Here is a 106,786-nt window from a genome sequence, read left to right as displayed (position 1 = left end):
TCAAGTACATTTATGTCAATTATCAAACGTCTATAAATCTATAGATTTTGTATTGAAAAACTATTAAATAGTTTTCTCATAGACGACCACGTATAGTGAATCGACAATTAAATCCAAATATCAAATATTTGTACACACACGCACTTTTTACCTGACACTGCAAGCAAAGTAAATTTACATGAATAATCAAACGTGTAAATATAAAGATATAGCTTATTTTATATGGGCAATGTTAATAGTTTGCCCAATACACTCCCATGTATTATGATTACATATTTTAGGGCGAAGCATGCACTATATCAGCCACATTTTGCCTTCTAATAGTTGCGCAAAATATGAGGGGTGCATCATCTTAAAAGGGAGGGGGTCATCAAAAGGTATGCATGAAAATTCATGACCCTTCAAAAATACTTGTGCAAACAAATTATGACCCACCAGTAATTTATTCCAATCCCTTTTAGGGGAGAATTATAGCAAGTCAGAAGGGGAGATTCGAACGTTAACACATTGTGTGTTTGTTAGGGGGTCATTTGAAAAAATCTCAGAATCTTTTTTTATATTCTATTGCGCCCCTCCTCCAGACGTGTTTGTGTGTGCAGCTTTGCTCAAGCAATGGGGGGGGGGGAGGGTGCCATGAAATTTTTGTCATCTTAAAAGGGGTTCATCAATTTTTTGGTGCAATGGATATAGGGGGTTCACTTACTTTGACATATGCACATGAAGATTTTGCCGGCCCACCCCGGCCATAATAACTGAACGCTCCCTTAGACAAGTTAAATACCAATACATGTATTTGTACAATTTACAAAAATACAGCAATAGTAAAGACCTTTCAAATCCTGATATACCTTGCTAGATTATCATCGGTTATCTCATGAGGGTTGAAAAAGATGAACAAACAAAATGAAATTCAAAGTGACAACAAAATACAGATATAAAAGCTCACGCTGTGACCAGTATCCAACCATATAGTATTGTTTAATTTGGATGGGTATCGTGACAGTTTTTTCACTAGGATATCTGACAGGGCAGAATTTGAAATTACAGGGGGACACGCAAGAGGCTGAGGGGGAAAGCGTCAGAGGGGGCTGTTCCCTATCTTGCATGGAAAATTTTGAGAAATTGATGTGTGTAATGGTGCAGTCTTGTGCAACCTGAGAGTTTTTTAAGTTCGTTTTTACTGAATAAAATTGTTAGAACACCCCAGGGGAGAGCACGAGAGGGGGGTCCCCTCTCACATCGAAAATTTTGAGTAATTGTTGTTTGCAATGGGGCAATCTGAGAGGTGTTTCAATTTATTTCGCACAAAAATTTGAGTAACCCCCTTCTTCCTCTCCACATTTTGAGCAACCCCCCTTGAAGTTTTCAATTTTTTCAGTGCCTCCCCCCAACATTCCTCCAACCCCTAGGCCGTAAATAATGACGACTTCCTAAGGATTGGCAAGAGCTGTAGCCAGTAGAATTATCCGTAGCAATCCATCACTATTTTCTTGTATTTACTTCAAACACGCTGAACGATCATTCCTAGCTGATCGTTTAATCAAAACCCAAAGAATAGTTTGATTGCTCAATTTGTGTAAATTTCCTCAGCTTTCTAGAGGGTATCAAAACATATTAGCCATCATGGAGCATCAACTTTTTTAAAAAGTGGCCTGCGAAACATTGAGAGTTACGCTTACTGGTCATTTTCGCTACAGTCGGCTTCGTTGTGTATCTAACCACAAATGGCACAAGCAGCACAAGCGACTGTGATTTTCAACGACTGCCAGCTCTCAATGAAAACTCTGATTACATTTACCACTTCCTCCACGTTTACACTGTGCAATTTTGCTTTCATGGGACAATTTACAGAATGTATACAACATTGAATTTTTTTCACAATTGCTTGGTAAAAGTTATGTCAAACTAAAACAGCATATATGTTTAAAAATAATTTAAATACCTCAATAAGGCAGTTGTGCATTCCAGCTGTTTTCCAAAGATTAAGTTTTCACTAATAATATTCGACAAGTATATGTACATGTATGTATGTATGTATGTATGTATGTATGTATGTATGTATGTATGTATGTATGTATGTATGTATGTATGTAGTGTGTGTGTGTGTGTGTGTGTATGTGTGTGCATGTTTGTGCATGTGTAGGGATTTAACATACATCTTTATGAAATATATTTATAAGAGTCTGTTGTTGTTTTGGCTTTTGCGGGTTCTCACTGCAAAGTTAGAAGAGTGTAGGTTTGATTCTGCATGTTGCGGACTTGGCAGATCATTATGAATCGTTCTTGCTGACCAAAGCGATCTAAATGATGCACTCTGATAGAGGTTTTGAAATTCACATGGACTACTTCATGGAAATCGTCTTCTCTTTTACAACAATTCCCATGCTATGCCTGACCGTTAGTAAAGTGAAATACAAATGTTTCCTGCTATACTGCGTAGTTATTTTTTTAAATACACCGACTTAAAACTTGTTATTGGAATATGGAACAACTTTAAGAGTGATTTATCATTTTTTTAGTTTTTCCGAGTTCGTAATAATGAATTTCCTATCGATGTTCTGTAGCCCCCGGTTGCATGTAACCGGAAACAGAAATATTGTTATTTTCGTCATGTGGCGTGTCGTTAATTAACATGATAGTACATCCTGTCGAGAGTTCAGGGTAAACTGTTGACATTCCCAAGTCTATTCACCGTTCACTTTATTTGTATTTCTCAAACCTTTTTCGCCAAAATAGGTTCTGACAGATACCTCCTGTCAAAAGAGCGACCATTTCTGTGTCGCAGTGGTCTTCCTATTTCCACTGAGACCCAAGTGTTCGGTATTTTCAACCATGAGTCCATTCACAAAGACTTTGAAGGGGGGCTTTTAAGGCGCACCAGAGTGCTAGTGGTAGCCTACGGTGTTGTTTCTGCCAACTATATGTCGGTGGTTACGATTGAATAAATATATGGGCAGGCTGTTTACTGTTTGGAGTGAGGGGAAATCAGCATGTTTCTCCGTGTAAGAGCGGCCACACTTTGCGCGTTTAACCGAGACTTCAGAGAGCCTCTGTGGGTGAGTCAGCGGGACAACTTACAGTGTTGACAAGAACCCCGCTAGTGCGACCGCGCGCACACAAAAGCATACATCCATGGTGAATGTATTGGGAATAGACATCGATTGTAGCTCTAAATGAAAAGGCATTCATAAAGTGTGACCTCTGTGTTGAGATCTGTAACCCCTACTGAACAAAAGCCCGCCAGAAAGCGTTTATAAAAGTCTATGTACGTCCGTCTCTTTGTCAGGCCTGCTGCCATTGTCTTCGCGTCACTGTACTGTCTATTAAAAGCCGCCATAAGGTGCGTTCCCGTTCTCATGTAGGTCCGAAACTGAGTCGATTTCTCGCCTTTTCATCTGGCTCGGACAGCGTCTTCCTGACTGTCTCTCGGAGTGGCTGGGCGAAGTGTTTTGGTCTTGTGGCGAAACGGTAAGTGTTGACAAACCTGTGTTTCGTGTTTGCTGAGGTAGAAAGTGACGAAAAACCGCGATTGTTATTATGGTACTGAAAACCACCGAGTGAGTGTAGTACATACATATACGCGGAATCTGTCTACCCACTCCAAGTTCGTTTCACCTGAAGGTCAACTTAATCTATGGAGTTTCTTTCGAATCTTGAATCGCTTTTCTGCAATCAAAGAGAAGATCGGTGATAATCTGATACTAGGTATATCATTTTATTTGTCTAACTAGTGAAGTTCTTGTAGTACATCAGGATGAATAGCACAGGTCATGTGATATTGTCGACTATTAAAAGAGTTGAGAATGGTGAGTTGAGTCCATGAATGTGTATTCCGCCAAAGGCATGGCATATACGTGTTGGGGATCGTCTCGATAGCTGTGTGTGGGTCAACTGTAAACGTGAGAGTCCACCGTTTCGGTCGCGCTATTTTCACAGTTTAATGCCAGCCTTTTAAAACCATGGATAGTTTTAGGCGAGCTACTGAAGTAGCAGTGGTAAACACTTAAGTTTTGAGTGACGTGTGACAATTACACCAGGAATACTGACACAGAAACCGCCTACTTCAGACCGTCAGCTAGGGAACTTAATCCTTAGCGTGGCAGTCAGAAAGCTAATCAGTCTGGGGATGGTAACGGGATGTTCTTAATGACTGCCTTCTTAGCCAGCGTGGACGGACGTCCCGAACCACCCAGTGGCCCAAATACCAGATCGCTGCATTTGACAAGGACAGTGCTGACCGGTGCTCGCACCGTCGTCCTTTTATTGAGTGTCATGCATGGTTTAATGCGTTCCTATTTCTCCTTTTCACGAGAAACCGATGCAACTAACCCATTTTGTGTGCCAGCCCCTCTTGCAGAGCAGTGTTTACGGGGGTCGCCCACTGTTTCATGCAAAGTAGGACCATATCGCCTCGGGACAGCGAAAAGCCAAAAACAGGCGGTCATTGTGAAAGCCTGGCCTTATATACTTATTTAAATAAGACGACAATAACAATTATCGCGCCAACAAAGCAAGACTTAATTACCCAGAATAGATTAATCTGCTTCTCATTTTTATCACGTGCAGTTATCGACATTATTGAACCAGACATACAGAAAGGGGCACTACCTGTATTACTTGAGAAGGGAAATAACCGCGCCCTGTCCTGGCATCCCTGAGGTTCAAACCATGAATAACCAATCAGTTATCAAGTACCCCTTACATGCTGGGTGACATGTGTCAGTGAGAACGGTTATTTTCAAAACTATGTGGCGAACGCTTCCTAATATCCTACACTTAAACGATATAATGAGTCTTTTTTAAGGGGCGAACAAAACGGGAAGTTCCAAATCGATGAGCAGAATTTGTTTAATGTCCTTCAGGACCGACGAAATCGTTCGAGTGTAAGTAAGTCCCACACAGTAAAAGGGGGTAGAAAAGTCTAAGTAATGCTTGGCCAAGGTACAGTGTATTCATGTGTTGCTCCATGCTTCTTTGAAACTGTACGTAAATTCATTATTGCAGACAATGCGTTCATGTTGGCCGTTCTGACGAGGAATTCCTTGCTGCGGGGCAGTTCTGCAGAGCGGTTATCGACTTCAACGGGAGCGGCAAGTCCATAAAACAAAGACTGGTATATAAAATACCACTCTAAACCGTTTCAGAATATTCTGTTGGGCACCTGAGCTCGAACACTGGCTTGCTAACTTGAAATCTACGACAACGGAGAAAGTCTCGTCTACTCTCGTTGTCTAAATACAGTTATGCGCTGAATTTGCCGGTACAGATAAAACCGTGTTAGAGCTACATATTCTGTAGTGTTCGTTATAAATAACATTCGTACAACGTCATACTTTCTCAGGAAGGGTGACCTGCTATTGCAATAGTCAGTTCTGAATCGGTATAAGAGGTCATAAACATTCAAGGTCACGGTGGCATTTTGAATCGCTGTATCGTAAAGGAGAATGAAAATGACTAAAACAGCGATTCGGATCAAATTATGTCGAAAGTATTCCGTAAGGCGATAGGTAAGTTAATTAAAGAGTTCTTAGATAGAAAATGGACGGAATCACATCAAATGAGTGAATCGAACCGACTTGAGGTGAAAAACTCACGATTCGAGATGGAGGACAGTGGAGAACTGTTAAGTTTTAATGTGGAATGCTTCGAGAGATGCAATATGTGGATTTCGTGTCCTTTGTTTCAACATTTGATGACCACAACCTGTTCAGAATCATAGTGTCTGATCGTATTAAGTGTCGAAGGATGTCGCCCTCTCGCGGTTGAATTTGGATTCGGTTCTGTTTCAATAGATTCACAGAGCATTGGCACATATCCTATCAAAGGTATGAAATCTAGCGGCGGTGTTTATCTCTTTACAAAACACGCGAAAACAAGTGGCAAATCGACGTTCATCTTTGTCAGGAAGTAGAAAACAGCATTCGTGAAAACTTTGTTGCATAATGAAATCCGTGCCTGCTGTGACTCGATAAAAAACTGCTGAAGGAAACATTTTATCCGCAAAATGAAGAGACACAATTTTCATGAGATCTAACATTGCATGGAGAAAATCATTTGTATTGTTCGCCAAAAAGTGAAAATGACCAAAAGAAAAAGAACAAGAAAGTGAGATGAAACGTATATAACAAGGGAGTGAACATCTTTACTTTTTCTAAATACAAAAAATTTAAAATCAAGAATATTTTATGAACATCTCTGAGATTCTTGCACTTTCTTCCCCTTCAGAGTATTTCAGAAGTAGGACGTGATTTTGATCCATCTCGTCATTTGCTTACTTCTTATGATTTTTTTAAAATCCGCATTTATAATTTAATATTTTGAGGGCACAGACGAGAAAAAAATATCTGCCAAATTGAAAGCATTCTCTTCACTAACTTCAATATCACATACCTACGATGAACTTTCTTACTCACTTCCCGTCTTCGCTCATGTAGGTAAGAAATTTGATCTTGCAGTCTCACAGTTCTTCTTGGGTGAACTATATCCGGTCAAACCTGCCCTGGAGAAGTCGAGCATTCAAACATGACCGAGTACTCAATTAGCTGCTGTGGCACAGTGCATTTTTATTCTTCCTTGACGATTCAAACTAATGCCGAATACTTATTACGCAGTAAATACACGTAGTAAAGTGGTTGATGACTACGGGCAAAGGTCGGTTACTCCCCCATCTAGCGGTCAAACTGGTGCGGTAAAGACCAAATACCATGTCAGCAACTGAGAGGGCGTGACTTTGCTAGGTTGAGTAGTTTTCAGAGAACAAAATATACAGTAACCAAAGGCATCACAACAAGAGTATTTTCAACCGTTGCGCAGGTCTTAGGTCATCGACTCGACTTCTGTGTTTGGTTCGCTTCTGTGGAATTCCTAACTGAGTTGTAATTCACAACAAATGCGAGCAACTTACCGTAGCGTTCAGCAAACTATTTTGCATGTTGGATTTCTTTGGAGGTACGCCCCCTACAGTACGACAACTTCATCTCGTCGCTTACAAATAAACCAAATAACACTGAAGTACATGTATATGCCAGTGAGACCTCAGTGTGTTGCTGGGAGGAATTTGCAACATACAATAGAGAAACGATTATAAATCAGAACACATGATTAACAAATTACACTTTAATAAAATAATCTTTTAACTGAAGATCATGGGTGTTCTGATACGAAGAAAAATAGTGAGAGCATTGGTTGATGATGAAATCGATTGCGTGGATCAAGGACACGGGTCACAGGTCTGGGTCACCGACTGAAGGCGGACAAACAGGAAACTGCGGTCACTTCTTTCACACGCTCATACTTTTTTTAATTCTCGAAACGCAATATACACAGTGCGGTAGTGCGCCATCTCAAAACAGAATTTCAAGATCGAAATCGTGAATTTCTTTGTCTATATCTTCTTGCAATCGAATCAAGTGGATATACCTTACAATGGAAGCTTTAAAAAACTGGATTCAATATGCAATTCTAATCCACATAGGAAAAGAATTACCCGTCACAAAAATATCTCAAACTTGGCAGCTACCGATAAGACGCGATATTCAAAGATATCCGATATATGTGTACACACATGATCCCCTGGAGCAAACACACCTCAACTATTGACACGACAAAGAAACCAGCGGACATACATAAAGAGACTAGTACGCGGATGATTTAAATGTCAAATCGGACCATTATGGAACAAAAGTGTGACTGTTTTACCGCAAGCGTGATATTGAAATTTACGAATGATGATGGAACATTTCGTATTCGAGGGGTGCGCCTGCGCAGAAACAATGTAGTGTCCACTGTATTCCTGGTAAGAGGAAACGGCGTACGTGTTGGGTTGGTTGATCGACGCACTGAACATATAGTACTTGAGGTGAGTGGATAACACTTGGTATTTAGGGTATTTCCCTAGCATCGTTTTACTGGCTTCAAGTTCAATGTCGACCGAAAGAACCTGACAAACGTGCAGATAAACACCATTCGTCGGCCCGACTTCACCACTCCCGCCGCGACAGGCCAGCTGCAAGTTTCGGCTTTCACCTCGGCTCGATGGTGTTTGGTTTTCTATCGCAAACAGCGCTGTGACGCGGACTCCAACTGAACTTTCAAAGTTTGACTTGCTCTCCAGATGTTATTGTCTCACATACCTTCTGTCAACATATTCGCTTTTGAGAGCATTTCAAGTAACAGTGAAATGAACTGAGTCGGGCATGTGAACATGGTCTAATCAAAATCGGTCGAAAACCACATTCAACGCAACGCTTATTACTGTAACTCTAACTCTTGTCTAAATTATTTAAAAAAAACCGCTAAATTTGTTCGAATTTCGAAACAAATCGCCCTATACCAGTGAGATCGTACAACGTGCCTCGCCTCTATAGGAAATTTACATGTAACCAAGGAAAATCGACTACGCGTAGTAGGCCAAAACGTTGTCAACATTTGGATGCGAAAGACAACGAAAGCAGCATATGTCTGAGCGAACCTGGTATAAGATCATGTTTTGTCTCAGTACTATGTGTACCCAAGCACTGTTTAAGGGATTGTCAACATCATATAGACCTGTAAGCAGCACAAGCTGGACAGGTTGGCAAACTGGTCTCACTGCTTGCTACAAATGTCAGATTGCTGGATAAAATGAATGATTGCGTCAACCTTTAACCCTGCAACAATCCCCTTTAGTTTGCCGTGGCTGAGGTTTCGTCTACTTTGCATTTAAATAGTGAACTCCTTCAAGGACCTTGCTCAGCTCTTAAGCCATTTATAGCATGTCGTTTTACTGCCAGAAACACCATTACAATGTGAAAACAAAAACATATATGTCTCCGACCTGTGTAGCGACAAAAATGCGTGGCTGTCATCTGTATTCAAATCTACTATAATGCTATGTAATGAAATCCCAGCTGCATTTTAGGGTTGTCACGTGAATACCTGGCGGCGGGCGCCGTTTTATTACCCCATCACGTGTGAGGGAGGCTTTCTTCGCTTCCGATAAAGCCTTACGTTAAAACACGGTAACTCTAAAAACAAGCCAACAAGGAAGAAAGAGGAAAAGAATGGCCATATATGCCGATGTTTTACATTACCGCGACTGGACCGTTTCCACTCCAGTGAAGGTGGTCTCTCAATTATCTCAGTATTGTCAACGCCTGTAAGTTATTTGTACTCGGTCGTATTAACATTTAGCGCAGGAGAATGGCGAGGATTTATACGTAACGGTTTGCAAATAGTAAACAATACCGCCTTGTAGCCCGGCACGTCGGACATGATACGCCCGCGGTAGGTTTATACCCCGAAGTCCCACCATTACTCAATCGCTCCATTAGAGGGTTCATCGAATCAGAGAGCAAATGGTCCGTTATAAGGAATCTCGTCGAAATATCACGTCTCAGAGCCTGCTTGATGCATTTCGACAATCTGAAACAGACACTTATCGGCCAAGCGACGTTGGGATCGATGTCAAGTTAATTAAATTGTCCAGGTATCCAGATTAATTAAAATTTGTTGAGTAGTTGCACTTATTTTGATGTAATTGGATAGAACCTTGTTTTAGCTGCGACATGTTACCTTGTCAGACAATGGGACAATAGAAAACTGCTATTTTCAACTTTTAATTATAAGCATAAGATGTGGTTACCTCACGTCAAATCAATGATGTTTTCTGGTTTATTTGTTCGCTGTACTGCCACAATATCTCCGTCTTTCACGTCGAGTTCTGTCTGTTATCAATGCTCGGTTACGTCTAATTTCTGAACGTGACCGCAACCTTAAAAAAAATATCTTTCCCCGCAGTATTCTCCAACATGCGAATGAACCAATTTACCGATGCTCCGTTTCCGTTCGACTCAGGAAGTTTTAAAGCGACACTGCAAAATTAGCTTAGAGAACCCCCCTCCATTTACAAGTATTTGATTTACCCCTGGTAATACCCAACAATTCATATGCAAATTAACTATCATTTGAGGTCAATTGTCAATTTCATGTACAATACTGCTCGGCTGTTATTATGTCTGTCTACTTCGTCATCCCTCTCCAAACAATACGCCAGAATTCCCTTTGTGTATTTCTTAAAAATCAATCTTTTCAAATATTTGATTTCGCACTCCTGTTACAATGGGGACCCAAACACGCCGACCAAGTGACATGTAAAACATCACCGCGTTTTTTAAGTTATTCTCATTTTGTGCAAGTCAGAGCGCGTAAAAAGACCATTCTCTCTACACAACGTAAAGTATGATATAACATTGAACAGTTTTTATTTTCAATCCATTATTTTTGTATAATCTATAATTGTTACACGTTTTTTTTCTGTAGCTGCCTTCGATATATTCGTGAAATTCCCGTATTTTTTTCATAATGCTTTGCATTGTCTTTTCGGCAAAATTATGTCAAACATTTGACTTCATGGGCAAAGTGAAATGAAAGGGAATTACTCGCAGAGTTTGTAAGGGAAAGTTGAACTTCAAGTTCCCGATGTTTCCGACCATCTCAAACACCTAGAGCTAGAAGTTAGGCCGCTGTGTTGTTTAAATCTGAAAGGGTATCAGTATCGTGTTCGGCGGTACACTTTCACTCGAAAATGTGCATCTATACACGGCAATTTGCAGGCAGGTCATTTCTTCTCGCGTCACGCTCCGTTTCGAGCACGTAAAAGATCGGCGAATGATCTCCCGATACCTAAATATTACACACCTCAAATAAACACCGGGATTTTATTGTCTTTCGATGTATATTTGATGAGGGGGAGAACTCGTTGAATCTAGATTAACTTCGAAATAGCATGCAATGTGCTTCCCTGGCGAGACTACCTCCCGTTATCAAGTAAACGGCGCGCCTTAATGCGCTATACATATATTTTCAGCTTGAGTTACGGTTTAATCCACCTCTGGGAATCGAAAAAAATGCCCAAGTGGGTTCATCAGTATTCTTTTCCCATTGTTACCTGTTAAATGTCTCATTCTTTAAGAGTTCGGCTACACTGGATCCGTATGGAGTTCCTGTTTCTGTTTTTTTCCCTGCCTCTAGCTTATTAAGGCCAGACGAGTGTCTTCTACGGGTCAAAGGTCAGCAACAGCGACGTGAAAGTGTAGCTTCGAGGAACGATTTGTAGAGCAAAGTTGGTCGTCACTGCTGGACGGCCCTTGTCGATTCAAGCGGTTAGGAGAATTAGCGTTTTCAATTACATTTTCAATTTTGCACATTTTGAATTCAACTTAACACTCACTACCAACTATGAAATACGACATAACATAAGCAATTTTAGCTTCAAAATGCTCTAATCTTTCATCCTTGAGGCAATTGATGGAAGTTATATGCTGCTTACACAATGCTGACGTTTGGTTCAGAATATTATTTGGCCATAGCTTGGGAGTCTCGTGGGCAATTACAGAGGATGATAACAGAGATAGAATTATTCATAAATATTCAGATTGAGAAATAGTATCCGAAAAAAAAATCAAATTCGCGAAAGGTATCACTCTCGTCTTTTGTTAAGATATGACGCCCCTACAGATCAATTAGATCTTTGCGCACCGTTGCAATTTTTACCGCACGAGTGGCGAGAATTGAATATCTAATAATGCATCTCGGCTTACCTTATCCCCGGCCCGTCGCTTTGGTGAGTAAAAAAACCCCGTTTATTACGAGCTGATCAATTCCATTCACAAAATACTTTTTTGAAAACTGCGGTATAAACTTGAATCTTAGAACTTTATTTTTTTATTCAGCCTAGTCAGACGCCTTATTTAAGGAGAAACTTCAACGAACTGATGAATTTTTGGAGGGGGAGCGGGAGATGTTTTAGTTGTCACGGCGAGGTGAATCAAGCACGGTCTAAATTGATGACCGTGGCTTATTAGGTGTACAACTAATGCTTCTGTGTTTAAGTGAATGGATGAATTAAAGTCAGTTACCGTCATATTGATGGGCCTACATCCTACAATAAGAGCGTCCCCCACGCAGCATGGCGCCAGCCTTTCCTTTGAATTCGCACCTGTGATATATTAGCTTTTGGATGGCTGTCTCGCTGACGATGTCAATGTTCAGCGTGTAGAAGTTATAAAATTTATAACACTAACACCGCGTGATCGGCAGCACATCTCGACGTGCAGCAAGACACAGAGCGACAATTCGATCGTACATCTTCACTTTCATCATGTTCAGCATGGCGGCGAGAATTACGAGCTCTCAGGTAAAAATTGATGTGGGGTTAAATCAGCTATGCTTTTTTTTCGCAGACCTACGTGACAGCGATTTCAGAAATACAAACCCAGAAGAATAAATCAAAACCATAAACAACGTCCAATAAATCGTTTCTATTAATGTACAGTGCGGTTGCTTAATATTCTATTGTGGCGATTAGGCAAGGAAAAGGAAAGCGAGGGTCAACGTTTTCATTTATATTTGAGTTGCAAAGCAGTCTGATGAAGAATATAATTTCGAGTCTTTAGATAAAAACAAAAAATACAAGAGAGATGAGTTCATCTTCAAACTTGCTGGATCTAATGCAGTATCTGATGCATGTTTACCCTCCGCTCTCGAGGTAATACAGACTTTTGCGAATCCGGCAGTCTCCTTTTCATCATATGGGAAAGAGCTGAAAAGACAGATATAACAGTGGAGTAAGTCAATTTATCAAAATATTACCTTTTGATTACTATAGAATATTGTCCGAATGGCGCTATAATAGTAAACCATGAATGAATGCAATATATGTATCTCCGCCCTGAGCGACATGCCCAGACGCCGACAAAGCAGACCCGGTGCGTTTGAAATAGGAATATGCCCAAGCCTTAGTGACAAATAATATTTTATAGTGTTGGGAATGCACAACGGTGAAATTAACATCGGCTGTACAAGAAACACCCGTGTGTATTTGACAGATCAACAAGCGTCGAATAGAGCTGCACATTTCAATGTCAATGACTTCTAGGTTAGATTTTAAGAGGCATCATGAACTTCCGAAACGACTCTAACGGGGGTTCATTTATAGATATGCCAATTACTTTCAAATAGCGTTTTCAGCTTTATATTGTAATATCAGAATTTCTCGAAGGTCGGTGGCTATAAATTTATATGTTTCAAGGCCAATGTCAACTTTCCACAACGGCCTCATAGAAGCAGTGAACGGAGTTCACCTTTTCGATATGAGGAATTTGCCTTACTGTATATACCCTCATGAGTATTTGTGGATTGAATTGCGCTGCCACCGTCGTTGTTTGTGAGTCACTTATGTTCAGAGTGTGCTCTTTACAACATTGTGCTTGACCTTTGACATCCGTGGCGTACCTAGCCAAGAGCCATGGTGAAGAATGTCGTCTGCCGCGGCGCTACCGTTGCCGCTACCGATCACATTCCAAATCAAATCAAATAAAATGACTCGGCAACGGATTACTGCGATTGGCTGACTGGAAAACAGTCTGCGCATTCAGAAGCAGATGAGTAAAATTTTAATTTTTCGCAGATTAGTGTAAACACTAGTATTTGACTTTTAATAAAAATGTTCTTCGGATCGTACCATTTTGCTGACGTCATTCAGAGTCTTCCGTACGCAAACCTTCTGACCTCAAACCCACATCATCCGGGCATCTTTCCAAAGCACGAGGGACATCCGTGACAATTTTACGCATTTTATGGCCGACTTCTATCAATAGATTGAAAAAGATCAAACCCAATTTATCTGAAATGCCCAGTTTTTAACAGGAAACTGTGAAAAGAAGATTAATTGGATTGTTGAGGTATTGTTACCTTGACAACCTTTCTGCGGGCGCATTGGCATTTCAATTTTAAAGTAAAACAGCAGCATCAGTATTCTTCAGTTAATTGAAAAGACAACAATCTGCTTTACGGGACAAAGTATGGTGAACACGCTTTACTCTGAAATTATATTGATAATTAATACAAAAAATGGTCGAAGGAGTTTATTCATAACAATAACGTGTATTTGTTTGAAGTAAATGGCTTTTGAAAGATTCATTAACGCCAAGAGAGATATGGTTAGATGAAGACGGCTTCTGTACGAAAATTCTGGAATGCTTTCGTTATCACACCTAGCTGTCTGATTGTGTTCACGGTGGCTAGCATGATGGCAGTCACTGATGTCATCTGCCGAGGGAGATGGTGCCTTTGATGCTCACCGACATAATGATCAAACCGATAAGCAGACAATCCGATTAAGGTATTGAAACTGTTCTCAATATGGTTCGAAATAAACGCTCAAATGCGATTGCCGTCTTTTAGTCAGTCACGCAAATTCAGCTAACCCGTTGGCTAGCGATGTCCTTTTTTCGATTTTCGTTCAATGGATAATCAAGGTGTTTTTTTCCGATCATGAATAATTTTTAATCCTGAAAAACTTTGATATTATCGCCTTCTCTTGAGAGATCCACTTAGCATAATATCGCTGTTAGTTGTAAGTGATCTTTTGGAAACAGATTTAAGTAAAAAAAAACCGCGGAAATCATGCCTACAACGCATAGTCGCAGCTTGCAAAGTTTTGGCGCCAAAACAAAATCCGTCACTCTACCCAGCACAGAATATTTCGATCACACTTTTAGACAAGGATTCATCTTGTTAAATCTAATGTGTTATGTCATTAGTCGTGGCTGTCAGATTCATCATTTTTTTTGTTACTCTCACTCTGTCTATCTCTCTCTCTGAGATGCCGAACGGAGAGGATGGAAAATAGCGGGAAATCTCGAGTGAGCACGGCTGAGGCTAATTCCACGAATGAGTGGAAGTGAGCCCTTCTCCAGCCTCAATAGACGCTCCGATTTCACATCTGTCACCCTTCGTTTAAACCAGGCAACCCTCCGTTAATCCAGTCTCAATGTATATTGGATATTTGTAATTCAAAGTATCGGGATTTTCTTTCTGTCCTGTGAATTGCCCTGACAATGCCCGGTAATCGAACAGCGAGAGATTCCCATCACAAATACTCTTATCCGACATCGATTATTATTATTTTTGTGTGAGGATGCCGACCCGACGGAGATAAATGAGGCGATTTACTGGCTAATATTTCCTTTCTCAGTTTTAGTCGAGAGGGACTGTGTGAATCGAGGCGCGCCCATTGTTCAGCGCTCGGGCAAAATTATAACAGTATTGACCTATACGAGATTTCCAGTGATGTGTCGGGAGGGGGGGGGGGGTGTCAGTCAAATTGAATAACCAGGCGTAAAGGTGAACATCATGTACAGCATCATTTCACGTTTATAGTTTGTTTAATTGATACGGAATTGATATGGCAAACAACAATAAAAGAGATGTTTATTCATCGAACATTCTCAGATTCGTTGACGACTGATAGATTGCCTGTCAAATTATTAATATCTTGTTTTCAAATGTATTCAGGAACCCAAAACGTCATTATTTTTGCATTGGCAGAGTTCTATTGTCGGAGGTTCACACCTTCGTACGATAACACTGAAGTTGTGAAGTGAATTTGATTCAAAATGTGTGCTGAGAAATCTAGCACCGCGTCACTTTGAAGGAAGAAAATAACAGAACAAAATGTAATGAAATTAAATAGAATAACCTTAAATAAATAGATAAATAGATGAATAGATAAATAAATAAATAAATAAATAAATAAATAAATAAATAAATAAATAAATAAATGATGAACATCACTTAAGGTTTATTTCTGTGTTGACGGATCTCTCAAGTTTTGTTACGTCGTCGTCCTCTTATGTGACATGATCACTATAGAAACGGGCCGCACATCCTTCTTATCGCTCCCCTTGTCGATAAAGCGTGAAAACAAGTCTTCGCCTCGTTTTCAGTCAAATAGATAATGATTTTTTTCACCCTGCATGCCAATATGCGATACACGTTGGAAGCCAAATCACCATGTTCCCCATTGCGTTGTTCTGCATGTGTGTTTCACAGTCTCTTCTGGTATGCAAGTGTAGTTTCGGCATTGGCCCTGGAGAAAAATCTCGCTCGCAGATTTATGGTTTTGGTTTAGTAAAATTATCCAGACAGTTTCGTCGGTATTAATTGCGGCAGGGACCTTTATTGTATTACTTCGTTCCATCGGTGAACGATAACGGTGAGTAAAATAAAATAAGTCCATCTACTTCACTCGTCAAAATTGTTGGAACACTGACCGGGGGCTACAAGAATCGTTTACCGATTAATCCATCAAATCGCATTAAGAAGATACATTGTCCATTTCAGATGATTGAAGATGGCGGCGACGCCAATTCATTTTTATTTGTTTGTTTGTTTGTCATTAATTTTCCGCGCTTTAATGATTTACGCTCATCTTTGTAGATAGTGAAAGCTTCATTAGGTCTCTTTTGATGTAGTATTCCTGTACTCATTGCAAAGTGCAGTTTCCGTGGCAATGCGCAGCATCTCGAAAGCTTGCGTCTGATTGGTGGATTCTCTGATTTACAGCAACTCAAAGAGTCTGATACTTGGGCTATTGAGTAGCTGATTGGGAGTTTGGAAATAATTCATTGAAAAAACTATAGGTTTACGCCAACAATTGGCTAGAAGCTTCCAAGGCGCTGCACATTGTCCGCAGTTTCTTGTTCTACTTCCGAAACCACGTCGAGATGCCTGGTAGTCTTGTCAACGCAGCCTTCTTGCGTAGAAATAGCTAACGTTTGTGTTGACAAATGAATTCTAAATATTTTTTCTTGATTTAAATATATATACTTGAGATAAGAAGAGGAAAGTGTGCTTATTTCTCAAATCAAAACAGTCAAAATATTATCTAAAGTTTACTGTGCCATTGTCCGAGGCTGTTAATCGGATTCTTCAATACACTGCAGTGGATTCGGGTGCTGAGCTCAGCTGCTATCTTCATAACGCATTCGATGACTACAATTAGGTCCGTGACAGTTGCAATCCTCACCCATGCCGCTTTTCGTTAGACTCTATAATTTTTTTTTACATTTTAAAGTCAATTTGCTGGATGCTGAATCACCGTCTTTGCCATGCAGGGAACGTCATATCTCATCGATTCATGTCATACATTACGTACAAAAAATGAAACAAAAAAGAAATAAAAATTGACGCCCAGGAGATTTTGAATGTTAATGCCCGCAAATCGATTCATCAACAAAAGCAGGAAATAAAGATGCTCTACGATGATCGAAGTCGATGTCATAGTATTTGATGACACTGGAGAACCTTTTGCTGCCATAAAGCCAACATATTAAGTAAATCTTTATGTATAGCGTTGCCCAATTGAGTCAGTTAACAATTTAGCCGGGCACTCGGTCGATCCATCATGGTATACGCCATGTCACGGGGAGCTCTCTCCACTCAACAAAGCTGTACTCCCGCTAATAAAAATTTATGTCTCGCTCTTCATCGAAACGCCATTCGGAGACACAAAGGTGTATGCCCCAGTGGGCTGTATATTTTCCCACTGTATAATGGGATATTTTTTCATTAGTTCGGCAACCTACATGTAAATTTGCTAACAAGCCTTCGGTTAGTTGAATTCCTAATGCATGCAGCCGAACTTCTCTAACTGCCGTCTGCCTCTTCAACCCAGCCAATTTTCAGCTACCGAGCCTGTTTTTTTGTGTAATTCATGAATCGCGATATGTAGTCGCGATACGCTTTTGATACTTTCCTCTTTCGAAATGCTATCCGAACTTAATATTTTGAGTTCAAACACCAATCATCCTTTAAAAACGCTCCCCATGGAATAGTCTAACTGGGCCACTTGTAAGTGATGGATCGTCGCAAATTGCTTCCTATATTTCTCAACGAAAAAGTGTCAGCCAAACAGCGGCAAACCAGCAGCCAGTGTAACAGGGCGATAAATTTCCATCCGCGTATTTCGGTAACAATCCATCTCTGCAAAGTGCACAAATTGAAACCAAGACCAGACCCTATCAGAGCGCGTGAAAATAGAGTTCAATAATCAAAAGGTAAAAATAGGACTAGCTACAGTTCTTTAAAACGTGCGGAAAAGACACTCTGTCTGTCTGATGAAATCAGTAATTACTTGTGTAGTTAACATTTTGACTTCGTTTGGAGGGGCAATTGAATTGCGAGAAACGGAACAAATTAGCGAAAACGCGGAGTGAGCTCCATAAAATTTGACTTTTGTTGACTTGTGTACCCGTGCCATTAAAAACATACCTATCATGTTTGAATTTACATTTCAAATATCGCAGAGTCACTTTTTGACGCAGTCCCCGTGGGTGGTGGGCGTGGTTGTGTAATCTTTGTCCACGCGTCCTTACAGTAAACTGCATCGTTCAGTGACAGATAAGATGCCGGGTGCCCGCTCCGCAAGTCATAGGTCATAGGTAAATGCCAATCACCAATTAAAAAGCATCGATTTGTCCGCTAGCGTGACAAAACCATCGCCATATATTGTCCAAGCCACCTGCTCGATAGGCCTGCGTAACGTAGGCTTGTATGTCTCAGGCCGTACTCAATATTGCAAGAATTACAAGTAGGGGTCAGTTAAAGAAGAGAACCCTTCTGAACTTTGAAATCGGACAGGAAATCCTGTCTGCGATACAAAATCTGCCACGTTTATGGCAATGACTGGACAGGTGTTCTGTTCTGCGCCAGGCATCTTTGATCATGGACCTATTTTCTTGAACTAACCGTTTTCAGATCTGTCAATATAGGGACTCCACTTCCAAGAAATACAACATGAATCCAGAGAGTTACAATGAAAGATATACACAGAAAAAACAACAAGAAAAAAAACAGCTCTACAATATCAACATCTTTTCCAGATGATGATGGTGATGATGATACTGATGATGATAATAATACTTCTTCACGTCATATCTTCCACGTTTTAGGGCGCTTCATCCTATCTGTTTTACTACTTTAAGCAATTCGGCGGCAAGTCCGATATTTCGTCGTATCCGTTCACGGTAAACGGCACCATTTACCCTTTGAGCGCCAAAGTCGACTTCTGCCACCTTTATAAAATGTACCCCAGTCAATTTTTTTTTCAGATTTTTGCCAAAATTTTGCTGAAAACGTGTAGCTAATGAAACGTGATGTCCGTTTGGTCCAAAATAATTAAATACAGAAAATTCATAAAAATTGTTAAAATTTTGCTCTGAAATTTTGTTGGGAAAAATTACAGCACTCAAAAGGTTAATTTGGTAGACTACACTAGCGTTAACGTGCATAGTCTGCCCTTATCCACAGTCGTTTGGAGAGCTATTCAGCGCTGGGACTATTCGCCCCATAGACGAGTATACAGAAGCGAGAAATACCCCAAGTCTGGAAACAGAATGGCTATAAAAACCACGCCATGTCACATTCCGTGTCCGATTTCACTGTGAAAATTAGCAAGTTCATCTATCATGCAACCGTCGATCGTTCCCTATCATTCTAAAATTTCATACCTGATACTTTATCTGATTCAAAAACGCTCGTTTCGTGTGATTTTCGGCCGAATTCGACGGACACCTCGCCAAAACCTGAGGGTGAGCAACATTCCGGTCACCTCTTGGATACCTCCACTTTACTGACGTTAGCGCCGCCTACCCATGAGGGATGACTGGAATGTTGCTCACGCTTATGTTTTGGCCAGGTGTCTCTCGAACTCGGCCGAAAATCACAGGAAATGAGCATTTTGTAAGCAGATGAAGTATCAGGTATGAATTTTCGTGTGATTTTCGGCCGAGTTCAGAAGACACGTCGCCAAAACATAAGGCATGAACAACCTTCCAGTCACCCCTCATGGGTACGCGGCGCTAACGTCAGTAAAGTGGAGGCGCCCAACGTCCACTGTGAGGTGACCGGAATGTTGCTCACGCTTATGTTTTAGGGAGGTGTCCGTCGAATTCGGCCGAAAATCACACGAAACGAGCGTTTGTGAAGCAAATTAAGTACAAGGTATGAATTTTGAGAATGATAGGGAACGGTCAACGGTTACATGATAAATGAACTTGCTAATTTTCACAGTGAAATCGGACACGGAATGTGACATGCCGTGGTTTTTATAGCCATTCTGTTTCCAGACTTGGGGTATTTCTCGCTTCTGTATACTCGTCTATGGGGCGAATAGTCCCAGCGCTGAATAGCTCTCCAAACGACTCTGCCTTATCGTAATTGTATAGTAAACTCACGAGTTTTCACGTGTGAGAAACGGGCATTACCTTCCACAGATGTGTCACATATGTTGGTGTAAAATATTCCCTTACAGGGCTGAACAAACTTTTGTTTTTTATGCGCTCTGGTCGCTTTATTAGAATTCTATGCGTTTCTTTATTTATCTGTACGATATATACCTCGCTATCTTTCTAAAATCGACATGAAAATACTGCCGACGAGAAGATTGCCATCTTTCATCATTCCGTATGAGGTTCGGGCTTAATATTTTGACTGCGCGTTTCAAACAAGAATTGATAGAGTCTCCCTGTCTACTTAGCAGAATAATGAAGAATGTGGCAAGCATTAGCAAACGTGACTACTTCATAATTCCGCCCATTTTACACGACTTACAACTAACGAACATTGTGGACATATCGTCCAGTCATAAACAGGCGTGTAAATCGATGATTCACACTCCAGTGAGTATCGAGAATCGATATTTATCGTCAGGTGGCTTTCACGCCTAATTTTCACAAGATTTTTTTTTTATCTTGACCTCCCAACCGCCAAGAAATGAAATTATTACGATATTTTTTTTCTTTCCTTTATGACTTCGTTCAAGCCCAGAGATTGCTTACAAACGCACAGCAGGGTATTTATCAAAGGACCTTGATTAGCTATAGATTGAAAAGACGAGGAAAATCACTACTGGGATTTTGTCTTTCAATATATCACTTGAAGACGAAAGCCTTCTTGTCAACAGAAGCATTTGTAATATTCCTTGTCATTCCGAGGGGAGGGATGAAGAGCAAGTAGTGATTAGCCGTAGTTCGCGATTAATACCAATAATCGGCCGTTGAGTCTCATCCGACTGAGCACCGTTAGTCAGCCGAGCTGGGAGTAATTCAGCTTGTACCACTTGTTAAATTTGCCGTTTGCTCACCATTGATTAATCTTGTCGGAGTATTAATTTTCCCGCAGGTTGCCCGGGATGCCTTTTCTTTTCGGCGGATCGATACGACAGAATCAATTCAAGAAATATGGCGTGAAGGGTCCCGCTGGGCGAGATCTTGCACAATATTGCCGGGACGCGATAAGGCGATTAGAAGTTTCATTAACTTTCTCCGTTTTCTAATACCATTCATGATATTGGTTTCATAATGAGACGTCGATTAATTGTCCAGTTCCTCGCGACATCTTTACTTCAGGGGCTTCGCGGCAAAGCAAAGAATGACAAACACATGACGTAATCATCATCTACTTCGAAGGTCGCCGCTTTAATATTTCTAATGGTTCAAAATGGGGAAGGTCGCGCGAAAGTTGCCGAGAATCAGCTAGATGAGTCTCCTTCACGAATGATGCAGGATTACTCAGAATGTTGTATCCTAGCAACGCCATCTCCAGCCAGTGACAGCGCGTCTCGCACTTCTGCTCCTTGGCAGTTCGCGGACACAAGTCAAAGGGAGACTGTTGACTCGATGAGCTGGCACGGTCATCATCTAAAACCGTATAAATCAGGGTGTGAAAAGAGGACTTGAGTACGCAATGTAGAGAACTTATATTCGAAGCTAACGATGCTGTGAAAGAATACACAGCATATCGCCAGTTGCTGCAGTCTCACTTGCATGACTCAAAAAGTCTCAGAAACAAATTTTCGAGTGATTTCGAGCTTGTATATTGGTTAATTTTTCGGCACCAAGTTCACAGTACACAGAGTGGCGCCTATCATGAAACTATTGGCCACTGTGCGTTCACAGAATAGAGCCGCTGAGCAGAATAACAAAATTTAATCATCATTTGAAAAAATAACAAATGCTACGTGAAAAGGGGTGCTCGCGTTGAAACTGTATCGCCGAGGCATTGTCCTTTAACAAGGCATAAGAGTTATAAGCCATGATATAAGGAAATTAAGGATTGTTGCTACAGAAATCTACATCCACTTTGCTAGGGAGTCTTGATGTTTTCTCGAGTCGCACACCCAACGTTACAGATTTATCAGTGGGAGCCCGTCGTTGGGCGGAGAGGTCGGGCAGTGACGTGGAAAATTGTCCCAATTAGCGTTCAAGAGGGAGCTAGGTTTCTTCCGCGGAATTGAGAACATTCACGGAAAGTTGACCCCACTGTTGTTAGGGACTTATCATCACTACTCTGTTTTAGCGAGATCGAGTTCCTAATTGCCGAGGAGCGTCGAGACGATGTTCTGACTTAAATTTGTGAGACCCATAGATCTTCGATTATTTGAGTTTTCTCGAAACTGTGCCTTCTTTCGACGTCTGGAACATTCGGGTAAGCGAATTACATCAAGTCACACTGGGTGCAAATTCAACACAAACACAAAGGACGTGTAATGCTGTTATCGTTTGACATGATCTTGATAGGCAAAACAGTTAGGAAAATCTCTTGAATAGAAACTGAATACGTAATACAATAGCACTGCACTGATTAACAGTCGGCATAAGAGTTCAACGCGATTGTTTTGCGGCTAACGAGTCACTGGAAAATTTGTACTTGCGGCAAAAAGTGGCGCTTTCAAACCATCGCTTTCAAAATTTCAAAGGTCAATTCAAGTCCACCATTTCAAATCGCTTTCTCATTCTGTTTTGATTGAAAAATCAGCACATTGATGCTAATCGGTGCCCTGTTTACAGTAAGAGTAGTTGGTTTTGATAATAGTCCATGGCAACAGTTTGCGATCTATAAATCAAATGCATTTTAACCCTTTGAGTGCCAAAGTCGACTTTTGTTGCCTTTATACAATAAAACGCCAACAATTTCTTTCAGATCTAGACACTTTTTGCTTATTTTTACCAAAATTTTGGTCAAAAAGTGTAGCCAATGAAAATTCATGTCCATTTGCTCCAAAATCTTAAGAAAAATTTCAGAAAAATTCATAAAAATATGTAAAATGTTGCCCTGATATTTTGGGGAAAAATTACAGTGCTCAAAGGGTTAATATTGTTATTTCTACCGTCATGTGGATATGAATGTACATGTATTAGTTATGCAAACCTATGTTCCGTCTACAATATACAGTGTTATTGCCGACAAACGAATTACAGTCCGGACTAAAATTCAGATGTCAACAATACCATCGTAAATAAATTAAACACACGCGTGCCGTGTTGAAAAATTGAGCAATGGGAAGTTTAAAGGGCCAGTAATGCTAATTTTTGATGATTTTATGCACTATTGTCGTTTTTAATGACATCCATAATTTCTTTTTCTACTCCCCAAAACATGTTGATATACGCAGTATTCGGCTTGTCAACTCAGCCCGTACACGTGTAAACTGCCATGTTATCGTTGACAGTGTGAATTCTGGTCCGGACTAGAATTCAAATGAAAACAGTAGCTGCGTTTTAGCACAGAGTAATATCATAGACAAAGTGGCAACAGCTATTGTTTAAGGCGTGAAGCGGTTACGTAAGCAATCCTTGTTTGCCTCGCCTAACGAAGCTCTTGGCTCTCTTTTCCGAAGAGTGCCGACCATGCACCCTTCGGTAATTTTCGGATTTTCACCAATTGTTAAGCGAAAGTATGTTCGACAAAGCTTGTGTTGTTGTTGTCGTGTGGTGCTGATGTGCTGGCGAAAACGGGAGTGTTTTGAGCTTCAGGAAAGTGGGTTTTACCGTTTTAAAAATTCCTCTCATATTTTTATGAATATATAATGATTGTGTTTGAACCAAATTTGAAAGTCTTTTATCGATACTGTCTGGTTTTACTCAATGGTTTACGGTCAGTTATACCGTCTTTTACACGTGCGCCAAGAAAGGACATGTTTATGAAACTGCTGGCGTGTTATGTTTTGATTGGCGTGAGGCAGTGTTTCTGGCCTGAGAGCTCACAAAGTAACTATGGTTGCTACGCGACTGGCAGTACGATGCCATCTCGTCGTATGTTTCGCATAATCTCGTGTAATTATCAACCACAAACCAAGCCTCCAAAAAGTTTAACACCTTTTAAGCTCATTTTAATATGAAAAGCCAATAGTCTACCGAGACGACCATGGAACAAAAGGCATGCAAGTGTTGCCACTCTGTCTATGATATTACTCTGTGGTTTTAGACATATATTGTACAGACGCTAAATTAACCAGCTTAACGGTGGGTGTTTCAACATTCTTGTTAGAGTAGAATAAGAACTTTGGCATTATTTAATGCTCAAGTGTTTCGCGAACAGTACATTTCTTGGTCTTTTTTAACACTTCTCTGTGTGAATCTCCCAATAAACGATCTTCTTTTTATCCATAAGCTTCTGTGATGGCAATGTAGTATGCCCGGTCTTTGCCGCGAGTTCACTCACGATTTTGTGTGGGTTGTCTTGTAACTCGGTAGCATTCTGACCGTGGAAAATAGTCACCCGGCAACGAGATGCAAATATCGTCCCTGTTTTAATATCAGCATCAGATTAAACAGCTTACAATCGGGTAAAATCTGTCTGCCCGCTGTTCTTTACAGTTTGCTCTCTTTGGTGATGAAATCAGTCGCGTATTTACATCATGTATATTCAGTCTCCCACTGCAATCGTACGGTTATATCGGATCGCATCGGAGGGATTTCCATCAAGTCTGTTCCTGAATCGTAAAAAACGGACGTACTTTCCTATTGTCTTTTCTTAAAATTATGTTGTAATAGAAGCATCAGTCTTGTCTACACAAAGTATCTAGTGCAATATGCAGTGTTATTGTTGACAAATCATTTCTACATCGAGATGAAGATTCGGTTGTCAACCATAAGGTAACGGACATAACACGCATGAAGAGCTGTGTTGACAAGGACATGATATGGGGAGTAGATAAAGGAAGTATATCCATGGAGAGAGCAACAAAATAAAGGAAAAATACACCAAAAGTTACAGCTAATTGAGCTTTGATTCCATATTTCATTTCCCAGACTCCTTAAATTGGAGAGGCATACTTACTATTTGACATGGAAGAGAGCATCTCGTACAAATACAAACGTTGGAATTTTCTCGCGTACATTCCTCGTCGCGGGGATTCGCCGTCAGCGATCGCTCGCTCAATTCCAGTGTTGTGCAGAGATCGCGTATCACAAACAATGTCTGCGCTTATCATTTTGAGAAATGTATGTAGACAATGCTTCGTGATGACTTTTTGCCCAAAAAAATGAATGAAGGTAATGTAATGTCGTGATCATGTATGTTTCAATCTAATGCACGTACGACTAAGACAGACATGTGGCTTCAAAGGGTAAACAACGAAATGCAGAAACTCTTGCTTGCAACCGTTGCCTTTTACTAAATCACGGAATTGGACAAAAAATATTCCGTTTTGAGAAAAAAAAACCCGGAAAGCGCAACAACGAGAACAAACCCACTGGTCGCCTTTTCCCTCGCTCTTAGTTTGCTCAGCAAAATTGTATGTACTCTCCATTTTGCTTTCTCAAACACAACAGGATTATGTCAACAGGGTGGCATCGTATTAAATAGATAATCCGGCATGTTTGACAAGAATAATACCAAAACACGATTAGGCGCGGAAAGCGAACAAAGAAAGCATAATTCTTGATATTCCCTTCACAATGCAATGGATACAACCCTGGATGTCACATCCATGATTCGGCACACCTCCGCCGCCGAGTCTTTACAACCCATCCGATCTCTCCTCAACTGCCTGCGTACCTTAACTTATCATCCACCCGCTTCCTTAACCCCTATAATAGACAACATTAGCAGGTATTAAATATAGCGCACTGCATCCGAGCTTCCCTTTATGCGATTCTCTCGGAAAGACACCGAGTCAATTAAAACTTTATAACTGTCGTCCATCACGGAATCACGTGGTTTTTTTTCCTCGACATCTCGTAAAACTCTAAATGTCCTTGCAGCATGAGAAAATACTAATCCATTCAACCGACAGGCATGCAAAAATTCGCAAATTGCATTTTATCATTTCCTCCCGATTCCGTCGTTTTATGACTGACTTTTTTATTATTCGTTTTCATTTGCTGAAGCCGATAACAGGAAGTCACATATCTGAATTATTTATTTATTAGTCGGATTATTTTATAGTTTTCTTTTTACGGGAACACCGCGTTCGTTACCTTCCCGGGTGTTTATTTTTACAGGGTATTTTTGACCTAATGTCATAATTATTTCATGTCGATGAAATCGACACGCGATGCGTTTCACAAGTTCCAGAAATAGAGTAACACTACTGTTCAATCACTGTAATGCATCGAAAAAAATAAATGCATGAAAATTGCATAACTAGTATATTTATCATAAGAGCACGAATAAATCTGTTCTGCTAATATATAAAAGTATTTAGGTTTATTAGTTGTTACTTTTGATATATTTTGCATAAATTTCGGGGGTTTTTTTGCATTTGAAGAGATTCTACAAGTAACCGTTGTGGAGTGTTACAATACTTGTCATAAAGGTGTAACAATACGGTCCTAAATTATCAGTAACAGTATTTCGATCCATTTTATTAATTCAAGGTACATCTTACAAACAGAGCGAAAAATATCATATTGTAAACATACTTTCTTTCTTCTACTCCCAAAATCGTGGATGTGTCGACTGTCCAACTGCGTTGTTGACAATTAGTGTTTACTACAATTCATTTATAGACAAAACATTCCATATTGTACACGATCCTCAGTGTTGACAAGGCCAATATTGCATTTCAACAAATTCAGAGTAAAGAAGTTTTTTCCGACAAATTATCATGAAAATATTATTAAAGGTTACAGATATTGCTATATTAACTGAATATACCTACCTACCACTTATGAAGCGCGGTCTCCGAGTTATGAGCGAGGGCTTTGACTCGGATAATTTCCATAGCTCTCGATCGTGCGTCCCCGGGCCAAACAGCACTATTCCCTCCACATGAGCAGTGCGTGTACGTGATGAACTCGTTACGCCAAATGCACTGTTCAAAACAATTTAAACCCAACTGTCTAATAGCATATGAAAGTGTTTTCCGAAGACCATCCAGCTGTCATGATGGCTGGGTCGGGTCCGGGAGTTAACTTCGGCACAGCCAACGTACATGTACCTATTAAGAGGAGACGGGCATGGCACCGGTCAGGATTATGCGAATCTGTCTGTATAGACCGCACGCTTGCGTTGGACTCAAGCGACTTACTCCTAATCAAGCCTATCGACACTGTGTTTACATCTTTTCCACTCGAGAGATTGCCTTTCGAGCAAGGAAGTTAAAGAACTCGGAAAATTTGAACTACGCGCATACCTCATTTTGGGGAAGCGATATATTTCAATTAAGTCATTGGCTGAATGTCGGGCAGTGCAATTGGTCCTCGTGGCGGGGTTCGGCGACCCCGAGAGCAGTCATGTAGATGTATGAGCTAGACGTGTGGGCGCAAAGATCAAGCGAACAGCCGTGGTTGTTTGAAGTCAAACATCTGATGATGTTTCAGCGCAGACGAGAACCTAACGACGCATGAGTTCTAAATACAATTTGTATAGCAACCAGACGACAACGAGACACTGCAGGTGCGAAAAAATATTCCCAACAAAGTTCAATACCCCTTTCTCTCTTACGCCTCCATAAAACATTCTGAAATTATGTTTCACGCCGTCATTGTTTATCTAAAAGCCCAATTTTGTTGCAAATAATTAGGGGAGCAACGCTAATATTTCAGATTAGTCTAGTAGGATATTTATGGCTCAATATCTATTTTTGACGCGCCGAGGTGAACAATTTATTGAACATCATAAATGTGTAATCAATGTATAAATATCGTCTCATCATTTCTAAGCAAATGTTTGCTTAGATCTGTTTCTGCTGTATTCTTACGCATGTCGTAACGGAAATCAGGGATGTCTGCAGCTCTAGTCTCCAAAGAAGAATGAGAATTTGCGATTTTGTCTGAGAAACGTGTTTCAGCCATTTTAAGTAAAGTATCGCGTTTAATTTGTTCAACTGTTGGTATGACAGCATGCACCATGTCTTGTTAGGGTCAGAACGATTATCCTTGCATTGGGCGACTCCCACCGATAAAACTTAAAGAACTTGTGCGAAATATCCAGACCTGTTAAAGCTTCACTGTCGCCTTTTAAACTTGCATGGGCCTTGCAAGTGCTTTAGTGGGTGACCCTGCATAGACGATAGCCTGGACAATCGTAAATTTTACGGAAACAATGCGAGGTTTATGGTCGTTAACGTGACGGCCGCAGCGCACGATGACGGCGCCCCCGAGCACGGTGTCATGCAAGGCAGCCGAGTCACTGCGTCAACATTACTGTCAAAGTTTATCTGCACGGTATAATAATTATGACGGCAATGACAGTGTGGGTCCTTTCCACCCATGAATGGACGCTTAGGCTAATTTTCATGCCTATGTTGCTACATTTCCTAGCTACTAGAGAATGTGCGTTTGAACAAGACTTTATCTGCAAGTAGTGGCGGGCTCAATTCTTTAGTATGACTTAGTCTTGATCTGCTGTTCCGTCGTGCTAATCCGTACTCTTCCTGTGGTTCATGTATTTGATATAACATCGAGCCACTCCTGGACAGATAGTTCCTGGTATTCAATTTTCATATTTGTGGGTAGATAGAGCTACATGCATTCACAACTACAAGGTTAAATTCCCGACGAAATCTGCCATATCGATAAAAAAATTAAAGAATTAAAAAATATTGTCAAACCTGGCATCTACATGTGTAATTAGATGCCCACAATTACTGAGTGCGTCTCGATTATGACAACGATCAAATTGCTATCGCGTTAGGGAGCTATACCAACCAGACTACCCAGTCTCATTCATTTTCCGTTGACTAGAAGACCAAAACCTATGCCCTTGGACAAGTACTGACATCATTGTGAAATCTGGCTTATTGTTGCTGGCGTTCCACGCACAAATCCCCCTCAAAAACGTCGGATCAAAGTCGTTCAACTGCCGCCACGTCGCCCTAGCAGGGTTAACTACGAAGGAACGCCGTATGAACTGGACTGAGCTGTTCCGATGATAGAGTACGTTTGGTGAATTTAACCACACATACACGACAGATGTAACGATGGTCTAACAAAGCTACTATCGTTACCCCGTATACTCTGGCAGCTTTGCAGACTTTTGTGTGCGCGTTAATCACTCATTGAACTGTGCGCTTTTACACCGCGGTAGTCTCTCCCACGCAACAAGTATGTTCTTCTGTTACTTTTTAGCTGGTTTTCGAGTTATTTATGCGTACCCTTTTCCTCTTTTTCACCCTACAGTAATGGTGGTTTACGCGGAGGGCAATGGTCGACTACCATGGACAAACTGGTAACATGAATGCATGTTTGTTTGTGGTTTTAATGCTGCTAACACGAGGTAGGAGTCGAAATGTTTCCGTTTATTACCGCCATTATGCAAACATTTTCACACAAGGCACCACAAGGTCAATGCTTGTGTTCTGTGGCGGATCCTGAGCGAGGTGATTCCAAAGAACGATCGACCTTGCTCTGTCCGTTCATAAATGGTCGGTATCTCTGAATTTACTGATACCACTAATGTGATTTTCCAACCGTTGGGACTTGTTACTCTGACTGCACACCCGTCCACCATTTTGTTCGAAAGCCAAAGTAGGTTTTCGCTCATTGGAAATTAGGGGTCACCTGGTTGAAGGCACGTAAATCGGACAATACTTGTCTCGTCATATTGAGAAGACCTTATCTGACCTTTGACTCAACAGACAAACAGACGCTCATGAATGCAAATCTCACACACCAGTGCTAAATTTAACCCGTCATCTGGTGTAGTATATAAACACGCTGAACTCGTTTTCAGCCCATGCAAACAGTGGAACTCAGCCTCAGTACGTTCCCGGTCAGAGTATCAAGAGTTCTGTCCGTCCCTGCTGTCTGCAAGTCTGTGGTCTAAATTCCGTTGTATCGCCAACAAACTTGAACTTTGCACACTGCCCCTTGAAATGCCATTCCAATTTTTCCGTTCGTTATAGAGCTTGTACTTTGGTCGTACACTTTAAACCAATCGTAATTCACCGAGCGTGCCCATAATTCCAACACTGTTGGTTATACCTGCATGTGAATTATTTGTGTTACGGCTGTTGTTAAACTTAAATGTAACTATGTCAGTGTGCAGAAACTAAAGAGGACCTTGGAAATTCAAATGTGCATTCTTCTGTACGCAAAGGCAAATCAGGCATGTTGGCGCTGAATTCATTTGATGGTTCCGGCATACAGTCGCCCCTTTGTAATTACTTCTCTCGCACCCAGCTCTCGAAGGCCTGACCGGTAAATCTACACCCAATTAGCGACTGAATTCGCATGTTGGCCAGATACCACGGAGAAAGCCATCACCAAGTCATAACTCTGTTGCACGAAAAAACAACCTCGGGAACATACGGGGGAAGTCGGGGACCCAACTGTTAGCTAATTGATGGCGGACATGTTGTGGCCGTGTTGTATTTATCGATTGGCTTGTCAGCCTACATAAATGCAACTGTAATAGTCCACTACACAATTGTCTGGTCGTTCGTTTGAATGCAGTATATTTTAATATTCTCCCTCGTTGCTCATTAATCTTGACTTGGGCTGTACAGGCTTTGTCTCAATCGAAAGCCGGTTTTTTTTTTCAGTTCAAATATTACACACGTAAGAGTATTTTGAAATCATCTTCGACATTAATATTACCATGGCGACAATTTACAAACAGACCAGAAATCTGACAAGATCGTGTCACAGGCGGGATGGAAAGCAGCTGAAACTCGACTGAAAACGTACCTACGCGTCAGAATCGCTTTTTTTCCTGGACCCGGTTCAGCCAAACCAGACATTCGGGAATTCGGTCAATCACGTGATCGGGCACAACGTCTACACGGGCTCTTTTCATTCAGACAAATACGCTTTGAGAGAATGTGGAAGAGGGTCGTAAAGCGGTGAGAAACACTGTCTGGCGGCCGTGTTTACTGCTCAAACTATTTGTGTTGTTGAACCAGGTCAGAGAATGCATGTTTATTATGTCATATGTAGTAATTCCGACGTTTGAATATTACAACGTGATGACTTTTCATAAACAGGGAATGTATTTGAATAAAAGAATCGAAAATACTTCTTCCGTCGTCACCTCTTGTAGTTACGTCATCGTGCGAAGAATTTGCTGGTAGCCCCTGGTGATGCGACCTTGATGCGCATGAAATGGACTATGCATGCACAAGTTGGCATGATTAAGAGGGGACGGAAAGAGCACAGTGAAATAAACACAACTGCTGCACATATGTTTGATATGTCTTCGTCACAAGTACTGGCAGAGGATGAACACATTTGCATATATCCGTTTATCATCGTACGACCAGATACAAGTTTTATGAGCGACGACGAGCGCAAAATATGTCGCATATTTGAGAACAATTGTCGCACACAATGTCTGGTGATAAAATACGCTTCCACTACAGACATGAGGAAGGGCAATAGCTCTTCTGTTTTCACGGACATCAAGCTCTTCCATCCCCCCAGATGTTTCAGAAAGCTTGCATTCGTGAGGTTAAAGAGCTGCCTCAGTCAACCTAGTGAATTTATTTGATGATTGGTATCAGTGTGCGGAACGTATATCTCCTATCTGAGGTACGCCACTATCAACGAATTTGTAATTGACCTTTCCCGCGAAACGCTCTGACCTCACGTATGGCACAGTACCTCGATGTGGCCAATACCGTCATATCAACAGAGTCATAACGAGGCCAAAATATAATCAAAACGCTATAGTGCAGGGCCCCCAGAAGATTGTATAATAAAAAAGAAACAATTCTCAGTACATCGTAAAGTTATCAGTTGCGGCGAATATAAAGCCTTAAAAAGCCATGATAAACATATTGAATTTTTTCTCTCCATTTGAAGTTAATCGATTTAGGAAAAAAGTGCGTTTCCGTCAAAATCAGTATTCAGTGTTCCATGGCTTTGGAGCTCGTTACCGTGAAAACAGCGGTAGCTCGCTGCGACTGTAATCATACCCCTTTTATTATAGTAATGTTGATGGCTTGGTCTTTTTCTTGCAGAATAGAGCCGTTCGAAAAATTGCAGCGATTAAGCCACGGGTGGCTGGGCATTCTCCCTCCAGAAAACTATTGTAACGCCATATCGTATTCTAAGTGTGGGAATCGTTCGCTGCTTGTATGCATGATCACCTAGGGACGCGGAATCCAGTCACATGATCATATTGGCAGGAATTCCTTCGCTAACTTCATCAAAGCTTACTGTGTAGAGCAACGTTTTCTAAAAATAGGTCACCTGTTCATGAACCATTTTCGATGGCAAAACCACTTCTTATTGGTGCCTTGTTTTGATTTAAGCTTCACCATTCCCTTCAGAAAACGCTGGTTGGAGCGCCAGGTAGAATGTAAGATTTTTGTAATGCACGTGAGTTATTTAAAACGTCGACTGCAGTATTGACGAAGCTCCGGAGCGCAACGCGACACAGACAGAGGCATTTTTTCGCGCTCATATTCGTCAAACACGAGTGAGAGAACAGTTCATAACTGTGGCGAGGTCAACACTCCCCATGACTAGCTCAATTTAAATCGATGTTATAGGAAAACCAGAGTGGAAAATGTTTGCAGTCGAAGGATTGAGTTAGCAACCCCGCATCACATGGCAACACAAATCACAGTAATGCATTTATCATTATACGGCTTGTTATCACAATAGCCGACTAAAATACGGGGTTAGCACTTACAAGCACTTTTCGCAGTTCTAGACGTTAAAATCGAATTAAACATTACACGGAGAGAAAAGCAACTCCCCGCCACTCGTGTTATTTTCCAGGGGAACCTCACACTGGGTCTCCCAGCCAATGTGATGAAACTCAGGAGTTTGAGTGATGCAGTGATTCAGCAGCTAATCTTTTGGATCGTTGGTATTGTTCACTCATTTTACGATTGGAAATCGACAAAAGACGAGAATTCCTGTGAAGTAGCGCTCTAGACTTTTCCTTGGTTACGACTTCTAAAAATCTGTCGATTCATTTCTTCAAATCTACGAATGTTAACAGTTTGAATTGACTCATCCTATTCTTTGTACTCTACCGTGAGATCCCAAAGTAAACGACAAAGTTTAGTTCGGTTTTTGTTGGCTTTTTTCCGTGTTGACCAATTGTCTGTCGTATATGCATTTCACAAAACAAGAAATAGGATAAAATAATCGACTCTCCTTGCTTGTATGGCAACTGTCACTCCACGCATTTGCTGTCTCTTCGGCCGACAGCAATGCATACATCTGATGGAGTACGCGATCGCTCATGGCAAAATATTACACAAATCCATCACCGAGGACCGTTTCATTTTTTATTCATTCACGCTTTTGACGCAAACACCCAAACGATTTTAATGCGATTGGTCGGGCAAACTCTTCGTGCGGCGTTCTTGGCAGTCAGCTCATTTCATAAGAGCGCAAGACTCACAGAGTAAATCTAATTTTGCGCGTTGGATGACGAAAGGAGAGAAACGTATTTCGATTTCTTTTTCGAGCCGGCACACTACATTCCAGCACATTAGATTTTGTGAAATTAAATTTAATATTCTGACGATGTCGGTAAACTTCAACGGCAAAATTTCTTCACCCAACATGCACAAATAAACAGATGAACAGATCTTTGAATTTGTTTAAATGTTACAATTCTTTTCTGGTCTAGAGTAGAGAAATTAAATTCCAATGTTTTCTTTTATTTGCGAAAATGTGAAATTCAATTTTGTTCTCTCAGCTAAAATATACAAATAGACTAGGACCGTTGTGTATTTTATATGCAATTATGAGGTTCTTTGTTTCTCTAATCCAAACACTTGCACTTTTACCTTGTTTTTGCCCGCTCTAAGTAAAATGAATAATTTTAGGTATGCTTGATTGAGTACAAGCAAAGGTTTGAACCGCCCAATGTCAAATTCCTATGACAATAATTTGTATTGCGAGAAACTTGAGGAAGGACATAAGACAAAGTATTGTTTCATGGAATAAAAATGATGACAATATTATCACACATTACATGTATGTGGGAGGGCCAGATATTGTATGGTCATTTGCTTATATATATAATGTGCCCTCCCGGTTATCACCATAATGGCTTTATGACAATCTCTGAACTTGGGCACAGAACTTGGGTGTGTATATATATATATATATATATAATATAATATATATATATATATAATATATATATATATATATATATATATATATATATATATAATATATATATATATATATATATATATGTATATTATATATATATATATATATATATATATATATATATATATATATATATATATATATATATATGAAAAATACGAACGCACTTGCCTATTTTGGTACGATCGGTTGATCTTGTAGACAATTAGGTTTACTGAGCTAACTCTTGTTTCTTTCTCTCGTTTTTTGTCAGCTATCTCACTGAGAGCTGATGGGCGTCTTCGACTGGTTACTGAGACGACACACGTAGCGTTGTCAACTGACGTGACGGTGGAGTACAAACCCCGTAACCATGCGAGTCTTGAATCCGGGGGATTTGTGGTTCTCAACGACCTTGCGTCGGGAGAGGAACTTGCTCGAAAGGAAATCACAGGCGAGACGGACGGATTCGTCATTTTTGACTGCAGCTATTTCGACCACGTCGGAGAATTCAAATTTAAAATTTACGATTCTAACGATAATTTACTGGCAGCTAGTGAAATTTTGGACGTACAGTGGCCAAAGGTGGATTTCGTTCACGCCAGGACGCACGTTGCTATGACGACAGGTGTCTCGGTCACGGTCCGGATCGATGGATCGGTCTGCAAGTTATTCGATCACAATCGCTATGAGACCATCGTTATTGCGGAGTTCGTCGGCACGAATCACAGCTCCGTCGCTCAACATGGAATCGAAGCCATCCCTGTTGCCCAGGACAACATAGACCATCTCCAGCTTATCAACGAGGCTCAGTTCCCGTGCGGGGTTTTCGACAGGGCTGGCCTGTATCAGTTTGTGCTACTATCAAGTTACGGTGATTACTTTTCCAACGATTCATTGGTCGATATCAGCTCTTACTTACAAGTCGTGTGGAGCGAAAACTACCACATTCAAGTCCATTCCTCAACAATCTTTCCCTGTGAACACGCAGTCACTGTGGGGTTCACCACGCCCTCCTGCAGGACTACAAGCAACAAGGTTCGGGTGTTCCGACAGGAGTCCTTCTCCGCCCCCCTCGGCGCCATGTTGGAATACGAGACCGAGAGGAGGGTGTCGGGGGACTCGATCGATGTAGAGTGCGAAGTTTTTGATTCAAGTCCCGATATCGCTGGATATTGTTTCAAGTACATCAGCGTCAGTGAGCTGACCGGAGCGGTCCATGAACAAGGGCAGTCATGCGTTTCCAGCAAAATGCAGAAGGGTAAGTTTTCGACAGATACATTTTTAGTGACCACCCTGACCTTGACCTTAACTCAATATCAATCGAGTAGCACCATGGGGCTGCCGATCTTGATAGAATGTCTCCAACGAAAGATAATAGCGTCGATCTGGAGCATGGTCCTATGTTCAAGAGCGATAGATTTGGTGTTCTAATTGCACAAATTGTTAGTAGATATAACATACATATCACTACTTAAAAGTCGTTTTTTAAATAAAAAGTAGCTTTTAGCAGATTTTACGTCTTAAACTTTACAGTGAGCATTCTGCTCAACTTTTCGAAACTTCTCGCGACCTTGTGGAACTTTTGATTCTTGTGAGGGACAGAAAACTTTTGCCAGAGTTGGCTACTAGGACAAGCTATCCCCTACAGGCTACACGGTATTTTGCGTGAGCAGTTGAATAATCTGCATAGCAAATATCTGTAGACGTACACAAGAACGGAATGGCAAAAATGCTGCAGATGTTTTGTCCCTGGCTATGAAGTCGCCGCTAGAAATATTTGAACATGACCCGGACGGGCGGGACGATGAAACATTTGTGGCCGAAACGTGCACACCTTTTTACCCACTGTGAAAACACGACCTACTTTCAGAAGTTTTGGGGCTGGGCCGATTTTTACCGAAACATGAATAAATCTGGCGTCAATCCATCATCATCATAATAATCGACACTTCCGATAAAGTGCTGGACGCGGGCGATGAAGTGGGCAAGCTATGAGCCATGAAGTGGTGTGTGTTTACCACGCTAATCGAGCTACAAAGATGATTTCATGACATGGAAAATATGATTTCTCGGCAAAAGATAGCCAGGAAATGCTGTAGATGACGTCGTGAAATTTTGAATCACCCACGACTTTATTTGTAACTCAAACAGCATCTATCAAAAAAGTTTTGAAAATTCACCACAGCTTTTTTAAAATCGAACTCGGCCAGGGATAAGAAAGCCGCACCAACGTGACTGACTCTCATACTGTGACTGACTCTCATAAGTAAGTGTATTTTTTGAAATTTTTAGTAACTAAACTTTGCGGGGTAGCGTTAGCATTAACAGCCACTTTAAAAGTTTTAACATCATTATTCAAAATGAGGGCACTTCAGAGAGCGACCAGTTGCACTTTGCAGGGTGAAGGAGCAATTTATTACGCGCTACGGCCTACTTTTGGTGTGGCATCTTTTAAGCAGCAAAGGTCTACTCCGTACAACTTTAGAAAAGTTTTCTTCGCTTTTCCAACACAGCCTTGTTAGTTCTAATGACAATACCTTGTTCGGTTCTCTAAAATTACCGAGATAACCGGGCTGCTCATCCATTTTCCATTGTCCCCCTTTCTTGATGATCGAGATGCTTGAGATAAGAGCTAGTTCCCCTGGGTCGAGTCTGACGTACATATATTGTGACAAACCAAAACACCTGATCCCATTTGCAAAAAATCAGGCCCGGTCCATAATAAAAGAATTACTAACGTACCGGAAAGTGTATTCACCGGTGTCAAAAAACACTGAATTGATTCGGCCGATTAAGTAGCGAATATGCTCTTCTTTCAAATACGACCACCCCGTCCGTAAGATATGCTGCATATTAAGGCTCCGTCAAACTAGACGGTCCGAACTTTGCACTTCAACGCGATTTTCAGGACTTAAAAACCTAACCCCCCCCCCCCAAAAAAAAACCCAACCCCAAAAACACACCCTTCACAGTTCAACGTGACTGATGGGAAAAAACAACATATGCTTGTTATTAATTTACAAGTTTGTATTTAAAAGTTTTGGTGCTACCTAAGCCGACACGGCGATGGCTTGGGTTAGATTTACCAGAGGGGCACCTCAGTCGTTTGGAATGTCTAATTGAACAGAGCATCAACTCGCACTCAATCTCTCCGATTCCCGCACTACATTGTCGTTTGATTCACAGAGTCAATAAGTTGTAATACGGAACAGTCCATTTACTGAGTCACTATTCCACGTTAGTAACGAGATAAATCATTCAGATATGTGAGACCCCATCCATCAAACGACGCCCAAAATTAATCAAACTGAAATCACTCCAGCTCCGCCGCTCTCCCTCTCCCCCAATCTTTTCACTCACCGGGTGTAGTTTACGATGTCACAACGCATGCGCGCGCGCCAAGAGAGCTCTCTCTGATATATGTCGATCAGATAATAAGCTTGAGTTCAGCTCGAAATTTATGGTATCCGTGTACTATGTATCCAGGAGTAGATTGAAGTGTCTGTCATTTTAATCGCAGTGAAAACTCCGACATGATAGACTCCAGACCAGAGCCCTTGGCTCCCATGCAAACATTCAAAATTTCAATCTCTGATGAAACAAGTCTCCAAAGTCAACCACTACTAGTCCCATTCATTAAATTCTCTTACTGCTGGGATAATCATATTCCCAAGACAAAGTCCTTAAAACTTGTTCCAGGGGGCGAGGCATGTTCCTGATTTTTTTCTGCGACTGCGTTGTAGAGTATAACATTCCGCCCTTCCAGCGAACTAGCAGGTCAGTTACACGAGTGTGTTACTAACATGGTATGTGTCAACCCGGTGACGGGCTCGGTGACTCAACGCATGGTCTTGATCTAGCGTGTTTTCACGATGACTTTTTCGGTATCCTCTCTTTCTCTTTCTGTCAATATTTACATCTGTCATTCCCTCCTACTGAACTTGCATCGCATTCTTTGCACGAACATTAATTAGAAGACCAAAGTCTTGGCTCTCAGATCGTAGATGAATTAATGGTGGCCGATCCTCGCCTGTCGTTGTAAATTTTCTGTGTCATTGCCAGTTTAAACTAGTTTAGTTTTCCGACAATCAGTGCAATCAGAGATCCAACTTAGAGCCAGGTTGATTGATGAACGCGCGTAATGTCAAACCCGCTATCAACCGAAAACAACTATAACTTAAATTTATGCTGGTTAAATATTTTAACGGTAAATAACTCCCATTTTAATGATTACATATTTAATTCCCTCCCCTCCCCTCCTCATCATCACACTCGTCATATCTGAAAACAAAATGCACCTTATCGCGTCCACCCTCACATACGATAGGGTTTATAGCAATCCATGCATCCACTTACGATGCCAATGTTCGACGCGATTCAGGTCTGTTGCCAAAAAAGGGTCATTTTCAAAATGATAACAAATTGCAGTGCTGCTATTGTCGGCGGGAAAATCAATCGGCTAATATGATCAACGGAAAATAGGCTGGTTTAGCCTCTCCAGGTTTAAATGTAATTACTCAGAGAGCTGTCGAATAGAAGATATTTTGTACTCGGTGATGGACCCTACTGTAACCTCAAAGGTTCCATCTTCCATTGCATCACTAATACGCTGAATAGCTGGAGTGTAGATTGGAATTCCCAGCCAAGGGAATAAAGCAGGCTTTTCTTTCCTTTTTTGTGTTGGATCCCATCATCTTCGCTAAAGGCGCGCAGCCACTCGGGTAATCGAAGGAGGATAGCCGAGCAGCTTGAACGCTGATCGCTGGCCCTGAAACTTTTCACAGCTAATTTGGCACGACAAAGATATTACTCATAGCTCATTGCGTCCTCTGATTTTCGTATCAATAACAATGATTTATTCTTTCGCTACATCCTGCATTTTGCTGAACATTTGTGGGGAGTCGACATTTGTAGGGTGCCTACGTTCAATAGCCGAGTCAATACATCATTTCTTGAAAACGAAAGCAAATTACTAATTGCGTATTAATTTATCGTTGTTAATCCATCCATTGTGAAATCTCACCGTATAGTAATTTTTTATCGAGCGTGTATTTCGTCATTGTCGGCCCGCGTCTGGTTGTTATGTCTGCCCCCGAGATCTATTTTACTGTCAAAATGCACAGATGTCCGTGTCGATATACAGTATATATACTGTGTGTTTGTCGACTGTTTCAAGCGTTGATCTGTTTAAATTTATCTGTTGATGCAGTGAGTCACTCTACGCCTTTTTTCCCGTCTCTTGACTTTTTACTCAGCACACAGCGCTTTCTTCAAGTGTGCCATTCGTGTTGTCGGGGAATGGCTGGGCCAGGGGATCTTACAAGTAGTGATGCTTATATTCCTGACTTATACGTGAATCATTATTGGGAAGAACTAGTTCAAGGCAGAATGTTAGCCCCGGGGACACATATTAAGATTCTCAAACTTTTACAATACTTTGCTTCTTTGTGTTGCTTGTGTGATTCGTTTTGAAACCTGTGTAGCGATGAAGGATTTTTACTGTTTTTTCAGTATAGAGTTAACCCAGAGATACTGGCCGTTTTGAATTTCAAATATTGATCAATTGCGTGTAATTTATTTCTCGAGCACCACAGTTTGCACGATGACCCTGATTTTTGCCTTTATTGTTAAGTTTTCTCCCAGGAAAATTTGAGCGAAAGTTTAAACCTTGTGTTTCGAGGCGGGAAGTAACTTGAACTTTACAGTGGTGTTTTCGCGGACACAAGAAACACGATGCACCAAAAGTATGGCGAACATATTCACGCAGCTTTCTCGGTTAAAAGTTCACGTATCTCTGGTACATTTTCCACGAGGGATGATGGCCCAGACGCTCTCAGTCGTAGAATATTTCCATACAATCCCGCAGCAGTCGTGCACCAGGTGTACCGGCCGCGTACAGTCAAATTGCGAACGTTCGAACGGCAAGAGCGTTAATGAAGTGTCTCGATAGACTGAAAGTAGAAAGTGTCGTTTCAGGCGCAGAGACAACACACTATCACTTTCTATTTTGGCGCCTTTTAGGGGTCATTACGTACCATTATCTCTCGGCTTATTGTCTTCTTGTGTTTTCCTGAACTCGAAACTTCCTCTCAACTCTGTAAAAACGCTTTTTTTTTCCAGCGAGTACACGCTCCAGCAGAAAGAGCCAGTAATGACTTAGCCGTGTTGTAATTATTCATCTCAATAAGGAATACAAACAGCGTTAACACGGTTCAGGGTTATTAAGGTGATATTATAGTATTATTGCATTCACGGGCAAACATTTATTCATGAAAGTACACAGTATTAAATGGCAGTTGTGACAGTAATTTTCTTGACTTAGGTTACCGCATCAGTGCATGGTTCGTTTCCCAGGGTAGGCGGAACACAGGAGGCAGCTCTCTCGTGTTGAACTTTTGACGCGAGTCTGAGTGGTGTGTGGATTTATTGGAACGACGCAGTCGGCGCGCGTCAGAATCAAAGCGTGAATCGACCGAATGATTTGTCAAGTCAGTTTCCCGCCAAAACTTTCCCATGATCGTTCTACAGCCATCTCCACCTAGTAGCATGAAACGGTCAGGTAAACCTTAAGGTATTAATTTGTCGGGTAAATCAAAAAGCACAACCTAGGAGGTTGTTTCTAAAATTAACAGTTAAATTCAGCTATTAATTACCTCTTTTCGATCGTCAACTGATTTCTTTAAAGCATTGTATAAACTGACATCTCGACGTAATGAGAGGCAGGCTCTCAATGTTAAGTATTTGTGAACATTATAAAATATCACCATAGTAAACGCTGCCTACCTCCTTAACATTGTCATAATCATACATCAAAAACCTTTCACCACCACCTGTTGGTCGTTCTTACAGGTAAGATAACTGTACTAGTGCTTACCGAACTTCGAGACAAGATGGCAGGATCTAAGTTCTATTATCCCATAACTCTCTGGGATTGAATCTGAAAGACCCGGATGTACAATTTATTGGCCAGGTCTAGGGTCGATTGAGCTGAGTTGGCTTCAGACTTAGCAGGATATCTGAACGCATTAGTGTCTCATTTCATGATTCTGCAATAAAGAACATCCTGTGCGATGTTATTTGATGTTTGTATTGATGGCAATCGTCATTTAACTCAGAATTTTTAGTACAAATGTAAGATAAAACTGAACAGGAAATTTGACTGCGAACGGAGATTGAGGGGACAAATAATTTATGTATCACTTCTTGGCTTATTGAATTGTAGTTTTTTTCGAAACCTAAAAAGCATTGTTATCAGATTAGTGTCCGTCTCTACGTATTTCTGTCTGTCTGTCTGTCTCTCTGGCTGTCTTTGTCTGTCTTTCTATCTCTGTCTCTGTCTGTCTGTCTGTCTGTCTGTCTGTCTGTCTGTCTGTCTGTCTGTCTGTCTGTCTGTCTGTCTCTGGTGTTCAGGCGCTGATTGTAATAGACTAGAGCAATTTCCCGCGCAAAGTTACGAACAGACAACTTTCTACCCTTGGTGAAAACGAAAGTATTGATCAGCGAAATACGTGACTGAAATGACAAAGAGCATTTCTCTCTATGAAAACAGCGACTACTCAACTCGGCAGCGTTGAAAGCTCAGCCAATAGCCTCGGGGAGACTCATTCCTTGTGTCCACTTAAATCCTCGAATCTTCGCGTGGATTATCGACATTTTCAGTCCCGCCAGCGATTAGAAAACTCAAATTCCCAGAACTATTGTACCTATGCATCGCGGTATTTCCAATTTGAAAATGAAAAAACACCGACATCCTCGCGCTAGAGGCACGGAGGGACCTGTTGTTTCGGGTAGTTGTGGAATGAAAATGCGCCCCATAATTCGACTTCCTCGGCAATTCTCATCAATTTTCACGGTTAACAAGAGTCGATTCTTTGAAAAATCATTCATTCGAAATGACTGTAAAGGGCAGGGTGATGATGATGTGTGCGAAAGAACCAGTCGTAAGAAAGGTAATCTTTTAGTAATCTAAAAAAAAGATCTGAGCGGCACGTTCGGCTGGCGCAACATTTACGAATACTCTGCATTGCGCGGTTAATTGGTTTTTTCAAGTAATTATCAAAATTCCGAACTCTGGTGATCATTATAATTATCGCTATTAGAGGGGCGAAAGCAATCCATTGTTCACGATTACTTTTTAAGGCCAAAGAATATTCATTTCAGTCGATTCAGTCTTTTATATTACCAGCGAATATGCGCTGGATTGGTCGACTCTTGTTGCCACGGCCGTTTAAATAGTTAAACGTGTGAAAATAGCGTTACGGTTGAATTTGCAGCGTAAAATCGCCTTTCCTGGCCGTGTTCAGTGAATTATTCCACTAGAGAAATCATCAGCGCCCGTGACTTTTGGGTGCGTTCGTGGAATGCATGCAAAGATAGAGACTTCGCAACATGAAGGCGTACGCATGGAGTAGAGAAATGCTGTGTGAGGACACAGCGCATGAGTAGTTTTCAGACATAGAGCGATAACAGTGAAACCACTTTTCCCCTTCATCTAGTGGAGTGGCTCTCTCCGGATAATTCGATATTGTCTGAGGTTATAGGGTCGCTAGGAAAAATGCTTCGCGCAATATAAAAAAATACAAGGAATTGAATAAGGGCAGCGAAATTAGCGCTTTGGCAAAATTGCACATCATCTCTTCCGCTATCTAGGGAATAGCTTTGGATGAATTCCATCGGTGAGGATAATCTTCGATGCGCCGATGGAAGCACGGAGGATATCAGAACCAGAAGAGGAAGTGCAATCAAATATGAAATAAAAAAAATGTCGACCCGAAGATTGCTCTCGAATCAGTTCAGTGATGACATTTAAACAATGTATTGCATGTTCACGGATTTTGAAGACAGAAAAACAAATTCCAAGGAAAAACCATCGGTATCTATCATAACATCGCCTCAATGATCTTCCCGCCAGAACGTAATTCCATCGAGACTGATAGCTTCCTTTAGACACAACGGGACCCGCTTCGTAGGACTGACCGGCGTCTAGTTTAACTATCGCCTCGCCTCCGTCTGCATAATGCTCCAGAAGCCCTAATTATAAAGCGGTCGATGTAGAAATTCATAGCCCAAAAGACAGATCAATAACAGTGATACGGTTAATTAAAGGCATCTCCGTATGATCCTCTTATGTTCAACTCTTAGAGCTAATCGAAGCAGCCCCCTAACCCAGGTGCTGCGTCGCTTTAATGCCGGCTACATTTTGCTTCCCTACTGATCAACTGTCACCCGTGAAACTTAATGAAGCCGAAACATTACCTCCAGGAATACATCAACGTTTTGACAAATAATGGCCGCTCGCGGTGTCTAATTGAAATAGGGAGGGAGTCTTTGTTTTATGGGCTACGGGGTCATTACGAGGTCAGATCGCTCGGCTAGTCGAGTGTGTGCCACGAGAGAGAGATTCAGGCGGATTCCAGATTATTTAATTTCAGTTTCCCGATATGTCATGAAGTCAGCAAATGACTAGCAATCATTCTCAAATATTTGCCTAGTGTTAAATTTTCGTCGGATGTTAAGGTAAAGGGCGACGAATTCGGACGCGCACACGCTTTAGAACGTTTCTGCGCAGATTTAACTCCAGCCTGCCGCAAATGGGTTACTTTGTAGAGCATGTATTTAACATTCCCTGTCATTGTTGAAATTGCGCTTTTACCTAATTTTTTGACCCAGTCTCTTAGAAATGCATGTGACCTATAACCTTGTCATATTTTGACCCCCTAGGAAGCTGGTTTTTATTCAATATGAGCGAAAAATTAACATTTCTCTCCCATTTACATGGTGCACATTACCCATTCACCTGGAGATATTGTAAAAAGTAGCGTGGTGACACCCTTTTATTAAAAGTGTAAACTAAATGGTATTATGTCAGGATTTTATTCGCCAAGTTTGGTCAAAATGACACCATTCAAAGCGACAGGAAGAAAGTTCGAAAATTATGTAGTGATATAATTTCGATATCGTCATTTTGTAATCGATACTTATGTTAAAATTTCTTTACAAACATCATGAAAGCTATAAATACGATAGATATGAATCTTAAGTCTTGGTATTTATTAAAATTAACTCATTTGGTAAGCGTTTTATAATTGCTTTCTTTAGTTTAAGTGAATTATATCAGTTTTATTTATTTCTAACGACGCCATTTTAACGTCCGTTTCCATGGAAACGAGCGTGGTGACCCCCTTTTTTATTTCATTTTTGCACTTGCACAACTTCAAAGAATATTTGTGCAAAATTTCAAGAAAATGACACCACAACCTAATTTTGACGTTATTCGTAGTACTTCACCTTAATCTTTTACTCGTTTTACGTTTGAAATATCAAAAGTCCGAGATAAAAGATTGAAGAGGCTGCCATTGCCGGCGATCAGTAATGTTGGCCCAAAGCAAAGCTCAAAAGAAAACAGCAAGAAAATTTAATTAAACATTGAAGCAACATATCATTCTTGAAACCTGTGGACGGGAGCCGTGGCTACCGTCTTCGAACAGAGAATGTTCAGTGTGGAGCGAAACAACTTTCGTCGAACACTTCTGTGCTGTTCGAAAGAGATGGGTTTGCCTCGCGCCGCACTGAATGAAATAACGGCTGTGAGCCTGTCATTGAGCAGCCGCATTTCAAGCCGATAGTCCAAATAACTCTGTCAACGGGTGGGTCTTATTGAATCTTGCAAACGCGAGACCCTTGCCAGATATCCACGGAAATTTAATTTAGGACGGCGGATTAGTACCTTTTTTAATCTATTATGGCAGCGAATCCCCGATGATATCGCATGGCGTTGCGTCATATTGGCGATTTCTTGATTGCATCTGAAGTTGGCAAGTTACCTCAGAGGCAAACTTGTCATTATCCATAGAAGAAGAAAAATGAACTTTCAAAAGTTATTACGGCAGAATATAGCAATGCGTCGGAGATAAAGATAAACGAAATAATGATCACTGCCCGATATTAGAGAACTATGACCAGGTAATTCTTCCTCCCCTTTAATAATTATGTAAGTTTATGATCTTTCCGTCTGACTCTTTAATTTTCCATTACCCTCCGTTTCTACCGTCTGGCTTCTCCCGTCTATATGTCCCTGTATCTCTGTCCGTTCTGCCACTCTTGCTTTGGTCGGTTTCTGCCGGTCGCGGTCTGGGCATCGCTGTGTATATCTGTCAGTTGTCTCTACTGGCCTGTCTGTTTAAGGCTTTCTTTCTGTCAATCCTTTTGTCTGTCTGTCTGTCTGTCTCAGTCCTTGTCTCTCTGCCTCTGTGTCTCTCTCTCAACTCTCTCTCGCTCCAAGAGCAATTATATCTTATCCGTGACATCATTTGCAGAATGTAAAACTATTCAAACCATCTATTAGATGGTGAAATATCCGCTCTTTCTTTGCAGAAATCAATCAATTTGTCTGTTCATTTGTTTTCATTAGCTGGATATCAGAACCACCAATCCGACTCTCATTTGTATTTTCTATTTTCTACAATGCTTGCGTACGATTAAATCTTCTCATTCTCCGCCTCTCGTTTCGTTGATTTTCACTTACTTCAAACCTTCCCTTTTCGAACGGACTCTTCGAAAATTTGAGTAGATTTCAGACACAACGTTCAGACCCAGCAAAACACCACAAAAACTTCCCATTGGCATACCATGGTCAAATATCTTAACGGATTGTGCTTTAATAGCAGTGAAGCTTTCCCTAGTTAAATCAATGGCGCCTGTACTTCAAGCGAGTTCGGTTTTATGTTATCATACATACAAAATGATGCCAAAATCCGGCCCCAATTTCGGACTGTCACATTTGGTTCTTTCATTTCTTTACCTTAAATAGAAACTAAATTTATTTTAATAATTGAAGTACATCATTACACGCCATTTGTCTCTTGGGATGAAGACATCGACACCTGTCTCTAAAGATGATGAGAGTACAGTTTTCAAAATTTTGAGCCGCATCTCCCATCATCTCTCTTACTCTCTTTCTCTCTCTAGCCTTGGTCTTTCCCACTGTGTGTATTCAGTTTGAAATTCGTCTGGTTAGTAAAAATCCCACGTTGCAAGTTATAGTAATAGTACTGTTGGGTTATGCTTTCTAACTGATCAAGATCGTTCCCTGCAGATATACAGTCACCTCAGATGACATGTCTTCGCTGCTTGGTTCAGTTGACTGGCCTTCACTATAGGAGGAGAGACGACCACCTTGCATGTCAAACCGCAGTTCAGCCATGTGAAAATCAAGGGGAAATGACGTAGTTGTGTAAAACAGCATGAACAGGAAATGACGTTTTGCATTTGACACAAATGTCGCGATGGCCTGTTTCTTTTGCGCTGCTTGCCAGTGCTCTTCTGCGCATCGAAGCCAGATGGAATGTCACATCTTTCGGTATAAAAGTACTTCCCTCGCCAGCGGGTGAAGGAGCAACTGCTCCTGAAAATTTGGAATTGAGATATATCATTAACACCATCAAAATGGTTATTACTGTTATTATTAGTAATATTTAATTATTATTATTATTATTATTATTATTATTGTTGTTGTTGTTGTTGTTGTTGTTGTTGCTGTTGTTGTTGTCGTCCTTGTCGTCGTCGTTGTTGTTTTTGTTGTCTGCACTGATTTCACAACTTTCGAGTTTCTTCAGGTTTCCGTAACCCCGCAGTTACTGTTAGGCGATGGCCCTGAAACGCAAGTCTAAAATTCCACCGCAGTAAAGACATTCTCAGCGGTTTATGAGGTTCAGGGATCACTACTTGTATACTCAATACAAATATATTCATTGAACATGCCTCTCTTTACGCCACCAAACAAACAGATCACAGTGATTTACCTCTGACGAGCGTCTGTGTATCATCTGCTGTTCCTGAAAATGGCCGCTCTGAATGGCGGAAAAAATGGAACACCTCTCAAACTCTGCACAGACCTAGAAAGCTGAAGTTTCTGTCCCATTTACTGATTTTCTTTGTTTGATCATAAAACACAAAGTTGAAAATGTCAATGACAAACCTTCAAATACGACATGAAAATATCCATAACTGCAATCACAAAACGTAGGGAAAAATTAATTGCTACAGTCACAAGACCTGTGGTTAAAACTTCGGTCGTTTGCATTTTGACAAATCGGAAACACATAAAAAATAACACACATTGGGCAGATTTACAAAAGCTAATTTGCAGAGTTTTCATCCGATTGCCAGAACACCTGTTTCGACACAGATCGTTATCTGCGGAAATTCTAAACCAGAAACAGTTTCAATGCTTCAATGTCTAATACATGCTCATAGTTCAATATGCAGTTCACCTTGCTTTTGGTTCAGCGAGATTTGGATTTGAATTTGAATGAGCCGAAACAGTCTACGCCCATCCTTTTCTTAAAAGTCGGCGGATTACAAAGTGTGTTCTTTTGAAACTGGCCGATTACAAAATGAGTTTTTTTAAAAGAAGAAAGTGGTCTGTTAAGATGTCTAGCTATTATCACTGCCGAGGCATTTCGCCTTTCTCACAAGGGTCTGCTACTCTCACAACTTTACACGCATTGTCGGTTTCAGCTCTCATAAAAAAAACAGTGGCCTCACTACAAACCCTATTTCAGATCATTCATGGATAAACAGACACATGCATACTAATTATCCAACAAAATAAACTCGTTAGCCCACTGCGGTGACTCAGAGCGACGTGGATAAGTCCACCTTTTTGCTGAAGACAACCTTGATGGCCCGATAAGCTGACACTTCTATGAATGCGTAATCTGTTTGTTCTGCAAGACCCTCAGCTCCTTTCTTCTTCACAAATGTAACATGTTGTGTGTTTGTTAGTGAATTATTCGCAGACGGCGAAGGCATTCGACCCCAATTACTCTTGTCCGACTTTCTTGTTCTCGTCACAAATTAACATAGTGTCGGCATCCACTGACGGGAGGACATTCCAATTTTCTACTTTGACTCTCTGTGAGATTAAAAAATACATTAAGCGACCCATTGCTGTCTGTCCCCTGTCAATATTGCATGCAGAACACGATTTTTTTTCTCTAAACGTGAATAGTTGACGTGTCAATTTTGCGGACGTCATTTTGTTGGCTTCCTGATCGTAGCTTAATTCGAAAGTTGCATGCGCCGAAATTTAAACTCGCTTCTCCGAAAATATACGAATTCCAACACAGCTGCGAAGACTTTGCAGCATGAATATCACTATTTTGTCTCTTGAATTTATTCAGATCAGATTCACACTTTTAAACATTTCAAAATTACCAGGCACACAACTATTCACGCCCGGTCCCGAGTTTGGTGTTCTTTCAAATGTAATCTATGAGGTGCATTGAGGAATTTCAATAACAGACAGGCAACCATCTATATGTAAATCGCCTGTACACAGAAATCTTGCCCCGAAGCCTACAGCGGCCGTCGAAATCTGTCTGCCCAATCATTCGACTTAAGATTAAGTCTGGGAACAGTGAGCCCGGCGTGCAGCAAACAGGTATAATGTGTACCGTGCCCCAGTGACACAGCCATGCTTAGTTGATCGACGTGTGGACTGGCCCTACCTTCTTCCTCTAATGAGCAAGTATCCCACACAGCATGCAGGCATTGCAAAAAAGCGCACCTGTTTGTCTCACAACCGTCGCGTTTTCATAGAAATATCATCGACAGCATTTATTTTATTCTCCATTGTCTTAAAAGTACATAATCGACTTCCGAATTCCGGAAGCAGCGACTAAAATTTTGAAATCGAGAAGCTATAGGCATCTGTCAGACTATATTTGTGATCGGCGCGATAAGGGTGTGTGACCAACTGCCGATGCTGAGTGTATATCCACTTCTCTAGACTCCCAGGTGGAGCTGAGTAACCCTAGCGGGGCGAATCAGCCATTTCCCAGATCACCTAAACAGCAGCCCTTTACCCTCAACCATGTAACACGAACGAACAGGGTTAGTTATGTTCCACGCCCTTCGAGGGTCACAGCCTTGTATGTTGAGCAGGGTCGTTGTTCACCCCAGGAGGGAGCTTTGCATTTGGGAGAGACTGCATTGAATTAAAAAAAAGTTGAATTCACACACGAGGCATTTTTTTCTTTTTCCCGGAGCAGCGATTCGTGATTAGTCACGCAGTCAGCTAGCGCCGGAAAACGATCTTGTGCATGAAACGCCACGACAAAAACGCGATGTCACTACAGGAAGGAAACCGTCCTCCGTTAAAACGCTAAAGAGCCTGGAAACTCATCCACGCTCGATTGCACCCATTTCGAACGAGTAAACAAGACGACTCGTCTCGCGTTGGCAGACAGCTTTCAACCTCGTTTATAGTGATCAAAAGTATTTCTGGTAATTTGCAAAGATAAATACACCTACGGGCAAGTCAGTTAGCTGCAGCAGAAGATATAAAGATTCTTCATTTATGGCACTCATGCAAATAGTATGCCAGCTTCTGAGTGGTTCTGTTTAACGTCAGAATTTCTCCGTGTCGTCTGCGTTCTCTGTCGCGTAAAGATATGATATGATAACATGTCGTCTACAAAATCCTACTTGGAACAGAACAGGCACAGACGACAGTTTTCCCAACGACATTTTGAATCTCCCATGATATCAACTTTGGCATTCATATTGATGACTTGCCAGTGGGATTTCGTGCTCTAGATAAAAACGATTAAAAAGAATACAGAGCGGATTTTTTGCGCTTCGTAGTAGTATCAGCACAAAGTACTGTTTCACCTTCTGTCGACGATTATGAATTTGAATTAAAAAATCAAAAAGTGAAGCTTTTCTTCACATCCAGTCGTCTAGATTAGTCGCTTCTTCAAAGCAAGATACATGGTAGATGCCTGTGCTGGCATTCTTTCATTCATTTTTGCTGCAATGTCCAATCATAAATCGTTTTCTGACTTTTCTTTTAAAAGATCCGCGTCACTAATTATGTCAAATCGTCTTAAAGGGTGAAAGGCCAGACTCTTAGTGAGCGAGTCAATGAAAGTTACGAAATTCAGAATCATAACAAAGTGAACACTTTTGGCATATTCTACTTTTGGTTTTTTTATTGTAAAGACTGAAGCATGTTTAGCCATGCCTTCAAGACCAATGCTTCAAAAATATTTATCGCGGTGTTTCAACTGAAAGGGACATAAGCTGTAACTTGTGGCAAGTTTTTCAGTATTCTGCTTCTGTATATCAACTACCGTGTCTGACCGTAATACGTTTGTCATGCTGAAATTTCGAGTATTCTTTTTGTCAACACAGCTTGTGATCATTGTTTATTATTTACAAATGAATTCTAGTCCGGATTTGAATACAATTTTCAACAATAACAATGGAGATTATACTCATATAGGCTGTGTTGATATGCTAAATACTTGCCATTAAATTACAGTATAGGGATTCAATGCAGAAAGTGTAGGGAAACCACGAAACAAAGTTCTGAAAAAATAGCCAAAAGATACAGCTTATGGAGCTTGAAGTGAAGCGTTTGATACACGAGTCGTCGAGATTTACCGAAAAGAGAGTCAAAGACGACGACTCATTCTCATAAAGGGACAATGGATGAGACTTTTGAGAATATTCTCATTTTTTTCTCTCATAAAAGCAGCACTTCTTTTCAGCGTAACATATATTGGTATAATATTGACCTTGCAAACACAGTATATTATGAGATGTTATCGTTGACAAATGAATTCTATTTCGGACTAAAATTCTAGTACTCAACATTAACATTTGGACGTACACATATAGACTGTATAGACAATCTGATCACTAGGCTTTCTACATAGGCTAATTACAGGGACACCGTGACTGAGATGAAGACACCGCATTTTGCAGAATATCAATTCCAAAAAAAAAAAAAAACTGTCAAAAGTTGTGACTAAGAGAGCTTTAAATATTATTCAATGACAACTGTATACCCAAATACGGCAATTATTTCCCGCCAACGATACGTCTAAATACTCGATGTTCCAAGTTTTACCCCTTGACGTTGGTACTGACGACGAACTACATTCGAGTCGGAACATGCGCATATCGTATGACATGTACGCAACAGCTTTTAATATTTTGCTTTTAAATGTGCGTGGCAATAATTGTACCCCCAGGTGGAACACAGATGTCAACAATCAGATGATGTGGCACAAAACGATCATATTCACGAGGCACAGCTTTCTTAGATAAAAGAACAATTTCCCAACACAAAGGCAGGAGACCTCGTTCATGCAATTCGATACAATCAGCATTAGGCCAAGATATAATAATTCGGCGAAAAATTGTCGTGATAAATTGTATAGAATTTTTTTTCCATCTACAATACATCGCGTGTCCAATAACACCATTTTCACTAGTTGTCAAAATGTCAATTACTGTTTAAAAGCCGTGACAACGCGGAATAGAAATATGATCATGCTATTTCGCCAATCTTACCTCAAATGAGATTAGTGCATTTAGGTGTGGATGAAAATCTTTGACAAGACGTCTAGTCTATCGATATGGGGACGATCAAAGCCGCGCTGAATATAACGTTTAATTCACCTGACCAAGAACTCAAAATATCGTCACCGTGATTACTAGTTCTTCCATGGTTAGAGAGAGAGAGAGAGAGAGAGAGAGAGAGAGAGAGAGAGAGAGAGAGAGAGAGAGAGAGAGAGAGAGAGAGAGAGAGAGAGAGAGAGAGAGAGAGAATGTCTAACGAACAGAGAACAGAAACTGAGTAAACAGTAAACAAACTGTCCAAGTTTTTGCTCATTGAGGGATTTCACATTCTAAAGTAATTAATTCGGCCAATCAGTGGAAATGAAGACACAAGCATCAAATTTACAAATAGCCTCCAAACTGGCCAGGTCTTGCTCTTGATTCTTCGGCCGAAACACCCTTAATTTTTCTTTTGAATTCTTTAAGTACATCCATGCCCACTTTGAAGTAGCAGGGCATGGAAAGCCGTCTTAGGTGTTTTGTGTTTCCCCAAATCTGCCCTCTAGGCAAATTCCACGCTATACAAACACGCAAACCGAACCAAACACATACAAACAACAGAGCACGCACAGCACCATACTTGCCGCTAAGTTGCCCGTTGAGGTACACTCTTCGTTAAACACCACCCGAACATGCCAGGTATTGAATAATTTCCAACGCTAGCAATTTTCGCTGTTGTTCATGTCGTGTTTGAAGGGAAATAGCTGTACCTTTTGATGATATATTAATTGTTTGTTTGTTTTTATGTAAAAAGTTCTTCCTCTACCCAAAGCGTGATCAAAACTTGCCAACCATTGCGCAATTTTACAATACGCAATTAAATACACAATTGGAACTAACTTGGGATAATTAGATTTTCATATTTTGCAAATTTCTCAAAAGAGTTAGCTGCCATATAGCTGAATGTTGCAGTATCGCAAATTACAGTTTTAATTTCAGTCTTTGTATTAGTAACAATCTATATGTGCATACTCTCGTCTCGTGTAGTTATCGACGCATTTGAAGCTGGAGGTTTGATCCGGGATAATTGATTATGCAAACAAGCAAAGAAATACAAAACTAAGGATTCATGCTGTACGATGATTCATGGATGATTCAAAATCGATTGCTAATCGAACGTGACAGATCATGATCTGTATGTCATGTCGACAAGTTCAATCAGATAGCGCGGACGGCATTGAACTTAGGCGAGGCTTCTGTATTTCATAACGAACTCCCAAAGCTCGGAGCCTGGTCAGCGTCCGATGCAAAACAGCCTGCAAATATATTGCTTTCTGGATCACATCTTCTCCTCATTGAGTACATCATGGTATTTTAGCAAACGTCGATATTTTACAATCGGTTTACATAGGGAACTATCCGACTGCGCCACAATACGGCTAATACCCATAAACTAAAATTTGATATGAGGAGAAACGAGAAATAGGAGCAGGCTGATCAAGAACAGTATTTTTACTTTGAACGAGGGCACGAAATATCATCATGTGAAACAGCAGACGTGTCCATGTGTATCGTAGACATTCAACAGTTATTTTGTAGAAATCTTCAGTGTTCGGAAATCTCATTTTGTGTTTCTAAACGGTGTTGAATATTCCGGAATCAGATTTGTCGTCACTCTCGTACAGACAGGAAGGAAACATAAAAAACAAACACTTTAGACATTTTCAAAACCATTACGTAAAGAGGACATTTACTTTCACCAACATCCTATCATTTTCCACGCTCTTGTTCAGACGGAAGTTTTGAAAATGTGTTGAATGATGTACTCTTTGCGGTAGAGTAGCTCAATTTTTAAACGCAAACCGTCTCTGAAAACGATCGTCGAGCTTTCCCAAAGTCTGTTAAAATATTTTTTTAAACTGAATATGTAGAAGTATTCATTTTCGTGTAAATGCATTCGAATACCAATCTCGGAGACTTGAATACCGTTATCTTTGTAGAAGGCAAGTTTCAGTAAATTCAAAGCTTTATAAATTGCAACGTTTTGATGCATTCACTAAATTTTTTGTCTATCTTTTTAACTTGATTCTTGTTCTACTCAAAAAAATGTGTCGAAATGCATTGTATTCGTCTTGTCAGTACATCATGTACGCGTTTAATGTCTACTGATATTGTTGGTAAAATAATGATTTCAAGGTCAGCCTATTATTCGTATATCAACGATGCCAATATAGTATAGTGTACACATTGCATGTTTTTGCAAGGCTATATACTTTTTTCAATAAACTTTACGGAGAAGAATAAGAAGATTACTTTGTTTTATGAGTGAATATAATAATAAAAAATATTGTCAATAGTCACAGCTGGCATTCTTTTAATAATATGAAGCGTCTTACAGTTACTGTCTCAGGAGCGATAGGATGAGGTGAACTAGCAGATGACGAATTTTTGAAACAATCACATTTACGCTCGTAGATCTTTCACGACGCTGTTGAGAAATCTGTTCAATACGCAGTGTCATACTTCCATATTTGAATAAGATCAGAGGAAACGTTGTGTACTGTAATGTAAACTATTTGTTTTATTATCGATTACACGAACAATTGTTGTATTGTATAGCTAGCCATTATACCGGCCACCCAGCTCGGCGTCTACGCATCTTGAACAGGTAGCTTGGGTCTTACTCACAGCAACCGAGAAATACACCGATTTCATCTCTGCTTGTCGCTGTATCACGAAGAATTTCATTTAAATTGTTCTAAACTTAAATACTGGGATATCGACAGGTGAAAAGGAAGATAGATACTATACAGATACGGTAGGGAGAGAGATAGACAATGTGGTGGCGGCGTCATTGAACTTGACAAAGGTTTAATTGATGAAAATGGCGGTTGCTCCTGACAATACGTTGATAACTGAGCCTACAACGCGCAGGTTCCGGGGAGGATAGAGTTGGTGAAGGGGAGGCGTAGTGTGCGCATGTTCAGTAATTGTGTAAAACTAACCGAAAACTGAGGTGCCCTCTCTTAAGAAATATTAAGATTAGATATTCTCATAGGTAATGGAAATAATCAGATCACTCAAACGGAATTAGTCAGTATTAATAATTCCAGCGTGACGTAGGTCGATAACTGAATCAAAAGAAAACTTCGTTAATTTTTTAAGGAAATTCTGAAAATCCTTGACACAGGCTTGCTCTCGGACAGGTGAAATCGTCCTGACGGGCTTCAGTGGTTGAAAGAATTTCTCCGGGATTTCAAACGGAGCAGATAAAATTTCCGTAATCGATACGCAGAGTGCATTAAATGTGCAGGAATTCGATCGTTAGCTGGTCCCGCCATACATGTTTTTCTAAAGTGGGCCTATAATGTAGTACATCCATAGAATTCAATTGATTTATTGACGTTGTTTTCTCTCCTCGTGACAGCAGATGTCTTTGTTTCGATGATAAGATTAAATCGAGAAGGAAGAGTGTGTCTTCTTCGTCGACGCGGAAAGGCAACTCTTCGTGGTAGAAGCCCCCCCCCCCCCCCCCCCAGTACACACATCACCGCAACCACGATCAAAGAACCACACGAGACAAAATCAAATAAACACGAACAAACAAACAAACAAACAAGGCCATTGTCTGAATTGGTGTGCACTTCTTGCAAGGAACTATATCTCTGCAGTTTCTGGTTCATATCTATTTTATTGTGTCTTGTGAATTGTGTGTTCGGAAGATTTGCGCAACGACGAGCTGAGGATCGTAATTATGTTATTTTCTCAAGAATTTAAAAGCCAGTGGAAAATATCGAGCAAAAACAGAAGCAGATGTGCGGTCTGAGGTAGGCGACGCAGAGTCTAGCACTTTTGGAAAAAAAAATTAAAAGTTCAGCATTTGTAAGAAAAGAACAACTAAGAGGTATCAGTAGATCGCCGATAAAAGTCTGATAAATGATTTTCTTATCTTAAATCATATTTTAGTTTTCCACACCACACCGATGTCGCCGTGTCCAAAATTTAATGATCCAATTAAACTAAAAGTACTCGGATCAGACAAGTCTGCTATTGTCTTCGACTGCAGTTGCTCAGAGCTGGGCATATTTTTCTCCGGAGTCGAAGCTTTTATTCCGATCCATCGAGGCGAGGAATAGCCTGGTGATAGGCAATTAGTATTCACGCAGACAGGGCCATCACGCAGAATTATGTCAAATTACACATGACATCGCTTCAGAACACGGTATTACCCATCTAACGTAAGCTGTGAATTAAAGCTGAAATTGGGATAATTCATAATTTCATTAGAGAGCTATTTCTGGGGGAGAACGCGTCGGCGTTTCAAAATTTTGATAATTTCTGTGACGCACTGCGCGCGTTCCGACCCCTCTCCTCGGGCGAATTTCGGGCCAAGAATAGAACACAATTTTCTCGTTAACCTAATCTATTAAACCATTGTCCACGCTTCTCTTCGTGGTATTCACACCTTTACTTAGCTGGCAACGCCCTTCAGTAAAAATTAGCATTGTTATCTCAATTTCCTACCTGATTACCCCAAAAAGATTGCATGACGTAGGTGAAATGAGAAAGTCAATTTCTCCAGCCAACCACAAAGGAATATCAAATATGTAATTTCGCGATAATATTATTATCTTATTGTTGACCTCTGACCTGCAATTCCCAACTTAAATCAGTAATGGTTAGTTTTAGAAATTACTCAGAGCTCGGAGACAAAAATGTGCTCCCTCGGAAAGGGACGGTTAGCTTACATATTGTATGAACTCTCTAAAACTTGCAGTGATAGATGTTCTTATAACGGATATTCACGGGTGAGAATTGTAAATTATGAATGTTAAGCCGGCTTCGAATGTACACTGATATTGCTTTTCACGCCTCGTAGTGGTTGTCCTCTATTCAAATTCAGACAGGCTCAGGAAGACACAATTATTTTAACACCTAATCTTTTAAGGGTTGAACACACGTTTTCATGCCGTGCTGGAAATTTACTTTAGCAAATCTATTGACGCGTGCAAACATATTGTTTGTTCCACTATCTCTTCCAGCTATGCCGTCGCTCTGTGTACACTCACGGAAAGTCGCTTGGACCTTGACCGTAAACCCTCTAGAGGGCGCAATCATGTTAACTATTTAGCTCCATGATAATTATGTTACAGCTCTATTAGCTGTAACTTTTTAATGTGTTTTCCAGTATCTGTGTTCTGTCCGTGAAGGTCAATTTCTTGTTCTACTCCCAAAATCACGTCGAGATGCTAATTGTTCGGCTTGTTAATACAAGTTGTTTGTGTATAATCGCCAGCGTTGTTTTTTACAACTGAATGGTAGCAGGTTAGTCTGTCCACAGGAACTGGAATTCGTACTCAAATTCCGGACTAGAATTCACCTGTCAACATTTGTACGCTTGTTGTTCAAATACGGTGCACAATGCATTGTGTCGGCGTAGTTTGACACTTTCTATTTCAACATACGTGAGTGAAAAGAATATGAAAGTGAATTATTTAAGGTACTATGCACCTCGAAAGAGAGAGACTTAAACTTTTGCTCAAACATTTCTCAATGAATATTTCAACCACCCTCTTTCAAAATCAAGAATAAAACTCGGCGATCATCGTGCAAATTCTGGTACAAAGAAACAAGTTATCCAAAATTTACCGATATTTGAAATTCAAAATGGCCGCCGTCCCTGTGTTAACTCCATATAGAAAAATAAAATTGTCGACTTTCGAAAAACTAAGACGTTGAAACAATTTCTTACACCAAGAGCTTCAAAATGAACCCTCACAAGTGGTAGATCAGAAGAGAATTGTAAAAGTTAGGAGTCCCCGGGGCGCATTCTACCCTAATAGAATGAAAGTACTATGCAAAGGAATGTGTCAAAATTTACAGTTATGTCCCATAACTGTAAATTACAGTTATGTTAATGATAAATTGCAAACTTTGTCTATGTCTATGTTTACCCTTTCTATACCTTTTCAGAAATTAACATGTGCTAATTTCTTAAAATTGTAATTGAAAAATGCAAGGAATTTGTTTTAAACTTTTGTTCACAATAACACTATTGAAATTACACAGCAAGTTAACGTAACTCTCACTTGTTAAAATAATGACGTTTTTACAAGCTCACTGGGTTATTCTTATCCATCTTATCCATTTTTCCCAAAGTGACTACCGTTGAACCTACGCCGTCCATGGACTCGCTGTTGTTATCATATTTTTATCAGGTGTCTGTCTTTTGTTTTAACTTTCAGTCGATGGTGCGTGGGGTGAGTGGGCCGCTTGGACGGCGTGCACGGTGACGTGTGGAGAGGGGATCAAAAGCCGGTACCGTCTCTGTGACAGCCCCACTCCAGCCAATGGTGGTTCTGACTGCGAAGGCCATTCGGTAGAGAACACCCGTTGCCGAGCAGCCAAAGAGTGCGCCCGTAAGTTGCCCAGTTAACATTTTAAGAATAGCGCCGCGACCCACGCACGAATATGTGACAACTATTACTGACATAATGAACCGAAGTGTCGTCACTGACTCATTGAAACCTTTTGGCACTGACGCGCGTGTTCAGTTACCATGGCAGCGATACGCAGATAAAAACTCCAGGAAGTCAGGAAGGAGAGGATCATCCTCTCATCACAAACTGAGCAGAGCAGGATCACCAATTGTGAATACAAATATTTGAATAAGTAACCCGTAAGAAAAAATGGATTTTCATCATTTACTGATCTTTAGTGCTATCTTTCAGTCAAGAAATGAAGTTAAGGAAAGTTTTACAAAACGAGTTCACTCATCATACTCTTACATAAGTAAGAAGTTCTTTCAATTGCAAAAGTGATTTATTTTAATTTAGTTTGCAGGTTCTTAGGGATTGCCTCAATATCATGACAAAATAAGCGACTTGGCAATTTCTATCAGTTGTTATGCATCTTTGTTAACATTAACATTGGGTATCGTCACGTCTTGGATGGTAGTGTTGAAAGTTATATGAGAAAAAAAAAATCCCAGGATGAATTTATGATTTTTCCAGCGTCAATTTCCATACAATTATGCCCAGCAGTTTATCTAGTTTTACAATCTGACTGTGTAAACACACATGCAGCGCAGCTTCCTGTTACCTTCCAATGAAATGTCAACGTCATCCTGTAAACTAATTACATGCTTGAAGCATTATATCAACTGTACAGCCATGTTGAGCCAGGAAAAAGTAATGGATATAGTGTTTGATAATGTTTGTTGTAATAGTCTGACAGTGATGCAATAGGTTGTAATTTCAGACGCAATTTACACTTGCGGTGTCGAACATGATGAATGAGATTATTTTGTCTGCTATTTTTCCCTGTCTTAATTTCGTTCAAAAATTGTTTTTTTTTCAAAAACTTAGGGTAGTATGCAATTCGAAAGCGAACGACTAATACTTTGGCTCAAACTTTCCACAGTGAAACTTTAAACCATTCTCCTACCAAGTCAAGAATAAAATTACCTAAAATTTACCCAACCAGTATTTGAAATTCGAAATGGCCGCAATCCATGTGTTGATTGTATCGGGAAATATAGTTTCGATTTAAAAAAAAAACTATGAAGGCGAAAACATTTCTTATTCCAAGAGCTTTTGAATAAGCTCCTCACATTCGGTAGACCGGAAAAGTACTGTGAAAATTTGACAGTCCCAAGGCGCATTCCACCTATTGTTTTGAAATTTTAAAATACCGCTTATTGAAGGAACTCAAATTTACGAGTTTGATGTTAAGTGGAATGGTTTCAACAGGAGGTAGCAGAAGAAAAAGTGCTGAACAATATTAAAGATGTTGTAAGTTGTTGGTAAAAACGACTACAAAGCTTAAGAAGAATGATAAAAATTGCAATCACACTTATTTCCATTTGACTATTATCACTAGACTTTTGTTAGAAATGACCGGCAGGAGATAGACTAAATATACTTCATGAATTACTCAATTATTACATAAGATACCTATACATTGTTTAAATGTTGCAAGTCACACGACGCCAAGGTTTAAGCTTAACTGAAAGGCACCAAACTGTAGATGTATCAATATAGCTTTACCGTTCATAATGTTACATATTTCAAATAGGATACCCATGATACCGTGGCAATTTATCATGTCTCACTGTACAGATCTGTACAGCCCCTTTCAAAACGTTGCATCATCAGCATAGTATAGGCTCTGAATTTGGTACAAATCGCTGCGGGACTTTACCGGCTCACCGGCGGTATGTTTCATCGTGATGAGCAGTGCGCCACCTTGCGGCTCATAAAAGCCATGTCTTTATGCCCTTCATATGCATGAGGTGGCCCAAATGCTCACCAAGAAGTGTGTCGCAGTGTACAAAAGACTATGGGAAAAGGAGCGGGACTGATTTTGGTGGTGATAGCATTTTCTGTCACAGGTCGGTGTGTCGTTTGTACTCAGATGGACTTTGTATACAGAAAATAATATTGGACGCTTCTGGGCGCGAAAATTGAATGAATTTACAGACTGTCAAATTGAGGTCAGAATTCAGTAATAGGCGGATGTTCTTCAATACATAATGATGATAGAACACCTTTTGTGGAATGACAGTCATTCAACTCAGTGTTTATTTCGTGTCATCTGTTTAACCAATGTTTGTTTGCATTGCCCTTCTCAGATGAAGTGACCACCGTCATGTCAACCCATTCGCCCGTCGACGACTACTGCAGTTGCGGCTGTAAATTCCACAAACTTCGCGGCACCATCGAGTTCGCCAACACCCCGTGTGAACAGAACCCCGTGTGGATCATAAGTCTGAACGAAGGGCTCAAGATCAACCTCACCTTCCTCACCTTTGACCTTGACATGGGAGGCGAGTGGCTACGTGTCCGAAACGGTGGATTCTCGTCTGCGCCGCTCATAGTGTACCACACGGGCAACCGACCCCCCAAGTCGGTCTTGTCGTCGGGAAACGAGCTGTACATCGAGTACCATACGGAGTACGACGTACCCTTGCCAAACACTGGATTTTCAGCTGCCTATACATCGTTAAGTAAGTATCATGATCACACCCTAATAGTGTCGGGCTGATCAACGCCCAACCGCTTAAAGCGTGCATACGCTTAAAATAAAACATGTGCGCAATCGCAAAAAAAGTTTGCTACTTGAGATCACCTTAGGATTTAGTGATTAATGAAAAAATAACCATTCATTCCAAAGTGATATTGTATTTCTTATTAATTGTATCTACCCCGGGCATCAACAGAAAGAAAATTAATATAAAAGTCCCTCCGAGGCAAACCACTCTCTTAATTGCATTTAGTGCACTCAAAGTAACCGCTACATTAAGGCGTCCATTGAAATCCCATTAAGAACGGACTACCTGGATATTGGAATTTTGTTGAAGTTGGTGCGTGCGCTCCATTTGTACCTGGGATGTTATTGGAGAAAAGGTAGTGCATCGATATTGCTAATGTAGGTTTGAAGCTTTTTTGCCGAGATGTACATATGTAGGTAGTATTCTTATTGAAGTCACATTTCATGACGATTGATGTGATGGTAATGTGTTGTGGTAATGAGGGTGGCATAGTGATGAAAGAGAGAGTGGTATTAGTTGCGATAATGTAGGTTCTCCTTGTTGCATGTAATGATGATAATAATTATTGTTTGTTCGTCGTCAGTCCATCGTTGCCTAAAACTGTATTTTCAGTCAACGTGTTTTAATAATGCGGCGACTAGTTAGTTGCGTGCGTATACTAGAAATAAACAGCAGCATTGTGTTCATTAAAAGTAGGGGTATTCACACCATGTAGGGACACGCGTTCGTGTGTGCCTGGTAACATTTTCATAGGCGTGTGTTCCTGGCAACGGCGATATTTTAAGTACATTTGTGCGCTTACTGCGCATGCGTCCAAGTCCAATTGATACCTTAATATCGAATTAATAATCCAAGAGCCATACTAGTCGGCAATTAGACCGACCAGCATTGCTGTTGAATTATAACAATTGGCCGGCCAGATATAAGTGATACTTAACGGGCCCAGGTACATTGAGTATTCCATGCGACACCCTTCGCCCACTATTCAGCATCGAGATTTCTGTCGCAGCCTTTTGAAATTCAAGAGATCTTTCCCCCCTAAGGAATTATTGTCCGTTTTTTTTCTTTAATCGAAAGAAAGCACAAAAGTGCGATCGAAGAATCTGACCTAAATGGCCATTCAGGAAACTTGGCCACGCATGCGCAGAGCAACGCCATACCGTAAGCCAACACCAGTGCTGATTTTAAACAAGTGTATCACTGAAGCGTACTATTGCACAAAATACACCGTTGAATTGAGCTGAAAAGAAAATATTTGTTTGCTGGACTAAAGGAACTCGAAATGCAATATTTGTACAAATTGCTGTAACAGGGTCTTTCACAGTAGTCAACACTTATGGCGCCGCCGAGAAGACACCATTTTGTCAGAGTGTCACTGGACGAGGCCAATTATGAACACTACGGACGGTTAGTAACTGGGTCTATTCATCTCCCGAACGCAACCTTACAAATGTCATCAATTATGTTTACTTTGGACCGCGGCCCTTTTCTGCGTCATCTTTACAGCTCCCCTTGGCTCGTTTTGGATCTAATCATCTTGGCTTACGGCGTTCTCACCTTACTTATGTATATATCCGAGGTGCATAAAACGCTCTACACGCGGTACTGTTTCTTTTTGTAAGTCATGATTTAATATGTCACCAATATTTGTTTATGAATTTGCCTGAGCACAGTCCCTTTACCAAGGAATGTGAACGAGGCAAACTAGAGTTATATACTCGAAACTTCGGGAGATAAGCGCTGTCTGAATACCTCAGCTTGCTGCAGTGTGCTTCAGGGGCTGCAGGTCATAGATCAGAGGGCACGAAACGCCACATTTTATATCTTTCGATGTGTGTTGTCAAGATGGCACGATAACTACATGGAAACACTAAGCAGTAATGTCTATACGTGCGATACTCAACCATAAGTAATGACCGACAAGCTTTTCAACGATGGAACGATGAAGGATGCACAAAGTGCTGTTGTACCGCACAACCGTCGTTCGGTGTTTTCCCGGCCGATCGACAAAGCCTGTCAACGGGTAACACCGCGCATCGGACGGTACTACATGTAAAGTTGCAGGTGGTTGGTTTTCCCGCTCATTCTGCCATGTTCACCTAGGGACATCGCGTTAGCTCATATGCCATCCTAGACGTATAGGAGCGGCAACATTGCCCTCAAAACTGAAACATTCACATCGTGACACAATGCCCCTTTCCACCATCTTTTCAAGCTGATTCACGGGTAGCGGGGGAACATTCGACTTAGATAATGCGATAGGTATGTAAGTAAGTACCGGGTGGCTCGACGAAACGGTGGTCCCGCATATCATACAATACGGTAACCGCGGTTGTCTCGACAAGTGGTCGCCAACATTTGCCGGGACATATCCTTTCAGTGGGCCTACAATTCCCTCATAACCCGTCCGGAATCAAGATCGCATTTTGGCGAGTCGTCAATGTTAAACACCCCTTCACTTTATTATATACTGATTTCTGCCAAGTACCCCCGAAGTGGAACCATTGTTCTCTTTCCCCGGAGGCACGTCGATTGTTAACGTTCCTCTCTGGTGTAGAATAACACAAACCTCAACGTGATAACATGAACACTTGAATGTCTCAAGAAGGCTTAACATTTCGCTTGGCATTGACGGCTCAGTACGTTCACAGGTGTTGCGCCAAAGATGAAAAACGAGCATAATAAGTCATGTAATTGAATGCTGATGTGTTTATTGTAAGGCCACGGAACGGGTCATGACTGCATCGTTAAAGCGATCAGGTGTAGGCACGCTGACCTCCGCTTTAAATGTGCTGTCAACACAAAGAATTGACGAACTGCGGTTCCGATTATTCAACTCTTTACCCTTCTGCCAAACCGCACCGTCCCTGAACTCTCCTGGTAAGTACAACCAGGTGGAAGACAGTTCTACGATGGAAAATAAGAGGTCCTCCGTCGTAAACCATATATGGTAATGAGAAACAGAAACAATACTCCAATTAAGGTATTTCGTTAAACGGTGATGATGACGACGATGATGGTGATGATGATTAAAATGATAACTTGACTCGCGCACCGTCATATTTAGAGAATTGCTAATCCTCAGAAACTGTGCATTCCTTTCTGCACGAATCCCTAGTTAGCATTTTCCATTTGAAGTAATTGATTTTCAACGCAACCAGCATCCCTGATCTAGAGGATATCTCGCAATAATTAATCAATATTTAGCTTCCGGTAGTGACAGATCCTTGTATGAAAAATGAGATTACCGAGAAATTTCTGGGAAATGAGAGCTTGACAATATTTACCCAAGATGCACGTATATGTCCTCACGAATTAATTTCTACGACCTGTTAATATGACCAAGAGAGCGCCCTCGGCCTTACTGTTCATTTATTCGCCCGCCCGGTCTACTTCAAGATGCCTGCCGGCGAAGAACTTTAATTGTCTACGTCATCGAATATCGTGAGACATTACGATACAGTCTGTTTTAATTTTTATTAAACGCGAAGATCATTTATTTTTATTATGAAGTGTGCTACTTCAACATGATTTATTAATTCCTTTGATGTTATTTTATTTAACAGTGGCATGTCATCAATGCGAAAGTTTCGCCCTCAAGATAGTGTATTGGGATCAAATATTGTTGTTTTGGCTTGGAGGGTGTCGGTGGCAATGGCTGTCCTATAAATTACCGACATGACGTTTGCAAAAGTAACTGTAAACCACTTTTGTGGAGGGACCGTGTGTAAACCTAGTGTACTATATGAAGATTACTCATAGCACATTAGCCTAATTAAACCACCGATTAATCACGTATTGCGGGTTTGAATTATGTGTTTCAATGCGTTTTGGTATGGAAGTATTATTGTGTAACAAAACAGAATGAAAGTAAAGTTGAGAGCATAGCTAGGCTGTTAAAAGCCGCCATGTTGTTCTGGAGTGAGGGAATATACGTCCTTGGGACTGACATTCGGACTCTTATTTTTACAATACTTTTCTGATCTACTACTTGAGAAGGATTTTGAAGTTCTTGGAGTAAATAATTTTCGAACCATCTGATTTTTGTGAAAATCGGAAATGTAATTTTTCCCATAGGATGGCCGCCATTTTGAATTTCAAACATCCGTAAATTTAATATCATATTTTTCTCTGGCACCAAAATTTACACGGTGACCCCTGATTTTTATTCCTAATTTTGAAAGAGAATTGTGGAAGGTTTCCCAGAGGAAAGTTTGAGCAAATGGTTCAAGTCTTTCACTTTCAAGACGCATTGTACAGGAGACAAGACCACTACCATGCAACAGGGTGCATGAATGACGAACGTCTCTGATAAACTCTGCAACTGTTCGGTGTGCGAGCGTAAATAAGTAAACTGTTTCTTTTGTAAAAATCTCTCCCAATCCTTGGGTTGTGGCAGTGAAACTTTGTGACGTCACACCTACTGAACGTGCATTGCCATAAAAAGACTTTCACTGTCACTTCTTCAGCTACTGTGATGACTCTTCCAACCCAATGCAGTGAAGATGAGCAAAACATCAACCTGACTGTGGACCTGATAATAAGCCCGCTGTTGCTGCTGACAAAAACATCATTATATCCGTATAAAAATCGAATTTTTGCTATGATTTGTCGATAGTTCTGAATTATACCGTGGACCGTAAAACCATTATAAATACAAAATAAAACGTGTTGCGGGGTATCTCACTCCTTTTCATACATGACAATGAGTTAGGGGTGATTTACCGTTCAATGCTCGTTTTTGGCATTGAAGTCGCGCCTGGCCGTTGTCCCGTAAGTCCCAACTGAATCGGCATTCTTGAGTTCTGAACCTTAATGCGTCACGACCCATCCATCACGGCAAAATATGCAAATCAGCATTCGTGCTTGACCTACCGGGAGGTTGTTTCGGCACGACATGGACGTCGGCGCCTCGCGTGACCGAAATAAGATCGAGCACAGGTCATGATCACGCAATCGATCTGAAAGCCAGCTATTTTTGGAGTCGAAACGACGCAAATTACACCCTATCTCGCGAAAAATAATATTGCCGGCGTGACACAGGCACATCCAGAATGATTAACTACGTGTAGAATCGGTGTATTAACGCCCAATTATTTCATTGACGCAAATAATGTACACATGTTGCCACGTATCGAGAGTTGACTCCATTTTTTTTGTTTCGAAGTTCTGTTGAATGGTGAGCCTATACCAGCATAGTGTCGTAAAATCACGATGGAGCTGACAAATTATCGCAAATGGCGGTGTACTACCAGCAAAGCTCTTCTCTTTCACGCCTGAAGCATTTGTCCTAAATACATAATAGAATTAATGCATGATGCACTTTTTAATAATATTGCTAGTGTACACTTTTATTGCGAGAAATTTCCATTTTTATTTCTGCCGCTGGCATCATGTTGACGACGTTGTCACGCGTGCAACACCTAATGTTCACCGGGTAAATCATCATAACACAGGTTCAGCCGTGTTTTCTTTAAACAAGATCATACACCAGGTTTCATTTTAATAAAAAAATGAACAGCTGAGGTTTTGTGTCCAGCCTTGTAAGCGACGAACTGTTGAAAATGTTAGGGTTTATAATTGGCATTCCGGGTATCGACCCGAATTGCAATTGTTTTCTTTTGGAGGGTTGGGCATTGGCTTGACCTTTGGCCTCGTTACCTTTTGCAGCAACACGAGGGCCATATATTCTGAAAAACAGACATGGCGCTCAGTGAGGAACATAATTCGAGTGAGTATACGTCTTCACCAATTTTAGCTGTCTTTTTGGCGGCAAACACGCATTGGCTCATCGCATGCTCAGTCAATCGTTGACTGATCGGGGAAACAGTATCTAATCGCAGATTATCAGACAATTATTGTTCTATTGCCAATCGTCATCAGTATTGACGTACAACGATGTCATGTCTTTGAAAACACAAACACCAAGAGAAGTCACGGGCTGCTTGTCTGACCAGTGTTTTCCTTGAACGTGTCGGTCGTGTGTAGCGGACGGAACAGTCGCATTGTCATTAAAGATGGTTACAGGTGGTTCTTCATTCTGAAAGCGGGAAAGAGGCCGGAACTTGGAGGTGACATATTGTAGGGAGTTGAGTCCTAGCTTATGCGGGGTATTAGAGTATGGTGCAGTCGGGTCTTTGTGCTGCCGTCGTTTATCATCATTGAAAAGCCATTCTGGTCACCCTGCGATAACATTGCGCCGTTGATGTGCATGCCCCAAGATAAGCGCAGCGCGCTTGGCGAGTCCGTACCCGTTTATGCTAGGCTGGCCTATCTGAGATTTTCGGGCGAAAACGCTTATGACACGTACAACAAATTTCGCTTCCAAATACATAAAAAAGGACACATTTCGTGAACGGCACATGTTTGCCAGGATTTAGTCTTCATCCCAAATTAATCCTATGGTATGAAGCACAAATTATGCTAGCTATTTTATTTCAACTTCGGCATGCATAAGACATTTTTTAGGGTTTTTGGTGCTTTTAACTTCAACGTACGTTAATGTGGAAGCGAAAGTACGCCTCTGGTCGTTCAACTGTTAAAATCAATTGCATATTACTGCATATATGACGTCATGTCGTTAGGTATGCCAAAGTTTGCACTCCTACTTTAGGCCAATAAAAACACGTGTTTCCGGTAACCCGACTAACCCTATTGTAAACCACCCGACACTAAACGGTTTTTTATGCATTTTCAAAAATCGCGCATCATTTTGACAAATGCGGCTATTTTTTTGATGGGTCAAGCCCAAATAAATATAGAAATGTGTCCAACTGACCAATCCTATATCCTTTGTACTTGTGAACGAAAACACACAATGATGTAATTTATGCCTTTACTATTTGACATCCTGAGCGGCGCGCGTGAGACTGTTGTATAATATAATATATAACTCAAATCTTTTACACGGTAATCAGTTACAGCATTTCCTTATTTATTGTAATCGATAAAAATGTTTCAGTCTCGTTTTAACTTTTAGGAGTCTGGTGGAAGATAAGCAGATTTCAGAAGCGACATAAACGATTCTTTGTTAGTCGGAGTACTTATCGGTTGGTGACACGGGCCGCGGATTACCCTACATTAGAGAGGTTAAGATTTCATACGGGAACGAACGGGAACGGATACGTCATCACTTTCTGCGCGCTCTCATCATGTTCTGATGATGTCACGCGTTCTCTTGTCGTTTGGCAGTCGTTTTCGACGTGAAACAGCCACTTTTCTCGTACACCTTTTCCGAGAGCGAATTTCACGCTCGCTTCGCCATAGACTTGATAATCAAAACTAACATTACTGTCGTTTTGTATTGTTGTTCTTGGTTTTATCAATCGCCGTCTGATTTTGAGATATTTTAGGTAACAAAAAGGAAAAATTACCTCCTGCAGTGCACTCGCAGACGACGGCACACACGCGGCGGCAGACGTCGCATACACTGCACTGCCGATATCATTCGGTGACTGAAATTAGCATTGTCGTTTGTTTTACTTCCGTGGCTTTGACACAGTTTTCCTAACACAAAGTAAAATTTCAGTATTTTCAATTTTTTTTCTCTGTGTTCTATTAATCTGATATCAGAGCAAAATCCTTAAGACGATGCGACTGTGTGAGTCGGCACGCACACGTCTTACATGTAATCTAGACTTGCTTCAAATCTATGGGCATATAAAAAGCAAAACAGCGAATTGAATGTGTAAACTTCAGTAGACTGTCGCATTAGTGATAGGCTGTTATGTAGATCGTTAGGTGAACACAGACATGTGAACCTTGCTCGGCTACCCACTTACTGCTGCCGTGGAAAGCAAAGCGACGGGGCCGGTCAAGTCTTAATCCGAACCTGTGCAGAACGTTACGCGTACGGAACGCGTAGCCACTCTACGTTACGTTCTCGCTACGGGTGAAATCTTAACCTCTCTATTAGACGATTCGCGACGGCCCGCTTTTAGCAGGACGTGCGGGCACGCCATCGTACCTAGCGCTGCTAATGGAGGGCCACATTGGACTCGCTTGTAAATCGTCTAGCAGCCTTGTTTACATCCCTGTTTCACTAAAACTGCTCTGTCGCATGCCCTTGTCGTTTAAATCAAACCCTATGTCAGACGCTGTGCTCCCAGGCCAGCCAATTGTTCAGAGATTGCGTCAATGGGAGATACTGTGTAAGCAATTTGAAGGGAATACTGCACTTTCAATGATCAAAACTGTTCTGTTTTGGCAAATCAACGATGCAGAGGAACGCAGTCCTGACCAGTTCTATGATAAACAAACCGGTCCAAACAATAAGTCGGCTGCGATAAAACGTGTTTGTAAACATCACTTTGACCTATAAACCGTGGTCTGTAAGAATATATTTCGTTTGGCCAAAAATACAACCTATACTTGTGTCGGTTAATCCGCCATTGCAACAGCAAGCAGAACAAGAATCCAAAATGGCTGTTGCTCTCGACTTAAATACTGCGAAATATCAAAGGTTGCGACCACTTGAGACTGAACGCTTCTGGACTTCAGGTTATCATCACAGACAAACAAAATACATCATTGGATCTGGAGATTTGATTGCCCAAGCCAGGTCGTCAGGTTTTCAGAGACGTGTTCTTTTAACCGTTGTTATGGTATCTTCCACCGACTGTTGATGCATTTATTGAATATACGCAAGGCTGGCCGGTCATCGATTGAAAAGTCGATGAAATGCGCGCTCCCCAATTTGTTCCTATCAAACAATTACATTGTAATTCGACTTTTATTCACATCGAAAGAAACAATAATTTATCACATCCAGATGACAGAGTGTGTTAAACCAATTTAAGGAAATAAGTTTAATAACTGTTATTTGTTTGGTATTTTGTCTGATAGAAGTTAGTCAAATTGTAGATAATGAAAATGGTAGTGCGATTTTTCTAAAGAGTGATGAATGGTATTCTTTCGTGGGTAGGAACGTATACGATAGTATATTGAAGTCGGGACAAGGCATGTGATTAATGACCTTTTAATTCTGACAAACTGTCACATTTTCTCCACACAGATTCTACAAATAAGATAATAACCCCGCTGACCACGCCGACCAAAGGAATGTCGACCGAAAACCTCGTCAACAGCGTCGTGACCGTCGCCGGAATAGCAATTTGCGGAATTATCATCATCACCAGCATCGCTTTCGCGCTTCACGCCCGGGCGAGGGTTCACAAGAAGCGGCGCGAACGAGCCGTCGGCATGACCAGTGGGGATCTCATAGGCCACATGCACATGATGGACACTTCCCACGGCAGCGCCAGCTGGAACTTGGACGTGTCGTCCACCGGCCAGAGTATGCAGCGGTTGTTTGCCCTGCCGGCCTCGTCAATGTCCGAGGCTTCCAGTTTCTCAATGCGAAGGGCGAGGGACAGGGGCTACCTCTATCAAATCCGGGACGACGAGGAGTTGAAGCCGGGAATTCACTATACCTCTCCTTATCACGATTCGTCTTATACGAGCGTCAGCAAAAGTAACGATCCACATAGTAAAATGGTCAGCCCCAATCACAGCCCCAAACACAGTAGGAAAAACAGGCAACAATCGAGGCAATTATCGGCTCCCTACAACGTAGGGCGTTCAGGGTCTCTGAGTGGTAGCAGTAGGCACAGCAGTGGAAGAACAGACAAAAATACGCTACACCTAGCTGTCAGAACGCCAGATGAGTACGCCAAGGGTTACAGCGTCTCGGGGAGCCATACAACCTTCGACACCAGGTACACTGCAGATGGAAGAGACACAAAATACAGTCGATCATCGAGGGAGTACAAGCCTTCGAGTCGGACGTACAGCGATGGCAGCAAGCCCAGCATGGTAAGCGAGGCAACATCGCCCCCTTACGTCAACAGGGAGGGGAAACTGACGCCCCTCGGCATGGCGGTGGCAAGAACGATGGAAGATGACGGCATGGAGTATGGCAAAACTCCTTACAAAAATGAAGTTCCTTCGCATTCGAAAAAGCGAGAACATCGAGGGAAGAGGCGAGATAGCGACAGGGATCGGAGCCCAGGTTCTCGGTCGGGTGGTAGCAGCAGACACCGTCGTCACGAGCGGGAGCGAGACCGCGATCGCACGCCGACGCGTGACGGAAGGGATTATTCACGAAACACCCGTAGCAGATCGGCACCAGACAGGCATCGCCGAGATGGGTCAAGGCCCATGTATTATGACAGTTATGATAGTAACAGGACGCCTCCGAGGGACAGTACAAAGCATAAACGACAGGGAAAATCGGGCAGGAGTGGGCACAGAGACATGTCGAGAATGCCTCGAACTTTGTCTATGGAGGCTGCTAACAGAGCCAAAAATTTTATAGATCACGATCCTTGGCAAATGAGGGAAACGGACACTGGAGAGGACCCGAGTGCCGTGAAAGAAACAGAAGAAATCCTCAAGAGAATTAAACAAGAGCAGCCGCGGGAGCAACTCCGATTAAGTTATATTTCATCAGCTGAAAGCTTGCCAAAACGGAATAGACATTCGGGTCCTCGCAGCCCCGAGTCGGAAGTGGACGTACTGAGCGACCCTCCGCCGGGATCGAGTACTGTGTCCAAGCCCTTGGAACATAGGACCATGTCTGCCGGCAACACACTACGTGCGACGAGTCCAGAAGGCCTAACACCCTTTAGACCATCTAATAGAAGGAGGCCGGACACGCCTTCGTCGAGGTCCAGCCTCAGAACAAACAGTGGCCCAGGAACGCCGAGAAAAACAAACAAATTTGGTCAAAGCGATATATCAATATCACAAGACGAGCCTGAATACGACGATTACATGCCAACGCTGCCCGGATCTTATTTTGATATGTCACCGGTATACCAGCTGCAACGAACTCTGAAAGCCGGGACAACGGGATACCAAGGTGAAAATGACCTAGACTCTATCAATGCAAATCTGCCTCCATCGACTGTATGAGTGGCTTCCTATGGCTACCTTTACGTTAAATGTAAAATGAGGGCGCCAGATTGAGAATGTATACCAAGTGCTATTTCATTAACTCTACGATGAAATTCGTGTCTATCTTTGCCATGGCAAAATGACATGTGACACTTATAAGTAAAACGTGTATCGGTCGATTGTAATCCATTTTGGAACTGTACATCTCGCTACAAACAGCGAGGACACCACAGCGGTGGCTATTGTAGGTGAACCAAATTTTCCATCAACCGATCCCAACAATTCAAACTAGTGATTTGGTATTCCATCGACTAATTAGCCAATTAGATCGTTTCCGTTAACACTATTTCAATTAAATTACTGACAATAAAAGGGAGTGGGTTTGATTCTTAAAAAACATCAGATAGAACAATCACATTCGGTTTTTAGAAGACAAGGAATTCTGACGTAATATTTTATCGACACTAAAAATAAAACTTATTTTAATGATGAAGTGAACTTCATTTTTAGAAGAAAACTGAGAAAACCAGTTCTCATTAAAACAAGGTAGCTGTATTTATGGACTACGACGCCACAATTTGCGTCGACTCTCCGGTTACTCTGATTTTAAACTCACCTTTGGGACAATGTAAATATATTTTTAAGAAACAATGATCAAACCGAGTTGTCTCTAACCTGGCGTAATTCGATTTCACAGGTCTTTACCGATATTCGTTTCGCTGCCAAGTTTCGTGTATTCTCGTCGTCCTTCACGGTATTCTCGTAGCCCGCGTGGCCAAACCATGACCTCATCTTCACGCATTTCCTCGTCATTTCTCGCGCACTACGAAGATTAGTTGTTGGTGTTGTCACACGAAAAAAAGTCAGTACACGAGTCTGTTCTGTAACATGTAAAAGTGTAAGATTGTGTATATTCAAAATAAAATGGAGGGAAAAAAGGCTGTGTACATGTTGCATAATTATGTGTACATATGTAATAAATAATATCTCGTTAAGCTAGTTAAATCGTCTAAAATTCTGATTACTTTCTCAGAAGCATCGATGTAGCATGTAGGGAATCAATTGTATACATTTTACAAGATGTAATTTGCCGTATATGGTCATTGTAGAACATGTTAATTAGTAATTACTCCTCGTAGCTTTTACGGACCGCACTTAATTGTTGTGCTTCTGTAAGTAGCGTTTTAAACCATCCATACCAAGTTTGAACAAAGGGAACTTTTGTACATAGTTGCTGCCATGCAGCAAGCTACCAACTCAACCGTCAAATGTAAGACATTGTGATGATGCGGGCGTGAACATGTTACATGTAATGTTGCACGAAACAGGTACTCGATAGCTGTTCTTTCTCAGAAGAGCTTGATCACAAGGTTTCATCATAAGTGCTGGTGTTATGTGATGTGGTTGTCATGGTTACAAAATTGTAGAATACGCGAAACAAGTCCTCAATGTCTTTAAGTGATTTTCCAAACTTCAGAGCCTTCACGAATATTTCGTCGTTCATAGACCTAAGTTGTGACCTGTTTTCATATCTCTTTTCGTCTGAACATATCAAGGCCACCTCTCTCGGGTTTCTTTCGTCACACATGGAAAATTGAACTGTGAGAACACGTGAATTGCATCATGGCCGTATTGTTAAAAGTTCTGAAAACTGTCAATTATCTGAAAGTGGCAACCGTCTGTTTGTCTTTTGTCTGTGAAACGTGATCTTCTGCCCATCTCCAACAAATTATTTCCATGCTGACACATTTCAACGTCACCCCCCAATATTTGCTGAATCTTGAAGTTCAAAATTGCCGCTTTGCGTTAACTCTCCGGGGATTTTCAATTTTCGATTTTCACAAAAATAAGCTGGAGAAAACCTTGTTTCCTCCATGAGCATCAAAACTAGCCCCAGGTGGTAGACAAAAACGTATTAGAAAAGCGTTTATAGTGCGAATATCCCCCGAGGCGTTTTCTACCATAAACACTTATTTTTACATTATGGGCGATTTTGTCTGTCTCATACAACAATGGCAAACGGTCAGCAATTTCTCCTGTAGAGCCAGGGGCGTTTACTTTTTTGAAAGTATTTTTAACAGACGTTCATCAATTTTAGGGACGGGATAAGTAGCCGTTAAACCTCTTTTATACAGGTCTGCCCATGAGTAATGTCCTTGATTTGGTGTTTCTATGGTAAGAGTGGAAAAGTGCATCCTAACCTTACGCAGCATGTTATTTGTCACATGTCCCGGTCACATGTTATGTCTTGTAGCAATGATAATTTTCCCAGTTTAACTGGATAAGACATTGGATCGTATGGAAATAAAATAACTTCATTTTAAAACAAATGCCTATTCGTGTAGTTTTGGTCATCTTTTACATTCACGAGAAAATAGAAGCACCACACAAGTGTCTCCAGTGTTACCATGAACGAGGCAAATACAATGTAGTGTGTGAACGCATCTCTTCAGAGGGGAGGAGCGTAGAGAGCGCCCTCGAGCGACGGATCTTTCAGTGTAAAACGTATGTTACTCGTAGAACACTGTGGCAAGTTAAATGAACTACTACATCGCCGATGGATGCACCAACTACACAGGGCATTTTTGGCATGGCAAATTTGTGTAATATTTGTGTAATAATCAGTTGTACAACACAAAATCAGTATGTTTTGTTGTTCTGAGTGTGTGATACAGTGTTTGATACAGTCACAGCAATGCATTGTTGGATAACCGGGAAAAGGTCAATTCATTTTTCAAAGCGACGTTGCTTGTCGTGCACAAGGTGTGTTTTCATGATCTTACGACACTGAGAATAACTTGCAAGAAATTTGTTCGATACAACACATATAATAATGGAAACATACTTCTTTTTTGTACCCCGGGCCGTAATGCCACATCTTCCTTTGCCCAGTGACGTAAGTTGAAACCTTTCGATGTCTCCATAGCAACAGAATACTGTATAATGCTCTGCTTTTCTTCAATTAGAGTGGCCGATACATATATGCATTGCCCTGTTACGTTTACAATCGCCGTTTACATAAACCAATATTACATACCACTATATCGTGGACGAACACGTGCTTTAGCATCTTACTGACTCCCCCAGTGTGCCATGTGCCAAACATTACTGCCAATGTTTGATATAAGAAGACGACGGTTTTATGTTTCTAGACGTGTTGAAAAACGTAAATAGGGACAAGGTTGTAACTTGTAAAATCGTTTGTTGGAAACACAAGATTTTCCGAAGGATTTTGGTGCAAGCGTTATTTTGTAAACAGAAAAAGTATCTATTCTATTTTGGCTACTGTATATCCAAGTAGAGGCGAAGATCAATAGACAGTGATCGAAAAATCAATCAATCAATCAATCAATCAGTCAGTGCATTCATTTGGTGCACATTTATTTGTATTTCAAGACCACCGGCCTATATACAAAGTTTTTTTTTTCATATAAGATACAGGATACTTGCAACAAGTTAAAGAAAGTACAGAAAATGTTGAACTATCAACTTCTTAACAAAATACTGCAATACACAGGAATTGAGTGGGAACATTACTGAAAGTTACACATTTTCAGATGACTTCAAAACTGATTCTCAAAGTTTACAGGCCTTGTAGACATAGTTACAAAGCTTAACGACTTCTGTGGAATCTTTTTCTCTCATTTTAAAAAAAAAATAAGGAAGATTAGTTCTGTAGTCGCATGATCTGGTGGACACTGTGTCCACAAATTGTCAAATAGAGGACAGATATACTGAAACTCATTGTCAACGCGTCCATTAGAGCGTAGTTTACAATGTCCCGCTGATCAAGAGTCAATGTTATTGAGACGGAGAGCGGAACGTCGAAAACATACAAACATTTGCAAAATACTAGCATGAATACAGTTAAGGTGGAGATATTTTCCAGGTCCAATCGAACTTTTAAACTGTGAATAGATGCGTAATTTGGGTTATAATGTTAGAAGTCCCTTCCATTGTTGTTTCATGACATCCTTCATTCTTTGTTCTAAAGCTGCAAAAATTGTATTGCCTATTTCTTGTGTTATCCAAACATGACCAAAATCGTTTGAAAAAAAAAAGAAATTTGTTTATCTGATGTTGCCCATATATGCCTACATGAAGTGTCAAGACAATACAACATGAAATAGAAAATCAGAAAATTGAAAATTGGATAGGAAATTTAGCAAATTAGCATTTGCTGGTCACGGCTTCATTTTCTGTGTGACTTGGAACTCCTTGGAATTTTCTTCACCAAGTCCTCTGAACCTTTTATATGGTATCATAGTATCATAGTACCAAAATCCCAAGATCTCAGATCAGCAGAAAATCATCGCATCAAACGACTTGAAGTTGTATTACCCCTATTTGTAACAATCAACCCTATTTGTAACAAAACCTAATTTAAAAAAAACTTTGCCGTATTTGTTGAAATCTTAATGAAATATGCAACTTCGTATGTTTGGGGGCAATTTTCTTTTTTTTTCCTTGTCGAAACTCATTTTTTCTGAAACTGCTTTTGTTACAAATTGGGTTGATTGTTACAAACCTAATTTTCAAAAAAGCTTTTCTATATATTTGTTGAAATCTTGATGAAATATGCATATTTGTATTTTTGGGAACGATTTTCTTTTTTCTTTCTTGTCTTCTTTCTTGTCGAAACTCATTTTTCCTGAAACTGCTCTCCAGATTAAATTTCGTTGTGCAGTTCCTAGGGATAAAAGGCCTACTCGTAAGATATAATCAAATCGTGCAGATAAATGCCGAAAGTTTGTTTCTGGGCAATTTTCACCATTTTCGGTAAAAAATGTCAAAAAATCTTGTTTTCTTACCGATATCATACTAGCCCTATATGGGGTTAACTTTTGTTACAAATAGGGTTGATTGTTACAAATGGGGTTGACACGTCACCCCTATTTGTAACAATCAACCCTAACAATTGTGTTGAGTTTCTCCATGGTACGCGAGATGTCCTCTTTCGTTGCAGGTTCGCAACTTGCATCTGTGCATATACCAGACGAACGAAGTTTTGGAATAGGGTTTCTTTCTACATTCCCACCCATGACTAAAAGTCAGGCAAGACAAAATCTTAGGGCGAGGGGCATCTGGCAGTTGAATAGAGAAATGACGATGGCGGCCGTCTTTGCAGGTTTCCTTTGTGTATAGCTTGGTTACCAACAGAAATATCCAATTTTGGCCCGATATTGGTCTCTTTCTATACCCATTATGTATGGGTGAGACGAGATGCACACTTGTTGTCACTGGAGGTAAAACTTTTGAAATAATGGTTTTGTGAGAAATTTTGCGGAGCCGAAATTCTAATGTGCTGCTCTCTTGCCAGTTACCTGATCCCCGATCGAAAAATGGTGTGTTAATAAACAGTACAAAAAAGATATATTAAACAGTTTTCTAACGGTTATTCACAAGAAAGACCAACACATTAATCTGTGTGCCAGTGATACACCTCTTCCTTGGCAATTAAAGTGGTCGGAAGTTTTCACGGCATTGTTGTTTTATTTATTCTCACAAGACTCTGGAATATTTGGAGCTCAAGATAGAAGGTGCCTAAGAGACAGATATTCGAACTCTCAAACTTTTTTGCATGTTTTATTCTACCGCTTGTTGGGGCTTATTTTGAGGCTGTTGGATTAAGGTAGAACGCACCTCGGGGACAGATATTCGGGCCTTCAAATTTTATCAATTTTCTTCTGACCTATCACTTGTGGGGACTCATTTTGAAGCTCTTGGTGAAAGAAAAGTTTTCACCGTCTTAGTTTTTCGAAAATCAAAAATTTTATTTTTCCCATAGAGTTAACACAGGGATGGCGGCCATTTTGAATTTCAAATATCGAGAAATCGCAACTTATTTGTCTCTCTAGTACCAAAGTTTGCACGGTGACCCCTGATTTTTATTCTTGCTTCGGTAAGAGAATGGTTGAAAGTTTCACTGAGGAAAGTTTGAGCAAAAGTTTAAGTCCTTCACTTTCGAGGTGCCTATTACCTTAAGGAAAGTTGTCACCGGCATATTTTTGTGAACATAGAATTTGTTTTCCATTACGTCAACACAGGGATGACGGCCATTTTGAATTTCAAGTGTCGATGAATATTGGAAAATTTGTTCCCCAAATTTTGAAGGAGACCCATGATTTTTATTCTTAAACAGTTACTTACCCTATAAAACCCAGATTCTCGTAAATCTATGCAAATGTAAAAAAGTCACGCTACAGATCGGCCGTGCCGTGTGTGGTGCCAGAATCCCCAAAGTTTTGCCATGTTTCAGGCGTTGAATCTTGCATATGATGTCTGTGAATATATAGTGACTAAACTTGAGTCGAAAATAAACTGAAAAAATGTTCCCTTTTTTGTCGGAGAACGCGTATATTTCAAAATTTGTTTCCAGTACTACCATTTGACCCCTTTTTGCATATATCACGTAAGCGTCGATCACGATTATTTAAATTTATCATACGGTCAAAGCAATACTATGAGAATTCAAAAACTCCCGCCCAGTGTATGCAAATGGCTGCGTCATCAGTAACCCCTATTGTGCGCCCACGGTCCTGTATCCTCCCGTTTAATTTGAACACGATTGGAACTAATTTGGGATAATTGAATTTTCATATTTTTCACATTTCTCAAAAGTGTTAGGTGCCGTATAGCTGAATGTTGCAATATTGCAAATTACTCATAAAAAGTGTGTAATGTAAACAGAAAAGCAGATGAGATTGCATTTGTAGATTAAATCGACATTACTTAACCATTCGATTCAATTATCCAAATTTAGTTTCAATCATGTTTTTGGAAAGGGGCGGTTTAAAGTTTCCTTAATGAAAGTTTGCGCAAAAGTTTAAGTCTTTCAATTTGGTAGCGCAGACTACATTCAACTGGCAAGACTATTGTACTTTGACCTTTAAGGAATCTGCACGTGATCAGATGACACTATGGCTGGATGGGCCGACAAATTCACTATCACTAATTAGTGACGCTTTGAGGAGTATGCTAACACACACACTTTCGATCAAAATTAAGAAAAATCGACAGAAAACCATGATTGTTTATTATATGTTGGTGCGTGCACAACATAAACAGAACAAGAATAATAAATTCTTTCTTTCAAGGCGCACAGCCTGGAATATGAATCACTCTCTCCTGTGCAACTACATGTGAACTTGTCGACTTCCGGACACATACACGAATTTCTGAGACTCAAGGAAAGTTCCTGAATAGAAATAGAGTGGGGATATAAGATAGAGCGTCGATATATGGTGAGGTTTTGATGATCAGTATGATAGAGAGTTCCCTTGCAAAGACATCAAATGGTTTCCCTCTCATCACTACATCACAAAGGCTGGGTATAAAGACTAAGCGAATAAACTTGAAACTAATTATCGTCAACATGTCAAAGGTCATTTAAAGTGACAATAAATGTAAATCTAAGTGATCTTTGGCAAACTTTCCATCGCGTTTGTTCAATAAAACAAGTATATGTTTTCCTTATTCTCTCGAAGAAAAATGAAATGCCAAGAAGTATCACTGAAAACCCAATTTTTATGGATAATTCTGGATGAGAGGTCAGCGGAAAAGACCTACGAATAAAACAAAAGTCGCCGAAACCCCTTATGTGAATTGCGAAGTCATCATCTCTCACATCATGTGCGTCATTTAGCAAGTACACTGAAAGGATAGGTTTCCATATTGAACGTCAACGGATCTCCATGTGTAATTAGAGAGTGAAAGCGTGACTGATGAGCATGGAGCTGACATACCGGACTAGACAAATCTTGCAATAGAACTTTTAGTTACAAGTATTTTTTTTTAATGTTTAAGGTTCATGAAATTGTTTTGCTCCAAAATACTAGCGGAAGTTATAGCCGAGTAGGGGTCCAAGGTTGAACATCATGAAAGGTACAGTGGGTGATATGGAGTAATGTCTGTTTGCTGATTCTTGCCGCTGCTCGCACCAAAACCAAATGTTCAGGATTGAATATGACAGCGGGAACTTCTGCAGAGTGACCGGCGTGCGGAACCAAGGTGCCGGGGGCATCATGCAGAAGAAAGGCATGCATATCAGCAAATACTACATTTGTCTTCATGACGAACAAAACGTTTGTTTGGTTGTTACTTTTACAATCGCCTTAGCTTGCATAAAACTTTATTACATTTTACCTCATGACAAACAGAGGTGTGGGTATCTTACTAAGGGACTGGACATAAATTACAGGGGGGTGGGCCGGTGTTTTTCGAAACACCGCTGCATCAAAAATAGTGACCCTTAAAAAGTACATGCACAAAAATTAGTGACCCTCCCCCTTATCCGTGCATGAAAATAAGTGACTCTACCCTGTTACTCAATACCCCCCAAACAAACCCACAATGTGTTCATGACCTCCTTCTGACTTGCTATTCTTTTGAAATCCCCTCTCAAAAGGAAGGCAACATGCGGCCGATATAACGCTTTGTCCAAAAAAATATCAAATCATATGTTTGTGATAATTCATGTAAATGTACTTTGCTTGAAGCGGCAGGTAAAAACTGCATGCATGCATGTTCAAAAAATGTAAATTTTAGATTTCATCGATAATGTCTATTCACTATGTATGGCAGCTTATGATAAAACTATGAATATATTTTCCAATACAAAACTAGGTAAATCTGTGCATTTATGTACACCTAATTATTAGTATTAATGTTCATAACTAGACTAGAGTGATTTCAAGTCAATGGTAACCGTTGTGCATGCAAGAAATTTGATTTTGGAATTTCACTGAAATGTCCATTCACTATGCATGGCAGCCTATGATGAAACTATGAACATTTTTTTTCCAATACAAAACTAGGTAAATCTGTGCATTTATGTACACCTAATTATTAGTATTAATGTTCATGACTAGACTAGAGTGGTTTATGGTTGTGCATGCAAGAAATTTGATTTTGAAATTTCACTGAAATGTCGATTCACTATGCATGGCAGCCTATGATGAAATTATGAATATTTTTTTCCAATACAAAACTAGGTAAATCTGTGCATTTTTGTACACCTAATTATTAGTATTAATGTTCATGACTAGACTAGAGTGGTTTCAAGTCTATGGTTGTGCAAGAAATTTGATTTTGGAATTTCACTGAAATGTCCATTCACTATGCATGGCAGCCTATGATGAAAGACCTCCTTCTGACTAGCTATACTTTTGAAGTCCCCTCCCAAAAGGAAGGCAAAATGCTGCCGATATAACGCTTTGTCCAAAAAATATCAAATCATATGTGTGTGATAATTCATGTAAATGTACTTTGCTTGAAATGGCAGGTAAAAACTGCATGCATGTTCAAAAAATGTAATTTTTAGATTTCATCGATAATGTCTATTCACTATGCATGGCAGCCTATGATGAAACTATGGATATATTTTCCAATACAAAACTAGGTAAATCTGTGCATTTATGTACACCTTATTATTAGTATTAATGTACATGACAAGACTAGAGTGGTCTCAAGTCAATGGTTGTGCAAGAAATTTGATTTTGGAATTTCACTGAAATGTCCATTCACTATGCATGGCAGCCTATGATGAAACTATGAATATTTTTTTTTCCAATAGAAAACTAGGTAAATTGTTATTCAAAAGTTGTTCGACCTGCAGCTTCCAATTGTTATTGATGATATTTTGCACTATTCTGAATAATTTGTATTCTGTCAATGTCCTCAAAAAATGAAAAATGTACATACAGCTTCATGAACATTTGACACCGACCTATACCTAATGTATTGTCAATGGGAGAATGATATCAAATAAGTGATCTCCCAAATTGTTATTGAAAGCGTCATTATAGGGGACAGTTTATATGTACAATAGAGGAGTTGGATAAGTAGAAATCATGACTACTTAAATTGTGGCTGCTTGGATCATCAATACATTGTTTATTATACCCTTAAACTTGCGGCCGAAGGGCGCGTCGAAAATGGAGATGACAGAAACTTAAAGTGCCAGGAGATATATTTTTCATTTTTCAGTATTCGATATTCTTTAATACGTGCAAACGCAATTTCAGCTTTGATGCATAAAAAAGGTGACCCTCCCCCATAGGCTTGCACAAAATTTTATGACCCTTCAAAAATGCTTGCGCGAAAAATGGTACCCACCCCCAAAAAAACACCGCCCCCCCCCCCCCCCTGTAATTTGTGTCCAGTCTTTAACTCTCCAGGTGCGTAAGTTCCGACTTGGTTACTCTGGTGACAATATTTACTAAATGAAGAAGTTGACCCTACATGTATGACACTGAAGTATATTTTTGAGTGAGCCTATAGGAGAAAACAGACTGCAACATCGTCTGAGTTTAGCGCTTACCAAAGTACAGTGTTTGTGAGGAAACCTTGAATATAACAGACTACAATATAATTTGATAAAACACTGGATTTGTCCTTGAATTTCACGAACATTGCTGTGATCGGTTTAGTTACCCTTATCAGTGGTGCGTTCTTTACTCTGTGCGAGCGTCCGAGCTCTATATATTTCTTCTGTTATGCCCAAACTGCTTCTCAGAAAGGCTTGGGCGTTTTCTTCTAGGGTGTTCCAGCTTTCAGATAGACTGCCTTACTCCACGCCGTAGAAAACAAGGCTGTTTCTCCTGCTGCGGTCTCTCGCTTGTTTCAGAGCTTCGTCATCTTTCCATGGTTGATACATCGTTATTTTGATTTCCAGAATAGTGTCTTTATCTGATTCCATATCATCCATTTAGCTGTTTTTTGTTGTTGTAATAGGTCCTTATTCTTTCGAGGAAAGCTGAAATGCGAAGTACTGGCATTCCACACACAATTTTCAAGGGTAACTATGTGTGAGAAGTCAGCAGAAAAGACCTTCGAATAAAACAAAGGTCGCTGAAACCCCTAATGTGAAGTCAAAATGTATCATATCCTGCTTCATTTACCAAGGACGCTGGAAGGATGGGTTTCCATTTTGACCGTCACCGGATCTCTACGTGTATAGAGAGTGAAAGCGTGACTGGTGAGGATGGAGCTAACATAACATGCAGGCAAGACAAATCTTGCAGATAGAATAGACCACTAGTTACAAGTGTATCACGAGCCCATTTTCCGTAAATGTGTATGGTTCTTAAATTGTTTTGCTCCAAAAAAAAAAATAGCGGAAGTTTTATCCGAGTAGGGGTCTAAGGTTGTTGAACATCATGAAAGGTACAGTGGGTGATATGATGGAGTAATGTCTGTTTGCCACTGCCTACCGCTGCTCGCACAAAAATGTTCAGGATTGAAAATGACAACGGGAACAGCTGCAGAGTGGCCGACATGCGGAGCCAAGGTGCTGGTACCATGCAGAACAAAGGCCTCCAGAGTAGCAGAATACTACATTTGTCTTCATGATAAATAAAGCGTTTGTTTGTTTCTTACCCCTACAAAGGCCGGTGCTCGCATAAAACCTGATTACATTTTATCTCTTGACAAACAGAGGTGTGCTGGGTATACTACTAACTCTCCAGGTGCACAAGTTCCGACTTAGTTACCGCCGTGACAACATAAAGATGGTGGTCCTATACGACGCTGAAGTATATTTTTGAGTTAGCCTATTGGAGAAAACAGACTGCAACATCGTCTGAGTTTAGCGCCTACCAAAGTACAGTGTTTGTGAGGAAACCTTGAATATAACATACTACATGTAATCTAACTATTGATTACCTGATTTTATGGTACAAAGTTACGAAACACATCAGTTTTTCAATCGCATACATATTTTGTAAGGGAGTCTAAGCGTAGGCGTTGTTTTGTAAGCAGAAATTAAAACTTCTATTTATTTGCCTGGGCGTATCCGAAAAGAAGCGATCGCGATGATCGAAAGACAGAATCGAAATATTGTATTACACAAAGTCAAATAACAATTTTATTGTTCATTAGTCTCATAACTAAATGAAATATCTCTTTCTTAACGATTACAGCGGTGAAAAATTGCAACTTTTCAATAAAATTGTAAAACCGTAAACAACGCTGTCTGTTGCTTCTCGGCTAGGTGACTGGCTGCCGTATGTTTCGAGTCCTAACCCGATTGAAAACATCGTATTTTCTTGTATTTAAAAGACTAGAGTGTGTGAGAATCTTCAACTGACTGAAGATAAACTCAAAATAAAATAAAATAAAATAAAAAGAATGAAATAAAGGAATTAAAAACGTAGATTTGATTTATTCGACTTTGAATTATGAAGTATTATATCCGATGGTAGTTATGATAATGAAGCAGTATATAGGTAGACTACGTTACACAACTGACAACTCTGATCAAAATCTGCAACGTGTCATTATAGAAGGTGTTTTGATGTAAAAAATTAACAAATGTAGAGATATTTGAAATGTTAAAGCAAAGAGCAAAGCCGTCAACAAATTTATGGAGTGTTATTAAACTTTGTTTTTGTTTTGTTGTTTACAATATGCAGTGTCATCGCCGATAAATGAATTCTGGTCCGCACTAAAGCTAGGTCGCCAATAATAACGTTGGGTATTGCACAATTACAGGCTGTGAACATTGCTGGGCATATTTCTGGTATGATTTTTGGAATACAGCAAGATACTGTATTTTACAAATAGCGCACAAAACTGCTGGAAATACATCAACAGTTTGAGGTGATTGAGAGTGTGGAACTCTGCACAAATATATAGTAAAAGAGGATTAAAAACAATTGCAATCATCATCCGATTGTTACAATTGTTTAAACACCCATAAACGTGAATCAGTTCAATCGTGTATTAAAATATAGCTTTCCCGACCACTTGAAACTAAGGGTTGGAAAACGTCACCATATTAAACAGAAAAATGAGTTATGAGTTCGTAAGTCATCCGTAATGTATCTGAAACGTTCAAATCGAGCAGAAGGTACCAGAAGTGCGCAACAAACATGACATGGCTCCACAGATGACGGAATTATAGCATGTCAAATCCTTACGCTAACCCCGCTGTTGATAATTAGGTGAGTCTGTGCATGAATATCAGTGAAATTAACACCTAATTCACTCTGAACTTTTGCACATTTATCAGCCGAGTGTGATTCTAATCTGATGTATTGCCCGAATTGAGATTTTGGCCAGAAAATATTCTGACCAAATTCACCAATTGTATATATTCCTTTAATATATGTAGCAACATGTTTTCATATAAAAATACATTGCGAACGGTTCATTTGAAATATTATATAAAAATAATGTATAAATAAATTTAAGCCGTGCACAAATGTGCGGGCTGTTGTGTAACATTGAATGTGGCACATTTGCTGTTTATCATTCGATTTTACACGTAAGTCATTTAACAATGGAACAACCACGGCATTAGTATACCACCAACTATGCTTGCCTACGTTATTGAAGCCCTACAACCACCGCAAAGGTCTTGACGGTGACGTGTGAGAGACACCACAGCTTCATCGATATAGCTCTGTTCAGGCAACACTGCAAGCCACAATCAATTTGTTCACAGACTCGACTACACATCCTTCAGTCAGTCCGACCGGGATTTGCCAATCAACTCCAGTGTGCCATAATGTTCTTCAAACGAAGGCAGTATCAATGCAGAGTTTTGGTCAAAGGCAGGACAGCCAGCGGTAAGACAAACGTTATTCTTCGAATGTTGTACGGACTTTACAACGACAACCACATACCAACCGTCGAGGATCACTACATGCGAAAATATCACCCCTCACGCGGCAATGTTACACTCGAAGTTGTAGACACATCGGAGATGTACTGCAGACGAGCGGAGCAACGTCCAACGACCATGGCCGACGGCAACATTCGGATGTTTGTCTACTCAGTAAACGATTACGCCTCGTTCGACCACGTTCTGCGAAACATCAAAGTCGCCATCGATGATATCTCGGCGTGGATGACACCGGTTATCGTCGTTGGTGCCAAGTGCGACCTGGAAGATGAACGCCAAGTGTTCCCTGAAGACGTCAAGAATCACCTCAGAGTTCTCGGCGTCCAACATTTGGAAGTTTCAGCCAAGAAGAACAAACACATGAACGATCTCGTCAGCATGGTGGTGGATACAGCAATAAAACGGAGACAACTTGCGAAGAAAATGACAAACAGTATCAAGAAACTTCAGTCTTCGAAATGATCTCGATGTTTAAACTCTAATAATGTGACCTAAGCAAAGTCGATGAAAAAGTCTCACTCTTTGAAATTCTGAGCCTTTAAACTTTAACGATATGTCAATGTGTTTACAAAGGAATGTACACATATTTACCAATTTTTATATTCGATATGCCTAATCAATAAGAACGGAATTGATTTTTAAATGATTCGTTTTCTGGAAGTATAAATTTTGGTGTTATAACATGTATTGTGTAGGTCAAATGTTTCCGTTCATGTGCGACGGATGATTATTAACATCCGTTACAAATGAAGCTCGTTGCTTTTTCATTTAAACCCTCCTCTAAACAAATCGTTTGGAGTGCAAGGATCCTAAGGGGAAAATATGATTTGAACTGATCCAAAGTATCCATTAAGATTGATTTTTTGACGCAGAGGATGAAGACTTCTCATTTGCAATAGCGAATTTGTCAACAAACGTTCAAGTCTAGCCACATAAAGCTAAAGGTAAGGATATGTCTTGTCAGGCAAATCTTTCGTACATTTGTTCGAACAGTTAAAATTTTACGATTATTTCGTAAAGGATTTTAAGATGGAAGAGATAGGATTGTTTTGTACCTTTACAAGTGAATTACATCGATCGTTTTACGTTTTACTGTTTTCATTCATATTTCGTTTACTCATTTTTTATAATATGCGAATAAAGTATTTACTTAAAGTTAAATCAAACAACTCTGTCTCTCTCTCTCTATCTCTCTGTGTCGGTCTCTCTCTCTGTCTCTGTCTCTGTCTCTCTCTCTCTCACAAACACACACACTCACACACACACAACACTCGTCTCACACACATCGAAGACAGTATTTATAAATGCTCTTTTCCAGTCACTCAATCCGAAACGGACAGACCGCTCTTTCTAACACTTGTTCCTTTTTACAGCGTTTTATTAAACTTGAATGGGCACGTCATTAAGGATCTCCCATCCGCAATCGGGATATATCGATAGAAAAAATCAAAATGTTCTGCTGTAGGTGGTATTATATAAGCTTACAGGTTTCTTTCCCGCATCTAACGCTCAAATAATTTTGAATGACGGCATGAAGAACAAAATATCAATGGTACTGTGATCATTTCTGAAGCTAGTCTGGCAATCTGACAAGAAGTTAATTTTGTCTCACCAATGAGTTAGTGAATATCTTTCCCAATTCATTGAGTAGCGAAATACCTGTATAGTTGTGTACGTCACCCCTATCATCTTTTTGAGAAGTGGGATAAAAATGGCTACGGTTCATTCCGATGAAAAGGTACTAGAAGTAAAATACAGTTGAGCAGATGTACTAGTTCTGGAGTCCGTCTGGACGTTCAGTTTTCCCTGATTTTAGCTTTTTTAAACACTCTAACACCTCCTCCTCCTCCGTTATCCGATCGTTCAGGATACTACTTAATTTGTCATTATTACCACGAGACTTGTTTTCGATTTGAAAACTGATCAATAGCTTCTTCAACAGTGCGTAGAAAGTCCAAATCCCCCTAGTTCATATTATGACACTCTTTATACAAAGAGCTATACTGTCACCTGTTCCAATTTTGCCACAGTTACCATGGAAAGAGAAAATCTAACCAATCACAGATTTTAAGCGGGTGGCCGCTTTTTAAAAACAGCGCCTTCACATGGGCATTTTGAATACCAAGGAACGCCCCTTTGACCATATATGGACATATTTAGATTACAGGCGACTATATACCTTGAAATAAGCGTACCATTCACCAATGCTGATGTCGTTTAGAGGATAATAATAATAATAATAATAATAATAATATTTATTGCTTTAAAAACGCCTTCCATGTAAAAGACATCTCAAGGCGCATTACATTTCAGTTATAAAAATAGAGCAATGAAAATGGTTAAAAATCACACAAGTAACTCTCTTTAAAAAGGTAAGTTTTTAAATGAGACTTAAAAACGTTAAAATTATCAACACATCGGAGTTATGATGATAGCCTGTTCCACAGCCGCGGAGCACAAACAGAAATGACCGATCTCCGTAAAACACAGTGTTAGCGATCGGCTGGTGTAAACTGATCGCTGCACCATCAGCAGTCGACTGAAGAGATCGCCCCAGATTACGAACGCATATGAGCTCTTCTATGTATCCGGCGCCGTGTCGTTTAAAACCTTGAACGTTAAGCATAAAATTTTAAACTCTGTTCGCTTATAAATAGGTAGCCAGTTTAACTACGTAGTACTGGTTGAATGGAATCTGCTTTCTTTATTTTCAATACAAGACGTGCAGCTGAATTTTGTATAAGTTGTAACTTCCTGATTTGATAATTCGGAAGGCCAACATTAAACTATTACAGTAATCGAGTCTTGATGTAACAAATGCATGTACTAATTTTTCTGCAGAACTTGTATCAAGAAGATTACGGATTTTTCCAATTTTCCATAAATCAAATGAAGCAGACTTACATAAATTTGTGATATGAGCTGACATAGATGCTGTTGCATCAAGTGTAACACCAAGATCACGAACTACAGGGGATGAATGAACGCTAACTCCCCCAACCCGCAGATCACAAGCACGTGTTGACCTCCATCACTAAATTTCGACGAGAATCTAATCACACTCAGTCTTGCCATCATTCAGTGCCAACAAGTTGGCACACATCCACTGTCTGATTTCTTCGATACAGTTCTCAATTTTAGCTGTCGGTGTGGAGACGCGGGAGCAAGTAATGTACAGTTGGGAGTCGTCAGCGATAGAACATGGATTTTAAACCATGCTTTTCTATGATGTCTCGAGGGTGCTGTATACAAACTAAAAAGCACAGGTCCAATGACAGATCCCTGAGGAACACCACAGTCAAGCGACTGTGCTGTTGACACCACCGACCCAACACACACCCTCATTGTCCTGTCACTTAGATAGGAAATGATCCATTGTAAACAGTACCGTCAATTCTGAATCTGCAACGTAACTTGTGTAATATTATATAGGGCTCAGCCCTTGGTATCGCGCCAGGGGTTAAGATTGGCAATGTTTTTTGTATTGATTCATGATAAAATGTAATTAATTGTTATTTCATAAACGTTTATATGACAACTATGCCCAGTTTCCCTCTGATGAAAGCAGCTCACGTACGTACACGACGTCAAACCCTGCAGCAGTGCAGGTATAGATTTTTCTGTAACGTGTAAAATTTTGGACAATAATTGGCAATTTTTTACAATTATAACAGCCCATTGCGTTAAACGAGGGACGTATTATTCAATCATTATCATTGCAATGGTAACCGCACTGCCCACCTTCCACTTGCAAGCTGAAAACTACAGCGTTCCGTCTAAAAACTGGCAATTTTTGAATCTACTTATTGACACAGGGGGCGCTTTTCTAAAATTCAATCCCAGCATTCTTTGCGTATGCCCCCGTTCATATGCACGACAGTTTTCTCCCTTTATCTATATTAACGATATTTTGTATCAGCGACAAGGTGCATAATATCATTTACTGGCTAATAAAAGAGGTATATTTTATAAATGGCATGTTATATAATAGTAATTTATTTCGTATTTGTTTTATTTTACGAGTACTCAAAAAAAAAAAAACATGGCGGCGCCCATGAGAGAAGGGTACACTTCCGGTTACTCGCATAGTATATTATGAATATGCGCATGCGTAGTCAGTAAGCCGCTGGCGCGACTATTAAAATGTAATGGTCGATGGTGTCAAAAGCAGCAGAGAGATCCAGGAGAATTAAAATGAATCACTTCGCCGATCTAGAGCACGCAGCACATCATTGTGCACTCGAAGGAGAGCAGTTTCAGTGCTGTGACCCTCTCGGTAAGCAGACTGACACTTCGTATATAAATTATTATTACATAAATATGAATTAATTTGAAGAAGAGCTGCCTTTTAAAGTAATTAAGAAATAACTGTTAAATTAGACACTGGTCTGTATAGTTGTTAAGGGAATTCTTATCAAGACTAGGCTTCTTTAAAAGTGGACGTACAATTGCAGATTTACAAGAATGAGGGAATTCACCTGTCGCAAACGAAGAATTAATCATAAGTGAAACAGTAGGAGCAACTTGATGCGAGCACCGCTTAATCAATATCGTATGGGATCCAACTTCGATGATTTTGCTGGTAGAGTATTGATAAGCTTTTCAACGTGTTCAACAGTCAGTGGATGAAAGGAACTCAAACTGAAGCTTGAATTAATGACAGGATCAGTCGCTTGAACATAAGAAATTCTCACGGATCTTTAAAATCTTTGCGCGAAATAACTTGACAAAGATGTCCGGCAAGGTGGATGGATCAAAGTCCAGGACGATCGAAGACAGGGCGCCTTTCGTGCCAGTGATACTATCAATGATGCGAAAAAGGCTTTTGGTGTCAGCGCCAACAATACGATCACGATTGTAGATTGCATGTGCATCATGAAGTTTAACTGTATATTCACTTCTGGCTGATTTGAAGATTTTTCCATGAACCACAAGTCCTGATTTTCTCCATCGTCTCTCCAGTCGGCGAAGATTTTGACGTGACTTAATCAGTTCTACTGTGAACCACGGAGCCCACACTTTATCTAAGAATTGTTTTTCACGACTGGGGCAATTTCATCAATAACTGAGGTTAAAGCGCTAATGGATGTTCCCTTCCTTTTACAGTTCATTTCTAATTCTAAAATTGACGAAAGTCACCTGAATTATTATTAGAGGCTTCCAGGAAGCTTTTCCTGACTTTGGACTGACAGTTTACCTCGAAATTTCTACAGCTTTGTTTGAATTGCATTTTTGCACCTTTGTAGTCATTCAAATTGTGTGTGGAATTAGTTTGTTTAAATACCCTGAATCAACAACACTACAGCCATTTTGGGGTGACGCAGGTTACACTACCCTGATAGTCATTGGTTGTTCTGCCGTTGACTATATGCACATCAACATTCCTGCATTGCCAGCTTCATTTACAAAATGATCTTTCGAATTTGTTTGAATGTGAAAACAAGATAGGCTTGCAGACAGAATCATATAAGGGAAGGTTGATGAACAGAATCATCAAAACTGAAATAGTCTTCTGTGACTGATCTTGGGTTGAATCACTTCCAATAATAAAACAGCTCTCTGGATTTACACTTTAGAATTCAACAAGTTGCTTTTCGAAAGCTGCCAAATTATCTGCAATGGCATCTTGTAGTAACAGTCCATTATCACATCTCTATCGAACCGGAACAAACTTTTATCAAGACGCACAATTTTCTGAGTTACTTTGTATTCCGCGTCTCTATTAGTGATACTTTTCTTGATATAAAGTGCAGAGACTCCATGGCCTTTTAAATGATGTTTTAGCGGAAAATGTATAAACGGCACAATCTTTCAGGAAGTCAACTTTATCATTAGCCAAACAAAACGTTTCGACTAGCCCTATCACATCGTATTTTGAACCGAATCTAATGAACTTGCTGATACTCGCTTTCGATTTTTTTAAGCACCTAACGTTCGATATTAAAGTTGACTAGTTCGAAGATTTGGAGCCTTGGCCATGTCCCTATGGTGTTGGTTTGTTTATCGGAGAGATATTTGTTTTATGTTTCGCTATCTTTTATTATAAAAGAAAAAAATAAAAGATTATTAGAGAAATCTTTACGGAACTTTGATCTAATGTGTAGACTGTTTTCTTGCCATTCACATCAGTACAGATCAGCTTGTCAAATCGAACTTGTGTTTTAAGTGATGGACGGTTTTCATTAAATGACCTCCGAAATGCGAACAGGCTTGAGCGTACAATGCTGATATTAGTGTCTTTCAGATTCTTGACTTTTGATAAAACACTGGATTTGTCCTCAAATTTCACGAGCATTGCTATGATCGGTTTAGTTCCTCTCATCAGTGGTGCATACATAACTCTGTGGACACGTTTGAATTCTATTTCTCCTTTGACATTATCATCTTGGGTATTCCACCTTCCAGATAGACTGTCTTACTCCACGACGTAGTAAACAAGGTTGTTTCTGCAGTTTCACAAGTCGTCATTCGCTCGTTTCAGAACTTCATTTTTTGCCCTTAGTTGATCAATCGTCGTTATGATTTCCTTTATCTGATTCCATATCATCCATTTTACCTGAATTTGTTGTAATTGTTCGCATAATTCTGACATTTCGTCCATCGGAGTAATTCTAACTTTTGGCTTATGTTTTGTGATTCTATAATAATTGTGTAGAGTTTCTCCATAATACGCACGATATCTTCTTTCGTTGCTGGTTCGCAACCTGCCTCTATACATTACCATACGAACGAAGCTTTAGACCAGGGTTTCTTTTGACGTTCCCAACTATGACTAAAAGTCCGACAAGACAAAGTCTTATGGCCATGGGGGTCTGGCAGTTGAAGATGGCGGCCATCTTTGCTGGTTTCCTTTGTATATAGCTGGATTACCACAAGCAAAACCTCCGATTTTGACCCGATATTGGTCTATTATTATAGCCATTATGTACCGGAGGTAAAACCTTAGAAATAAGACTCACAAACTTGACTTTGTCAGAGAAAATCTGCGAAGCCGAAGTTCTAACTTGCTATAGGCCTCTACCAGTAATACATAATCCCCACCCCACCCTGTCTTGATCGGAAAATGTTGAATTAATAAAAAGTATGAAAAAAAGAGATATTAAACATAAACGGAATAAGAACAAGAAAATTCTTTCTTTGAAGACGCACAGACAGAAATGTTATAATCACACTCTCCTTAGCAACTACATGTACGAGAAGTTAGAGCAATTTGTCGACTTCAGCAAACATTCGTGAATTTCTGAGACTCAAGGAACGTTTTCTGAATAGAAATAGAGTAGGGATATATGGTAGAGCGCGTACATATGATGATGTTTAGATGATCGGTATGATCACGAGTTCTCTGGCAAAGACATGATATGGTTTCACCTCGCGTCACTACATCACCAAGGCAGGATATGAAGATTAAGCGAATAAACTTGAAACTAATTATCGTCAATATGTTAAAGGTCCATCAAAAAGGCAATAGCTGTAAATGTAAGTGATCTTTGACAAACTTTCCATCGCTTTTGTTCAATAAAACAAGTACATGCCTTTCTTCTTCTTTCGAGGAAAGCTGAAATGCGAAGTACTAGCATTGCATACACAATTTGTGAGGGTAACCCTGAATGGGAGGTCAGCAGAAAAGACCTTCGAATAAAACAAAGGTGGCTGAAACCCCTTATGTGAAGTCAAAATGTCTCTTATCCTTTGCTTCATTTACCAGGGACGCTGAAAGGATAGGTTTCCATTTTGTAAGTCAACGGATCTCCACGTGTAATTAAAGAGTGAAAGCGTGACTGGTGAGGTTAGAGCTAACATACCAGGCTAGACAAATCTTGCAAGAACTGACAACTATAGTTACAAGTTTATCACAAACCCGTTTTCCATAAATATTTATGGTTCTGAAATTGCTTTTTCCGAAAAAAAAACGCGGAAGGTTCTGCCGAGTATGAATATCAGGCGTCTAAGGTTGAACATCATGAAAGGTACAGTGGGTGATATGATGGAGTAATGCATGGTTGTCGCTGCTCGCACAAAAATGTTCAGGATTGAACATGACAAAGGGAACTTCTGCAGAGTGACTGGTGGCGTGATGAGCCAGGTGTTAGGTGTATCATGTAGAACAAGTCATTGACAATGACATAGTCCCCACTTGTAATAGGGGAGTATTAGTCTTGAAATGTGGTCATTAAGAAGTATCACTGGAGTGTATATGTTGAGATCTATGGGCACATAGGTCTATGACTACGGCGCGCCAAATGTTTCAAAAATATTATCGTCATAGAGTAAAAATAAACTGTCAAATTTTCTTTCTAAAAAAAAAGTCTTAAACGTGTATGAATAATAAAGAAAAAAGTTCTTTCGTCCATATCATTGCATTTTATTAATGTACCTTTTCATAAAAATAGCATTCATTTGAAAATACGTGTCATTAAATATTTGAATGTGCCTGTACAGATAAAGATGACGTGCAACCGTCTTTCTCGATTGAAATAAAAATTCGATGGAATTACGGAAGAAAATAAAGGGCAGAATGTTATGTAATGCTTAATTGTAAAATATTCTTTAAACCGTAATGAGAAGATAAACTTTTCAAAAATTTGGAAATACCACACTCCCATACTTATTGACGTACACATACACGTGTATTAGATATAAAGGTGCAATGAATGCTGATTATAAGGGAAAAAAGAAAAATAATCAAGCAAACACACAAAAAATATTAAAATGATGAAAAACAAAACCACAAATAGTACTTGCACTACTACCAAAAAAACAAAACGAACCACCATCAGGTCTGACTAAAAAGAGAAAGAGAATCACAATTGAAAAGGCGACCGAGATCCCCCCGGCGTTGAGGCTGAAAAAAAACCAAAACGAGGTCAGCTTGAAAAAAAAAACCAAAGAGAGGTTAAAAAAAAAAAAAAAAAAAAAAAAAAAGGTTACCAAAAAAAAACAAAAAAAAAAACCTCAGTAGAAAAAAAAGAGGCCCGTTCGAGAAAAGAAAACAGAGTGGGACACCCCGCAGAAAAAGCCCAACATGAAAATTGAATAATTGTCAACGTCATAATTGTTACAGTTTAATGCCAGATCGCCCTGCGTACGATGCTGATGTGTGTTCCGCTTACAGCTAATCGCCCCGTGGTGAGCGGGGCGATTAGCTGTAGCGGAACACACAGCATCGTACGCAGGGCTAAATGCCAGAGGGTTTGGATCATCACACTCGGATGTTGGACATGATATTTGGGGTATTTCAGCGATAACTCTCAGCTCTAGTCTTCAATATCATCTCATGGACGTCCAAGTTACCGACACGTCCCATTCTATATTAAACAGTTACCAGTTTTGGTTAAAAGTGGACAAAATACTCGTGGTGGTTCGTCGGCTGCCAGCGGTCCCTCGCTCCAATGTACACTCGAGGTGGTAAGCCAGCAGCCGGCGGTCCCGTCGCTAGTACAGTAGGTCACACGCCGGCAACCAGCGATCCCCTCGCTATAAAGTGTAGGGCCGCCTCTCCCAAATCATAGACAGTCTGTGCCCAAACCCCAACAATGGCTTGCCGCTAGCCCATGGTTACGTGGTTCGATACACAGCGGCCGCCATGTGGGTATGCATAGTAAAATTGCATACCACGCAGCACGCTGCGGCCTAGTTCTGCATGGCAGGGCTGTGTGTTACCGGCGTGACACGGCCTCCGTATAACGCCGGTAACACGTACACAGCCCTGCCATGCAAAGCTAGCAGCGGCCGCTATGTATCGAACCACATACGTATCCCGTGGGTTTATCCTCTAAACGGAGTGTGGCAAAGGCAAAAATACTCGGGTTGAAACACTCCGTTTAAATTCGAGCAACGTTTTCATTAGTACCTGTAGAACGCGAACGCACCCGCGCCCGACTTGACAAACACTGATCAAGCAGCCGCTATTTCTCTGTACACTGTAGCTCAACACAACCAGCAAAGGGAGTGGTAGGGCTACGGAACCGCAGCAAGGCCGGGCTGTGAGTTGCCGGATACGGCCAGGCCGTATAACACCGGCGTTATACAGCCAGGCGGTATAAACGCCGGTAACTCACAGCCCTGCCCTGCCACCCAGAGCTATGTATAGGCTACTGCACAAATATCGTAGCTCCATATATTGGACTGTGTGGATATAAAGATTTCTGCAATGGGGATCGACATGTCGTGTATGTGCCGGTCTAGCCCTGCGAGTATAGTGAGAGTGTCTGGCGTTGCGAAGGCCGGACACTCTCGCCATACTCGTAGTCGTAAGGCTTGTACAGTTGCGTCGCTCGTCTTGTCGAACACGGAAAACGATGGACGTTCTCTCAACACGCGGCAGATTTCTTAAAAACTATTCATTTTATCATGATTTGGGTGATCTTTGAGGATAGACGAGGAATTAGCAAACAACGAGGTGGTTTATTATCATGGTATTTGAACCCGATGTATCGAACCATACGTATAAAAACTGTGTAGAAATCATGTAGGCCAAACGGCGATGACAGTGCGGCTCGGTGGAAGGCCTGCAGTGGGCTCCCTGCCATACCGCGCCTAAGGCATCGATATGTTCGCAGTGTTGCTATGAAGGGTCATGGGTTGTACGTCTCGCTCGTGATCTGACCTATGGACTGTCTGAAATTGGCTCAGTTAACTCGACTCTCTGGAACTATTCACTGTTAACTTGGACGTTCTTTAGGTGATATTGCCCACTTCATTTCATCAAGTATGGTTTCCAGTAGAGCAGGGCCTAGCCAAACAGAGCTAGGTTTCAAGATGTCACGTTATCACTGAAATGCTCAAGTAATATTTCGTCAAACATTGGAGTATGTGGTGATCGGATTCCCCGCTGTTGGGGATTCATCGATCGAAGGAAACGTGAACCATGAGTTTTTTGAATAAAATAATTGTAATTTAGGGCTTGTTGTTTTTTTTTCTGTGGCGAGTGCTCGTTTTTTTTTTTTTTTTTTTTTTTTTGCTGTGGCGAGTCCTCATTTATTTTTTCTTTCCACAGGCCCACGCGTTTTTTTTGTATCTATGTTCATGGCATTTTTTATTTTTTCGTTTTATTTTATTTTATTTCATTTTTTTGTAGATGAGATCCACTTTTGTCTAGAGCCATCACTGCCGAATGTTTTCTCCATTTTCTCTCTTTACTGTCAAAGCGGCTGGTGATTCATATTATATTTTGATTATCTATAATACGTTTATTATGAGACGTAGTGCTTTTTAATTTTCTTAAGTACATAAATAATTTTATGTATGCATGGCTTTTTTTTGTCTGATTCTTTTACAATTATTTTCTGTATGTGGTTCACGTTTTTATTTTTTGTACTATTTTTTCCGAGTGGTAGTAGTGATTTTTAGTGATTTCTTGTGAATTTTGTGGACGTATCACTGTATAACATATTTTTCTTTTTCTTTTGTAAAATCAGCACTCATTGCACCTTTTTCGCGAACTATTATACGTGTATGTATGTCGATAAATATGGATGTATGACTTTTTCAAATCGTTGAAAATTATTTATTTCCTAATTACGCTTAAAAGATTTTTTCTCAAGTTAAAATGAAGTATTAAATGACATTTCTGTCTTTTGTTTTTTAATTATACTTTTCTTACTTATTTCCTTCCTAATGAGACCGAATTTTTATTTCAATTGAGAAAGACAGTTTATTTTTGCACTGAATCGATAAATATTTTTGAAACATTTGGCGCGCCGTACTATGTCGTTGTTCCCAATTTGAAACACATGAGGCATGTCTAAGTTATCGGGAAAAAAGATCAGACCTCTAGCTGTATTGGCCAGCCAAGAAATACATATGTGCATAATAAATAAGGTACAAGATGTGACAGTTTAAGGTCTAATATCCAATCAAAATTGGAGGGTATAAAACTTGTGGTTACTGAGTTATGCATATATATGTATAATCAAGGTCAAAGGTCTTCGAGGTCACGTGATATTTTGAAAAAAAAATTGTATTGCTAATTAATACCTATATGCCAAAAATCATACCTCTAGCTCCATTCGCTTGCCCAAAATTAGATATGTGCATAATTAATGAGGTAAAGCATGTGTTGTCATAAGGTCGCCCATCCTACTAAATATTAAGGACATAGCACTTGTGGTTACTTATTTATTGACAAAAACATATATTTTAGGTAAAAGGTCATAGAGGTCACATGACATTTGATCAAAAAATTTATATCTTATAGTTATCCCTATATACCAAAATCAGACCTCGAGCTCTGTTGGCTAGCTCAATATTAGATATGCGCATAATTAATGAAGTACAATATGTGGCGTCATAAGGTGTCCCATCATACCATTTATGAAGGGTGTAGCACTTGTGGTTACTGAGTTATGGACAAATATGTATATATTTGAGGTTAAAGGTCACCGAGGTCACGTGACATTTTGTCAAAATATCTAAGATATCTGCGTGGATGGAGGGACATGACCCAATCTACCCCTGGACTTCATGCTTGGGGCTAAAAACTGTGTCACTGAATCCTTTTTGCAATATGAATACGATGAGAAACTAAATTTTTATTAGTACTTTGTGCCCTGTGGGCACAAGGTACTAATGTGATGGCGCGGCCCAATACGGCCAACATAGTGGGCCGTATGCTGTGGACGAAGGTATCTCAGAAACGCTTCAGTAACTTTTTCTGAAATTTGGTCTGGTGGTCACTTGGGCATGTATCTCGAACGGTCTTTTTTTTTTTTGATTGAATCATTTTAAAGTCACTTTTTAGCTTTTTTCTGAAAACCACTATTTTCACTTTTTCCTCAAAACCACTGATTTGATTATTGTGATGTTTGGCATGGGTGTTCGTATAGTTGAAATACCGTCAGAAATGTTCAAAATTTGGTGATACATGCCTTACATTATTTTTAAACAATATTTTTATCCATTTTATTTTATATTTACTTGATTTTGCCTCACTTTCGCTAAAGCTACCGTCTGCGCATGCGCACAACTGTAGGACAAAATCTGAGTTGAAAAATCGAAACGGACGCCATCTTGTTTCTCGGTATGGGCACATTTTTTACATTTTATTTCAACATGTTCTATAGTTATGAAGTTGACAGTGATGCAGTTTTGCAGCTGTCGTGTATTTTTTGGTACGAAAGGCGCCTTTGATCGACTGAAGAATGATGGCCTCCGTAGGCGATAAACACCGGTACTGGCAGGCATATCAGTTCTACTGAGGAAGTAATCACTGGCCCGTATAGGTCAGGGGCTCACTTAGGGGAGAACCACTTGATTTCTGGGGGGGGGGGTATGGAGGATTTCGAGGAAAAAAAATTGTCACCAGGTAAAATGAAAGACAAAAATTAAGCCTGTAATGGCTTGAGAAAAAAAGATTCTCATAACAGACAGAAATAAAAAAGGAATTGTCACAATGCTGTTGAAATGAGTAAAATTTTGGAAACTTCATTCTCATGTATTCTTTGCTGGCATGTTGCCAAAGGCATGCAAATGTTTTTACCACAAGTAATTCTTATGTGTTTTTTTTCCAGCACTTATGATATAAGCATTCACTACTGTACACCTCGGTGCACTTGATGTTTTCCTTCCTTTTCTGACCCAAGAAATCATGTTTCAGGATTTCTGTTGCAATATCTCAATGGTATAGGCAATATCTAGATGGGACTATTTGACTTCTCTAAATCGTGAAATTTAAAACACAAGATAGGAGTCAATAAACTAGTGTTAAAACCAATACATTATTCTCTCAATATAAATATGTTAGAAAGATTACAAGTTGACAATGAAAATTGAGGAACAACAAATATAATTAAATACAATGTGTGAGCCTTGTTTCTCTGACCACAAAAGATAACATCTCCCCTGAGAACTTAAAAGGAATTGACTGTTTTAAAGAAAAGCAGGTATAGTACTGATCACAGTTGATTTGCCAAAAAAGTGTTCTATAATTTAAAGTTGTATATATAATAGACTTTCCATTTTGTTTGTCATTTGTTGGAATGTAAAATGAATAAATAAAAACATCTGTGATATGTGAAACACTGGCTTAAATTTGAAAAATTGCACTGCTACTCCATTTGAAAAAAAAATTGATGCAGGTCTGACTGTAGAAATAAAAAATGCTGTCTCTCTAACAAAAAAAAGTTCCCATACCCACTTCCTGCATACCCCCCCCGAAATCAAATGGGTCTCCCCTTAATATGCGCATGCGCACATAACAAGTTATGTTTCTCGGTCAGTTGCGAAATTTGACGTTTTAGGTTGGTTTAGCGTATATTTGATTGCTGTCATGTATTTTTTGGCACGAACCGCTCCTTCGATAGACTGAAGAATGATGGCCTCCGTACTCCCCAGTACCGGCGAATCCATTGCTTTTAATAGCGAGGCAATCCCACCGGCGGCCCGTACTAATAGCTGGGTGAGAGCGAGGGAATGCTCTGTCCTTCTACCTCCGGCCTCCATGTCATAACAAACTAGCGTCTTTTTATGTTGATATACTGTCCTTTCGACACAGCGATAACTTTTAGTTTTCTGTTGCTTATTTTGGGTAATTTCGACAGTTGTGCATTGATTTTGACATCATCTTTTACTTAATAACCGTCGATGTCGGCAACTCTCTCGCTACCCTGCGTACGATGCTGTGTGTCAGGAACGCACACAGGGAATGCACTGCGTACACTGCGTACGTACGCAGGGCTAGCGAGAGAGTTGCCGACATCGACGGTTATTACGAAAAGTGAATAAAAGACTGGCATTTTTGGAAGCGATCGAGTAGCTGAGGCGGGCAGGGATACGACTTGGGCCCAAGAACGCTGAATTTCGGCAGTAATTGGCTTTTTACGTCAAGTCCCAAAATGGATTTGAAGTCACCGACCCTACGTACGGGTCTTTGCAGGGCTGTGGTGAGCGGGGCGAATAGCTGTAGCGGAACACACAGCATCGTACGCAGGGCTAAATCCGACATGGTAATTTGGCATGATCATCAGATCATACATGATCCGAGATTGCAGTTTAGCAAGGTCACGATAACTAATGTTGTTTGTTTCACTGTCGTTTAATACCTAGTATATTTCCACTAAAAGACCATTAGAATTTCCTCCTGGCTACTTTGAAATCGTGCACTGGCATGCATGTAGTTGTCAACATCACTATGCTTTAATGTACAGTAGACTCTCATACTATGAATATATCGACTGTCACTGCATGTGTGCAAATCACTCCATATCATATCAAAAAATGTAGTATTGCGACGTTTGAGCTGCCAGAAGCCAGAATTTACAGTTTACGAGAAAGTTATCTTACATGTAAAACTCAGTTCTACTGTGAACAAAATGCAAGCTATGTTAACTATCGTGAATAGCATAATATTTTGTACCTATCACCGTGTCAGAAAATCAGAAGGAAACAACCAGTCAGACAAACTGTGGTCAGGATGATACTGTCCAATTTTAATATTTGTCTCTCGGCACACACCAGATACTCATGACTGTAAAACAACATTTCCATATAGGCCCCTATTGTATATTCAGTTTTTATAATAATAATGTTTATTGCGCAACAACACACTTAGAAGTGTGGTAAGGCAAAATACCTGTACAGTTCAACGAAGTGTGGTAAGGCAAAAAACCTTTACAGTTCAACAATACAAGGATTAACAAACACTGGTTGTAGCTGTATTTAGTTTGCTTTTCACCATATTGTATGTCCTTCCCTGCACTACATAATTCAAAAATTAAATATTGTTTTTGGCATATACATACTTGAGGGGTAAGCTTATTTAGTCTCATACTTAAAGATGCACTGTTGACCTACAGAGTCCAAACTTTTTATCATTGTATTGTAGATAGGTACACTCCAAATACTAAGTACAAGTGTGGTGAGTGTAACAAGCAAATGTTTTTTAGTCAATGGTTCCATATCAAGGTTGTTGATACTTAGAATCCACACTTGAACTTATGCTGGAGCGGTAACCAACCAGTTCAAATAACTTTCATTTATGTCAAAACAATTTGACTTTTTGCCAAATTTCACATTTATGGCAATTAATAAACAGTAAGGAGGTACAAAGGACGTCGGTGCCCCCGGGCCCCATGTTTTACTTGGCCTTCTACATGAGATTCTGTGCAGAACTGCCTTATACATGGGAATCTATGGAGAAATGCCTTAGACATGGGAGTCTATGGAGATGTAAACTAAAAAGTCCTCTAACACGGCCAAATTTGATCGCATTGTGAAACAAATCGACGTGCATCTGTATGGGGTAGGGTACTATCCTTGTGCAAAGTTTGAAAGAAATTGACCATGACATGTCTGAGATATCTGCGTGAACGGACGGACGGACGCACGCACGCACGCACGCACGGACATGACCCAATCTATAAGTCCCCCCGGACTTAGTCCAAGGGGACTCACAAAGGTCTCCAGAGTAGCAGAATAACACATTTGTCTTCATGACGAATAAAACGTTTGTTTGTTTGTTACTTCTGCAATCACCGTTGCTCGCATAAAACTTGATTACATTTAACTTTTGACGAGATAAAAATCATGCAAGTCGAAAATAGTATACTATTATATAGGAGTAACAAACAGAGGTTTGGGTATCTTACTAACTTTTCAGGCGCGCAAGTTCCAATTTAGTTACCCTCTATGAAAATATTGACTACATAGAGATGGTGACCCTATCTGATGCTGAAGTATAGTGTTTGAGAATTTATTTATTTATTACCTTTGATACGGTTTTTAAAGGCAAACACTGCAGAAAAAGCAGTGTCATTAAGTACAAAACAAACACAAACGAGAAAACGCCAAAGGAAAAAGTGTCCATCGTGAAACACAAATAAAGTGTGAGTCTTTAAAAGCAGTGTTCCTCATTTTCAAGAGAGTTTTTATGTATGTCTTGGTCAATTTTGAGATATTTTCTCCCAAGTTGAGGTTTATCTCCCACAAGGTCTTGTTAAATAAAACGTTGACCTAAAGTTTAAGCTTCTAGAATGAAACTTATTTATAACAGTAGGGTCAATTTAGATGAAACAAAAATAACATTATGGTTATTGATAGTTCTGTAACTAGTCAGCCATCTTGTATTCATCGGAGGGTCTGATTTATAGAGATGATCTAATTCGTTGTCAATGAGAATATCAAGTACATATTTTGGCCAATGCCATATCAACTTAGCATTACTCTGATATGATTTATTAAGTGCAATGAAGACTACTTTGGTCCACCTATCACTATCCATTTTTTTGTAATCTATCTAGGTAATTTACACGTGATCTATCAAACAAATTGTGAATATCCATCCAGCCTAGATTACCTACAACTGCAGAGCAGGCAACGTTTTTATTTTCTTTGAAAAGAAATATTCCAAATTGGTATTGTAAACTTCTCAATTTCCTAATGTCTTCTTTATTTTCTAACAACCATACACTACTTCCATAGCTGATTGATGACAGAACAATGAACAATATTGGTCAATAGAACATTACCGTATAGAAAACGATTACATCTAGTAAGACGATTAATAAGTGATTTACAGTATGCTATCAGTTTCATTCCTTTTTGTAAATCATATTAAAACCCAGGAGAAAGCTCAAGAGAAAACAGACTTCAACATCGTTTGAGTTTAGCGCTTACCAAAGTATAGTGTTTTATGAGGAAAACTTGAATTAGCAGGTTACAATATAATCAAAATTTGAGTTCAACACTATTGATTACATTATTTTATGGTACAGCGTTACGAAACAAATCAATTTTTCAATAGAATAGATATTTTGTAAGGGGATCTGAGCGTAGGCGTTCTTTCTGTAAGCAGAAATTAAAACTTCCATTTATTTGCCTGGGCGCATCTGAAAAGGAGCGACGATCGAAAGACAATGTCGAAAGATAGGAGATTGCTAAACAGTGTACATAAAGTAAAATAAAAATTTCACTTTATTAGTCTAATCAACTAACACATGGACTTGTCGGACACATCTCTTTCTTCACGATTAAAGCGATGAGAAATTGCAACTCTTCAATAAAATTGTGACACGTGAACAACGTTTTCTTGTATCTAAAAGGCTGAAGTTGTGAGAATCTTGAACTGAATGTAGATAAACTAAAAGAAAACAATTAAATGAAACAAAATGAAATAAAAAAATAAAAACGTGTATTTGATTAAGTCGACTTTGAAGTATTATATCCGATGGTAGTTATGAGACTACGTTACACAACTGACAACTCTGTCTGATTGAAACGTGCAATGTGTCGTTATAGAAGGTGTTTGGATGTGCAAAATTAACAAATGCAGAGACATTTGAAACAATAAAGCAAAGAACAAAGCCGTCAACAAATTTATGGAGTGTTACTAAACTTTGTTTTTGTTTTGTTGGTTACAATATGCAGCGTCATCGCCGTTAAATGAATTCTGGTCCTGAATAAAGCTAAGTCGCCAAAATAGCGTAGGGTATTGCACAAACACAGGCTGCTTTGACAAAGTTGAACATTACGGGGCATATTTCTGGTATGATTTTTTTACAGATAGCGCACGAAAGTGCTGGAAATACATCAACAGTTGGAGCTGATTGAGAGTGTGGAACTCTGCACAAATATAAAGTCAAAGAGGGTTAAAAACCAATTGCAATCATCATCCGATTTGTTACAATTGTTTAAACACCCATAAACGTGAATCAGTTCAATCGCATATTAAAATGTAGCCTCCCCGACCACTTGAAATTAAGGGTTGGAAAACGCCACCATATTAAACAGAAAAATGAGTTATGAGTTCGTAAGTCATCCGTAATGTATCTGAAACGTGCAAATCGAGCAGAAGGTACCAGAAGTGCGCAACAAACATGACATGGCTCCACAGATGACGGCATGTTCTTACGCTAACCCTTCTGGTGATAATTAGGTGGATCTGTGCATGAATATCAATGAAATTAACACCTAATTCACTCTGAACTTTTGCACATTAATCAGCCGAGTGTGATTCTTATTTGATGAAGGCCTACTGCCCGAATCGAGATTTTGGCCGGAAAATATTCTGGCCAAATTCAACCAATTGTATATATTCCTCTAATAGGCCTATATGTAGCGACATCTTTACATAAAAAATACATTGCGAACGGTTCATTTGAAATATTATATAAATTTGAAATATTATATAAAAATAATATGTAAATAAATTTAAGCCCTGCACAAATGTGCGGGTTGTTGTGTAACATTGAATGTGGCACATTTGCTGTTTATCATTCGTTATTACATGTAAGCCAGCATGGCACCACCAACTACGCTTGCCTATGTTATTGAAGTCCTACAACTATCGGAAAGGTCTTGACGGTGACGTATGAGAGATATGACAGCTTCATCGATATATCTCTGTTCATGCAACACTGAAAGCCACAATCAATTTGTTCACAGGCTCGACTGCATATCCTTCAGTCTGTCCGACCGGGATTTGACAATCAACTCCAGTGTGCCATAATGTTCTTCAAACGGAGGCAGTATCAATGCAGAGTTTTGGTCAAAGGCAGGACAGCCAGTGGTAAGACAAACGTTATTCTTCGAATGTTGTACGGACTTTACAACGACAACCATATACCAACCGTCGAGGATCACTACATGCGAAAATATCACCCCTCACGCGGCAATGTTACACTCGAAGTTGTAGACACATCGGAGATGTACTGCAGGCGAGCGGAGCAACGTCCAACGACCATGGCCGACGGCAACATTCGGATGTTTGTCTACTCAGTAAACGATTACGCCTCCTTCGACCACGTCCTGCGAAACATCAAAGTCGCCATCGATGATATCTCGGTAAGGATGGCACCGATTATCGTCGTTGGTGCCAAGTGCGACCTGGAAGATGAACGCCAAGTGTTCCCTGAAGACGTCAAGAATCACCTCAGAGTTCTCGGCGTCCAACATTTGGAAGTTTCAGCCAAGAAGAACAAACACATGAACGATCTGGTCAGCATGGTGGTGGATACAGCAATCAAACGGAGACAACTGGTGAAGAAAATGACAAACAGTATCAAGAAACTAAAGTCTTCGAAATGATCTCGATGCTAAAACTCTAATAATGTGACCCAAGCAAATTGAATCCGCTGAAAAATTCTCATCTTTTGAAATTCTGAGCTGTTGAACTTTGACCATATGTCAATGTGTTCATCAAAGAGTGTACATATCTTTGCCGATTTTTTTTTATTCGATATGTCTTATCAATAGCAACGTAATTAATTTTTAAATGAATTATTTTCTCGAAGTATAAAAGTAGGGCCTTACAACATGTATTATGTCGGTAAATTGTTTCCGTTGAGAGGCGAGGGATGAATATTACACGTCTGTTAGAAGCTCGTTGCTTTTTTGACCTAAACCCTCTAGTAAACGAAACGTTTGGAGAGCAAAGATCGGACTGGGAATATATGATTTGAACTTTCACTGAGGACGATAAAGAGCTGAAATAAGTTGTTTTGAGTTCAAAGTATTCATTAAGATTGATTTTTGACGAAGAGGATGAAGACTTCACTTTGCAATGGTGAATTTGGCCAACATGCGTGTCAACGAAATTTATGTCTGGCCACATTAAACTGAAGGTTAGGATATGTCCTGTCTGGTAAATCTTTTGTACATTTATTTGAACAGTTAAAGTTACAATTATTTCGTAAAAGACTTCAAGATGCAAGAGATAAGATTGTTTTGTATTTTTACAAGTGAAGTACATCGATCTTTTTATTTTTTTCTTTCATATTTCGTTTACTCATTTCGTATAATACGCGAATAAAATGTTAACTTAAAAGTGATAATCGAGAACTCTCTTGTCTCTGTCTGTCTTTCTCTCTGTCTCTCTGTCTATCCCTCACATACACACACGCTCTCACACATACACCCGCACACCCACACGTACAAATTATCATCGAAGGCGGCATTTATAAATTCTCCTTTCAAGTCACTTAATCCAAACGAACAGATCAACATTTGTAGAACTTGTTCCTTTTTACAGCGGTTTATGAAACTTAAACGGACACTTATTGAGAATCCCCCGTCTGCCATCGTGGATCAATCGATAGAAAAAAACAAAAGGTCGTCTGTGGGTAATATTATATAAGCTAATGGGTTTCATTTTTGTCTAATTTGATCATAAATGCAGAGAATACTTCCATGACCTCGCCAACATACATAATACCACAGAGAAACATAGACAGAGTGGCAACGCTTGCATGCCTTTTGTTCCATGGTCGTTTCGGTAGACTATTGGCTTTTCATATTAAAATGAGCTTCAAAGGTGTTAAACTTTTTGGAGGCTTTGTTTGTGGTTGATAAGTACACGAGATTATGCGAAAAATACGACGAGATGGCATCGTACTGCCAGTCGCGTAGCAACCATAGTTACTTTGTGAGCTCTCAGGCCAGAAACACTGCTTCACGCCAATCAAAACATAACACGCCAGCAGTTTCATAAACATGTACTTCCTTGACGCACGTGTAAAAGACGGTATGACTGACCGTAAACCATTGAGTAAAACCAGTCAGTATCGATAAAAGACTTTCAATTTGGTTCAAACACACTCATTATATATTCATAAAAATATGAGAGGAATTTTTAAAACGGTAAAACTCACTTTCCTGAAGCTCAAAACACTCCCGTTTTCGCCAGCACGTCAATTCCGCTCAGCACCACACGACAACAACAACACAAACTTTGCCGAACATACTTTCGCTTAACAATTGGCGAAAATCCGAAAATTACCGAAGGATGCATGGTCGGCACTCTTCGGAAAAGAG

The 106,786-nt window shown here is 40.1% G+C and overlaps 3 protein-coding genes across 6 annotated transcripts; all 3 read left to right on the top strand.

Moving 5' to 3' along the window:
- The first annotated feature begins 3,266 nt into the window (after positions 1-3,266).
- On the top strand, positions 3,267-73,745 carry LOC139131450 (uncharacterized). Of its 4 annotated transcripts, none has more exons than XM_070697497.1 (6): positions 3,267-3,468; positions 29,229-29,325; positions 34,387-35,373; positions 57,713-57,886; positions 60,100-60,474; positions 69,533-73,745. In XM_070697497.1, the coding sequence occupies exons 2-6, from the start codon at positions 29,253-29,255 to the stop codon at positions 71,431-71,433; spliced, it is 3,510 nt and encodes a 1,169-aa protein (XP_070553598.1). In that variant the 5' UTR covers positions 3,267-3,468; positions 29,229-29,252; the 3' UTR covers positions 71,434-73,745. The 4 variants fall into 4 exon arrangements, with proteins under 4 accessions (XP_070553598.1, XP_070553600.1, XP_070553602.1 ...); XM_070697499.1 differs by lacking the exon at positions 3,267-3,468 and adding an exon at positions 7,283-7,858; XM_070697501.1 differs by lacking the exon at positions 3,267-3,468 and adding an exon at positions 21,095-22,308.
- Positions 73,746-84,925: 11,180 nt separating this feature from the next.
- Positions 84,926-85,504, top strand: LOC139132229 (GTP-binding protein drn-1-like). Its single transcript, XM_070698618.1, has one exon. The coding sequence runs from the start codon at positions 84,926-84,928 to the stop codon at positions 85,502-85,504; it is 579 nt and encodes a 192-aa protein (XP_070554719.1).
- Positions 85,505-104,482: 18,978 nt separating this feature from the next.
- LOC139132227 (ras-related protein rapC-like) lies at positions 104,483-105,061 on the top strand. Its single transcript, XM_070698617.1, has one exon. The coding sequence runs from the start codon at positions 104,483-104,485 to the stop codon at positions 105,059-105,061; it is 579 nt and encodes a 192-aa protein (XP_070554718.1).
- The last annotated feature ends 1,725 nt before the right edge of the window (positions 105,062-106,786 follow it).

This window comes from Ptychodera flava, chromosome 4 (assembly GCF_041260155.1).
Source record: "Ptychodera flava strain L36383 chromosome 4, AS_Pfla_20210202, whole genome shotgun sequence".
In the NCBI taxonomy this organism is placed as follows: domain Eukaryota; kingdom Metazoa; phylum Hemichordata; class Enteropneusta; family Ptychoderidae; genus Ptychodera; species Ptychodera flava.
This window is presented reverse-complemented; position numbering and strand designations above follow the sequence as displayed.

Excerpts from the sequence above, each read along its gene's own strand:
- LOC139131450 (XM_070697497.1), top strand. The coding sequence starts at position 29,253 with ATGGTCGACTACCATGGACAAACTGGTAACATGAATGCATGTTTGTTT. Across the intron at positions 57,887-60,099 it reads AGCAGCCAAAGAGTGCGCCC|ATGAAGTGACCACCGTCATG; the intron begins GTAAGTTGCCCA and ends TGCCCTTCTCAG. Across the intron at positions 60,475-69,532 it reads AGCTGCCTATACATCGTTAA|ATTCTACAAATAAGATAATA; the intron begins GTAAGTATCATG and ends TTCTCCACACAG.
- LOC139132229 (XM_070698618.1), top strand. The coding sequence starts at position 84,926 with ATGTTCTTCAAACGAAGGCAGTATCAATGCAGAGTTTTGGTCAAAGGC.
- LOC139132227 (XM_070698617.1), top strand. The coding sequence starts at position 104,483 with ATGTTCTTCAAACGGAGGCAGTATCAATGCAGAGTTTTGGTCAAAGGC.